Consider the following 143,675-nt stretch of genomic DNA (forward strand, 5'->3'; position numbering starts at 1 on the left):
GATTTGTTGGGATTAAATGTGTTCAAAATAACAGACCATCAAGCTGGGCTTCCATTTTAATCTGTGGTGGAGAATGTAGGAAGGTGCCTTCCACCGAGTTGCACCACAGGCACATGGTCACCTTCTCACCAAGCTGTTTGGCAATAGTCTTGTAGCCCAGTCCAGCCTGGTGCAGGTCTACAGTCTTGTCCCTGACATCCTTGGGCAGCTCTTTGGTCTTGGTCATGGTGGCTACAGTGGTGCCCCGCAAGACGAATGCCTTGCAAGATGGAAAACTCGCTAGACGAAAGAGTTTTCCGTTTTGGAGGTGCTTCGCAAAACGAATTTCCCTATGGGCTTGCTTCGCAAGACGAAAATGTCTTGCGAGTTCCTGTGGGTTTTTCCCCCTCTCCCCCCTTTTTCTAAGCCGATAAGCCGCTAAGCCGCTAATAGCGCTAATCCGCTAAGCCGTCAATGGGCTTGCTTCGCAAGACGAAAAAACCGCTAGACGAAGAGACTCACGGAACGGATTCTTTTCGTCTTGCGAGGCACCACTGTACTTTGGAATCTGCTGGATTGATTGCTTCTGTCGACAGGTGTCTTTTGTACAGGTACTGTTAACGAGCTGGGATTACAGGTAAGGCCTCTCCCTTACAGCAGGTGCTTCTAATCTCAGCTCGTTACATACAGTGAAGATACCAGGTAGCCTGACATCTGGCTGGTTGATAGGGGATCAAATACTTATTTCACTCATTATAATGCACATCAATGTCTGACTTTTGTCTTCTGGGTTTCTGGGTTTTTTTTCCCTGTTGTTATTCTGTCTCTTTTGTGTGCATGCACACTTCTTCAGAACAAACTTAGTTGGTCTCTAAGGCGCTACTGGACAATTTTCCTAATTATTTTTATTTATTCAAACTCTTGGACTACACTGAAACGGCAAAACTGACCAGAAAGCTCAGGAACCAAGAAGACAGAAACTTCAATAAAGAATGGGGGAAATTTATGATTTATCTTGGAGACCACTGTAAGCAGATGAAAACATTAGCAGAATTGCAGGAACACTTGTAATGTAGCAAGTACTATGGAGATAATGGAGTTATATAAAATATAGACTATTGAAAAAATATGTAGTAGAAAAGGTTAAAAGTAGGACCCATGGAGGGGAAGGTGAGGGGAAATCTTTAAATGTGGATGTACTGTATATGGTTGTATTGTTATAATTTTATACTTGTAAAATCAAATAAAAATAAATTTTAAAGAAAGGGAACACTGATTTGCACATGCTAATTTATACATAGGTGCATATATGGAAATGTTATATACGCAGAAACACAAGACATCTCACACTAGCCAGGAAGAAGGTGATCAGGTGTTCTGTGTGTCTGCTCAATCTGTTGTCTAGGTGTTCACTGTTGATGGGCAATTTCCAAGGTCCCTGCACTATACCCTTATTCTTTATATTTAAACTATTCTTTATCTTTGAACTGGACTTTGACCAGAGCGTCCTTTGAGCAGAGGATGCCTTCAAATCAAGGATTTCCATCTGTAAAGTAGGGCACATGGCCACCCAACTCAGCAAGAAAAGGATGGGTTACAAGGGCCCTAAGGAAGTCAGATTATCCTCCACCAGGGCCAGGGCCTTCTCAGTGATGGCTCCAACCTGGTGGAACGCTCTGTCCCATGAGACCAGAGCCCTTCAGGATTTAACCTCCTCCCGCAGGGCCTGTAAGACAGAGCTATTCCGTCTGGCCTTTAATTTGAATCCAGCCTGATTTTTTATTTCCCTTCTCTTCCCTCCCCTTTTATGAAGATCACCCGCCCTGAGACCCCACATCTAATTCTCCCCTGGCCTCCTCGCTGGCCCAAGTAGGACCAATTCAGCCAGCTAGCCCTTGCCAACAAAGGTCCGTATAGTTAAAGCCATAGTTTTCCCAGTAGTGATGTATGGAAGTGAAAGCTGGACCATAAAGAAGGCCGATCGCCGAAGAATTGATGCTTTTGAATTATGGTGCTGGAGGAGACTCTGGAGAGTCCCATGGACTGCAAGAAGATCAAACATATCCATTCTGAAGGAAATCAGCCCTGAGTGCTCACTGGAAGGGCAGATCCTGAAGTTGAGGCTCCAATACTTTGGCCACCTCATGAGAAGAGAAGATTCCCTGGAAAAGACCCTGATGTGGGGAAAGATGGAGGGCACAAGGAGAAGGGGACGACAGAGGATGAAACCAACAGGGACAGTGTTCTCGAAGCTACCAGCATGAGTTTGACCAAACTGCGGGAGGCAGTGGAAGACAGGAGTGCCTGGCGTGCTCTGGTCCATGGGGTCACGAAGAGTCGGACACGACTAAACGACTAAACAACAACAACAACAACAAAGCCCTGGGGATTATCTGATTTTTGCATTTTATTGTTATTCATGTTTTTATACTGTATTTTATGCTGCTTTTATAATTAAGTGTTTTAAAGTGTTTTAAATTTGTTGTTAGCCGCCCTGAGCCTGGTTTTTGAACCAGGAAGGGCGGGGTATAAATAAAAATTTATTATTACTATTACAACAATGGTTGCCTCAATCCAAAAGATCCCACCTCAGGTAACTCTGAGGCGACTGTTAGCAGGCAGAGATCACTATGAGGGAATTTGGTAGTGAGCAAGTGAAAAAGACAGTACTGTTTGATATAAAGAAAGTGTTTTCTGGTACCTTAAAGACTAACAAATGGACCGTGGTGTAAGCCTTTGAGGACTCAAGGCCATTTCATCCGATACAGAGGTGTAAGATTTCACTTCAAACCTTTGGCAAAGTAGGCCTGAGAACACGAAAAAGACTCAAAAAGGGGGGAAACGTCCAGAGGGGTAGAAGTGTTAATCTGTGCAGGAAAAGCAAAGTCCTGTAGCATATTTAACCAATTTATTATGATGTAAGCTTTGGGAAACAAGAGTCAGCTGCACGAAAGCCTACTCCAGGAGGATGCGTGGAGAAAACACACACGCACAAATACTGATAATTTACACATTTTAATGAACTACTGTGAAATAAAACGTTACACTGAGTTTGGCAGAGAACCCTGGAAGTGCGTTTTCAGGTTCTGACAAGTTTTAGAATGCTTTAAATAACAGCAAAGGTTGAAAGCTCAGGCCCTTGTAATGACTGTACATATAAATAAACATTATCATTGGGGTATCATCTTAAGCTGGGGGAGCAGAAGTGGCTGATAGTTTGTCTACTGCTCCAGAATTGGACCCTTGCTGGTTTGCTTGAACGTGTGCTTCCAGCTCCATCACAGTCCAACCTCAGGAGGAGGGAGGGAGGGAGGGAGGGAGGGAGGAAGTGCCACAATGCAAACAGGATCCGTGTCTCAGGCAGACTCCTACTTCTCTGTGGAAAAGGCCCTTTTCATCAGAGGCGGGGGCGTTTTCCCAACATCAAACATCATTTCCAGTGGAGGATTATTGAGGCAGCACCAGTCGGGGATGCGGCCTGTCTGGTTGTAGTATTCTTTCGACACAGAACGACTGCCTAGGATGTCTTGGAGGGCTCCAAAGATGGCTCCTGGAACACGGAACAGAAAGCAGGAATTAGAGATTCTTGGGACAAGAAGTGTTTGTTTCATTGGGCTTCATTCGCACTTGGGCAATGCAGCACCTCTGGATCGATCTTGGTATGGACTCAGGGCTGGAGTTGTTTTGTTGTTGTTGATTAATTGAATTTATATACCGCCCTAAACCCGGAGGCCTCAGTGGTCTCACATAACAACAACAACAACAATTTATTATTTATACCCCGCCACTCTGGGCAGCTTCCAACAGAACACTAAAATAAAATAACCTATTAAACATTAAAAGCTTCCCTAAACAGGGCTGCCTTCAGATGTCTTCTAAAAGTTTGGTAGTTATTTTTCTCTTTGACATCTGGTGGAAGGGCGTTCCACAGGGCGGGTGCCACTACCAAGAAGGCCTTCTGCCTGGTTCCCTGTAACCTCACATCTCGCAGGGAAGGAACCGCCAGAAGGCCCTCCGCGCTGGATCTCAGTGTCTGGGGAGAATGATGAGGGTGGAGACGCTCCTTCAGGTATACTGGACCGAGGCCATTTAGGGCTTTAATGGTCAGCACCAACACTTTGAATTGTGCTCGGAAACGTACACACAACGTAAAAGATCACAATGTATAAAATCAAAGTAAAAACAATAACCCAATTGTTGGGATGCAGCCAAGGAAACGGGGGCAATTTGCCAGCTCCCAGCTGGCCCCAGCTCACTGACCAGAAGGCGGGCGGATCTCCAGTCCTTGGATCAGCGTGAAACTGCGACCCACAGCTTCAGGAGCCTTCAGAAGCTGGAGCACGCAACACTCAGCAGAGTAAATAACACTGCGCAACAGAAGTGGCAGGAGAAGGCTGCGTGAGCTTATTTACAAGCTGTTTATTCAGCGTACATCAGGACGAAAGGAAAAACATGTCTTCTTCCCTTCATGTCCAAGCAATAGCTATACACCAAACGGAAGTTCCCAGCAAGCTGTGCTGGAGTGTAAACAGACATGTGACATACAACAATCCACACATCTGTTCTTAAGGTGGAACAGAATATCCTAACACCAATAACGCCCCCCCCCAAAAAAACAGAGCCACATTTTAAAAGGGTACAGGATGTTGATCAGGTCAACCAAAGGCCTGGTTAAAAAGGAACGTTTTTGCCTGGCGCCTAAAGGTGTATAATGAAGGCGCCAGGCAGACTTCCCTGGAGAGAGCATCCCACAGACGGGGAGCCACTGCAGAGGAGGCCCTGTTCTCGAGTTGTGAGCCCCTCAAAGAACCCCAAAGTTAACTCACAGATGTCTCAGACTTACCTCCTAACCAGGCCACGCAGTTGGGTTTGGCTGGGGGCGTGTGCACTCGGAAGGTCTTGGATGCCAGCGTCTCCTTATACTTGGGCTTCTCCACCAGGTGCCTGATCTCTGCCATTAATCTGTGCAGGAATCCTGGCAACATGGCGGTGCCGCCAATCACCAGCAAGTTCTCAGCCAGCTGCTTCCTGGTGTCTATCGGGCACTGGCAGAGAAAGGGAGGAGAGAAGATGATTCACTCGGGCCACGGGCTCAACAAGGGCTGGCGTGCAGCTTGCAGGTTTGCCACAATGTCCCTGTGTGTGTAGCGACATACTGATCTGGGGGGGGGGGGGAGGAAGGGGCAGCAGATGGCAGGGAGTGGAGCAGATCAACCAGAGGATTGGCAGACAACAAGACTGAAACTGCGTGGCTGCCAGGAGGTTCATTGTAGCTTTGGTAAGGAAGCTTATCTTCTGAACTTCCGGCGGAGCCGTGGCCATGAAAAGAAGCGCGAGATAACCCTCTGGGGGGTCTCCAGCGGTGTGGGGGTTATTTGAGAGGTTTCGCGAAGGCTATGTGGGCCTCAGAACTTCAGGAAGAGATCCTGAGGGACGTGGTACCCAGTGGTGCCCAGAAGTGCTCTCTTGCTCCCCGGGTCTTAATAATAGACTCGGGGACGGGATTGAGCTGCGGGCACGAAGGGGGAGCAGCTTCAAAGCCACACCGTGAAGTCTCAGGCTTCTTATGAAAGTGGCCAGCTTCCAAAATTAATAACGAATTCGGACTTAGAACTGGCGGAGCTAATCCGAGCATTGCTTTAAAACTCTGAAATCTTTAAAATTCGGCGAGTTACGGGGCGCAAAAAGGGAGTCCGTCCCAGCAACTGGGAGAAAATGGTGCACGACGGAAGGTTGGAGGAAGCTTATCTTCTGCTCCTGGACAGAAGGGCCAGCTAGTTTGCAGGGTGAGTGCGCTCTGTATGTGTTACGAAAAAGGAGCAATGCAGCAGCGAGCTGCAGCTGGCTGGAAAGCCAAACAGGATGATGATGTTTGGGACTGTACCGTGGGAACAAAGGGACAGTCTATTCACTGTACTGAGCACCGGATGTTAGCTCAGAGTGTCATCTGACCTGTACTGGAAGTACAGGGGTGGAGTTTCTCTCTCGCCTGTTGGTGTTTGGAGAGTGCAGACATGTTTCTCTGTACTGCTGCATAGACAGAAATAAAGGCATGTAAATACATTTCTGTCTGTCTCTTTCCCCTTCCTGGGGAAGGCAGGGAGGAGGGAAGAGTGGTGTGTTCTTCTCACGTTTGAGGAGGATCGCCGATAGAGACCTCGCCTGCATCCTGCCGGGAGCCGCAGACAGGGAGGTCAACAAGGAACTCAAGCCGGGTGCCTGGAGAGTGGCAAATTCCTCTGACAAGGCTTGAGATTCCAACAGTATGGTGGGGGTGGGAGATTCATCCCTGGCGGAGTGGGAGGAACCAAGAGAAGCAGAATGCCAACCACAGTACCTCAACCAGTGAATCCAGGATCAAAGTAGCCACCGATTTTTCTTCGTTGTCCTGCTCAAAGAGTATTTCAACAACAGAATCCCTGTTGGAAAGAAGCAAACGGAGGCTTTTGAGTAATGCAGACTTAGAACAAGGGATCAGAAGACGCCACCCAACTCCTCCCAGCTGAAAAACTGAAGGCACAAAATTGACATTAGGACACCCCCACGAGGCAAAGTTTGTTGCTCCTTCTGTTTGGCTATGTGGGTTTACCAGCTGAGCCGTCAGGGATGACCGTGTTTTGGATAGCGGCCGCCACGTTTGCACAGCAAGTCAAAAGAGAGCGGCGTTTTTCTATCTCTCTCTCGTACTACTAGAACACAGGATAAAACTACCGTATTTATAACTCCATAAGGCGCACCGGACCATAAGGTGCACCTAGTTTTTAGAGGGGGAAATCAAGAAAAAAAACAAAACTTTTTTTTAATCTAACCTAATTGCTCCATTCACATGCAAAATCTTCTCTCCGTCCAATGGATAGTCCACGTCTGGAGGTGGAGTGGGGCGCTGCAATACAAGAGAGGCTGTCAGAAGGCGAAAAGCGAAAGAGAAGGAAATCAAGTTCATTCTTATTGAATGGGGAAATCCAGCTCCTTCCTCACATACCTCAGTGCTGCCGTCGAGGTTGAATTTCGCCGCCTGGATTTTCAGCCCCCGCTGGAGGTCGCTCACGAAACAGGTACGAACTTTGGAGACGAGCAGAAATGGTTTCAGAACTGTTCTCAGCCTAACAGTCCATACCAGTAGTCCAACAACATCTGGGGACCCACAGGTTGAGAACCACTGGTCTATAAAAACCTTTTAATGGGCGTATGGATGGGAGCTTGCCTGCTCTTGACATGTCGCCTGAGGCCCAGGTGGCCTCGCTGTTGCAATGTGCCTTCCATCAGCTTCAACTGGTGGCCCAGCTGCGCTCCTATCTGGAGAGGGATAGCTTAACTGCTGTTGTCTATGCTCTGTATCCTCTAGGCTGGATTACTGCAATGCATTTATATGTGGGGCTGCCTCTGAAGACTGTTCAGAAACTTCAGCTAGCGCAGAATTCAGTGGTCAGGTCATTCACCAGAGCAGGCCAGTTTGAGCATATCACACCAATGATTTTTAAAAATATATCCAAAAAAATGGATTTTTTTGATTTAAATTGGATTTTTAAAATAAAATGCTTTTGGAGGAAAAATCTTTCTAAAGATAGTTTTCTGTTTAAGTTACATTATAGTCCAAAGGCAGGAAATCAGGAAATAAGGATTTGTTTTAAGTTTTTCACGTGTGCTAAAACTCAGTTGTTGCTGTTTTTTTAATTGTTTAACCACATAATGTTATTGTTTTAGTTAAATAAATTATTTAAATAGTTATTAAGGAAATGATTACTTTTCTCCTTCAAATAAAGTACAGCAGAAAAGTTGTCCAAATACAGTTAACTTATTAAACCTCACAATAATTTCATAATTATTTGTCTATGCATTTCTAATAGTATAACCAAATCAGTAATTTTTGATATAACTGTAAATACTACTCTGAAAAATTATTATTCCAAAAATGAAACCTTCATCTGGTTGTAAATATTAAGATTATACCAGCAAGAATGAGGCAATCAATTAAAATCAAGGCAATCCATTTTAGGAATGGTTTGCTTCCTTGCGAAGTTTACAAATGGCAATTTCTGGATGAAAGGAAAGCTAAGGTTTGTATGAAGGCAGTCATCTTACCTTTGATGTCTTCTACAATGTCTTCTGGAACAGAACCTAAAATACAGGATGATGATGATGATTATACCCCACCCTTTTTACTTACAGGGAATCAAGGCAGCTTACAGATAAAATAGGTTTTGCTCAAACAGCATCAACAGAACCGTAAGCGCCCAAAGACAGAATGCACTTAGAATTTAGTACAAATGAGCAGAAGAGTCCTTCAGAATAATCCAATTATTAAAAACACATACAGTGGTGCCCCGCAAGACGAATGCCTCGCAAGACGAAAAACCCGATAGACGAAAGGGTTTTCCGTTTTGGAGGTGCTTCGCAAGACGAATTTCTCTATGGGCTTGCTTTGCAAGACGAAAATGTCTTGCGAGTTTTTCCGACTTTTTTCCCCTTTCCCCCCCTTTTTCTAAGCCGCTAAGCCGCTTATCCGCTAATAGCTAAGGTGCTTGCTTCGCAAGACGAAAAAACCGCTAGACGAAGAGACTCGCAGAACGGATTAATTTCGTCTTGCGAGGCACCACTGTAATCTCTACAGTAACAGGACAACTGCAGTGTGTGGAACTTTGCGCCTCATCCTGCAGACACCTGATAACATCCCCCCCCCAATTATGCAGCAGAGCAGGGAATATTGTCGCTGAATATTGCCCAACTTGAGGCTTCCCCGAGGCAGCCATCGTGAGAAAAGGATTACCGTATTTTTCGCCCTATAGGGCGCACCAGCCCATGGGGCGCACTTTTTTTTGGGGGGGGGGGAATAAAGAATTTTTTTTTATCCCCCCCAGCCCCAAAGAGCAAAGAATCCATTACAGCGAGCGGGATGGATCATGGCCTTTGGCTTGGAGCCAATTTGATTCCCTCCCTCCCTCTCTTTCTTTTTTCTTTTCCTTCTCCTCCTGCGATGAGGCTACATTTTAATATTTTAATGTTCCATTATTTTAATGTTGTGTTTTATTTTTGTTTTTAAGTTGTAATCATTCATCTTGTTTTTATTATTCCTTGTAAGCCGCTCTGAGCCCGGCCTTGGCTGGGGAGGGCGGGGTATAAATAAAAAAATATTATTATTATTATTATTTTAGCCCCGGGGCTGGGTGTCCGGGAGCGAAGGCGAGGTTGCGCAACCTCGCCATCGCTCCTGGAGCTTGCGCGGCTGGGGCGGAACAGGCCGCTATCTGCAAGCCTTGGGAGCCCGGTGGGAAGTCGCGCCGGGCTCCCAAGGCTTGTGGAGAGCTGCCTGAAGCCCGGGGTGTGCCCTGCTGCGCTCCCCAGGTTTCGGGCTGCAGGCTGCTGTTCGCAAGCCTTGGGAGCCCGGCGGGAACTCCCGCCGGGCTCCCAAGGCTTGCGGATAGCTTCCTGAAGCCTGGAGAGCGAGAGGGGTCGGTGCACACCGACCCCTCTCGCTCTCCAGGCTTCAGCGAAAGCCTGCATTCGCCCCATAGGATGCACACACATTTCCCCTTCACTTTTGGAGGGGAAAAAGTGCGTCCTATAGGGCGAAAAATACGGTAGATGATCCTTTGGTCTGAAATAAGCAACAGAAAAAGTCCAGCAGAAGGGCTCTTTTTATGTTTTCAACCAACCTGCTCATGGCTGGAAACCAACAGATTCAGTAATGCATGTGGATCACTGCTTCTTAGTGGCCATAAGAATTCACGAACCATTTCTGACACTCCCTTTTCTAACTTCAAAGGGTTTGCTTTCTACTTTTCTTTTAGTAACAATAATCGGATGGGAAATGAGCGAGGTCCCAACTAAAGAAGAATGGCAACTTAAGCTGATGGAATATGCACAGATTGCAGACTTAACATATACAGGTGAAACTCGAAAAATTAGAATATTGTGAAAAGTTCATTTATTTCAGTAATTCAACTTAAAAGGTGAAACTAATATATGAGATAGACTCATGACATGCAAAGTGAGATATGCTTCTACTTCTCAGAGGTCCAATATTGCTCTATTTGCAATCCTTGTTTTGCTGATTTCATTTAATATTCTAATTTTCTGAGATAGTTAATTTGGGGTTTTCATCAGCTGTATGCCATGATCATCACAATTATAACAAATAAAGGTTTGACATATCTCACTTTGCATGTCACGAGTCTATCTCATATATTAGTCTCACCTTTTAAGCTGAATTACTGAAATAAATGAACTTTTCCACGATATTCTAATTTTTTTCATTTCATCTATAGAATAAGAGAACAAGAAGAACATACGTTTAAAGAAGATTGGAAAACGTTTACCGTATATATGGAAAATAATTGTGTGCAGATGAAAACGATGGCAGCATTAAGATTAATTCAACAGCGTAAATAATTTTTGATGGACATAATAATGGAAAACTGACTGGTATACTTTTTGTAAAATATGCAGGGATTTAAGATATACAATCTGAACCATGGAAAGAGAAGGGTAGTCACTGATATTTCAAGTATGTAAAATGTTTATCTGAAATTGTAAAACAGAAAATTTAATAAAAACTAGATTTTTTAAAAAATCGAATGGGAGGAGAGGGGATTTACCCCATTCTCATCTGAACAGTTCCAATCAGCAACACCTGCCTCTCATTAATTGTAATAATAGTTACCTATCACTGAGGGAAGGCTCTGTCCTTTGGTGGTTCCTGTATCCACAGTGCTTTGCTCCAGCAGCTGGTACTCCAGTTCTCTAAAGGATTGCAAAAAAGGTAATTTAGCAAAAAATAGCATTCAGGCAACACGATGCATACGCACAACAAGCCATTTCCAACTTTCTGCTCCTAGTATTTATGAGACGGATAGTGGCTCACCACCAGCCAGTGTTAACTATTCCACAAAGGCCTGCAAGGCAACTGGAGGATGCTCACACGTTTCAGATGTCATGCTTGGAAAACTGGTGGAAAATCTTTCACCTTATGAGCAGCAAAAAAAAGCTAATGCTATTCTAGGCTGCATCAACAGAAGTCTAGCATCCACATCAAGGGAAGGAATAGTACTGCTCTGTTCTGCTTTGGTCAGGCCACACCTGGAATACCGTGTCCAGTTCCAGGCGCCACAATTTAAGAAGGATGTTGACAAGCTGGAATGAGTGCAGAGGAGGGCAACCAAAATGTTAAAGGGTCTGGAAGCCAAGCCTTATGAGGAACGGAAGGAGTTGGGTAAGAGGAGACTGAGAGGAGATATGAGAGCCATCTACAAATATCTAAAGGGACGTCACGTGGAAGATGGAGAAAGCTTGTTTTCTCCTGTTCCAGTGGACTCAAATTTCAAGAAAGGAGATTCCAACTAAACATCAGGCAAAACTTTCTGACAGTAAGAGCTGCTTGGCAGTGGAATGGAAGATTGTGGACTTTCCTTCTTTGGAGGTTTTTAAGCAGAGGCTGGCTGACTTATCTGTCATGGATGCTTTAGTTCAGATTCCTGCACTGCAGGGGGTTGGACTAGATGACCCACAGGGTCCCATCCAACTTTGCGAAAATATTTGCTGTCAACTTACTTGTGAATGGCTTTTCCTCCCAACGGTAGCGCCCCCCAGCAGTTCAGAACTGGAATTCCTTCATAGATCTGCAAGCAGCTAAGGATGTTTTGTGAATAGTATTTATGCTATACCAGGTACAACAACCACACCAGCACCATCTTTCTAACAGCTGCTTCCTTCTCCATACAATCAACCGACAAGTCAAATGGGCCAAAGAGGAGAGAAGATAAACTTATATTGTTTGGCTCCAAATACTGCAGCCCTGAGCTCTCCAAAAGCTTGAGAAATGTCTTTTGGAGGGCTGGAAGCAGTCCAGTGACAAACTATCTTTTTGTTTTAGTTACAGGTAGGGAGCCGTGTTAGGGACGCAGGTGGCGCTGTGGGTTAAAGCCTCAGCGCCTAGGACTTGCCGATCGAAAGGTCGGCGGTTCGAATCCCTGCGGCGGGGTGCGCTCCCGCTGCTCGGTCCCAGCGCCTGCCAACCTAGCAGTTCGAAAGCACCTCCGGGTGCAAGTAGATAAATAGGGACTGCTTACCAGCGGGAAGGTAAACGGCGTTTCCGTGTGCGGCTCTGGCTCGCCAGAGCAGCGATGTCACGCTGGCCACGTGACCCGGAAGTGTCTCCGGACAGCGCTGGCCCCTGGCCTCTTAAGTGAGATGGGCGCACAACCCCAGAGTCTGTCAAGACTGGCCCGTACGGGCAGGGGTACCTTTACCTTTACCTTTAGGGAGCCATGTTGGTCTGCCGTAGTCGAAACAAAATTTAAAAAAAATATCCTTCCAGTAGCACCTTAGAGACCAACTAAGTTTGTTATTGGTATGAGCTTTCGTGGTCTCACAGGAAAGAGCAAGGGATGAGATGGCCGAGATGGCTTTATCATGTATAATGAGATAAGAATCCAATGTCTCTGTTCAGACCAGGTCTCTCCATGGTTTTAAGTTTGGTAATTAGTTGCAATTCAGCAACTTCTCTTTCCAGTCTATTTCTGAAATTCTTTTGTAATAAGACAGTTACTTTGATATCTTGCATAGAATGTTCCCCTATTTTTAGCCATCTCACCCATTGCTTTTTAATGTAAGCCCAACTGCAGTCGTTAACAGTCGTCAACAGGTTTGCCACACCTATCAGCCAATCACCCATTCCCACCACCCTTCTGAGTAATACCCCTCCCCACTTTCTCACTATATATAAGGGTTCCGTGACTTCTGTTTCAGTGTATTTGAAGAAGTGTGCATGCAAACCAAAGAACAAACCCAGAACAAACTTAGTTGGCCTCTAAGGTGTTACTGGAAGGAATTTTATTTTATTTTGTTTCGACTATCTTTTTGTATTCACGATATGGAAAGAGGGAGAATGTGAGACAGAAAGGAATGGAATTGTGATGAAAGCATGTTGCAGAAGCAAGTGTGACCTCGTAAGGCCAGCATGGGTAAGAATCAAGTGTCTTCCGAAAGTTTGGCAAAGACAGACATGAGACAAACAGGCCTCCCGTTGAGTAGGTTGACTGTGGGAGTTAAAAGCTGTCTTGATTAATGTTTTCCTCCTGAAGTAGTCACACCGGAGAGTAAAAAAAAAGATACAGGGAGCACCATGCTTTCTGTATAGCCACAATCCAAGACCATAGCAGAATTGATCCCAAGGGTCAGGAGAGACATCAGGTGGCCTGGGGCAAAGAGCACCGAAGGAACCTGGAAGGAACACAGAGGTGACAAGCTGAACACATTGCAAGAGAATTTAGAAGGCCTGGAAGCATCAAGCACCTGCCTTTCTGAGGCAACTGGTAGCTAAGGTTCAAAAGGATATGGGCCTATAAAACTCTAGAAATTTCTATACAGTGGATTCTCGGGTTGCGAACGTGATCCGTGCGGGAAGCACATTCGCAACCTACAGCGTTCGCAACCTGCAGCGCCGCGTGTGCGCACACACGGGTCACGATTTGTCGCTTCTGCGCATGCGCAAGCACCAAAACCCGAAGTAACCAGTTCCGGTACTTCCGGGTTCGGCGTAGTGCGCAACCCGAAATCGCGCGACCCAAAGCGTGTGTAACCTGAGGTATGACAATAGTACCATATTTTACCATCTTGAGCTCTCATATTCAAATAACCATCATGCAGTGAGACAGGCTACTGCTCTTCCCTTTAGATGTATTTGAAAGAGAGAGAGCTAAGTCCCATCTGCATGAAACATTTAAAGCAGCACCACTTTAGACAGCTATGGCTTCCCCCAAAGAATCCTGGGAGCTGTAGTTTTCTATGGGAGCTGGGAGTTGTTAGGAGACCCCCATTTCCCGCACAGAGCTACAATTCCCAGAATTCCCTGTGAAGAGTGATTGTTAAATCACTATGGGAATTGCACCCACATAAAACTACATCTCCCAGGATTCTTTGGGGGAAGCCGCCAACATGTTTAAAATGGGTAGGATACTGGGTTGGACATATAGTGCAGATGGGACCTTAAGAGTGTTTGCAGCCTGGGGTGCCCAGGACACCAGATTGGAGAAAGCTGCCCTTGTGATAAGCTGGGCTTTTGGACTGGTGGCGCCAGTGTTGTGGAATGCCCTCCCTGCTGAAATATGAGTGGCCCCCCATCGGTATTGGCATTCCGCCGGCTCTTGGAAGACACAGCTCTTGGAAGACAAGCATTCTCCTGCTCTCTAGATCTGAAGATCCTGTTTTAACCACCATGCTGTTTTAATGAGCTTGCTGCATATTTTAACTATGGATAATCATTTTAATGTTTTGATCGAATTGTGTCTTGATTATGTACAGTGGTCTCGCAAGACGAAAAGAATCCGTTCCGCGAGTCTCTTCGTCTAGTGGTTTTTTCGTCTTGCGAAGCAAGCCCATTGACGGCTTAGCGGATTAGCGCTATTAGCGGCTTTTAGCGGCTTATCAGCTTAGCGGATAAGCAGGTAAGTGGCTTAGCGGCTTAGAAAAAGGGGGGGGGGGTGTTTGAAAAAAAAACCTGCAGGAACTCGCAAGACATTTTCGTCTTGCGAAGCAAGCCCATAGGAAATTCGTTTTGCGAAGCACCTCCAAAACGGAAAACTCTTTCGTCTAGCGAGTTTTCCGTCTTGCGAGGCATTCGTCTTGCGGGGCACCACTGTAGATAGGCTTTTTCAACACTGGCCCCGGCCTGGTGGAACGCTCTGTCTCATGAGACCAGGGCCCTGCAGGATCTGATTTCTTTCCGCAGGGCCTGTAAGACAGAGTTGTTCCGCCTGGCCTTTGGCTTGGAGTCAAGCCTTTCTTTTTTCCTTTCTCCTCCTGTGATTGAGGCTGCATTTTAATGGTTCAATGTTTTAATGTCGTATTTTAATCTTGTTTTTAAGTTGTATTCATTCAACTTGCTTTTATTATTGCTTATTGCTTGTTAGCCGCCCTGAGCCCGGCCATGGCTGGGGAGGGCGGGATATAAATAAAATATATTATTATATTTATATTTATAAACAATCATAATAATTCAGCACTCTTCTGCAGGTGCAAGGGCTCTGATGTAGACACAAATCTCCCCCTTGCTCACTAGAGCTTCCTCTTTCCTTTGACTAGCTCTGTGAACACCTGTCTGCCCAGCTTATTCAGGCTGGTATGGAAAACTTTGCGAGTGAGGATGCTCCATAAGCACCATTGGGCAGGTATGGGGTTCTAGGCTGCACCACCCAGCAGGTTCATGTTGGAACTGCAAAGGCAGGTCTCCAGCACTTGGCCATCTTGCTAAGCTCCATTTTTAAGGGGTTTGCTTTGCAGGTGCTGCTGTGGAACTGAACCGAGATCCAGGCTTTGGCCATTATTCAACCGTTAATACAGCAGCTACTGAAAAGCCCAGGTGAGCTCAGCAGCTGCTTTCCCCCCAAGAAACCTAGACAAGTAGACAGGCAGCTGCAGCAGACGTCTGGAATGTATTACCTCAAAATATTTGAACAAAACCCTTGTAAGCGTCTCTCTGAAATGGGAAGGGCACAGTACAGACTCCACAATCACGACACGGCGGTCTCGGGGGTTTACCAGCAAGTGCCTGAAAAGTGAATGGATGAGACCAGAAAGCAGAATCAACAGCTGGTACCTCTTCTTGTAAAATAAATCACCCCCAGTCAAGACTTTGGTGATTACCACAGTCACTCAACATAAGCTGCAATCCATTGTATGGGATTCAATCCCAGCGAACACAGTGGGACTTACTTGTAGACAGGACTGCACAGCTAATAAAGAAAACAACAGGAGCCAGAAATAATGTTGTATGGATGGGACTGGAATGGGAGAATGGGCAGAGCCACATGTTGGAACACTGTCTCTTGGCACAGAAAAATATGAGGAAGGAGACCCTGCCTACAGGCAGGAAAACAGATTTTGTTGCTCTTTAAAGTTGCTATGACCTTTCTGAGACAGATCGCTTTCCTCATTGTATATGAAGAGTTTAATTCCAAAAGGGGCTTAAGTTAATTTTGACAAAAAACCCAATTTTGACCTGTAGATGTTGCCATGAGTCCTACCAATACAAAATAAAAAATCTTGTATAAATTTTGGGCCTAAGTCATTGTTAGCAAGCCTTGAAAATCGTGTTTGCATTCAAAAAAGGCCCTAGCCAGAAATAATTTTCTTCCAAACGGAATGTTGGTCAAAACTGACTCAAGCCCCTTTTGGAATTAAACTCTTCGTATGGCATGGGAGGAGAAACTTTGGCTTCTGGACTGAATAAGAACCAGCACTGGTCCCAATATGGCTTGCGAGGCAGTCGTCCCTACCCAAATCATGCCCACCTGCCCCACACCTGATATCACATGCAGTAATGCATGTGTTTTTGCCACAAAGGAACAATCAGGACTTCCAAAAGAGCTCCTGAATGCTAGTTTACTAGCAGGGCTTCTGACTGATCGACTCTGACAGTGAGCCCCATTTAGATTAGCTGCACTATGGAGTTTCCCACTAGAAACTCCCTAGTGCTGTCGAGATGGTTTGCTGCCTGCAGGAGTCTGTTATTTTGTCTTCAAGCACATTTTGGGTTCAAGTTGCATTGCAGATGGACATTTTTCTTCTAGAAACACTGTTGTTGTGATGTCAGGTGCATAGCTGTCAACTTACAGATTTGAAAATAAGGGACCAGCAACCTCGGAAATAAGGGATCAGCAGCCAAAATAAGGGATTTTCCAAGCACAGGTATGTTCGACTTCTGAGCCCCTCCGAGCCAAAGGCAGAAAGCCCAGCCAGCAGCCAAACAAAGCCTCAAGCGGTGGTTCCCACAGCGCAGCAACCCGCCAAAGGGGATGCAGCAAGGAAAACCACCATCACCTCTCCGCTCAGAAGGGCTGAGCACAGGTGAGTCCCCAGGCAACGCGGCTGATTTGATCGGCACAAGGCATGCAAGCTCCACCCCCCAGTCGTTCTTAGACTCCTTATTGGGTGAGCAATGCAGCCAAGCAACACAGTTGGAGCCTCCCTCCTTCCTGGCCGGCAGGGAGGGAGGGAGAGGAGCTGCTTCCTTTGAAACCCGGGAAATTTAAGGGACATCATCAATAAGGGACAGTAGCGGGACACGGCGCTGGGATAAGGGACTTTCCCACCAAATAAGGGACGGTTGATAGCTATGGTCAGGTGACTTGACAGGTGACTGGCTTGCAGGAGACGGGTGGGCCCAATATTATCCAGTTTCCAATTCCTGATACAAGGTTCCAGCCCACCCTGGCTTAGCCTAACGTACAAGCCAAAGCACAGAATTCCTGTGTCTTAGGCTACGTATGATTCAAAGAGTGCTGAAGGTCAGACTGGTCTTTGAGGCAACGAGGGTGCCCCTTACCTGTTTTACACAGACAATCTGAGCTCAACCTCCCAATTCTGGGAGCCTCTTCACAGATGCAACACCAAATTATGCACAATTCAAATGCGGATGTAGACTGTATAATGCCTGATACAACCATTATGGCACTGTATTGCAACAGGATACCTAAGCAATCCATTTCCTAGTCAATTGCTTATTAGAGGAAAAGTCATTACAGCGGCATCTCCTACCTGAAGTACAGCATGTGGATGAACTCCTTCAGGTACGAATATAACTCCTCTGTATTGATGTTGTATTGAACAACTTTGACAGGCTGTGAAAGAAGTCCATTTGAAACAGTTTTAACATCATCACCACACACACTGAACTGGCTTCAAAAATAACAACAGGTTTTAGAGACGGTGGAGGAAGACTGGCAGAAATTCAAAGACTATCTGCAGAGGCAATATAAAATTAATGGACATTAGTGTGATGTTAGATAAAAACTAAGTGGTTACCAGCTGTAATGTAGAGGTTGAGTAATAAGTTACAATAAGTTACAACAAGTTATAATAAGGATTTGCTGAATTAAGAACTTGAACTGGAATACAAAAGGGGGAGGTGAGAGGAGGTCTGTGAAATAAGTTAATGGAAATGAGTAATGGAAACTACATTTGTTTTAACTGTTCTTTTTTTGCTTTTGTATTTTTGTATTTTTATTATTCCTTTTTGTGTATGTTTATTTTTTGTATTAATTGGAAACTTTAATAAATATTATTAAAAAACAACAACAAAAATAACAACAGGTTTCTTTCTCGATAGTTGTAAACTAGTGGGAACCTAGTGAACTTTTCCCTGTGCCCAATACTGGTCTAGCTAACAAAGCTCCTCCTTCTCCTCAGTCCCTCTCTCATCTCCTAATCCAGTCCGCCTTGCTTAGGGTAAAATGCCATCCAATGTCACTACTGCCGCCCGACAACTGGTGTTTAGCTAGGAGGATTGTTCGCAAGACCCCAGAGAGCTTAAGCACATCCTTCAACCCCTTGTATTTATGGCTACACCAGTTTAAGGGCACATGACTTGTCATCCTATCCTATGAGGAGGTCTCAGCAACTTACACAGAAATACAGCATCACTTCTCCCAGTAATTATACAGATATTGATAGAGACGGTATTACTGTTGGGATACTGCCAGGGAGATAAAGCCCATCATGGCCCCCACGTCGCCTCCGGACGATCCATCGATCTCCCGTAGATACAGTATCAGCAATTAGCGACACGAGCTCCAGAAAATAGCTTGCCACATTCCAGAGCTGATGCACGCTCTATCAGCAGAATTCGCACAGCGAAAGATGCACGCAGGAGAGCATTATTTAGAAGTTTATTCAGCGTTGGTCAGAACAAAGGAAAAAACATGACTGCCTGCTTGCGTGTTCAGGCACAGAGAGAGAGAGACAACAGCTCTATCAAAACAGAAACATCCTGTGAACAGGAAATACGCAGGCTGTGACACAAACATCCTGCTCCCTTTTAAGGTGGAACGGAAAGAGCTTAAGCACATCCTTCAACCCCTTGTATTTATGGCTACACCAGTTTAAGGGCACATGACTTGTCATCCTATCCTATGAGGTCGTCTCAGCAACTTACACAGAAATGCAGCATCACTTCTCCCAGTAATTATACAGATATTGATAGAGACGGTATTACATCAGATAAATCTGTCGAACACAGGACTTATTTCAACAGAAGTTGAAAAATAAGGCCCAGCCATTTTTAATGTTTTATTTATTGTAGAAGGATGATATTGGGATGTTTTCGTTACTGAACTCAAGCAACCAAAACAACTAAATCTTCCTTCCCTGTCTTGCCTCCATTTGCTTCCCAGCGCTGAACTTCAGATTATAATCTTCTCAGGACACAATAACAATAATACTAAAGAAAAATTAACGTTAGCGTTATAGAAGTTACCACAGATAAAATACCTTAAATGGATTTGCATTCAACAAGCTTTTAATATACAGCAAAAGTTAGCCGTTTAAACAAAAAAAAGGCGCCTACCTTTGAAATTCCAGGTTTCTTTATTTCGCTAGGGATAACACATCTTGGCCCTGTTTCGCCTGCAAAGCCACACCTGGAATTTTAAGATTGAATAGTAAATGTGTGTATTTCTATAAATATGCCAACCTATTCCAAAGAACTTTGACTGGATTGGCAACAGAAGAAAATGCTTTTAGCCAGCAACCAACAGTGTCTTTGGTAAAGGCATTGGGATCTTTTTAATTTTGGAGAAAAGGCGAGTGAGAGGCAGCGTGATAGAAGTTCATAAAATCACATTATGGCGTTTTGGAGAGAGAGCGTGCAAACATACATACATGCATCAATTTATTTGTTGCTGTTGTTTTAATAATAATAATTGAATTTATAAACCACCCTATACCTGGAGGTTTCAGAGCAGTTCATAGAATAGAATCAAAATATAAAACCACAAAATACATATCATCCCAGGGTGATACTACAACTACTGCTGATAATAATAACAGAATTTATATACCACCTTATACCCGGAGGTCTCAGGGCGGTTCACAGAATAAAATCAAAATATAAAACCACAAAATACATAATCCAAATAAAGGCAAACAGCCCAATAAACCCCCTCCTTTATTTAGTGCCCTTTTTGATTCATTTGAATGAAAAGCGGCCTAGAAATAAACCAAAACCAAATTTCCAGGTCTGCAACATCCCTCCTGGGAGTAAATAGGAGCGAAAGGCAAAAATATGACGTCTTGCAAAAGGAGAGATGTCAATACATCAAGTAGTTTTGTGTTTATAACTTGCATTTTATATCTTGCATTTTTATGCTGTGATCCGCCCTGAGATCTATGGATCAAGGGTGGTATAAATTATTATTATTATTATTATTATTATTATTATTATTACAGTGGTACCTCGGGTTAAGAACTTAATTCGTTCCGGAGGTCCGTTCTTAACCTGAAACTGTTCTTAACCTGAAGCACCACTTTAGCTAATGGGGCCTCCCGCTGCCACCCCACGATTTCTGTTCTCATCCTGAAGCAAAGTTCTTAACCCGAGGTACTATTTCTGGGTTAGCGGAGTCTGTAACCTGAAGCGTCTGTAACCCGAGGTACCACTGTGTTATTATTATTAACGAGAGGGGGCGGGGAGGGCAACGACGACAACAACAACAAATAAGCGGGGGGGGGGCGGGGAGGGTCGGCGACGCCCAGAGGAAGCAGGAGGCGGTTGGGGGGGGGGATAAATCGAGGGACGCCTCTCACTTGGTGAAGGCCGCGCCCAGGTCGATCACCACCGCGGTCTTCTCGCCGCCGCTCCCGAGGCCCTCGTAAAGCGGCATCGCGGCGACTGCCCTCGGGACGACGACGACGAGGAAGAGGAGCGGGCAAAACCCCAAGAAGAGCCAGTGTGGGGGGGAAAAGGGGAGGGGGCTTTCTTGACCGGGTGGCGCGCTGAGCTGAATGGCTGGCGGGGCGGGGGCCTTCTGGCGCAGCAGGCGCGTTTCAGGCTGCCCAACATGCCGCCTGATCCCGGGGGTTATTTATGACGCCCTCGTTTCTTTCCGCACGTCTTCTCCATAACTCCACAGAGGAGTTGTTGTTGTTGTTTGTCTGAAGAGCCACAAGCGCCCCTCGTTTCTCCTCGCCACGCCAAGGTTCGGCAGGCAATGCGGAGGACACCCCACCGCCGTCGCTGGGCGAAGGGTTGAGGCTGGCGGCGGAAAGGGGAGAGTAAAGGGGGCGCAGTCTAACGAAGTGGAAGCCATATTTCCGGGTGTCGTTGGGATGCTCGATAGGAAATCTCCCACTTGGTTGGAATACAAAGAAGGGAGGTGTGAGGAAGTCAGGAAAACAAGCAAATGAACTGCAAGATATAGAAAAAGGGATTTGTTTTTAATTGTTTTATTGTTTTTCTAAATTGTTTTTGCTTTTTTTAGTGTTTGTATTTTAAGTGTTTTCTTTTTACCATCTGTGTAACTTCTTTTCTTTTTCTGTGGAAACCTTAATAAATATTATTTTTTTTAAAAAAAGATAGGAAATCTCCCACTTGGGTGTCAAGGCTGGTGGTGCATTCACACGAGCTCGGGGGGCTGCCGTTTTGAGATCCCTTCCACAAGGATGAAGAGTGGTCATGAAATATACTTTTGATGATAAAGGATTGAAACTGCAAAAGAATAACAAAGCCAACCATTCCCTGACGTGTTTTAGGGATGCTAATTTAAGGTTCTTTAATTCCTCCTCACTTTCTGCCATCAAGGTTGTGTCATCTGCATATCTGAGGTTGTTGATATTTCTTCCGGCAATCTTAATTCCAGTTTGGGATTCATCCAGCCCAGCCTTTCACATGATGAATTCTGCATATAAGTTAAATAAGCAGGGAGACAATATACAGCCTTGTCGTACTCCTTTCCCAATTTTGAACCAATCAGTTGTTCCATATCCAATTCTAACTAGCTTCTTGTCCCACATAGAGATTTCTCAGGAGACAGATGAGGTGATCAGGCACTCCCATTTCTTTAAGAACTTGCCATAGTTTGCTGTGGTCGACACAGTCAAAGGCTTTTGCATAGTCAATGAAGCAGAAGTAGATGTCTTTCTGGAACTATCTAGCAGTCATGAAATTAAAAGACGCCTGCTTCTTGGGAGAAACGCAATGACAAACCTAGATATCATCTTAAAAAGCAGAGACATCACCTTGCCAACAAAGGTCCGTATAGTTAAAGCTATGGTTTTCCCAGTAGTGATGTATGGAAGTGAGAGCTGGACCAGAAAGAAGGCTGATCGCCAAAGAATGGATGCTTTTGAATTCTGGTGCTGGACGAGACTCTTGAGAGTCCCATGGACTGCAAGAAGATCAAACCGATCCATTCTGAAGGAAATCAGCCCTGAGTGCTCACTGGAAGGACAGATCCTGAAGCTGAGGCTCCAAGACTTTGGCCACCTCATGAGAAGAGAAGACTCCCTGGAAAAGACCCTGATGTTGGGAAAGATGGAGGGCACAAGGAGAAGGGGACGACAGAGGACAAGATGGTTAGACAGTGTTCTCAAAGCTACGAATATGAGTTTGACCAAATTGCAGGAGGCAGTGGAAGACAGGAGTGCCTGGCGTGCTCTGGTCCAGGGGGCCACGAAGAGTTGGACACGACTAAATGACTAAACAAACTTCATAAATCCTTTGTCAAGTCCTGCATCTTTTGCGTTGAACCCCAGACTTCCCGGCCCTTCTTTACACACACACACACACACACACACACACACTTTTAAAAAGGAAAAAGTTGCTTACAGGACAACTAGGCATGATCTGCCTTAATTCAGCGTCATTGAATTATCCCTTAAGTTCTAGTATTGGAGAGAGGGAGAAAAAACGTCTCGTCCACTCGCTCCAGAAAAAGGCATTATTTTATATACTTCTGTTGAGGCATCTAATCATAAGCCTGCATTTTTATTAAAGCTTATATGTTTAATCGGGGCCTGTATCTTAAAAGACCAGTCTTAGAAGACCAGTTGCCTAAAAAACCTTGGCAAGATATTTTTACTCCTAGACAAGGGCCCCCCCTGATTTATAGCAGAAAACAATTCTCAAAGTCGTAAAAAGGGAATTACAGGCTGACAGCCAAGGTTACACTGACCCTACAAATTAAGGGTGGATAAATAGTAAAATGAGCCATATCTTCTTCCTAAGGTTAAGAAGGTCAAGAGCAGTGAAAAAGCATCTAGCTGGTAGAAACAGAACATTTTCTGGGAAGACTTTTCAAAAGCTGTTTGTTTCTTAAACTAAGATCCTTTTAAGATTTCTTTTCCTTTTAAAAGGTTATTTATGTATTAAATATATTAGTTTAAATATAATTATGCAAAGGATTTAAGAAATGCTAGATTCTTATTTCATATAGTTGGAAGAGATCACAGGGGCCATCAGGCACCAGCCCCCCCTTGCCAGACAGAAGACGCCAATCGAGCGCTCTTGATATATGGTTGTCAGGCCTTTTGTTTAGAAACCTTCAAATGAAGGAGATCTCTCAATGTTGATGTGAACTCAATCCTTGACATGCATAAGATAAAAATTCAAGATTAATTATCTGTTTTGGAAGGCAATAGGGCAAGGAGGGCAAGAGGTGAGCTGGTAATTAAGATTCCTTGTTGAGACACATGTAAGATATATTACTACTTATTTGTCATTTATAGATAGAAGAATATATAGCTTTTTGATTTCCATAAAAGGGCAAGAAGGAAATGGGTGTATCTTTTGTGATTGGTTCTAGCAAACAGCCAATAGGAATTTCAACCAGGCTGATTGGACAGAGGCAGCCACAGGAGGAGCAAGGGGGCTGGATTAAGGAAATATAAGTGCTGGCCAGAATGGCAAGAGGCCAGGCCAGAGCTTGGTAACCATATACCACTGTGCCTCATATTTATTTGTCTGACAAATAAATTACTATTTTAATTTCTCTATTGCTGCGTTGAATATTTCATTCCAGCTAAGCGTTAACCACAAGCAGGGTGCTACACTGTCATGTCTCTTCTTACTTGCCTTTTCTCTAAACCAGGGGTCAGCAATCTTTTCCAGCAGGGGGCCAGTCCCCTGCCCCTCAGACCTTGTGGGGCGCCAGACTATTTTTTTTTTTGGGGGGGGGGGGGATGAATGAATTCCTATGCCCACAAATAACCCAGGGATGCATTTTAGATAAAAGGACACATTCTACTCATGTAAAAACATTCTGATTCCCAGACCGTCTGCGGGCAGATTTAGAAGGCGATTGGGCCGGATCCAGCCACCAGGCCTTAGTTTGCCTATCCATGGTCTAAACAAAAAAGTCCCAAATGATGTAAGTTTTCCTCATAGGGCAGTTGTTGCATCCCTTTAGTCATCTTTTGTTATCTGAACCGTCCTGAGACCTCCGGGTATAGGGTGGTATATAAATTCAATTAATCATCATCATCATCATCATTGAAATATACTTGGAGTTGAGAGTGGATTTCATGCTCCTTATTCAGCTCATAGTGGTGAGGAGGAATGGAAGTTCCCCCAGAATGTCTGCTTTATATACATTATTTACACAATGGGCCCCACATGACTGGCTAATTCTGGGATTCTCCTGTAGGCCACTCAGATTGCGGATTCACTTCCACTTGGAGCTGGATTGGGTGGCTCATGTGGACCAATCAGACTGCTGCATTCTGGAGCCTATTGTTCTAAGACCAACCAGGCTGCTGCATTGTGAATCCTATTGTTCTAGGACCAATCAGACTGCTGCCTTTTGGATCCTATTCAACTCAGTACATAACAATCATCATCATCTTGGTAGCCCTTTTCTTACCATTTTCTAGCTCTAAACATATTTCCTTATTTGGGGTGACCAGAACTGTGTATGCTATTTCAAGTGTGGTCTTACCAATAGATTTGTACAATGGCATTACGATATTGGAAATTTTATTTTCAATCATTTTCCTAATGATCCCTAATGATTGAATTTGCCTTTTTCACACCTGCTAACTTCTGGGTCTGCATCGCCATTGGGCTGTCCACTACATTCCCAAGGTCTTGTTCCTGGTCAGTCACTGCCAGCTCAGACCTCAGGAGTGTATATGTGAAATTAGGATTATTATTTTTTGCCCTGATGTGCACCCCTTTGCACTTTCTTACATTGAATTGCCTTTGCTATTTTACTGTCTATTCACGCAGTTTGGAGATATCATTTTGGAACTCCATGCACACAATGGAAGAGTGTGCTCTTGCAGGTTGAGGTCAAACTGAATGGTTAGGAACCATGAGCAAAACTGAAAGGTTTGAGAAATTTGTGCTTGGCTGATCGAGTATTTGAAGAATAGTGTGGGATAAGGAAGAAGAGAGTTAAGAATACGGCTGGAGGTTATTGAAGAAACTCAGGATTATTAGAATCTCTTTCCAATGGAAGAATGGGCAGATACAAAATTTCATTTTTCATTTTTTCCCCATTTCACTTTTAATTTGTACACCGCCTTTCTATATTACTATACGCAAGGCGGTTTACAAGCTGAAGAAACAACAAAATAGACAGCAAAGATCACACACCTAATAACAATCTGATTCAACACAGAAAAATCAAACTAGAAACATAACTTTAAAAGAAACAACTTATATCAAATAAAGCAATATTCAGTCATCCATTAGAATATAATACTAAACAGTAAAATTAAATATCAGCAAATAATAATTAAACAGTTTATACTTAACAATTACAATAAATAATTACTAAACTATAATCAATAAAAATAAGGCAAAATTTGTACAATGGCACTTCCTGGGACTTAACCAACAAAACTGAATAGTGGAAGATTCAAGGTGGTCAAAAGGAAACACAGTAAACTTGAGACTTAACACGCATTTAACTTTGTGCATTCAGTTTTATGCGCTTGGGAAAAACATTTTTAAAAAATTAAAAGGGGGCAGAATATGGGTGGGCATCCAGGGAAAAATGACTTCGGCAACCACCTGCTACTGACCGCCGGTTGTTTTGACGTTATGGCTTTTGGCACAATCCCTTGAACGTAATCCCTGCATAAGTTACGGACTCCCTGTGCATTTTCACACAGCACATAGTTAAACTAGGCAATTTGCTCCCTCCAGGGGATTTGACAAATGCAGGGAAGAAAAGGCTATTGGTGGTTACTACTTGCCATTTTAAGGGACGTGGGTGGCTCTGTGGGTTAAACCACAGATCCTAGGACTTGCTGATCAGAAGGTCGGTGGTTCGAAGCCCCGCGACGGGGTGAGCTCCCGTTGCTCAGTCCCTGCTCCTGCCAACCTAGCAGTTCGAAAGCACGTCAAAGTGCAAGTAGATAAATAGGTACCACTCTGACGGGAAGGTAAATGGTGTTTCTGTGTGCTGCTCTGGTTCGCCAGAAGCAGCTTAGTCCTGCTGGCCACATGACCCGGAAGCTGTACGCCGGCTCCCTCGGCCAATAAAGCGAGATGAGCGCCGCAACCCCAGAGTTGGTCACGACTGGACCATTTACTTGCAATTTTGGCCATGTGCATCCTACATACAAGCTTCAGTATCAAATAGAGGAAATAAATGTAGTAGTTGCTGGAAAACAATGCATGAGAAATATTGCACTCGTGTTCCCCTTGTGAGCTTTCCGAGAGGGATCTGTCTGCCCCGCTGTGGGAAAGGAGATGCTGAAGAAGATGGACCACTTCTGATCTCATCCCACAGCAGGGCTCTCCTTAGGCACAGTCTGATATTGTTTCCATTAGCATTAATTAATAGGCTGGCCTCTTGAGATGCCCTTGAGAACATCTTCTTGGGTCGGCTTCCCTTCTCCCTCCTTTCCCCTTGCTTATTTCTTTCTTTGCTGTGCTTGTCTAATTTTGCAACTCGCTATGTAGGACAGGGAGAGGAAGGAAATAGCTCAGTACTGCAGGGAACCGACAGATGGTGGTTTAAATTTAAGTTGAGATGCTACCATGTGGTGTGACTATTTCAGTGGGTTCCCTCCACCCCCGAGATTTATTCTCTTTACTTCGGAGCACTTATTTGCTCCATTGATTTATGTACACTCTTAACAGACTCTAACAAACCCTGGTTAGCCCTGGAAAGCGTAAGGGTATTTCTCTTCCAGACTTCCTTCCCAGAATTGCAACTTCCTCGTGTGACCTTGGGTAGTTCAGCGAGAGTATCTGAGTATTTCTTTTAACTCAGCAGTTCTGCTTCCCAGGTTGTAACTGCTGACTTTATTCACACCAAGTAAAATATTTTCTACTTCCATCAGCACTGGAGGGATCAGGAGCAGAGCTGGACTCTGTTCTTTTGGAAACAAAAATGGAAATCTCAAGAATACCTACCTGCCGTGCTGGGCAGATCAGGTATAAACTGGCTTGCAGGTTCTGCTTTGCTGCTCGTGATGTTCTTGTGGAAATAATTAAGAAAGAAAATCCAGGTGAGCTAAAGGAACATTATATGCATATTGTTATGGATGGAAGGGGAAGGGAGTCACAAGGTGAGAAGTTGGGCGAGGGCTGTAGCTCACTGTAAGGTAAAGGTAAAGGGACCCCTGACCGTTAGGTCCAGTCGTGGCCGACTCTGGGGTTGCGCCGCTCATCTCGCTTTATTGGCCGAGGGAGCGGGCGTACAGCTTCCGGGTCATGTGGCCAGCATGACTAAGTCGCTTCTGGTGAACCAGAGCAGAGCACGGAAACGCCGTTTACCTTCCCGCCGGAGAGGTACCTATTGATCTACTTGCACTTTGACGTGCTTTCGAACTGCTAGGTTGGCAGGAGCAGGGACTGAGCAACGGGAGCTCACCCCGTCACGGGGATTCGAACCGCTGACTTGATCGGCAAGCCCTAGGCTCTGTGGTTTAACTCACAGCTCCACCCGTGTCCCTTGTAGCTCACTGTAAGAAGGCAGCAATTTCTGCTCTGACCTGTATTCATCACTATCAGCACCGTTTTCCTTTCTGCTGCAGTTTGGTTTCCACCAAATACTGTGTTATGTGTATTGCTATCCCCTACCTAAAGTTAAGTTATGCAGATTACATAACTATTTATGTAACCGATGTAACTTACATTCATTACAATGTAATGGAAACTTCTAAACAATGTAAAAGAAAGTAATTGCATATATTCTGCACACTTAAATGGCTCAGGGCTTTAATACCTCAAGGACCAACTTCCCATATAAACTGACCCAGACCTTGTGATCATCATCTGAGGCCATTATTCTACAGCTTTTTAAATGTGTGTGTGGGGGGAGTTATTGTTTCGTTTTACTTTTGTTTTAACTATTTATTTTGAGCTCCTGTCATGTATTTTTATTTTGTGAACCACTATCTTCAGATGCAGGTCGGTATATACATTTAATAAATAATAATAATAACAATTAGGTGAAAAAACGATCTGAGTGAAAACCAATCGCATTCACTTATTGAATTCTCTTCCTGACCATAGACGAACACGCAAACTGCAGCCGTTTCTGCTTCCTTTTCTCACAGAATTCTCCAGTGGTCCTGCTCACGGGTAGAGTACATCCTTTGCATCGAGAAACTATCAAGCTCGATCTCCTGGTAAGCGCACCTGGATAGAGGCTGCACACCTGTAATCCATCGTGGGATGCATCGAATCCAGGAGGAAGCCATTGGTTCTGTTATTATTGTGGTTGTTGATTTGTCCATCCGGCATCCTTCTAGGGCAGAGGTCAGCAAACCTTTTCAGCAGGGGGCCGGTCCACTGTCCCTCAGACCTTGTGGGGGGCCAGACTGTATTTTGGGGGAAGAATGAACAAATTCCTATGCCCCACAAATAACCCAGAGATGCATTTTAAATAAAAGGACACATTCTACTCATGTAAAAACACCAGGCAGGCCTCACAAATAACCCAGAGATGCATTTTAAATAAAAGGACACATTCTACTCATGTAAAAACACCAGGAGGCCCCACAAATAACCCAGATAAAGGTAAAGGTAAAGGTACCCCTGCCCGTACGGGCCAGTCTTGACAGACTCTGGGGTTGTGCGCCCATCTCACTTAAGAGGCCAGGGGCCAGCACTGTCCGGAGACACTTCCGGGTCACGTGGCCAGCGTGACATCGCTGCTCTGGCGAGCCAGAGCCGCACACGGAAACGCCGTTTACCTTCCCGCTGGTAAGCGGTCCCTATTTATCTGCTTTCGAACTGCTAGGTTGGCAGGCGCTGGGACCGAGCAGCGGGAGCGCACCCCGCCGCAGGGATTCGAACCGCCGACCTTTCGATCGGCAAGTCCTAGGCGCTGAGGCTTTAACCCACAGCGCCACCTGCGTCCCAACCCAGATATGCACTTTAAATAAAAGGACACATTCTACTCATGTAAAAACACCAGGCAGGCCCCACAAATAACCCAGAGATGCATTTTAAATAAAAGGACACATTCTACTCATGTAAAAACACGCTGATTCCCAGACCGTCCGTGGGCCGAATTGAGAAGGCGATGGGGCCAGATCTGGCCCCCGGGCCTTAGTCTGCCTACCCATGTTCTAGGGTCTCAGGTAGGAATCTTGTCCTTCACCTGCTCCTTTAGATGCTGAACTTGGGACCTTCTACATGCCAAGTAGGTGCGCTACCTCTGAGCTATAAGGACCCTCCCTTTTGCAACCCAAGCATTTTTTGCTTTTTTTTAAGACTTGAAAATGCTGTCCAAGCGCTTGCTATTTATGAGTCCACTGGAGGAACCTGCTGGTGTGAGGACCAGCCCCCCCTCCAACTCCTATAAGCACAGCCCAGGTCTGCGGCTGGTGGGCGGGGCGAAGGAGGGCCCCCATGGGTGGGAGTCGTGCTACTGCCGCCAGGCCCAATCCCTGAGCCAGTGAGGAGGAGTGGCTGATGAATATGAACAGCAGCCTCTTCCTTCCTCTCCCTCTTCTCCTTTCCTCCTCCCAGTCTCTTCTGGCCATGAAGGCAGCAGCAGAGCAGCTGAGAGGAGGATGCTGAGGACCAGCCCAGAGAGCATCTTCCTGAAGATGCTGCCTAGCTGAAAGGATGGAGGGCGCTCAGGTAAGGCAGGGATGATACAGAGGCTGCCCTGTTTCCTGGCAACGAGGGAGAGAAGTCTAGGTCCAAGGGAGGCCGAGAACTTGTCTGCAGAGAGACTTCTCCCAAGTCACTTGCCCAGTCGCAGCTAAAAGATCCCTAGACAAGGGATGCTCGCTGCCCTGGGCTTTTTGAGGGCTGGGGGTGGAAGGAGGCCTTGATGGTAGGATGCCCGGTCCTTCCCCCTTGCAAGCCTTGCATTCCACAAGAACAGCAGCAGAGCTTCTTTGTGTACTGTTTGAGCAAATGGAGGCTTGCTGCCTCTGCCTCTGTCTGCCTTTTGTTTGGGGATTTGCTTCCTCCATCCCTCCACCTCTCTTTCTCTCCACCTCTCTCTCTCTCTCCCCTTTCCTCCCAAGTTTCTTGGGCACAGATCGAATTTCCCCCTCCGATTCATGGCTTTGATTTCATTCATTTCTCTAGCTCTCCAGGCTTCGTGCGTCGTTGTGGAATTTCCAAGGTTTAGACGATTGCAAGAAAGGGATAAAAAAAAAAGAGATGAGAATTGCAAGCCTTTCTTTGAACTTTTTGTGCGTCGCAGAAATACCTCTGAAGGTTACCATCTGCTGCTGTCCTTACAGCTTCTTCCCTTAGAAAGGAAAATAATAATAATAATAATAATAATAATAATAAGTGTTTGGCATTTAATGTTCACAACAGCCACAGGGAATTGGTTTATTCGGAGATGGAAGCGAGCTGGTGGGGGAGGAGCGAAACTTCAGACCATTTGCCATTTGTCTGCTGTGCAGAGATGCTACACCCCACTTTAAAAATAACATAAGGCGGCACTCTGGTGCAATGATATATAACAAGAGACACATGCTGTGATATTTGCAGATGGGGGTGTTTTGGAGGAAGGGACGGTCATTTTCGTGTGTGTTTTAATTCATAAAAACCAACAGATCTGCGTCCCGGAAATCTAAGGTGCCATCTGTTTCCCCACAGAGAAATGGCTAAGTGGATTAGTGCTGTTCGCATGTATCCGTGTAGCAAATGGATCGCCAGATTTTGGAGAAGGTTGGAGGAACAGGGAGGCGAGGACTGCAAAGCTAGCCACAGATTCACGCTTAAAAAAAGCAAACAATTGGGGGGGGGGCGGGGGCACCTGTGCCCAACCCCAGATCTAATGCCATCAGTGCTGATGTTCTGCCTGGGGCTATGACAGGTTCGGTGAACATAAGCTGCTAGCCATGTGTTGTTCCCAGGCCCATGCAGAAAAGGAAGGTTTTTTTAGCCCCTGGTTTGTGTGCTGGGTTTGGCTTAGCTGTGCAGCCCTGAGATATAGGATTGAGGTTGAATCCTTAAAAGGCAGAAGTACTGTTTTGGGGGGACAGGGGGCGGGCTGGTGTGGAGGACTCCCTGGTCCTGAATGGGGCAACTGTGCCCCTGAAGGACCAGGTGCACAGCCTCGGAGTCATTTTGGACTCACAGCTGTCCATGGAGGCGCAGGTCAATTCTGTATCCAGGGCAGCTGTTTACCAGCTCCACCTGGTACGCAGGCTGAGACCCTACCTGCCCATGGACTGTCTCGCCAGAGTGGTGCATGCTCTAGTTATCTCCTGCTTGGACTACTGCAATGCGCTCTACGTGGGGCTACCTTTGAAAGTGACCCGGAAACTACAACTAATCCAGAATGCGGCAGCTAGACTGGTGACTGGGGGCGGCTGCCAAGACCACATAACACCGGTCTTGAAAGACCTACATTGGCTCCCAGTACGTTTCCGAGCACAGTTCAAAGTGTTGGTGTTGACCTTTAAAGCCCTAACGGCCTCGGCCCAGTATAACTGAAGGAGCATCTCCACCCCATCGTTCTGCCCGGACACTGAGGTCCAGCTCTGAGGGCCTTCTGGCTGTTCCCTCCCTGCGAGAAGTGAGGTTACAGGGAACTAGGCAGAGGGCCTTCTCGGTGGTGGCACCCTCCCTGTGGAACGCCCTCCTATCAGATGTCAAAGAGATAAACAGCTACCTGACATTCAGAAGACATCTTAAGGCAGCCCTGTTCAGGGACGTTTTTAATGTATGACATCTTAGTGTATTTTTGGTCTTTGTGGAAGCCGCCCAGAGTGGCTGGGGAAACCCAGCCAGATGGGCGGGGTACAAGGGGTACAAATAATAAATTATTATTATTATTATTATTATTATTATTATTATTATTATTATTATTATCATCTTCTCTCTCTCTCTCTCTCTCTCTCTCTCTCTCTCTCTCAAAAGCTGAAATTACAAACCCTCCAACATCTTGAGTCCCAAAAACGGTGTGCTTATCTTCCCACCTGAGTCACATGTGGCCCGCCCAAGATCATGGAACCCCAAAGATGCACTTTTTGGGGTTATGCTTTCAAGCGCTCCAAAACATAAGATTGCAGCCCCGAAAGAGAGCTCTTTTTCCGGGTGAGATCTAGGCACAAAATAACACAAAATCGCAGCACCCAAAATGGCCACCTTGTTTTCGTGCAAGAAAGCAGGACGCCCTGGTTTTTTCCACAGCACTTGTGGAGTATGAAATTAGTTTCATACTGCGTACTTCTTGGTCACGCTAATTTCCTGCTTTTTCTCTTAGGTGTCCAAATTGTGGAGGTTGATGGCATACAGTGGTGCCCCGCAAGACGAATGCCTCGCAAGACGAAAAACCCGCTAGACGAAAGGGTTTTCCGTTTTTCGAGGCGCTTCACAAGACGAATTTCCCTATGGGCTTGTGGGTTTTTTCCCTTCCCTCCCCTTTTTCTAAGCCGCTAAGCCGCTAATAGCCGCTAAGCCGCTAATAGTGCTAATCCGCTAAACCGCTAATAGGGATGCTTCACAAGACGAAAAAACTGCTAGACGAAGAGACTCGCGGAACGGATTATTTTCGTCTTGCGAGGCACCACTGTATTATCTTCTCAGCAACCCTGCAAAGCGGACTAGGCTGAACAGTAAGGCTACCTAGCAAAGTAGGCCCCATCTTCTCCATACATTTAGAGCAGTGTAACACAACTTTAAACAGCCATTGCTCCCCCCCCCCCAATAATCCTGGGAACTGTAGTTTGTTACGGGTGCTGAGAGTTGTTAGGAAATCCCTTTGTTTCCCTCACACAGCTATGATTCCCAGAGTGGCTTCCCAGGGAACTCGGGGAATTGGAGCTCTGAGAGGGCAATGAAGGGGTCTCCAAACAACCCCCAACACCTTTAATAAACTACAATTCCCAGGATTATTTGGGGTGACAGAAAGCCATGACTGTTTAAAGTTACTTTTAGATGCATAGTGCAGATGGGGCTTAATTCCCCCAAAGTCACTCAGGGTAGGTTTGTGCCTGAGTGGGGACCTGAGCTGGACTCTTCTTGTACAAACAGATCATTAAACTGAAGAAGTGAGGAACTTTTGTCAGTCTCAGGGTATCACAAGTTGGTAAATACAATACAGCGCCGTGCAAGAAAAAAAATAATAGTTTGGTAAGACTGCTGTCTAGAAGGATTAAAGAAAACTTGAAGTTTATATCAAACAAAGATATTTTTATGCGTAGTGAAATATACTCGGAGTCGAGAGTGGATTTCATGCTCTTTATTCAGCTCATAGTGGTGAGGAGGAATGAAAGTTCCCCAAAGTATCTGCTTTATATACATTATTTACACAATGGGCTGCACGTGATTGGCTAATTCCAGGATTCTCCTGTAGGCCAATCAGGTTGTGGATTCACTTCCACCTGGAGCTGGATTGGGTGGCTCCTGCGGACCAATCATACTGCTGCATTTTGGATCCTATTGTTCTAGGACCAGTCAGACTGCTGCATTTTGGATCCTATTCAACTCAGTACATAACACATAGGTTTTCACATGTGGTCAAGGCAGAGCAAAGAAGTTAACACAAACATGTGCTAGCTCAGTGGTGTCCAAACTTTTTTCAAAGAGGGCCAGATTTGATGAAGTGAAGGGCCGTGAGGGCCAACCAAAGTTGTTTAGGATTGAAGTTGTTGAGCTTTTTTTATGATTTTACCCCAAAGTTGTTGAGCCTTTTTTGGGGACTGAAGTTGTGGGTGAACATATCAGACAACACAGCGATTCTTCAAACAGCTCTTGTTTGTTCACAGGCCAGAACAGAACTGAACTGAAGGGTTCAGCCAGCCTGCTTATATAGAGCTCCACTAGAACGCAACAGTAACCATTTTCTGTAACTATCCAATCACTGAACGTCACTTTCAATCCCTTATTTGCATATGTGGACCTGAGTGAAAACTATCTACAGTATCCCCCTTCTGGCCCAGGGTGAGAACTTCAGTACATAACACCAGTTGTTGAGGGTTTTTTAAGGATTTTACCCCAGGAAATAAACTGACACAGGGGCCGGATTATACCGACTGGCGGGCCGGATTAGGCCCCCTAAACGAACTCTGTACATGCCTGTGCTAGCTCATTCTGAAACCGACTGAAGAAGCAGGAGGAAGCGAAGTAAAGGAAGTGATTTGCTTCACCAACAATTAGTTACGAAGACAGGAGGAATCAGTGAGGGGTAGCAGGCTTCCTTTCGATCCGTTGCCCCTCCACTGGTTCACGTAGCTTCTTACAAGTGTTGTTGATTTACTCTCAAAGGAGGCAAAGTCCCCAAACACTCAGTGTCTCCATGCCCTGAAAAAAACCATAGCATTGTTGTATTGCCTTGCTGTTGCGATGCATTGATTATCTGGGATTCAAAGAACCCCTCTTTTTGTGTGATAAACTTTTTGCTTCTTGTGAAGTCGGGAGCAAAACTTCAAATCGTGTAATGATTCCTTTAAAAAGAAATAAATAGAAAAGCAATCTGGGGAGGCTGCAGTTTTAAAGTGAGAAGCAGCGTGTGTGTTTGTTTGTTTGTGTGCATGCGGAGCTGCTTAAATTTTCTCCTCGCCATTCATTTCTAGTCAAATAACTCCCCTCCCAATATCATTCCCTGCTGCTGGGTTCTATAATGATGATGATGATGATGATGATAATAATAATAATAATAATAATAATAATAATAATAATAATATAATATTATTTATACCCCGCCCATCTGGCTGGGCTTCCTCAGCCACTCTGGGCAGCTTCCAACAAAATATTAAAATACCGTAATACATCAAAATACATTCTAGCTGCTTATTCAACCTGTAATTGTGCAGGGGAGTGGATATGTCCCGGCGAGGGAGCGGGAGATTTTGTGTATCAAAATAGCTTGTAATAAACATAAATCTGCCCTTATTCCCTTATGGGGGACACAAGAGCCCTTAAAGAGTCTTTTTCAGTTTCTCCATCGGTCGGAGAAAATGACAGAGGCCAACCAGAGAATATTGAGAAGCAAAGCAGCTAGTAAGCCTGATCTTTACTAACTGTTGCTCCCCCCACACGCAGGAGAAGGAGGAGAGACCCAGAACCAAGGTGTGTCTGCCCTTATATAGACATTTTAAATTGCCCGCGCTGGAGTCCAAGACCACCCTCCCGATACATCATACCTACATCACAGAAGGGGCGGTCTACAACAGAAATCTGAGTGCGTTGTTTGCCTCCTTTCTGGCAGGTTACCTGTTAATGCTTACTTGATTGGATCCCCTGGGGAGCCTGGCCAGTCTTTTGTAATGACAAATACTTAGTTCCTGAGCCAGGTCACAGGCTCACCATATTCATATACAGACATATCCGTAAGACAAGATTTGTGAGCAAAAAGACAATGGGGAGACTCCCCCATCTCCTCCCTCCTTGCAGAGAAAACATTTGATCAGTTTGGAAGTGAAAATGGTTTCAGTGCGGTCCTCCTGTGCTGCTCCAGACATGTGGTCCACACATCTACGTATGCACTTGGTTGGTACATTTATGAATATTTATTATATATATAAAAAAGACCTTTTCAACATGATTTATTGCATTAGCCATGTGGCCATAGCATAATATACATAGAAATAACAACATGGAATAGGGGTGGGGAGATAAAAGTGGATGTCGTCCTGGGCAAATACTTTGAAAAAATAGGGATAACAAAAGTAACGGGGGATTTAAAACATCGAGTGACTGAGAATACAAAAACAGGTTCGATTGTGCGGCGTATCAATTACATCTGTGGTATTAAAGAAGAGGTTGGTGCCGCTTTCCTCTTCATCACACTAAGCAGGAAATTAGCTGTCATCTCGGTAATCCAACAGTCAGAATCCTGCAGAAGAAGGGACACTATCCAAGGCTGGATTGGGAGATGAAGCTTGTTCACGAGAGGAGTTAGAAACCGAGATCTTTCTTCTGTCCAGTTGGGACAGAAGAGCATTACATGTTCCATAGTCTCCAGAGCCGTGTCATTGCAGGTGCATGTTCTATTTGCGATGGAAACTCTGGAGTAACGACCCGACAGAACTGCTGTAGGAAAACAGTTGAGACGGGCACAGGTAAAGGCCCTTCGCTTAGCCTCCGAAGGAATTGTGAAGCAGTATAGAGGGATCCCTTCAGGGGGTGGAATAGCTAGGGCTAAGCCTGAACACGGCCCTCTTGCATGGGAAGCTGTGTTAGAAAAGTCAAGTTGCTGTAGCTTCTTTTTGATTAGAGGTAGGGCCGCCGGGCTAATACACTCTAAGTTAAAAACAGTTTTGCGGTTCAAATTGAGAAGAGAGCGGAATTTGAGATTAATTGTAGTTTTCCAAGAAGAATTATGAATATCTCTTAAGATCAGATTGGAGAAACCTGTTATTCTAAAGCAGCAATGCAGCAGCAAGCAAAGGCTATAGCAGCCAAGTCTGCTGCTTGTGGCTGGAAAGCCAGACAGGATGTATGTGACTGTTGCCATGGAAACAAAGGGGCAGTCCATTCTGTACTGAGCACCGGATGTTAGCTCAGTGTGTGTCATATGACCTGTACAGGATGTACATAGGTGGAGTTTGAAGTTTCTCTCTGTTTGTTGAAGAGAGCGGACATGTTTTCTCTATATGACTGCTGAAGACAGGAATAAAACATGTAGATACATTTCTGTCTGTGTCTGATTCCCCTCCCTGGGGATATGCTGGAGAGCAGGGAGGAGGAGAAGCAGTTTGGTGTGTTTTTCTCACAGCCTGAGGAAAATCGCCGGAACGGACCTCGTGTGTTTTTCCTACCGGGAGTCGCCGGAGGGAGGTCGAAAGAATTCAGCCGGTGCCTGGAGAGATAGGCACATACCTCTGACCGGCCCTGAATTCAGACATTGGTAGCAGAGGACGGTTGTTACGATCCATGGAAGTCTGCAGAAATAGGAGCAGAGCTCATCCCTCTCCATGGAAGCCTGAGATGGAAGCTGATTCTCTGCAGCCAGAAGCTGACCAGAAGAAGCTGAAAGCCAAGCTACGGAGCCCAGGTATGAGATTTTCGGGCTTAAGAGTGTGAATGCAGATTGATTAATTCTCTGCTTCACGGGAGCAACGTTTGGGAAAAACAGCTCCGAGAGAGAAGGGTCTGCATTCCAAACATTCCTGTGGTTTTTCCTGTCCAAGGAAAGGAATGCGGTTGCTTAGCAACGCAAGATAAGGGCTGGATGTCAGGCTGTGCTCGGAGAAGCAAAAACAGTCGTGTTTTGACTAGGCCCTTACAAAGGAACTGTTGGAAAGGGACTTTCCAAACAGCCAGTGTTATAGCTGCCAGGTGCACAGAGTGTAAACAAGCCAGCTATTGGATTTTAGAGGCTTGTGTTTGAGAGTCAATGCAAGGACTCAAAATGGATGCCAAGAAGGGGGAAGGCCTGCCTTCTCCACCCCTCTTGACCAGTGACAATTATGCATCTTGGTCTATTAAGATGAAGGCCTTGCTGCAGAATCAGAGACTGTTTGGGGTGATTGAAAACCCCATCCCTGCAGCACCAACGCGTGCTTGGGAGTCTCAGGATGTGAAGGCCAGAACTGCTATAATTCTGTGCGTGTCAGACTCTCAGCTTGTTCATATACAAGATTTACAGCACGCGAAAGATGTTTGGGACACGCTGAGAAGGACACATCAGAGAGATGCAGGTTCTTCAGCGTTGCTGTATTTTGAAAAGCTGACTAACCTGAGGCTTGCGTCTGATGGAGATGTTCAGGCGCACCTGACGGAAATGAAATTTCTGCGTCAGCAGATGGTGGAACGCAATTTCCGTCTGCAGGAGGAAGTGTTTTGCTTCATGGTGATCAACAGTCTGAATCGGACTTACAAAACGGTTGCCAGTCAGCTGGGGTCTCTCCCAGCGCAAGATCTAACGTCGGACAGGGTCTTTGCCGTCGTCCTGAACGAACATGACAGACTTGCCGCCCTGGAAGTCAAGGACAGGGGGAGACAAGAACGGAGTTCTGACACCCCCACTGCTGTAGCTACTGGAGGAGACGCCGTAGCTTTGAACGTTGTCCGATGCCACAATTGTGAACAGACTGGGCATCTTCAGCGGAACTGCAGGAAGCCACGTCAGAACAAAGGAGCCAAGGGAAGCTCCACGAAGTCTGAGGCGTCAGGCAGAAGTCATGCCAAATCACAGGCGAAGCCTGCAAAGGCTTTGATGTCCCTAAAAGCCACACCACAAGTGGGGAATTCCTTCGTTTTAGACACGGGAGCGACGGTTCACATGACCCATCGCAGGGATTTGTTTTCGTCGTTTAAGAAGCAAAGCTTCGTTGTACAACAAGCCAACGGTCAAGAGCTGGAAGCCACCGGAATTGGGACTGTGTATCTTAAAAGTCTGAACTTGACCATAAACAATGTTTATTTGGTTCCAGAGTTGAAATACAATCTGCTCAGCGTTTCGCAGATTGCCAAGAAGGGACTAAAACTGTCCTATGATGATCAACACTGCGAGATCCACAAAGATGGAGAGCTGTATCTTTCTGCCAAAGAGAAAGATGGACTGTATTTGTTGACTTTTGATCAAAGTGATTACATGGAATGTAATTCTTGTGATTCTAACATGATTTCTTTTGCAGGTGTAGCTGAAAAGAACGCCAAGCAGGTCACCTCGAGGGTTGACAAGGCATTTCAGCGGGTGTATGCTGATGTGATTGGTCCTTTAGCACCATCTAGAGGCAATGCAAAGTATTACCTAATATGTGTTGATTCTTTCACAGGTTTTGTCTGGATTTATCTTTTGGAGAGACCGAAAGAAGCCTTAGAAAGGTTTAAAGAGTTTTGTGACAAAGTTAAAAATATGCATGATGCTGACATAGATTGTCTTTGCACAGATGAGAAGCCAATTTTTCTCTTACAGGATTTCCAGAGGTTCCTGAAGAAGAAAGGGATAAGACACAAAATTGCAGCTTCTGAAGAAGCTTGGAAGAGATGTGTCTGTGTTAGGGTGAACAAAGAATTGCAAGAGGGAATGGAAGCGCAATTGCTTAGTTCACATCTGCCACATGAGTACTGGGCTGAGTCACTAATGTCGTATTGTTACACATGGTTGAGAAAGGTTTCAAAAGACTTGGGTTGTTCTCCTTTTGAGAAACTGTTCCACAGAAAACCTTCTGTTGCCCATTTCAAGGTTTTTGGGTCTCATGTGAGGACAGAAGCTCCAGGTGGAGTAAAGAATGCCAGAGGCATTTTTGTGGGTTATGAAAAGGGTCTCTACAGAGTAATTTTGTCTGAATCTGGTAAGGCGATTCTCACAAAATTTCTAGAGAGTGCTCCTGAACAGGAGCAAGTGATTGTTCACACATTTCCCACAGGAGATGATGATGATTCTGATGATGATGATGATGAGTTTGATCTTATTGAGTTCAGTAGTACTGATGATGACAGCGATAGCTCAGACAGCTCAGTTGTCACAGTCATTGAGAGGAAATCTCACACAATGACTAGACCCTCAGAAGAGGAGGATGAACCACTGATTAAGCTTAGTACTGGTTCTTCAGAGAGTTCAGAGGCTGAACCAGAAAGCAAGGGAGAGCAGCACCTCTTACGTAGGTCTGAGAGAGCAACGAAGGGTGTACCACCCAAGAGGTATTCAAAAGAGTTTGCCAACCAAACTATTGCATGTGTTGCTGTTGTAAACGACCAAGGTCAAATTGAAGCTGTGTCTGAGTCAGAGACAAAGGCACAACAGAGAGTTGCTAACCAAGGTAATGCAGAAGCACTCATTCCTTGGAAGTCACACAACCAGAGAGGTACATTGGTAAAACCAATGGCGGGTAGTTCCAAGGGTGGAACTGAAACAACAGGGGAGTGTTATACATATAACAACTGTTTGTTTTCTTCTCTGGATGACGCTTTGCTCGCAGCACGCATTGATACTTTAGGGGGAGTATGTTATTCTAAAGCAGCAATGCAGCAGCAAGCAAAGGCTATAGCAGCCAAGTCTGCTGCTTGTGGCTGGAAAGCCAGACAGGATGTATGTGACTGTTGCCATGGAAACAAAGGGGCAGTCCATTCTGTACTGAGCACCGGATGTTAGCTCAGTGTGTGTCATATGACCTGTACAGGATGTACATAGGTGGAGTTTGAAGTTTCTCTCTGTTTGTTGAAGAGAGCGGACATGTTTTCTCTATATGACTGCTGAAGACAGGAATAAAACATGTAGATACATTTCTGTCTGTGTCTGATTCCCCTCCCTGGGGATATGCTGGAGAGCAGGGAGGAGGAGAAGCAGTTTGGTGTGTTTTTCTCACAGCCTGAGGAAAATCGCCGGAACGGACCTCGTGTGTTTTTCCTACCGGGAGTCGCCGGAGGGAGGTCGAAAGAATTCAGCCGGTGCCTGGAGAGATAGGCACATACCTCTGACCGGCCCTGAATTCAGACCTCTCATTCGAGCATCCGATGCTAGTAGGTTGGAGCTATAGGAAATGGCTCGACTCCATGCTCGTTTTACAATTGAGGGCTGGGCGAACTCAAGTCGTAGGGCTGCACCTGAGACACATCTCGGGACACCGGAAAGAGATTTCAGAAACATGTGAAGTGGGCGATCCAAGTTACCTGATATTGCTGTAGTCCATACCTCGCAGCCATATAATAATTTAGGGACAACTTTGGCATTAAATATTTGAATTGCTGCTGGAAGGTGTTTGCCGCCCTTCTGATGATAAAATCGGACAATGGCATTAGAGGTCGTGGTTGCAGCAAGAGAGGCAGATTGTAGATGGGTGGTCCAGGAGAGATTATAAGTAAATATTAAGCCTAGATATTTAAAGGCTTTTACCTTTTCTAAGTAGCCACCTGTGATCTTAAGCGGCTCCAGCTTGAGTTTGCGGGAATGAGTGAAGTGGAGGACTTTCGATTTTTTATAATTAATATTAAGAGCTTCCGCCTTACAATAGGCGATAAATGCATTAATTGCATTTGCTAGGTCCGCAGCTGTTCTGGATAAGATGACGGCATCATCTGCATAGAAAAGGGAAGCAACTGGGTGGCCTGCTAGGTGAGGAGGATACTTAGTTGCTAGCTTCAAAGGGGAAAGAGCATCATGAAGATAAAGATTAAACAGTAAAGGGGCCAAGAGACAACCTTGTCGGACGCCCCTGGCCGTTGGAAATGGAGTGGTAAGGGAGCCGTTGGGATCAATTCGAATGCGAGCTGTGGTGTTTGAATAAAGGGAAATAATTAGGGAGAGGAGGTGCGGATCAATTCCCAGATGGGCAAGTTTGGACCATAATCTTTGCCTAGGAATGGAATCAAAGGCGGCCTCCAAGTCCATGAAAGCGGCAAACAGGTGGCCATGCCTTGGTGCAGTGTATTTACTGGCAAGGTGATAAAGAGTTAGACAGTGGTCCATGGTTGATGCTGACTTCCGGAAGCCAATCTGTTCTGGCGGTAGAATGTTTCTCTCATGTACCCATGAAAGAAGTTCTTCCAGTAAAACAGCGGCAAATATTTTCCCCGGAATAGATAGTAAACTGATGGGGCGATAGAATCATAGAATCATAGAATCATAGAATCATAGAGTTGGAAGAGACCACAAGGGCCATCGAGTCCAACCCCCTGCCAAGCAGGAAACACCATCAGAGCACTCCTGACATATGGTTGTCAAGCCTCTGCTTAAAGACCTCCAAAGAAGGAGACTCCACCACACACCTTGGCAGCAAATTCCACTGTCGAACAGCTCTTACTGTCAGGAAGTTCTTCCTAATGTTTAGGTGGAATCTTTTTTCTTGTAGTTTGGAACCATTGCTCCGTGTCCGCTCCTCTGGAGCAGCAGAAAACAACCTTTCTCCCTCCTCTATGTGACATCCTTTTATATATTTGAACATGGCTATCATATCACCCCTTAACCTCCTCTTCTCCAGGCTAAACATGCCCAGCTCCCTTAGCCGTTCCTCATAAGGCATTGTTTCCAGGCCTTTGACCATTTTGGTTGCCCTCCTCTGGACACGTTCCAGTTTGTCAGTGTCCTTCTTGAACTGTGGTGCCCAGAACTGGACACAGTACTCCAGGTGAGGTCTGACCAGAGCAGAATATAGTGGCACTATTACTTCCCTTGATCTAGATGCAATACTCCTATTGATGCAGCCCAGAATTGCATTGGCTTTTTTAGCTGCCGCGTCACACTGTTGGCTCATGTCAAGTTTGTGGTCAACCAAGACTCCTAGATCCTTTTCACATGTACTGCTCTCAAGCCAGGTGTCACCCATCTTGTATTTGTGCCTCTCATTTTTTTTGCCCAAGTGCAATACTTTACATTTCTCCCTATTAAAATTCATCTTGTTTGTTTTGGCCCAGTTCTCTAATCTGTCAAGGTCATTTTGAAGTGTGATCCTGTCCTCTGGGGTGTTAGCCACCCCTCCCAGTTTGGTGTCATCTGCAAATTTGATCAGGATGCCCTTGAGTCCATCATCCAAGTCGTTGATAAAGATGTTGAATAAGACCGGGCCCAAGACAGAACCCTGTGGCACCCCACTAGTCACTCTTCTCCAGGATGAAGAGGAACCATTGATGAGCACCCTTTGGGTTCGGTCAGTCAGCCAGTTACAAATCCACTGAGTGGTAGCATAGTCAAGACCGCATTTTACCAGCTTCTTTACAAGAATATCATGGGGCACCTTGTCAAATGCCTTGCTGAAATCAAGGTAGGCTACATCCACTGCGTTCCCTTCATCTACCAGGCTTGTAATTCTGTCAAAAAACGAGATCAGGTTAGTCTGACACGACTTATTTTTCAGAAATCCATGCTGACTATTGGTGATCACAGTATTCCTTTCTAGGTGCTCACAAACTGTTTGCTTAATGATCTGCTCCAGAATCTTCCCTGGTATTGATGTCAGACTGACTGGGCGGTAATTATTTGGGTCCTCTCTTTTCCCCTTTTTGAAAATAGGGACAACATTTGCCCTCCTCCAGTCTGCCGGGACTTCGCCTGTTCTCCAGGAATTCTCAAAGATGACTGCCAGTGGTTCTGAGATCACATCTGCCAGTTCTTTTAATACTCTTGGATGCAGTTCATCTGGCCCTGGAGACTTGAATACATCTAAACTAGCCAAGTATTCTTGTACTATCTCCTTAGTTATTCTGGGCTGTGTTTCCTCTGCTGAATCATTTGCTCCAAATTCTTCAGGTCGGGCATTGTTTTCTTTATCGGAGAAGACTGAGGCAAAGAAGGCATTGAGGAGTGCAGCCCTTTCTGTGTCCCCTGTTTGCATTTCACCATCTTCTCCTCTGAGTGACCCCACGGTTTCTTTGTTCTTCCTTTTGCTACGAACATACCCATAAAAGCCTTTTTTGTTGCTTTTAACCTCTCTAGCAAGCCTGAGTTCATTCTGTGCTTTAGCTTTTCTGACTTTGTGTCTACACGTGCTGGCTATTTGTTTGAATTCCTCTTTGGTGGTTTCCCCCCTTTTCCATTTTTTGTACACATCCTTTTTTAATCTTAACTCAGTTAAAAGTTCTTTAGATAGCCACCCTGGCTTCTTTAGGTACCTTCCATGTTTCCGTCTCTTTGGTATTGCCTGAAGTTGTGCTTTTACTATCTCCCTCTTAACAAACTCCCAGCCATCATGAACTCCCTTTCCTTTTAGTATTACTGTCCATGGGATCTCACCCAGCACTTCCCTAGGGGTGTTTGGCTGACCGCCTTTGAAAATCGGAACTATTGTAGCTTCTCTCCAGGAGTCGGGGATGTCTAGGGCGGAAGAGATAGCAGTGAATACAGGAGTCAGCTGTTCACTCCACCAAAGAGGATCAGTCAGGAAAAGGTCCAATGGGACCATGTCTGGGCCGGGGGCCTTATTTCTTCGCATGGACATTATGATGTTGAAAATGCGGGTTGAAGTAAAATTTACTGAGGAGGTGGTACTGAGAGAAAAAAGACCTTAATTTTTTTTTTATTTCACCAGAAGGGGGTTACGCACACTCAGCTCCTGCTATCAGCTCAGAAGGGCAGCTTTCCAAGGCTGCTTTGCAAACTGTCTCGCCAGAGTGGTGCATGCTCTGGTTATCTCTCGCTTGGACTACTGCAATGCACTCTACATGGGGCAACCTTTGAAGGTGACCCAGAAACTACAACTAATCCAAAATGTGTTCAAAGTGTTGGTGTTGACCTTTAAAGCCCTAAACGGCCTCGGCCCAGTATACCTGAAGGAGCGTCTCCACCCCCAATGTTCTGCCCGGACGCTGAGGTCCAGCTCTGAGGGCCTTCTGGCGGTTCCCTCACTGCGAGAAGCCAAGTTACAGGGAACCAGGCAGAGGGCCTTCTCGGTAGTGGCACCCGCCCTGTGGAACGCCCTCCCACCAGATGTCAAAGAGAAAAATAACTACCAAAATTTTAGAAGACATTGAAAGGCAGCCCTGTTTAGGGAAGCTTTTAATGTTTAATAGATTATTGTATTTTAGTGTTTTGTTGGAAGCCGCCCAGATGGGTGGGGTATAAATATTATTATTATTATTATTATTATTATTATTAACTGAGCTTTTCGTTCCACTTATGAAGACCTTTTGCCTCATCTGTGGTCTCCAAACACCCTTAACTGGGGAGCCCTGAGCAGGAGTGTGGAAATGATCTGCTTTCCTTGAGGGAAGACGGACATGTGCCGCGGAGTACGGTATTATTGATCTGCTGGTTTATACAATATACTCGCCTCCATCCTTTTCTAATTAGAAATCACTAAGGAAGATGATTGCCAAACAAGCTGACCTTCTGCTTTTGGGTGCAGAGAGATGTCTTTGTTTTGTTTTAAATAGTTTCAGATCAATATGTTCTACCTCCATGGTTGGAGGCAGTGAAGGCAGAACAGATATAGTTTAAATTTCTATTAATGTTTGATTTGTTTTTTTAAAATTATTATTATTATTTCCATGTTTTTAGCTGTTCTGATTTTATCTGTCAGCTGCCTTGAGAAGCTGTCAGGGGAGAAGATGGGGTATAAATAAATATATGATCATAACATAACATAACATAACATAACATAACATAACATAACATTCAGTCAGTAATTTAAAGGGCTTGTTTGTATGGTTCAGTCTAGAACAGAATGGTACAGTCCTCTTCAGTCTGTAGAAATCTGATATGCAGGAGAAATTATCATTATTAACTTGCCTGTTTATAAGATTACTTACCTGCCATTCGCCGTAAGGTACCAGTAAGGGTTGCGAGTTTATAATAATACAACAGAAAACCTAATAAAAGGGTTGATGGATTATTAAAAAAAATAAAACAAAACAATTCCCAACAAAAGCAGTGCAGTATAGGTTCAATGAAACAGAAATTGCCGGTCTAAGGCCACAACTGAGTGCCTTGTGAAGTAGAAAAGTCCCTTGTAAAGGGACCCCTGACCATGAGGTCCAGTCGTGGCCGACTCTGGGGTTGCGGCGCTCATCTCGCTTTATTGGCCAAGGGAGCCGGCGTACAGCTTCCGGGTCATGTGGCCAGCATGACTAAGCCGCTTCTGGCGAACCAGAGCAGCGCACAGAAACACCGTTTACCTTCCCGCCGGAGCGGTACCTATTTATCTACTTGCACTTTGACGTGCTTTCGAACTGCTAGGTTGGCAGGAGCAGGGATCGAGCAGCAGGAGTTCACCCCGTGGCGGGGATTTGAACAGCCGACCTTCTGATTGGCAAGTTCAAGGCTCTGTGGTTTAACCCACAGCACCACCCGCATCCCTATATCTGAACTGTATTGGTCCTTAAATATTTGGCCATGCTCAGCAGGATTAATGGAAGTAGGAGTCTGAAGTGTGTGTCAATATACAGCATTCTTAGCAGTGGGATTAATTTTATTTCTAAACGGTAAAAATATCAGTAAAAGCAGTTAAAAACAAATATTTGAAACATTTATTTATTTTTATTAAAATCAAGCCAGAAGCTAAAAGCCAGATTAAAAACTCATGGCTGCATTCTTTGTCTGGGAAGGCAACCTAAACAAAAATGTTTTTTAGCAGGTGCCGAACCTAAAAAAGACTCTATAAGGGATCTTGTGTCCCCTTATGGGAATAAGGGCAGATTTTCGTTTATTACACTTGTGAATTGGCGGTTTCAAATTAAACTGAGAACTTAAGAACATAGTGCTGATCATGCCAAGGTTGCAGGTTCGATCCCTGTATGGGACAACTGCATATTCCTGCATTGCAAGGGGTTGGGCTAGATGATCCTCAGGGTCCCTTCCAACTCTGATTCAATGAGTCTGTGTGGGCAATCTATCCGGAAGATAAATTGTATTTCGAAGAGCTTGTGATCTAACATGTTTGCCCTTCCTGCCTCAGTTCCTTTCCCTTCTTATCTCTTGTTACCTTCTTTGATGGCATGAGAACAGCCTTTAATGTCCTAATTAGTCGGGAGGTTAATTGATAGTGCTGGGTACCTTCTTTGCTGTTGGACATTGTTTTGAGAAAGTGAGGGATTGGGAGGGGGTGGTTAGTTTGGGAGTCAAAATGGTTTCAGGCCTGTTTTCCTTTTTTTTTTAAATAAATAATATTTATTAAAATTTTAAAGGTTACAAAAAGAGAGAGTAAAAACACCATATCAAACAAGAACAAAACAACGCATCACAATAAGAAAGAAGAAGAAAACAAAGAAAACAACCCCCCCCAAAACAGCTAATCTTCCCATAACTTATCTTTCATTTGCTTGTTTCCTTGACCTCCTCACACCTCCCTTTTTTGTATTCTAGTTCAGTTAACTATTTCAGCAAATCCTTTCCATCTTTTCCACTTTTTGTTCTGTAATTTATCTTAATATAATGTAACTTTACTTTCCCTCCTTTCACCAATTAACAGTCTATTTTTTCCTAAACCCTTATAACATTTCTGCTAAAACCACATAACTTCATTCCAACATCCTTCTAACATTCATTAATTTTACAATGTTTCTGTAGATAGTCTTTAAATTTCTTCCAATCTTCCTCCACGGACTCTTCTCCCTGGTCTCAGGCCTGTTTTCCTGTGCTGCTTCAGACATGTGGTTTATATATTTATGTACGTGTTTGCTTGGTACATTTATGAACATTTATTATATGTATATAGGGACGCGGGTGGCGCTGTGGGTTAAACCACAGAGCCTAGGACTTGCCGATCAGAAGGTCGGTGGTTCGAATCCCTGCGATGGGGTGAGCTCCTGTTGCTCGGTCCCTGCTCCTGCCAACCTAGCAGTTCGAAAGCACATCAAAGTGCAAGTAGATAAATAGGTACCGCTCTGGCGGGAAGGTAAACAGCGTTTCCGTGCGCTGCTCTGGTTCGCCAGAAGCGGCTTAGTCATGCTGGCCACATGACCCGGAAGCTATACGCTGGCTCCCTCGGTCAATAAAGCGTGATGAGCGCAGCAACCCCAGAGTCGGCCACGACTGGACCTAATGGTCAGGGGTCCCTTTACCTTTACCTATTATATGTATAAGACCTTAAATTTTTTATTTCAAGAGCTTAACTGAACTGAGAGCTCTCTTTTGCTTCTTGCTTCCAGGTCTTGCTCCCCGGCACCGCTTGCTCTCCTCATTCCCCCGCACGGCGCTCCGCCGGAATGGGCCCCCATCCGATGGGTTTCCCCATCTGCCTCTCCCTCTGCCTCATCCTGCTCGGCTCCTGCAGCCCGCAATGCCTCGCTTTCTGGGAGGCGGAGGGGCGGCCCGCGAGACAACTACGCCAGGCCTTTCCGGAAGACCCTGGAAACGTGAGCGTCCCGGGTCCAGAAAACCCCTTCAGCTCACCTGCGCAAGCAGCCAGCAGTGCGGCTTCTGGAAACCTCTACGAAGGCATCACAGCCGAGCCGGCCGGAGAGCCGTTAAATACCGCCACCACCATCAAAGCCACGCTACCAACCAGCCTGGATCCTCAAGGTCCTTCAGGGCGCCAGGGTTTGGATGTTGACGCCACTGCCTCAACCCCAGAGGTGGGTGGCAGAGAGCAGCAGTTGGATCCCAGTGTGTCCAGTAAAGAACTGGGGAGCAATGGGCAAAGCGAAGTCCTGCTCGCCCCAGCTGTGATGGCTCCAGAACCGAATGCCAGGGGTGATGGGCTTAGCACGACCGCAGGAGAGCTGGTGGAGGGTGGCGGGGCAGGAGACGGGCTCGGTTCAACGGCGGACGTTTTCGTGCCAGGCGTCTTGGAAGGAGGCAGAAGCGCCACATGGCAACCGGCCACAGAAGAAGCGCCCATTTCCAAAACGATAACCTCCGTGACTCCTTCCCCTCCAGCGGGTCAATATGTTGATTCTGAGCAAGGGCCGGACAGAGACGACCCCTCGGTTTTGAGCAGCACAGAGGGTCCTGTCTTGGCTCTGACTGACGCCGCCTCTGGTTTGCAAAAGGGGATCTCCACGGATCGGGAGCTCTTGGAAGGCGTTCCTGGTGCCGTGGCGACTGTCACGCCACAAAGTGACGACTGGGATGATACAAAATTTGGGCCCGCCAGTCGGGTGGGTGCTCTGGGACCTGTGGCGGAGCTTTATCCTGCCGTGGGGGGAGAGGAAGAGGAAGACGATGTGAAGAAGGCTCTGCCGCCGAGGTTATTGGCAGCCACGGCGAAAGGAAGCGAGAATGTTCAGACCGGGTTGGGCCACACGTCCGCGGCAAGCAGGGAGCCCACCTCGCCCTCTGCTAGCCTGGATCCTGCCCGTGTCACTGACCCGTCAGCGAAAGCTGCAGCCCCCTCTGGGAGCGCAGTGGAAAATGGAGACCCCATTGCCACTTCCCGTTCCAGATCTGTCGCAGAGACCACCGCTACGACGGACGCAACCAAATCAGATGTCTTCCAAACCCCGAGAGATTCGTCAAGAGGTAGATAATTTCCTCCTTTTGCTTTCAGTTTATTTGGTATGCGTCCCTATGACCCGGAAGCTGTACGCCGGCTCCCTTGGCCAATAAAGTGAGATGAGCGCCGCAACCCCAGAGTCGGCCACGACTGGACCTAATGGTCAGGGGTCCCTTTATCTTTACCTTTACCCTATCCCACTTGCCTTCAAGCTGCTCAACAGGGCATACACAGTCCTGCCCCCTCCCCATTTTATCCTGAGAGCCAGTCCATTGGGATGGGTTATGCTGAGCGGTGGTTACTGGCCTGAAGTTGCCCAGTGACCTTCATGGCCAAGGGGGGGGGGGATTTGAACACTGGCCTTCCAGGTCCTCATCTAGCACTCTAACCATTACACCACACTCCTCCTCCTTTGCAGCTTTTCCCCCCAAGAAGGGCTTGGAATAAAGAGCCATTGGCGCAAGAGGACTTGTCTTAGACCACTGAACCTCTTGGGCTTGCTGATCGGAAGGTCGGCAGTTCGAATCCCTGTGACGGGGTGAGCTCCTGTTGCTCTGTCCCAGCTCCTGCCAACCTAGCAGTTTGAAAGCACGCCAGTGCAAGTAGATAAATAGGTATCGCTCCGGCGGGAAGGTAAACGGCATTTCCGTGTGCTCTGGTTTCCGTCACAGTGTCCCGTTGCACCAGAAGCCTTTTAGTCCTGTTGGCCACATGACTTGGAAAGCTGCCTGCGGATAAACGCCAGCTCCCTCAGCTTGAATAGCAAGATGAGCGCTGCAACCCCATAGTCGCCTTTGACTGGACTTAACCATCCAGGGGTCCTTTACCTTTTTTTTACCTGCACTTTGGAATTCCCTCCCTGTTGATATCAAGGAGGTGTCTTCAGTGTGCCCTTTCCGATGCCTGTTAACAATGTTCTTGTTTAAGAAGCCTGCCCAGATTTTGAGAAAGCTGGCACGTGTTTTAATCCGTTTTTAGTCTATTGTAGTTTTTAAAAAATATAAAATTCTGGTTGATTTTATTGTTCTATCTGTTTTGTAAGCCGCTTTGAGGGTTGTTTGATTTTTTTTTACAGTCAAATGGCATATAAATTTTATGAAATGAACAAATAAATAAACCTTCCTTCTTCTGTGTCCCTTATCTGCCCAAAATGATCAGAAGAGATTTTATCTTCTTTGAACCCCTTCCTTGATTTCATTCTGTTTTTGCTGGCTGAGGTCTGGCACCAGAGCCAAGACGTTTGCTTTGGTGTCCCAGACTTCCTTTGTAGCTGGAGTCCTTGGTATTTGACCTGTATTATAACACGGTTGCTGGCAGCATTCGCTCATTCATTGGCCCAGATTGCTCAATAGAGGGTGTGTTCGCATTACTGCCTTCAAGGAGTAAGTTGCTGGGCTCTTTTTTTGTGTGTGTGTGTGTGTTTTTCACATCTCCTTTCTGCTCACATCAGCACAGCTTCATTAGTGTCAGAGTCATTTCTTTCTTTCTTTTTTGTATGGAATCTCCTGGCCCTTCAGGAATTTTATTTACAACCCCCCCACCCCCCAATACACAAATCCACCCTTATTAAACGTGAACATAACATACAGTGAGCATAACATACAACAATATAAACAACCAAATAAAAGACTTCCTTTATCTGGCTTCCTTATTTACTTCTTATAATCTGTTTCCTTTATGAATAATTATTAAGATTTTTCTAATTATAACTTAAATATCCACAAAGTCTCCTGCAGACATTAATCAAAACAAGTCCAGGTATGTATTTTAGGGCACTGTTTTGTGAAGTAGTCTCTGCATTTCCCCCATGCTTTTTGAAACACTTGTCTAGTGTGATCTCTAATTGCCTCTGTTAATCTAGCCTAATCTATCCATATACTCTAACAGTTTGTCTTGCCATTCCTTTTTTCTTGGCACAGTTTCTTTTTTCCAGTTTTTAGCAATTAGGATCCTTGCCGCTCCTGTGGCATAGAGGAATATTTTCTGATCTTCTGTTATCCCTAGTAGATTCATTTCTGTGTGTTCCAGAGAGTGTTGACAGGGCAGGGGTGCTGTTTATCCTACTGAAAGGTGTTCACACCTTGGCTTGAGATGAATTAGGTTTAAGGACTCCAATTGGTGTGAAACTGGTTGGAGAAACAACACATCAACCAATGGAGATGTATGCATTTTGGTTAATGTCATGTTGACGCAGACTAATGTTAACGGAGAAATCTGAGGGCTCCCTTGGACAAAAAACAAGGACACCAGCCAGGAATAGCAGAGCAAAACAGCAGCCAGTAGGCTTGGTCTTTATTGAAGACTGTCGCCACAGGACTCCCACCTGCCACCAGGTGGAACAAAATGGAAGCCCCAAACAAAAGAGCCCCAAACTTTTATTAGCTGCTAATCCCCATATTAAAGGTAAAGGTAAAGGTACCCCTGCCCGTACGGGCCAGTCTTGACAGACTCTGGGGTTGTGCGCCCATCTCACTTAAGAGGCCAGGGGCCAGCGCTGTCCGGAGACACTTCCGGGTCACGTGGCCAGCGTGACATCGCTGCTCTGGCCAGAGCCAGAGCCGCACACGGAAACGCCGTTTACCTTCCCGCTGGTAAGCGGTCCCTATTTATCTACTTGCACCCGGAGGTGCTTTCGAACTGCTAGGTTGGCAGGCGCTGGGACCGAGCAGCGGGAGCGCACCCCGCTGCAGGGATTCGAACCGCCGACCTTTCGATCGGCAAGCCCTAGGCGCTGAGGCTTTAACCCACAGCGCCACCTGCATCCCCCTAATCCCCATATTACAGCCCCCCAAACTACATCACTCATACATCATGGTTACATCATGAAAGGGGAGGTCTGGTGGCAGTAATCTGAGCATCCTGGTTCCCCTTGCCCTCCACCAAACACCCATCAAGTGTAAACAAAAGAGATATTTACATTTCCCTGTTTCCCAGCCAAGTGAATCACACCCTTTTGTCTTCATCTGGGGTTTGTTATTTCTGGAATGGCTACCTGTCTGGCACTCAGGTATCAGGATGCCAGGAATTATCGCTCAGGCAGAGGGACTGCTGAGTAGCTGAGCTCACTTGTCTACAGTCATACCTCATGTTACGTTTGCTTCAGGTTGAGCATTTTCAGGTTACGTCGAGCCGAAAGTACCGGAAAGGGTTACTTTCAGGTTTCGTCACTCGCGCATGCGCAGACGCGCACAATGATGTCACGCGCATGTGCAGAAGCGGCGACCCGCGCACCCGCAGATGTGGGTTGCGTTCCTTTCAGGTTGCGAACGGGCCTCTGGAACGGATCCCGTTTGCAACCAGAGGTACCACTGTATATGAATTTCTGAAGTTTTCCCAGTGAGCCAGTACATAGATACATTTATCAGTGAATTTTTACATTTGGTATTGTGCATCAGAGGCCCTTTGAATAGATAGGAAGAAACTGCGATGCAGTGTTTTGTGGGGACAAATCACAAAAGTCACAAAAGTGATTGTGCTGATTTTGGTAGTGGGCTGCATGTGAATGATATCTGCTGGAGGAGCAACCCCCCCCCCCAACTTATATTTAAATTCCTGCAACACTAAAAACCCAGCCCTGGAATTGCAGTGAGTGCTCAGTGAATGGTTGTGGTTTGACTGTCAGACTAACACCTGGGAGACCAGGGTTCAAATTCTCCCCCCCTCGGCCATGAAGCTCACTGGGTGACCTAAGAGCCAGTCACTCACTCTCAGCCTAACCTACCTCACTGGGTTGTTGTGAAAATAAAAATGGGGAGGGGGGAGAAAATGATGCACGGCACCCTGAGTGTCAGGGAACTGCCATCGGAGCCAGAGGAGGAGGGAGGGCTCCGGAGGGATTCCGGAGAGCGTCCCGGGATGGGGAGAAGCAGCCCATCTTCTGGGGAAGGAAATCAGCGTAGCACCAGTGGAGAAGGGGGGCAGATGGGGGAATTGGCGAGGCGGTCCCATGACTCCTTGCCGGGGACCAGCGGGGAGAGCACGGGTCCTCCGCTGCCCACTCCCTCCCTGCGCAGAAGTCTTCCGCGCAGGGAGAGTAGGCGGAGACTAGGCGTCAAAGAACTTCTTTGCTGGAAGAAGTTCAAGATACGCCCACTGAAGGATTCTGCCAGCGATTGAGACAGCCACGGGTGAGTGGCTGTCCGGAGAGAAAGGGTTCACCTAGGTAACCCAGCCAAGGGTGGCGCCGATTTACGCACAAGCAACCCCTAGAACCATTACACTGAGCTACTTGGAGGGAAAGTGGAATATAAATGAAAAACTAAACAAACAAATAAATCTTAGCTTACTTATACTGCAAGCTGAACCATGCCTGCTCAGAAGCCACTCCCGCTGAATCTGATGTGAGCAGGATAAGTGATGTTTGATGTTTGAAGCTCAACATCAAAAAAAAACGAAGATCATGGCCACTGGTCCCATCACCTCCTGGCAAATAGAAGGAGAAGAAATGGAGGCAGTGAGAGATTTTACTTTCTTGGGCTCCATGATCACTGCAGATGGTGACAGCAGTCATGAAATTAAAAGACGCCTGCTCCTTGGGAGAAAAGCAGTGACAAACCTAGACAGGATCTTAAAAAGCAGAGACATCACCTTGCCAACAAAGGCCCGTATAGTTAAAGCTATGGTTTTCCCAGTAGTGATGTATGGAAGTGAGAGCTGGACCATAAAGAAGGCTGATCGCCAAAGAATGGATGCTTTTGAATTATGGTGCTGGAGGAGACTCTTGAGAGTCCCATGGACTGCAAGAAGATCAAACCTCTCCATTCTGAAGGAAATCAGCCTTGAGTGCTCACTGGAAGGACAGATCCTGAAGCTGAGGCTTCAAGATTTTGGCCACCTCATGAGAAGAGAAGACTCCTTGGAAAAGACCCTGATGTTGGGAAAGATGGAGGGCACAAGGAGAAGGGGACGACAGAGGACGAAATGGTTGGACAGTGTTCTCGAAGCTACCAGCATGAGTTTGACCAAACTGCGGGAGGCAGTGGAAGACAGGAGTGCCTGGCATGCTCTGGTCCAGGGGGTCACGAAGAGTCGGACACGACTAAACGACTAAACAACAAATGATAAGTGGTGTTAGGTTTGCATTCTACAGCTCCCAGGATTCCTGATGCCCTTGCAGGAAACAGAGACTGGTAAATAGGATTGCCAGGGCATATATTTTGCTTCACCTAAAGTTTCATTCTCCTGATTCCCAAAGAAGAGGCAGGGGAGCTTTCAAAATTCTGGCAAGTTTGCATTTTTAGCCGGCTGCCACAATCAGATGCTGCTCTGGCAGGAGGAGGAGGAGATTTTTTTGACCTTCAGGCTCTGCATTCCGGAGCAACTGCTGTCGCTGTGGAATTTTTCCTGCAGGCAGCACAGAACTTCTGCAGCCTCGATCCAGTGTTTTTTGGCTGTTTCGATGCCACTGCAGTGAGCTAGTTTGGGCAGGCCCAGGTTCTGGCAGCGGCCGGCTGCTTTGACGGAAATGTCCCCAAATGAAAAATGGAAATAAACACAGAGAAAGTGTCATTGCAAGAGGGGAGCCTTGATCACGCTAGGCTCTGACGCAGCTGGAGAGATGGCAATCGCTGCCATCTGTCTAGCTCTCGCTTTCCGGAGGGGAGGCCGGGTGATCAATGGAGACCATGTGGGTGTGAGGATATTGGAACATATCCGGCTCGGCTCCTGCAATGAACAGCTGTTTCTGCAGCAGGAGGAACAGGTCAGCAAACGCTTGCTGCAAGAAGAAAAAAGGGGGAAATTCCTGCCAACTTCTTGCACACGTTGTCTTCTGTACAATATGCATAGGGGATAAAATTGAACCTGGAAGAACCCCATGTGGCTCCAAGGCTCCATGTGGCTAAAGAGCACTCCCCAAGCTGCTGCTTCTTTGGCAATCACCCGTAGCCGAGGAAGACTGTCTTCCATAAACACAGTTTTAGCAACGAGTCCATAAGTGACTGTGGAGGCCAATTCTGGATCCACACGTCCTTCCACAGTGGGGACATTGGTTTCCGGGTGGGAGTTGATCACAGTGAGGATTTGCCAAGTGTGCCTTCCTCTTTATGATTTTTTTCTTCCTTGCGTCCTGAGTTCGAGTGTCTTCAAAGCCCATGGCACCTTTGGTCAAGGCTGTTCTCCAACTGTAGCGCTCGCAGGCCAGTGTTTCCCAGTTGTCGGTGTTTATACTACATTTTTAATGATTTGCCTTGAGAAAGTGTTTAAGCCAGTGTGAGAAAGCCAGTGTGGTGTAGTGGTTAAGAGCAGTAGACTCATAATCTGGGGAACCGGGTTCGCATCTCCACTCCTCCACATGCAGCTGCTGGGTGACCTTGGGCCAGTCACACTTCTCTGAAGTCTCTCAGCCCCACTCACCTCACAGAGTGTTTGTTGTGGGGGAGGAAGGGAAAGGAGAATGTTAGCCGCTTTGAGACTCCTTCGGGTAGTGATAAAGCGGGATATCAAATCCAAACTCTTCTTCTCCTTCTTCTTTTGTTGACCACCGGCACTACATATTCCATTTTTAAGTTTGGAATAGAGTAGTTGCGCCCCTAGTATCACCTTCTGGAAATGTCTATCCAAGTAGGACTGGAACTACTGCAAAATGGTGCCCCCCACCCCCAGTTCGGACGGCTGCTCCAGAAGGATTCAATGGTATCGAAAGCCACTGAGAGGTTGAGGAGAATTAACAGGGACACATCATACAGTTTCTGTGTCAAAACCGGGCCTAAACCCTGACTGCCATGGACCTAGGAAATCAGTTTCCTCCAAATACATTTTAAAAAGAATAAAAAATGAATGAATGAATGAATGAATGAATGAATGAATGAATGAATGAATAAGGGTGCTCTCAATGCATTCAGCTTTCCCTAAATGGGTCGGTCCAGTAACAGATATTTTATCTTCTTCTGTGCTTGCCACCCCACACCCTCCAGGCGTTACTCCTGGGGCAGCAACATCCTTCCACGAGGCGGGTGCCGTGCTTCTTCCAGCTGTGACACAAGGCGATATTAGCACCCAGCAAGCCGCAGGGCCTGAGAGGGTGATGGAGGGAGAAACACCAACAGCTTTCAGAATCTCCCAGCTGCCAGAAGACTCTGTGACTGCTGCTTCTCCCCTTGCCACCAGTTTCCCTGTTCTTAAAACACCGGATGCAAAAGGTTGGTAGATTCTTCTTTCTTTCTTCTTGGCTGTGACTCCATAATAATAATATTACTTTTATTATTTATACCCCACCCATCTGGCTGGGTTGCCCCAACTACTCTGGGCAGCTTCCAATACAGTCATACCTCGGGTTACAGCCACTTCAGGTTGCGTTTTTCGGGTTGTGGACCACCGAAACCCGGAAGTACCGGAACGGGTTACTTCCGGGTTTCGGCGGCTGCGCGTGCTTTGCGCATGCGCTGAATTGCAACCCATGCATGCACAGACGCGCCACTGCGGGTTGCGAACGTGCATCCCGCATGGATCACGTTCGCAACCCGAGTGTCCACTGTATATGCAAAAACATGATAAACCAGCAAACATAAAAAAACACTTCACGGGAGCAACGTTTGGGAAAAACAGCTCCGAGAGAGAAGAGTCTGCATTCCAAACATTCCTGTGGTTTTTCCTGTCCAAGGAAAGGAATGTGGTTGCTTAGCAACGCAGGCCAGTTTCAAGATAAGGGCTGGAACTCGTGTTTTGACTAGGCCTTACAAAGGAACTGTTGGAAAGGGACTTTCCAAGCGGCCAGTGTTATAGCTGCCAGGTGCACAGAGTGTAAACAAGCCAGCTATTGGATTTTAGAGGCTTGTGTTTGAGAGTCAATGCAAGGACTCAAAATGGATGCCAAGAAGGGGGGAAGCCTGCCTTCTCCACCCCTTTTGACCAGTGACAATTATGCATCTTGGTCTATTAAGATGAAGGCCTTGCTGCAGAATCAGAGACTGTTTGGGGTGATTGAGAACCCCATCCCTGCAGCACCAACGCGTGCTTGGGAGTCACAGAATGTGAAGGCCAGAACGGCAATAATTCTGTGCGTGTCGGATTCTCAGCTTATTCATATACAAGATTTACAGCACGCGAAAGATGTTTGGGACACGCTGAGAAGGACACATCACAGAGATGCAGGTTCTTCAGCGTTGCTGTATTTTGAAAAGCTGACTAACCTGAGGCTTGCGCCTGATGGAGATGTTCAAGCGCACCTGACGGAAATGAAATTTCTGCGTCAGCAGATGGTGGAACGCAATTTCCGTCTGCAGGAGGAAGTGTTTTGCTTCATGGTGATCAACAGCCTGAATCGGACTTACAAAACGGTTGCCAGTCAGCTGGGGTCTCTCCCAGCGCAAGATCTAACGTCGGACAGGGTCTTTGCCGTGGTCCTGAACGAACATGACAGACTTGCCGCCCTGGACGTCAAGGACAGGGGGAGGGAAGAACGGAGTTCAGACACCCCCACTGCTGTAGCTACTGGAGGAGACGCCGTAGCTTTGAACGTTGTCCAATGCCACAATTGTGGACAGACTGGGCATCCTCAGCGGAACTGCAGGAAGCCACGTCAGAACAAAGGAGCCAAGGGAAGCTCCACGAAGTCTGAGGCGTCAGGCAGAAGTCATGCCAAGTCACAGGCGAAGCCTGCAAAGGCTTTGATGTCCCTAAAAGCCACACCACAAGTGGGGAATTCCTTCATTTTAGACACGGGAGCGACGGTTCACATGACCCATCGCAGGGATTTGTTTTCGTCGTTTAAGAAGCAAAGCTTCGTTGTACAACAAGCCAACGGTCGAGAGCTGGAAGCCACCGGAATTGGGACTGTGTATCTTAAAAGTCTGAACTTGACTATAAACAATGTTTATTTGGTTCCAGAGTTGAAGTACAATCTGCTCAGCGTTTCGCAGATTGCCAAGAAAGGACTAAAACTGTCCTATGATGATCAACACTGCGAGATCTACAAAGATGGAGAGTTGTATCTTTCTGCCAAAGAGAAAGATGGACTGTATTTGTTGACTTTTGATCAAAGTGATTACATGGAATGTAATTCTTGTGATTCTAACATGATTTCTTTTGCAGGTGTAGCTGAAAAGAGCGCCAAGCAGGTCACCTCAAGGGTCGACAAGGCATTTCAGCGGGTGTATGCTGATGTGATTGGTCCTTTAGCACCATCTAGAGGCAATGCAAAGTATTACCTAATATGTGTTGATTCTTTTACAGGTTTTGTCTGGATTTATCTTTTGGAGAGACCGAAAGAAGCCTTAGAAAGGTTTAAAGAGTTTTGTGACAAGGTTAAAAATATGCATGATGCTGACATAGATTGTCTTTGCACAGATGAGAAGCCAATTTTTCTCTTACAGGATTTCCAGAGGTTCCTGAAGAAGAAAGGGATAAGACACAAAATTGCTAGTTCCGAAGAAGCTTGGAACAGATGTATCTGTGTTAGGTTGAACAAAGAATTGCAAAAGGGAATGCATGCGCAATTGCTTAGTTCACATCTGCCACATGAGTACTGGGCTGAGTCGCTAATGTCATTTTGTTACACGTGGTTGAGAAAGGTTTCAAAAGACTTGGGAAGTTCTCCTTTTGAGAAACTGTTCCACAGAAAACCTTCTGTTGCCCATTTCAAGGTTTTTGGGTCTCATGTGAGGACAGAAGCTCCGGGTGGAGTAAAGAATGCCAGAGGCATTTTTGTGGGTTACGAAAAGGGTCTCTACAGAGTAATTTTGTCTGAATCTGGTAAGGTGATTCTCACAAAATTTCTAGAGAGTGCTCCTGAACAGGAGAGAGTGATTGTTCACACATTTCCCACAGGTGATGATGATGATTCTGATGATGATGATGATGAGTTTGATCTTATTGAGTTCAGTAGTACTGATGATGACAGCGACAGCTCAGACAGCTCAGTTGTCACAGTCATTGAGAGGAAATCTCACGTAATGACTAGACCCTCAGAAGAGGAGGATGAACCACTGATTAAGCTTAGTACTGGTTCTTCAGAGAGTTCAGAGGCTGAACCAGAAAGCAAGGGAGAGCAGCACCTCTTACGTAGATCTGAGAGAGCAACGAAGGGTGTACCACCCAAGAGGTATTCAAAAGAGTTTGCCAACCAAGCTATTGCATGTGTTGCTGTTGTAAACGACCAAGGTCAAATTGAAGCTGTGTCTGAGTCAGAGACAAAGGCACAACAGAGAGTTGCTAACCAAGGTAATGCAGAAGCACTCATTCCTTGGAAGGCACACAACCAGAGAGGTAAATTGGTAAAACCAGTGGCGGGTAGTTCCAAGGGTGGAACTGAAACAACAGGGGAGTGTTATAAGTATAACAACTGTTTGTTTTCTTCTCTGGATGACGCTTTGCTCGCAGCACGCAATGATACTTTAGGGGGAGTATGTTATTCTAAAGCAGCAATGCTGCAGCAAGCAAAGGCTACAGCAGCTCAGACAGCTGCTTGTGGCTGCAAAGCCAGACAGGATGTATGTGACTGTTGCCATGGAAACAAAGGGGCAGTCCATTCTGTACTGAGCACCGGATGTTAGCTCAGTGTGTGTGTCATATGACCTGTGCAGGATGTACATGGGTGGAGTTTGGAGTTTCTCTCTGTTTGTTGAACAGAGCAGACATGTTTTCTCTATATGACTGCTGAAGACAGGAATAAAACATGTAGATACATTTCTGTCTGAGTCTGATTCCCCTCCCTGGGGATATGCTGGAGAGCAGGGAGGAGGAGAAGCAGTTTGGTGTGTTTTTCTCACAGCCTGAGGAAAATCGCCGGAACGGACCTCGTGTGTTTTTCCTACCGGGAGTCGCCGGAGTGAGGTCAAAAGAATTCAGCCGGTGCCTGGAGAGATAGGCACATACCTCTGACCGAGCCTGAATTCTGACAGATACATGGTCCCGCCCACAGCTTGTGTTATAAGAAAAATACTGTTCTCTTTCCCTTATGGGGTATCTAAGAGCCTGTATAGAGTCCTTATGTAGGTTTTCTATCGGTAGGAGAAAATAATTGTTAAGTTGTGGGTTGACATAGCAGACGACACAGCGATTTCTCCAAAGCAGCTCTTTATTTTGTAAGCTGGAATAGAACTGACAGCAAACAGCTCAGCCGGCCTGCTTTTATAGGCAGCCGGCTGTCAACATTGTAGCAACAACAACCCAGAGTTTCCCGCCTAAAATAACTGACGTGGACCTGAGTGAAAACTATCTACAGACCTGAGTGAAAACTATCTACAGTATCCCCCTGCTGGCCCAGGGTGAAACTTCACTACATAACAATAATAGAGGCCAACCAGAGAATATTGAGAAGCAAAGCAACTAGTAAGCCTGATCTTTATTAAACTGTTGCAACAGGGTGATCCCCTCACACACAGGAAAGGAGGAGGAACCCCGAAAAATGGCGTGCAAGCTTTTATATGGACTTTTGAAATTGCCTGCCCTGTAGCTCAAGACCACCCCCCAAAACATCATACATGCATCACAGAAGGAGGCTGGTCTACAGCAGAAATTTGAGTGTGTTGCTTCTCTCCTGTCTGCCAGGATACCTGATAATGCCTTACCTGATTACCTTTTCTGGGTAGCCTGGCTATTCCTTTGAGATGGTAAATACCGTAGATTCCGGTGTATTAGGCAACTGGGCATATTAGTCGACCCCCCAAATTGGCAGCTGCAATTTGGGGATTTGTCTTATAAGCCCAGTCGCCTAATACGTTGAGCAGCAACAGGGGGCGGGCTCAGCTCCGTGCCGGGAGAAAGCTGCCCGGTGCGGAGCTGAGCCTGCCGCTCTCTGCTGCTGCTTCAGGTGCCACTACCAAGAAGGCCTTCTGCCTGGTTTCCTGTAACCTCACTTCTTGCAGGGAGGGAACTACCACAAGGCACTCAGAGCTGGACCTCAATGTCTGGGATGAATGATGGGGGTGAAGACGCTCCTTCAGGTATACTGGACCGAGGCCGTTTAGGGCTTTAAAGGTCAGCACCAACACTTTGAATTGTGCTCGGAAACGTCCTGGGAGCCAATGTAGGCCTTTCAAGACCGGTGTTATATGGTCTCGGCGGCCGCTCCCAGTCACCAGTCTAGCTGCCACATTCTGGATTAGTTGTAGTTTCCGAGTCACCTTCAAAGGTAGCCCCACGTAGAGCGCATTGCAGTAGTCCAAGCGGTGTAGACAATATTGTATAGCCAGTAACCAGGCCTTGCATGCATGCTGAAAGACTTCAGTTCATTCGGCCTTCTTTCTTTTGTTCTGTATAGCAATTAGGATGCCTCCAACTCTGATTCTATGACTAAACCAACAATATTAGGAAGAACTTTCTGACAGTAAGAGTTTTTCGACAGTGGGACAGACTCCCTTGGGAGGAGGACCACGGAGGATCTTGTGGTCTTCAAACAAAAACATCTTGGAGGTCCTGGACCACAGGGAGGTTAGGCTGGCCTCAACCAGAGCCAGGGCTTTTTTGGCCGTGGCCCTGATCTGGTGGAACGCTCTGCCACAAGAGACTAGGGCCCTGCGGCACTTGACATCTTTCCGCAGGGCCTGCAAGACAGAGCTGTTCCACCGGGCCTTTGGCCAAGGCACAGCCTGACCCCCTCCTTTGGTGATCCTCACAGAACTCTAGCCCAATGGTTGCCATCAATTTGATTTTTAATTGATTTTAGAATGAATTGGTTTTAGAATGCATTTATATCAATTGATTGTGATTTTATTTAAAGTGTGTTACTTTTATTGTTGTTAGCTGCTCTGAGCTTCGGCTGGGGAGGGCGGGATACAAACAAACAAACAAACAAATACCGTATTTTTTGCTCTATAAGACTCTACAATTCTATGGTTCCGAATTTGTTGCATTTCTGCCTGCAGTTACCGTATTTTTTGCTCTATAAAATGCACTTTTTCCCTCCCAAAAAGTAAGGGGAAATGTGTGTGCGTCTTATGGAGCGAATGCAGGCTGTGCAGCTATCCCAGAAGCCAGAACAGCAAGAGGGATTGCTGCTTTCGCTGCGCAGCGATCCCTCTTGCTGTTCTGGCTTCTGAGATTCAGAATATATTTTTTTCTTGTTTTCCTCCTCCAAAAATTAGGTGCGTCTTGTGGTCTGGTGCGTCTTATAGAGCGAAAAATACGGTAAATAATAATCTGCCATGGATGCTCTAGTTGAGATTCCTGCATTGTACGGGGTTGGACTAGATGATTCTCGGGGTCCCTTCCAACTGTATGATCCTGTGCAAGAGGTTGTTTCCTACCTCTGCCAATAATCAATATTCCACCCCACTGAGCATGCTCAGTTCTTGTTGGGCTGTTTTGAGAGGGTTCCTCCCCTCACTCTTTTCGGGTGTTTCTCCTAAAGATTTTGTGGTACAGTGGTACCTCAGGTTACATACGCTTCAGGTTACAGACTCCGCTAACCCAGAAATAGTGCTTCAGGTTAAGAACTTCGCTTCAGGATGAGAACAGAAATCATGCAGCGGCAGCGGGAGGCCCCATTAGCTAAAGTGCTGCTTCAGGTTAAGAACAGTTTCAGGTTAAGAACGGACCTCCAGAACGAATTAAGTTCTTAACCCGAGGTACCACTGTACTTCTGCAAGTCTAGAGGTCCCTGCCACCTGCTGATAACTGCGAGCCCCTCGTGCACCACCCTTGACAGGTGCGCCTGGTCACGCAGCTGCCAATCATCTTAGCATCCCGATGATGTCATGTGAACCGTTTTCCTCCCCCCCACTTAATTTATTTATTATTAATGTCGCGATACATATATGAAATCTTTACACATTGATACATATACATTATTCAGTTTTTCGCAATCAAATAATTGATTGAAAAATTGGAAAAAGTGGTACTATACCGACAAAAATAGAGTGGCTTGCCAAATTATTGGAGTATTACAATATATCCAAAACAATGGGAGAAATTGGAAGGATCTCAAAAGAGAAGATAGACAGGGACTGGAAGGTATTTAAAGGATACTTGCAAAACCATATTGAAAAATCAGAACTCCTATTAGAATAAACAAGTTCTGTTCTAAATACTGAAATACTAAATAAGATTGATAACAATGTGTAATAGAAAAAGCATGAAATTAGGTTAAAAGTGTGTGAAGGAAAGTAACAGAAGTGGATAGAAATTGCAATTGAGTAGATTGGAAGTCTAACACAAAGGTGGGGTGAGGAGTGGTGGATGGTGATGGGAAAAGGAATTATCTGTGGGATTGAGTGTAGGTATGTTTGAACATTTTTAAGGACTGTATGAAATATATGTTTGTATGCATGTATATTCACAATATGTGTGTATTAATGTTGAATTATTTTAATCATAAAAACTAAATAAAAAAAAACTAAATAAAAAAGATACATATACATGTCGGGATATCAAGCCCTTTATCAGGAGGAACTGGCAACAATCCTAGGCACCCGGCTTGATTCCCTGTTGACCTCCCTGGCTGCATTCCCCAGCAGGCGCAGGCAAGGTCTCGATCGGCGATTCTTCTCAAACGTGAGAAGAACACACCCCTCTTTCCTGCCCCTCCGGGCAGGGGAAAGAGATAGACAGAAATGTATTTACATGCCTTTATTTCTGTCTTTGCAGCGTTACAAAAAACATGACTGCTCTCTTCAAGCTCCAGCAGTGAAGAGACAAACACTTCCTGGATAGGAAAAAACGGAAGAGCTCATATTACACTCTGAGCTAATTCTGGTGCTTCGCACTGTGAATAGACTGTCCCTCTGATTCCCACGGACAGTCCCAACATGTTTACTTTTCAAGTTAGCACTTTGCAGCTGCATTGCATCCATATCGTAACAATACATTATATACCTAAATTCACATTTTCACATTTCATTATGTACCAACATTTATCCATTTCTTATTTCTTGCCCTGTGTCTTCCCTCCACCCATGTGTGACTTCCTCATTATTATTTTGTAACTATTACATATTGAGATTGTAGTTTTGTATCTTAATAATTAAACATTCAATCTTAGTGAACCGTTTTCCTTTCCCTGCGCAGTTTAAGATCCAGTGGTGCGGGCAAAGGGACAGCCCGTTGCAACCGTCAACTGTCAGCTGATTTTATGCGCTGGCAGAAGTTCTGGCCTCTGCAGGAACTGCCCTGCACACCTGACATCATATAGGATGTCATGCAGAGGGCCAAATAGGGAGCCTGGTGCATCGGATTAGGCCCAAGGGCCAGAGTTTCTCCACCACTTACCGTATTTTTCGCTCTATAGGATGCACTTTTTCCCCCTCCAAAAATTAAAGGGAAATGTGTGTGCGTCCTATAGAGCGAATGTAGGCTGCGCGGCTAAGCCCAAAGCCAGAACAGGGAGACAGAGCGCTGTGCCTTCACCCCGCTGCCCTCCGGAGGCTACAAAGGCTGTCCCGGAAGCCTCAAGCCTTTGGAATGCAGTGGGAACTCGCGCTGCGCTCCAAAGGCTTTGGGTCAGCGAAAGGAACCCGAAGCCTTTGGAGCGCAGCGCGAAGTCCCGCTGTGCTCCAAAGGCTTCAGGGATCTTTGAGGCTGGGGGTGGGGGAAAGCAGCGCTTCCCCCCACCGCCAGCCCCACAAGCTCGGGGAGCAGCGGGAAGGCGGCGCGCCACCTTTGTGCTGCTCCTCGACCTCTTTGAGGCTTTTCCCTGAGGAGGGAGAAGGGACCGACTGGCTGCATCAGTCCCTTCTCCCTCCTGGTCGAAAAGCCCGCAGGAGCTGTGCGCTCCTTAAAGGGTGCGCGGCTCCTGTGGGCTTTTGTGGGAGATGGGGGAATTCCCCCACATCCCGCAAAAGCAGGGAGAAGGTCTGGGAGAAGCGCACAGGCTGCGTGCAGCCTGTCCGCTGCTCCCAGAGCTGGGGGGGGGGATCATATTTTTTCCCTTGATTTCCCCCTAGTTGCGCCCTATGGTTAGGTGCACCCTATATAGGATGTAGCCCTATTCTCAGCTCCTGCTTCCATCTACATGTTCCAAGCTGTAAAGGCAGAGGATCCAATTGAGATCTGAGCTCGCATTTCAGCCCAGAGCCTTCCCCGGAGGTTCAGTTCGCTTTGCCTCATGGTGCACAAAAACAGAACACTTTTTGTTTTTTTAAAAATTATTTTTATTAAGTTTCTTACAGATATAACACATATGACAACAAAAGAAAAACAGAGAAAAAACAAAAGAAAAAAGACAAGATAAACAAAAAAGAAAATAAAAACAAGGTACCTAAATACCTAAACAACCTAATCACCTAAACAACACAAATTAATTATTATTTAGATTTCTAACCTCATAAACATATTTTAGGCTTCCTCTGAGCCCTCCCACCTGAATTTCCTTGTAATTAAAATGTAGCAGTTTTCTGGTATCATTTTTTTTTTTAAGTATTCCAATTAAAATAAAATTTCTTCACTTTCCTTTAGGTTCTAAATCTTTTTATGAAAACGGAACACTTTGGAGAGGGAAAATAAAAAAACCAAGGGGACATCTTTCTTACCGTGCTGCTAAAATATTTAATAGGGATGCATTTATAATTAAGCTTGCTGGAAGCAAACTAATTGTGTGGGGACTCTGACGGTAATCTGTTAGCGATGGGCCCTTGGTGTGGCTCAGACCAGCTCCTTGGGATCACCACAAAGAAGACTTTGAATAATAATAATAAATAATAATAATATTTTTTTATTTATATCCTGCCCGTCCCCGTTTAAAAACCGGGCTCAGGGCGGCTAACAGCAAATATAAAGCATTGATTAAAATGCGACTTAAATACAGCGTAAAACAGCATAGAATCCAACATACATTGCAGCATCAATATCAATAAAATTCTAAAATTCAGGGGTCATTTTGGGGAGAAAAAACAACAACCCAGTCAGTAGACATCAAATGATCACCAAGGCTAGCTGGCTGAACTGATCCTACTTGGGCCAGCAAGGAGACCAGGGAAGAATTTAAATGTGGGGTCCCAGAAAGGGTTTCTTCATAGAAGAGGAAAGGGAAAAGGGAATAGAGGATCAGGCTAATTCAAATTGAAGGCCAGGTGGAATAGCTCTGTCTTACAGGCCCTGCGGAAGGAGATCAAGTCCTGCAGGGCCCTATTCTTGTGGGACAGAGCAGTCCACCAGGTCGGAGCCATCACTGAAAAGGCCCTGGCCCTGGTGGAGGATAGTCTGGCTTCCTTAGGGCCTGGGACCTTTAAGCTATTATTACAGTATTCATTTGAAGGCATTTACACACACAGACCCTGATGTTGGGAAAGATGGAGGGCACAAGGAGAAGGGGACGACAGAGGACGAGATGGCTGGACAGTGTTCTCAAAGCTTCCAGCATGAGTTTGACTAAACTGTGGGAGGCAGTGGAAGACAGGAGTGCCTGGCGTCCTCTGGTCCATGGGGTCACGAAGAGTCGGACACGACTAAATGACTAAACAGCAGCAACAACAACAACAACAATAACAACACACACACACACACACACACACACACACACACACACACGTGTTTACAAGTGAAAATCCCCACAGGGAGCTGGGTTAACAGCCTCTACCAGGACTCATAGCTAGAGCGTGTGATTCCTGGTGCTTTGACCCCACTTTAGAAATAAACTTTTTGGCTCATTCCATGTTCTTTTGGCAGTTAACATTGTGTTTCCTGCACATAAAAGCAGATCTGGTGTGTTTTAAAAATTGCGTCCTACCCTATCAGCATCTTATCTTTTTGCTTGTCATAGAACAGGCATCCCCAAACTCAGCCCTCCAGATGTTTTGGGACTACAATTCCCATCATCCCTGACCACTGCTCCTGTTAGCTAGGGATGATGGGAGTTGTAGTCCCAAAACATCTGGGGATGGCTGTCATAGAAGCATGGAATGATAGAGTTGGAAGGGATCCTGAGTGTCATCTTGTCCAACTCCCTGCAACGCAGGAATCTCAGCTAGATCATCTATGGCAGGTGGACACCCAACCTCTGCTTCAAAACCTTCACTCCACCTTCTCCTGAGGGAGACCGTTCCACTGTCGAACAGCTCATACTGTTAGAAATTTCTTAGAGAGATAGATAGATAATTTATTACAGTCAGAGACCAGCTTATAAAACACACTTGGGGGTACAATCCCAGAAAGAGAACAAACAGTTAAAACAATGTACAACAATAAATTTAAAATTTATAAATGCGATAAGCATGTTGCTGTTGTTGTTGTTTAGTCGTGTCTGACTCTTCGTGACCCCCTGGACCAGAGCACGCCAGGCACTCCTGTCTTCCACTGCCTCCCGCAGTTTGGTCAAACTCATGCTGGTAGCTTCGAGAACACTGTCCAACCATCTTGTCCTCTGTCTTCCCCTTCTCCTTGTGCCCTCCATCTTTCCCAACATCCGAGTCTTTTCCAGGGAGTCTTCTCTTCTCATGAGGTTGCCAAAGTATTGGAGCCTCAGCTTCAGGATCTGTCCTTCCAGTGAGCACTCAGGGCTGATTTCCTTAAGAATGGAGAGGTTGGATCTTCTTGCAGTCCATGGGACTCTCAAGAGTTTCCTCCAGCACCATAATTCAAAAGCATCAATTCTTCTTTATAGACACTTTAAACCTTAAGATAAGCTACCGCATGGTCATGGGACATGGGTGGCGCTGTGGGTTAAACCACAGAGCCTAGGACTTGCCGATCAGAAGGTCGGCAGTTCGAATCTCCACGATGGGGTGAGCTTCCGTTGTTCAGTGCCCAGCTCCTGCCAACCTAGCAGTTCGAAAGCATGTCAAAGTGCAAGTAGATAAATCTGACGGGAAGGTAAACGGCATTTCCGTGTGCTGCTCTGGTTCGCCAGAAGTGGCTTAGTCATGCTGGCCACATGACCTGGAAGCTGTACGCCGGCTCCCTTGGTTAATAAAGCGAGATGAGCGCCGCAACCCCAGTCGGCCACGACTGGACCTAATGGTCAGGGGTCCCTTTACCTTTACCTTTTTACCGCATGGTCACCCATGGAACTGAGTTTGGGGATTTTCTTCATGAACTAGTTTGGGTCGGGGAATGGTCTGCGCCTACAGATTGGTACACAGAATCTGGCGACCATCCGGGTCATCTTATGATCTTTGCCTAAAAGGACATGGTCAAATATTTGCTTTTCCAGGAGGTCGTCGAGCCTCACCAGCAGGGGATCAATGGTCTCACTATGTGCCTCTTCATAAAAGGGACATCTAAAGAACAAGTGCTCTGGACTTCCTATATCCCCCAATGAACAGGCGCAAAGTCTCTGAGTGTATGGGACTTTTTTAAAGGCTCCTTCCAAGACCGGCGAGGGCAGAGCTGAGTTTCTGGCGTAGAAATTTCTCCCTAATGTTTGGCTGGAATCTCCTTTCTTGTAACTTGAAGCCATGGGTTCGCGTCCTACCCTTTGGAGCCCAAGGGGAAGGGAAGGAGATGCCCCCGAAGGTTATAATGACACAGGATGAGGAGCAAACTGCAAAGTTCCATGTCATTTCCAAGCCCTCTTGTTTGGGGATCACTTCTTTTCCATCCATAGACATGCTGGGCATATATAAAAACCTCCAATTCCAGTTCCTCCAGTTCGTTCAACTGTCCAAACACCTCTTCCTGATGTTTAGTCAGAATCTTCTGTCTTGTAACTTGACTACATAGGTTCAGTACCCCCCAGAGCAGGAGAAGACAAAACTGCTCCCCTTCTGTGTGACAGCCCTTGAGATATTTCATAGAATCATAGAATCATAGAGTTGGAAGAGACCACAAGGGCCATCGAGTCCAACCCCTTGCCAAGCAGGAAACACCATCAGAGCACTCCTGACATATGGTTGTCAAGCCTCTGCTTAAAGACCTCCAAAGAAGGAGACTCCACCACACTCCTTGGCAGCAAATTCCACTGTCAAACAGCTCTTACTGTCAGGAAGTTCTTCTTAATGTTTAGGTGGAATCTTCTTTCTTGTAGTTTGGAGCCATTGCTCCGTGTCCGCTTCTCTGGAGCAGCAGAAAACAACCTTTCTCCCTCCTCTATGTGACATCCTTTTATATATTTGAACATGGCTATTATATCACCCCTTAACCTCCTGATATGAGATGGCTCTCATATATCTTCTCACTCCTCTTCTCCAGGTTAAACATACCCAGCTCCTTCAACCATTCCTCATCAGGCTTGGTTTCCAGACCCTTGGTTATCTTGGTCTCCCTCCTTGGCACACCTTCCAGCTTGTCAACCTCCTTCTTAAACTGTGGTGCCCAGAACTGGACACAGTATTCCAGGTGTGGTCTGACCAAGGCAGAATAGAGTAATACGCAGGTGGGGACGCAGGTGGCGCTGTGGGTTAAAGCCTCAGCGCCTAGGGCTTGCCGATCGAAAGGTCGGCGGTTCGAATCCCTGCGGCGGGGTGCGCTCCCGCTGCTCGGTCCCAGCGCCTGCCAACCTAGCAGTTCGAAAGCACCTCCGGGTGCAAGTAGATAAATAGGGACCGCTTACCAGCGGGAAGGTAAACGGCGTTTCCGTGTGTGGCTCTGGCTCGCCAGAGCAGCGATGTCACGCTGGCCACGTGACCCGGAAGTGTCTCCGGACAGCGCTGGCCCCTGGCCTCTTAAGTGAGATGTGCGCACAACCCCAGAGTCTGTCAAGACTGGCCCGTACGGGCAGGGGTACCTTTACCTTTACCTTTATGACTTCCCTTGACCTGGACACTTGACTTCTGTTGATGCAGCCTAGAATAGAATCAGCTTGTTTTGCTGCTGCATCACACTGCAGACTCATGTTAAGCTTGTGGTCCACCAAGTCCCCTAGATCCTTTTCACATGTACTGCTAGTAAGCCAGGTGCCCCACACCCTATATTTGTGCAGATGGTTCTTCCTGCCTGAGTGCAGAACCTGACATTTGTTCCTATTGAAATTCATTTTGTTAGTTCAGGCCCAGTTCTCCAATCTGTTAAGGTCATCTTGAATCCCGGTTCTCTCTTGCGTGGCAATTCCCTCCCCATCCCCAAGATGAAGTAAATAAAGACACCGGACACCAAAATTTTAGGTTAATGGGCGAAAATGGCCACAACTTTATTGATTACAGGTAAGAGCAGTATTGGCTTTAGGCATTGGCCCTGCCAGACTATCCAGTCTAACCGGGAAGGGTTAAGCACCAACCAGGGGAGCCCCCGAGATGCACATCCCTGGGCACTCCCCTGGGGGTTACCGCTCGGGGGGGGCGCTTTAGGCCCTAGCCTCCGTAGGTTTCGGATGAGGCGACGCCCCCCGGAGTCCTTTAATGAACTACCCTTCAAGAATTGGGGGAGGTGATGGCGTTCCTCCCCCCCATCCTCATTTCCATAACAATACCCCTGCCAATGCCTAACCGCCCAAACCAAGGAGTTGTGACATTTTGCTACGAGGTAGGCGAAAAAAACCAAGTGGCTTCCAATGCAGCCAATTAGCCAAATGGAAAAACTCCTACCAGGCCCCTTGCGGCAACCAGCCGAAGCCCATAGCAAAGTCCAAATGCAAACCTAGAGGGCGGGTGGGTGGGAAACCGCTGCTGCAGTGGGAACGAAAAGGGGCGAGCCAGGGCTGCCCCGACCTTAAGTGATCCCAGGAGGCCCGCCCCTCGCGGCTGCCGATTGGCTGCCGCTGTGGGCAGTGAATAATAATGAGCTGAGGAAATCCCTGCTTCTCACGGGGCTGACGCCAGCCCCGCGAGATTGTTGATGGGGGCGTGAGCCCACAACCCCACCCCCTCTTTAGGTCGTGTGGTGGGATAATGAGCTGCTTGTGCGTTGAAACTCGATCCCTCAGAGCTCACTCAGTGTAGTGAAACCCTGCCTTGAGAGGAGCCCTTGAGCATGGCTCCCTCAGTCGCTGGTAGAATCTGACAGTGGGCGTTTGCGGAAGCGTTTCCAACATAAAAGCTGTTTCACAGACATGCGCCTCCTGGATTCCCTGCGTGACAGTTTCCGGCGGGGGGTGGGAGTTCTCAAGGGCTGTTCTGATACCTCCTCGCTGTTCCCACTGGAAGTATCCCAGAGCCTCCCCTCCGACTCCCTTTCCTTTGGAGCTCTCGCACTCCCCCTACTGGTTCCCTCTTCTGCTGAAGAAGAGGCTCTCCTATTCTCCTGAAGCCTTCTCACCACCTGTCCTTCCGATGGCAGTTCCCAGACATCCACCTCCCCCCCAGGGCCCCCTTCACCCCCTCCCGCCTCTTTTCTTACTGGCGGCGAGGACGGAAATCCCTGGAAGGAACTCCCCTCATCCTCCGAGGATTCAAACACTTCTAACCACGGCCTACCGCCTCTTTCCCCCTCTTCCTCTTCTTCGTCGGAATCTGTTTCCACCTCCACTTCCGACTCTGGGAACCCTTCAAATTCCCCTTCCTCATCTGTAGTCCCGAAGTGTTCCCTCCTAAACCTTGCCACTGGTTGTGGTTTACTTGGGAAACGCCGATGAAACGTTTCTATTAAAATCTCGTCTTTGACTTCCTCTGCCGGTACCCATGCGTTTTCTGACTCTTCCTCCCCCTCCCATTCTACCAAGTATTCCACCTGATTCCCCTTCCACCTGGAATCAATGATCCCTGCCACATCCATGTTGCGTTCTCTCTCTTCTATGACGGGTGTCCGGGTGACCTCCCTCTCATGTTCCCCCCACTCACACCCCTCTCTGTATGGCGACAGTAATGACCTGTGAAATACTGGATGCAATTTCATGTGACTGGGCAATCGGAGTTTGAATGCTACTGGGTTCACCTGCTGTATGACCTCAAAGGGTCCCAACCGTTTGGGTCTCAATTTCTTACACCCTCCCTTGAACGGCAGTCCTTGGGTGGATAGCCACACCCGGTTACCCACCCTTATGGTTTCGCCTTCCCTCCTATTTCTGTCAGCTTGCTTCTTATATTCTTCTTTGGCTTTCTCTAAGTTGAGTTGGAGCTGACGGTGGATCGCTTCCATCTCTTCAACAAAATTTTCCGCTGCAGGTACACTCCACCTTCCCCCGCCCTCCCCTGGAAACGCCCGAGGATGACACCCATAATTGGCTAGAAAGGGACTCATCCCTGTGGACACGTTCTCCGCGTTGTTGTAGGCAAATTCTGCCAGAGGTAACCAGTCCACCCAATCCGTTTCTCTGTCCTTTACATAACACCTAAGATATTGTTGCAAAACCCCGTTTGCCCTTTCTGCTTGCCCATTTGTTTCTGGGTGTCTGGCGGTGGAAAAACTTACCTCCACATGCAACATGCTCATTAGTTTCCTCCAGAACCTAGAAGTAAATTGTTTTCCTCTGTCGCTCAAAACCCTCAAGGGGGCGCCATGCAACCTAAAAATGCGCTCCACAAACAACCTTGCGGTTTCTTCCGCTGTCACTGCATGTGAACAAGCTATAAAGTGGCACATCTTAGTTAGTAGATCTACCACCACCATGACCGCGGTTTTCCCTTTGGATCTCGGTAGATCGGTCATGAAGTCTATGGATACCATCTCCCATGGCCTTTCTGGGGTGGGTAAGGGTTCTAATAACCCCGCTGGCGCCAACCTCTCTCCCTTTGCTCTTTGGCACCTGTCGCATCCCCTGACATACTCCCGCACGTCCTCCCGCACCTTGGGCCACCAAAACTCCCTGGTAACCAACCACATGGTTTTGTGCTGCCCGAAGTGCCCCGCCGTGGGGCTGTCATGCAACTGCTTAAGCACCCGCCCTCTTAGTTCCCCACCTGGTATGTAGAGCGCCCCTTTGTAATATAGTTTTCCGTTCTTTTCCTCAAACCCCCCTGCGTTCTCACCTGTCTCCCTGAGTTCCCTAAGTTTCTCTTGGGCATATTCATCGTTTTCAATACCCTCTACCAGTTCTCTTTGCCCCACCAATGCCGCCCCACAAACCCAGTGGTCCTCTGAGATGATATGTCTTTCTTCCGCCCCTCCTTCCCCCTCCAAGTACTCAGGTTTTCTGGAGAGAGCGTCCGCCCTGACATTCTCAGCCCCTGGCACGTAGCGAATCTCAAAATTGAACTTGGAGAACTCTTGCGCCCATCTTACTTGTCTCTGGTTCAACACTCGGGCTGTCCTCCAGTATTCTAGATTTTTGTGGTCTGTCCGCACTTGAACCTTGTGTTGCGCTCCAATCAACAGGTGTCTCCATCTCTTGAACGCTTCGTGGACAGCGAGTAATTCTCTGTCGTACACTGTATAATTCCTCTCAGACTTGTTCAATTTCCTCGAGAAGAAGGCACACGGCCTCCATTCCGACGTATTCGCTCCTGGCTGCAGAAGCACGGCCCCCACCGCTCTGTCAGACGCGTCGGTTTCCACCCTCATCGGCTGCTGCAGATCCACGTGTAAGAGTTGTTCTTCCGAAGCAAACGCCCTCTTTAAACTTTCGAAAGCTCGCTGCGCTTCTTCCGTCCAGACAAATTTCTTCTTACTGCTGAGACAATCCGTGATGGGGGCTGTTAAATGGGCGAAGTTCTTGATGAACTTCCGATAGAAGTTTCCGAACCCCAAAAACCTCTGCACATCTTTCTTAGTTTTCGGTGGCCTCCATTCCAGCACCGCTTGCACCTTGCTAGGATCCATGGCCAGCCCCTTGTCCGACAACCGGTACCCAAGGAATTCCACCTCCCTGGTGTGGAACTGACACTTCTCCAGTTTCACCCACAGCTGGTTTTCTTGCAGTTTGCTCAGTACTTCTCGCACATCTCGCACATGCTGCTCTTCATCCTCCGAGTACACCAGTACATCGTCCAAGAACGCAGCGCAGTTCTTGTACAGCAATGGTCCTAGTACGTGATTCATGAATGATTGAAATACTGCGGAACCCGCCTGGAGGCCGAAGGGCATAACGCAGTACTCAAATGCCCCCAAGGGGGTGAACATAGTGGTTTTCCACTCATCTCCCTTTCTCATACGTATCAGGTTATACGCCCCCCTCAGGTCCAGCTTGGTAAAAATCTTCCCTTTTCTCACCCGGGTCAGAATGTCATCGATTCTGGGCATAGGGAAGCTCACGGGTTCGGACACTGCGTTTAGGGCCCTGAAATCCACAATTAATCTCGGTTTGTCCGAGTTTTTTTTGTCTACAAAGAACACTGGACTACCCCCCACCGCTCGTGACTCCCTGATGAACCCACGCTTGAGGTTTTTGTCAATAAACTCCCTTAGCTCCTGCATTTCTCTGTCAGACATTGCATACACCTTGCCCACTGGCAATTGCGCCCCTGGAAGTAAGTTGATTTGGCAGTCAAAGGGTCTGTGCGGGGGTAGTTTATCTGCTTCCCTTTCGCTGAAGACGTCGGCAAAATCTGCATATTGTCGTGGTACCCTACCTTGTTCCATTGCTTCTATCTTTGCTAATGTGGCCTGAGTCCCTACTTGGCCCCCTCTTTCTGTGCAGTGTCCCATACAATGTGCTGACCCAAAGGAAACCACTCTCTGGTGCCATCCCACAAGCGGATCATGCAGCGCTAGCCAGCTCATCCCCAAAATGATGGGCGCTCCTCCCAACGTGGCTATATTAAACGCTATCCGTTCTGTGTGTCTTGCCACCCTCATTGTCATGGGGACAGTTTGCTGGTCTACTTCTCCCCCCAACAGCGCCCTCCCATCAATCGTGGTCACCTGCAGGGGATTTTTTAAAGGAATGGTTTGTATCTGATGGGCGGCTGCAAACTCCTTACTCATAAAGTTGCAGGAGCTGCCTGAGTCTAGTAACGCCTTCACTTTTAGTGGGTGTCCGTTTGCCAGCTCCAGCAATACCTCTATTACAAGAGCTGGTCTTGGGGGTTCTGGCGTGGGCACATTTACTGTTCCTTGGCCTGGCTGCTGTGCCCCGTCGGTGGCAGCCAGGCGTTGGCTTTTACTTGCTCCTTAGCTCCTTCTCCCTCCTCCCCAACAGCTCCCGCCATTCCTTGCCATTCCTTTCTTTGCGGACAAACTCTGGCAAAATGACCTGGCTGTTGGCAGAGAAAACATTTCTTGGCGCCTTTTCCCTCCTTCTTCCGCCCTTCACTGGGGTTTGAAATTGCGCGCGCGCGCGCTGTTCCGATTTCCATCGGCTCTGCTGGCAGAGAAGGCTGCTCTGGCATCTCTGGAATGCGGAAATCCCTCCAACGCTCCCCTTTCCCTTCCCGCTTCTCCAAGGCTCTGGCCTCCTGGCGTGAGCCTATGGCCAGCGCTGATTTAGTCAGAAGGTCCATAGACTCCGCCCTGGGCCCCCGGGAAAGCTCGTCTTTCACTGCCGAAGATAGTCCTTCTTCGAACAGCATTTGTATCGGTTCCGCTGACAAATCCCATCCTAATTTATGGATCAACATGGTGAACTCAGTCCAGTACTCACGGACAGATCGGTTCCCTTGTTTACACGCCATTAACTGCCTGCGCGCCACTCCCTGCTCAATCTCGCTGGAAAACATCAGATCCATGGCGCGAAAAAACTTCCTTGTGTCCCTTAGGGCTTCATTATTGGCTGCCATTAGTGGTCTCACCCAATCTCTGGCCGGGCCTTCGAGATGCCCAATCACAAAAGCAACCCTCGAATCCTCATCAGGAAAATCATCAAACTGCAGATTGAGGGCATATTGCATCTCAGTCCTGAAGGCTTGATAATTCCTGGGATCACCCCCAAACTTCTGCACCAGTCCTGGCACTTTCCTCGAGAGCTGGGCGGCTTTCCCCTTTTCTGCATCATGAGCCCTCCTCTCCTCCAACCTCGCCGTTTGCAGAGCTAACTGTACCTCCAACATCCTGTACCTTTCTTCCAGGCTAGGACCGGCTGCAGCTGCTCCCCCATCTCCGGCTCCGGCTGGGTTGCTCATGATGCCTCTCTTTGCACAAGCTGCTTTCAGGGACTGTCAGATTGCTGTGGTGGGATAATGAGCTGCTTGTGCGTTGAAACTCGATCCCTCAGAGCTCACTCAGTGTAGTGAAACCCTGCCTTGAGAGGAGCCCTTGAGCATGGCTCCCTCAGTCGCTGGTAGAATCTGACAGTGGGCGTTTGCGGAAGCGTTTCCAACATAAAAGCTGTTTCACAGACATGCGCCTCCTGGATTCCCTGCGTGACAGTTTCCGGCGGGGGGTGGGAGTTCTCAAGGGCTGTTCTGATACCTCCTCGCTGTTCCCACTGGAAGTATCCCAGAGCCTCCCCTCCGACTCCCTTTCCTTTGGAGCTCTCGCACTCCCCCTACTGGTTCCCTCTTCTGCTGAAGAAGAGGCTCTCCTATTCTCCTGAAGCCTTCTCACCACCTGTCCTTCCGATGGCAGTTCCCTGACAGGTCGGTAGTGGCTTTCTGCAGCATCAGCTACCCCTCCCAGTTTGGTGTCTTCTGCCTACGTGATGAGCATCCCCTCAATTCCTTCATCCTAATCAGTGTTGACTCGTGTTCAGCTTGCGATCTGTAAAGAGCTCTCGATCCCTTTCACGTGTACTACTGGCAAGCCAGGTGTCCCCCATCTTATATTTGTGCATCTTGGTTTTCCTGACTAAGTGTCGAACCTTACTCCCCCCCCCCATTGAAATGCAATTTGTTAGTTAGGGCATGATACAATCAAAGGTGGAGGAGCTTTTCGTGTTTATCCCACCTGCTGGAAGACTTCCATTGTACTTGATACGATTCTGCTCTCCTTACCTATTAATATTTTTTTGTTGATAATACCAACACCTGGGACATGTTAACCCTGTTGTCATAACATCCTTTGGATCTTGCAGAAATGGGAAAACTGAAAAAGAGAATAAGCAATGCCTTTCAGTACGTCTGTTGTGCGCTGTGTTTACTCGACTGGTACCGTATTTTTCGCTCCATAAGACGCACCAGACCATAAGACGCACCTAGTTTTTGGAGGAGGAAAACAAGGGGGGGGGGGAATCTGAATCCCAGAAGCCAGAACAACAAGAGGGATCTGGCTTCTGGGATAGCCTCTTGCTGTTCTGGATTATGGGATAGCCGCGTGCAGCCTCTCCTGGGCAGCGGGAGGAAGGCTCCCCCAGGAGCCGTGCACCCTTTAAAGAGTGTGCGGAGCATGTGTGTGGCTCTTGGAGGCTTTTCCCCTAGGAGGCAGAACGGCAGCCCTTCTCCCTCCTCGGGGAAAAGCCCCCAAGAGCCACACACACGCTCCACGCGGCTCTTTAAAGGGAGCACTGAGCAGAGCCTCCCGCCTGCATTCGCTCCATAAGATGCACACACATTTCCCCTTACTTTTTAGGAGGGGAAAAGTGTGTCTTATAGAGCAAAAAATACGGTATATGTTTATGCCTTTATTTTTGGTGACTCACTGGTCCCAATTTTTTTTGCTCCCTGTTCCAGCCATTTTGGGATGGCAGCCACAGCACTTTTATCAAGATACGCATGCCGACAGCTCATTCTTTATCCCCCCCCCTCCCCGAACAAAGCACAACTCAGATCACTAAAGGAAATTAAAAGAAGATAAATGCAGCAAACAAATACTCTGTCTGGCTGCTCCTCAGAAAAGAATGCCAGACTATGCAGGACAGCTCAGCCTGAACCAGGACGACTGACTCATGATGATGACAAATCCTTTGGGAGAATACTTTGTTCCTAAACTCTAGTATGCAATAAAGTTGCCTTAGTTAATAGCATCTGTGGGATGTAATCCACTGAGAGCAGTCAAGTACAACATTCCTTGTAATGCTAGAGAAGACATGCCGGGTAATGTTTGGTCCAGCCAGTCGAAAACTTCCTGTTTCCTCCTGGCTGGAGCATCCTTCCTTTTGCATGTGATAGAAGGTGGGTGTGACCTTACCTGTCCAGGTAACAAAAGGACAAGTCACGCAGCACTCTCTCCCTCTTTTTCACTTCTTCGTTTGACCAGCTTCTTAGCTAGGAATACTCTGCTAGCTTCTCAGAAGCACTGGGATTATTCCTCCATATGGGGTAGATCCTCATGTACATATTTGTAACTTAAATCTGCCTTCAGGAATCCAACTGTGAACTGATGTGAGTAAACTTCTTTTATTGACTTTGAATAAGATTGTCGTGTCGTTATTCTTTTAAGAGCGATTAAAGGGAACTTACCAGGAACATACAATTCAATATTTGAATCGTATAATAGTGAGAGGCTTACACAAGCCTGCAACCAGCTATCTGTTGTGCATATAAAAGGGGGAATGTAAACTCTGCTACATAAAGAAACTTGCCAACGCAAGTTAGGAAGGATATTAATAAACAACATATCCTTTTCTGCCACCCTGGATGTTGCTTGTGAGTGATGCTCTTGGGCTGGTTTGTGCTCATTATCCTTTTTAAATTTATTTCCAAAACCGAAAAAAGAAAAATTACAAACATCAAATTCAACATCCATATTCCTTTTCTAACATAAACCTATTACATAATTAACTAAATTGAAATATACCTAATAACTCTAAACTTCTCTTTGCTGTATACAAACCACAACGCAGTTAGAAATTTTATGTTAAAGCTTTTATATTATAAATAATATTTCAAATTCCCCTATACCCCCTGTTCCCCTTGTGCAGGGGTAAGCAAGGAAAGAATAAAAGAATCAGCCGAACAATGAATAAACTATAACAACACAACAAGACGGAAGAAGTAAAAAATAAAAATGAGATCACACATGGGTTTGTGCTCATTATCCGTGTGGGTGTCGGGTACACACCAATCTCTTGTTTTCTCTTCCTCTTGCACAGGGTCCGTCACTGCCCTTAGCGGAGAGGAGGAGGAGGAAGATGTTTCTGTTGCCGGCTCTCCTGCAACTCTGGGGGACCGGAGAGTGCAGGACGAAGGGATTCTGGGAACGACTGAAGCCATGACAGTTCCGCCGACCTTGGCGTCCTTGACGAAGAGGACCACTGTCCCAGCCACGCACCGGATCACCACGGCTGCAACCTATGAGCTGGATAGGCTGGAATCAGAAGGTATCTATGTTAAGGCCTTGGATCTCAGTGCCAGACCACCTGCTCTACGTGCAGAAGGTCTTGGGTTCAGTCCCCATTAGCATCTGCAGGTAGGGCTGGAAGAAAGCCTCCTGCCTGGAGAGTCAGTGTTTTGCAAGCTTGGTTCCCCAGCTACGGTTGGACTACAACTCCCATGATCCCTGCTAGCTGGGGATGATGGGAGTTGTAGTCCAACCACAGCTGGGGACCTAAGTTTGAGAAACACTAAGTGGACAACACTCACGTCTGGTGGACCGCCGGTTGACTTCGGTATAAGGAAGCTTATCGTGTTCCCAGGTCCAGTACAATCTCAGTTAACTTGTGCGTTTTGACTTTCCACCGGTTGAAATTGTCCAGATTACATGCACACATTTAAGCTCTTTTGGCACTGAGTTTTCCCGGTGTGGGAAGAGCTTTTGAACTCTCCTCCTTGCTTACTGCGCAAGTCCCGCTCAGCGCGGGGGCACTGGGATGCTCTCGCGAGATCTCACAGGAGCTCGGACAGCCCCCGTGAGATCTCGCGAGAGGAGCATCTCAGAGCCCCTGTGCTTACAAGCTCTCTGCTTTGCTTTGGAGGTAAAGACCACTCAGAATGCTGGCTCTGGAAGGTAAGGATGCCTGACCAGTACAGGACACTAGGGCTTACGTTCTGCGCACAGAAGGTGCACACAGTCAGACCCTGGTACCTCCAGCCGAACGGATCAGGGAGTAGCTGATGGAAAACACCTCTGTTGGTTAACGTGTGGAGAAGTGATGGATAGTTGTCGAAGGACCCTGTGTGAGAGGCAGGGAAGAAGAGATCTCCCAGGATAGGAGGATGGGAGAAGAAAGCTGAGAGCCGGTGGGGTCCACCTTTGTATGGGACAAGTTAAGATTTAGCAAGAGGTGTGGGATACCCTGTATTTTTCGCTCTATAGGACCCACCCGACCATAGGACGCACCTTGTTTTAGAGGGGGAGAACAAGAACCCCCCCCCCTCTGCTCAGCGCCCCTTCAGTGAAGCCGCAGGAGAAACGGAGCCCCTTCCATGTCTCCTCCCGCTTGGCCGAAGGGGCACTGCGCAGCTCTCCCTCTCTGCTGAAGCCAGGAAAGTCTTGCTTCCCCAGCTTCAGCAAAAGGAACCTGAAGCCTCCGGAGCGCAGTGACCCCTCTCGCTCTCCAGGCTTCAGCGAAAGCAACGTGTAGCCTCCGGAGAGTGGAGGGAGCGCTCCCTCTGTGCTTCGGAGGCTTCGCGTTGCTATCGCTGAAGCCAAGGAGCCTGCATTCGCTCCATAGGACACACACACACATTTCCCCTTAATTTTTGGAGGGGAAAAAGTGCATCCTATAGAGCGAAAAATACGGTAGCTATTAATGATAAATCAACATGTGCCATTAAGGTAAGACAGGGAATACGCAGGAGAAATGATTTTCAGGAGATATGGAGGGTGTTTGTAGAATTTGTACTGTTAAAACGGAAAGGGGTCAAACCATCGCAAGAGGTGTTGAAATTGTGTTTTTTTTTTATAATATTATTTATTAATTTTATAAAACAAAAATCCACATAGATAACAACAAGGTCTTTCTCATTAACCACGTTTCATTCACATCTTTGGACTTCCTCACATCTCTTGTTCCTGCTTTCTAAACACATAGATTTTTCTAGCAAATTATTCACTTAATTCAATTTATATCATTTAATTATCCAATATTAAATCTCAAATCTTATAATTTAAAACACTCTAGTTCTAACATATTGTTCATCCAAAATTTATCTTTTCTTTCAATCACATTTAAATTTATATTCTTTATAACTAATTTGTTGGAACCATCTTATTGCGGATCTTACATCTTTCTTAACATTCATACAGTTTACAATATTTTTGTAGATAGTCCTTAAAATTCTTCCAATCCTCCTCCACCAATTCTTCTCCCTGGTCTCGGATTCTGCCAGTCATCTCTGCCAATTCCATATAGTCCATCAGTTGCATCTGCCATTCTTCCAATGTGGGCAAATCTTGAGTTTTCCAGCTTTTAGCGATGAGTATCCTTGCTGCTGTTGTGGCATACATAAAAAAGGTTCGGTCCTTCTTTTGCACACTCTGGTCCACAATGCCCAAAAGGAAGGCCTCTGGTTTCTTAAGAAAGGTATACTTAAATACCTTTTTCAGTTCATTATACATCATTTCCCAGAAAACCTTCACTCTGGGGCAAGTCCACCAGAGGTGAAAGAATGTTCCTTCAGCTTCTTTACACTTCCAACATTTATTATCATGCAAATGGTATATATTTGCAAGCTTGACTGGGGTCATGTACCACCTATATATCATTTTCAAAATATTTTCCTTCAAGGCGTTACATGCGGTAAATCTCAGACCTGTAGTCCATAACTTTTCCCAGTCAGCAAACATAATGTTGTGCCCTATATCCTGTGCCCATTTTATCATAGCTGATTTGACCGTTTCATCCTGTGTATTCCATTTTAACAGCAAGTTATACATTCTTGACAGTATCTTAGAGCTGGGTTCTAACAGTTCTGTTTCTAACTTTGATTTTTCCACCTGGAATCCTATCTTTTTATCCAACTTAAAAACTTCTTTAATCTGAGCATAATGTAGCCAATCTCGCACTTTATCTTTTATTTTCTCCATACTCTGCAACCTCCAATTATCTCCATCTTTTTCTATTATTTCTCAATATTTTGGCCATTTGGCCTCCATATTGAGTCTTTTCGGGGCCTTAGCCTCCATTGGTGATAGCCACCTTGGGGTTTTGTTTTCCAGTAAGTCTTTATATTTTATCCAGACATTAAATACTGCTTTTCTGACAACATGGTTCTTAAAAGCCTTATGTATTTTAACCTTGTCATACCACAAATATGCATGCCATCCAAAAGCATTGTTGAATCCTTCCAGATCTAAAACATCCGTGTTTTCAAGAAGTAGCCAGTCCTTCAACCAGCAGAAAGCTGCTGATTCATAGTACAACCTTAAGTCTGGCAGGGCAAAGCCCCCTCTTTCTTTAGCATCAGTTAATATCTTAAACTTAATTCTGGGCTTTTTGCCCTGCCAGACAAATTTAGAAATATCTTTCTGCCACTTCTCAAAACACCCCATTTTGTCCACAATCTGTAGAGTTTGAAACAAAAACAACATTCTTGGCAGTACATTCATCTTAATAGTAGCAATACGTCCTGACAAGGAAAGTTTCAATCTTGACCAGATTTCTAGATCCCTTTTAATTTCAGACCAACATTTTTCATAATTATCTTTGAATAAATTCCTGTTTTTGTCTGTTATGCTTACCCCTAGGTATTTAACTTTTTAAACCACATTTAATTCTGTCTCTTTCTGAAACCTTTCTGATTCTGAAGGGGTCATATTTTTTTCCAAAACCTTGGTTTTTTGCTTGTTAAGTTTAAATCCCGCCACCCGACCAAACTCATAAATCAATTGCAGTACCCTTTTGGTGCTAGGCTCTGGCTCCTGTAAAGTCAATACTAGGTCATCTGCAAATGCTTTAAGTTTATATTGTTTCGCTCCGACCTGAATACCCTCCACCAACCGGTCTCCTCTGATCATATTTAAGAGCACTTCCAGGACCGATATAAATAACAAAGGGGAGATAGGACAACCTTGTCGTGTTCCTTTTTCAATATTAAACTCTTCCGTCACCACATTGTTCACTATCAATTTTGCCTTCTGCTCCGAGTAGATTGCCTCTATCCCATTCTCAAACCCCCGCCCCACTCCCATTCCTTCCAAGTTTTTCTTCATAAACTTCCAAGAAATGTTATCAAAGGCTTTCTCCGCGTCTATAAATATCAAAACTGCTTTTGTGTTAATGTTTGTCTGCAAGAGTTCCAAGATATCAATAATATTTCTTGTGTTTGCAAACAAATGTCTACCTGGGAGAAAGCCTGTTTGGTCCTTGTGGATCACTTCATTTAGGACTTTTTAAAATCTGCTTGCTAAAATGTCTGCAAATATTTTGTAATCCACATTCAGGAGGGAGATGGGGCGGTAATTCTTAAGTTGTGTCTTTTCGGTTTCTAGTTTAGGTATCAATGTGATGAAGGCCTCTTTCCACGACTCTGGTGCCTTCTTCCCTTCCATGATTTCATTACAAACCTCCATTAGTGGGTGCATCAAATAATCTTTCAATGTCTTATAATACTTGGAGGAGAGACCATCTGGTCCTGGAGATTTGCCCAATTGCATGTTCTGAATGGCTTCTTCAATCTCTTGTAGTGTTATTTTATAATTCAGGATAGTTCTATTTCGCAGAGACAACCTTGGTAGACCATTCTTCTGTAAAAATTGTTCTATCTCCAATTCATCTTGCGGCCCTTGTGTATATAATTGCTTGAAATATCTCTGGAAGCACTTTCTGATTTCTACTGGGTTCTGAATATTTCTTCCTTCAATTTCTAAATTTGTTACCGTATTCAATTTTTGTCTCTTTTTCAGCTGCCATGCTAGCAGCTTTCCACATTTGTTTGCTGATTCAAAGGATCTCTGTTTCATTAGCTTAATTTTCCATTCCACTTCCTGATTTATCAGTTTGGCATATTAATATTAATATGCCAGAGGTGTTGAAATTTTGGGAGGTTGCATAGTTCCAATGGAATGGTCTCAGTGGTGGGGTGCACATTTTTATTCTTATTTATTCTTATTACTTTGTCAAAATAAAAGAGTAATAATAATAAACTAAATAAAATAAAAAAGTTAAGATTTATCTGCGAAAGACGATCCCCCCTTTTTATGTTTTTGTTTAGATTACTTGCTCTTTTACTGTAATATATTAGGAAAGGTCTTAATAAAAACTTATATTGATAAAGGGATTTAACAGGAAATAAAGTAGAAGAATCAGCTGAATCTTCTAGTGGCCCATCTAGTCCAGCACTCTGTTCTCACAGAGGCCAACTAGATGCCTGTGGGGAACCCAAACACAAAAGAACCTCTTTTGCTTTTCAACCATGGAGGCATAAGATCACCATCCTGGCTAGTAGCCATGGGCAGTTTGTCCTTCCTGATTTTGTCCAGCCCACTTTTAAAACTTTCCAGATTGGTGGTTATCCCTGTGGGAGAGAGTTCCATAGTTTAACTATGCACAGCATTCCTAGTTTTACTGAACCACCATTTGCCTCTACCCAGTTGAGTCGTCTTCTTCTTCTTTGGCAATCCCTCGTAGCTGAGTAAGATTGTCTTCCATAAACACAGTTTTAACAATGATGTCACGGTCCGGTTCACGGGCGATCAAAGTCCCTGCAGGGGACGTCAGGACCGGGGGCAAGATGGCGGGGTGGGAGCAGGAACAGGGGTCCAGAAGCCAGGAGTCAGGAAGCCGAGAGTCCGAGAGTCAGAGAGCCAGGAGTCAAGAAGCCAAGGGTCTGAGGGTCAAGAAGCAAGGAGTCACAAAGTCAAGGGTGTGAGGATCAAGAAGCAAGGAGTCAAGAAGCTGAGGTTCAAGGATCAGGAAGCGTGTTGCTGTGGCAAAGAGCCGAAGGGAAATGCTGACCTTATAGTCCTTCCCAGTTCTTGCCACCAGGTGCTGTGAGTTACCAATCAGCCTCACCTGTGTGGCCGTGCCTTGCCTCTTCAGAACAAACTTATGAAGGCCCCAGTCCTGAAGAGTCCTATTGGTCACAGGGCCTGACTCCTGCACGCACACCTGACAAATGAGTCCGTAAGTGACTGTGGAGGCCAGTTCTGGATCCACACGTCCTTCCACAGTAGGGACATAGGTTTCCAGGTGGGAATTGATCATGGTGAGGGTTTGCCAAGCGTGCCTTCCTCTTAGCACGTTTCTCCCTTTCGTCCTGAGTTTGAGTGTCTTCAAAGCCCATGACACCTTTGGTCAAGGCTGTTCTCTAACTGGAGCGCTTGCAGGCCAGTGTTTCCCAGTTGTCAGTATTCATACTACAGTGGTGCCTCGCAAGACGAAATTAATCCGTTTCGCGAGTCTCTTCGTCTAGCGGTTTTTTCGTCTTGCGAAGCAAGCCCATTGACGGCTTAGCGGATTAGCGCTTTTAGTGCTATTAGCGGCTTTTAGCGGCTTATCGGATAAGCAGATAAGCAGATAAGCGGCTTAGCGGCTTAGAAAAGGGGGGGGGGGAGAAAAAAACCGCAGGAACTCGCAAGACATTTTCATCTTGCGAAGCAAGCCCATAGGAAATTCGTTTTGCAAAGCACCTCCAAAACGGAAAACCCTTTCGTCTAGCGGGTTTTCCGTCTTGCGAGGCATTCGTCTTGCGGGGCACCACTGTACATTTTAAAAAAGATTTGCCTTGAGAGAGTCTTTAAACCTCTTTTATTGACCACCAGCATTACACTTTCCATTTTAAAGTTTGGAACAGAGTAGTTGCTTTGGAAAACGATAATCAGGCATCCACACAACATGACCAGTCCAACGGAGTTGATGTTGAAGAACCGTTGCTTTGACACTGGTGATCTTTGCTTCTTCCAGTACACTGGCATTAGTTCGCCTGTTTTCCCAAGTGATATGTACATTTTTTTGGAGACACCAGGAATCTTTTGAGGAGTTGGAGATGGCATTTATAAGTGGTCCATGTTTCGCAAGGATACAGTAAGGTTGGTGTTACAATAGCTTTGTAAACAAGCAGTTGAGTAGAACTGGGGTAGCCAGGGTGGAAACCTGTTGCGGAGCACGACTCTCAACCCCCCAAAAAATCCTGGCCATGGTGGCTGCAGCAGCAGCTTGAAACATCTGGAGAGCACTGAGTTGCGGAAGGCTGAGCCCAGTTCCTGCTCTTTGTGGCTGTTCTACATCAGCTCTTGTTTACAACATGTTCACCAGAAAGGTGTTATGAAAGCTGTTACCTGCCTGGGCCCTAGTGGGACAGATGGACTATGAATCATGGAGAGAGAGAAATAGGACATTCCAATTATGATTTTCTTTGCTTGAGGGTAAGACTGGACTTGTTTCCTGCTTGTTCTTCCAATTAGCAATCACTCTTTGGACTGGGCTTCAGGCTTGTTCCTCTGATATAATAACCAGCATCCCATTTGGGCTCTTATAATTAATGTGCTAATGGGCTTCTGAGCAGGATTCGTTCCAAGGACTGGTTTCTCCCAAGCAACTTATGAAGAACCGCTGCAGCCTAATGGGTGGTTTGTGGTTTGTGGCTGTGTGTGTGTGTGCTGGAAGCAGTAATGCTTCTGAAAACTGTTGCTGGAAACATTGGGAAGGGAGTGTGGCTGGGGAAACCCAGCCAGATGGGCAGGGTATAAATAAATTATTATTATTATTTCTATTATTGTTATTGTTATTGTTGTTATTATTATTATTATTATTATTATTAGTGTGCTATTATTCAAAAGGGACGTGGGTGGCGCTGTGGGTTAAACCACAGAGCCTAGGACTTGCCAATCAGAAGGTCGGCGGTTCGAATCCCCACGACAGGGTGTGCTCCCGTTGTTCAGTTCTGGCTCCTGCCAACCTAGCAGTTGAAAAGCACGTCAAAGTACAAGTAGATAAATAGGTACCACTCCAGCTGGAAGGTAAACAGCGTTTCCATGCGCTGCTCTGGTTCGCCAGAAGCGGCTTAGTCATGCTGGCCACATGACGCAGAAGCTGTGCGCCGGCTCCCTCGGCTTATAGAGCGAGATGAGCGCGCAACCCAGAGTCGGTCACGACTGGACCTAATGGTCAGGGGGTCCCTTTACCTTTACCTTTACCTATTATTCAAAAAGATAAGAACCCATATTAAACAAACAACAAATAAAAAGCATCTGGATAGGCTTGTCTAAACAAAAATGTTTTCAGTAGGCACCAAAAAAGAGCACAGTACAGGTAGGGATGTGGGTGGCACTGTGGTTTGAGCCTCTTGGGCTTGCCGATCAGAAGGTCGGCGGTTCGAATCCCCGCGACGGGGTGAGCTCCCGTTGCTCTGTCCCAGCTCCTGCCAACCTAGCAGTTCAAAAGCACGCCAGTGCAAGTAGATAAATAGGTACCGCTCCGGCGGGAAGGTAAACAGCATTTCCGTGCATTCTGGTTTCCGTCATGGTGTTTCGTTGCATCAGAAGCGTTTAGTCTATGGACAAACACTGGCTCCCTCAGCCTGAAAATGCTCCCATCATCGCCAGCCAATACAGCCGGTGATCATGGATGATGGGTGTTGTAGTCCAACAACATATTGTGAACCGCACTGAGATCTATGGATGAATGGTGATATACAATAAAACAAACAAACAAACAAACAAACGTGGGGGCACAGGTGTCTCCCCCTCCCAATTCTACATGAATCTACATATGTCTTTCAATAGAGGCTTTCCCGTGGGGCCTCTCAATCTTCCTTTTTTTAAAAAAAAAGAGTCAAAAAGTAAGAACGTTTTTGTTCTGAATGCAAATCATTGGGAGGGAGATGCATGTATACAAAGAGAAAAGAATTAGAAGGCCATCTGAGCCGTAATTACAAACTGTTTTCCAAAAAGCAAACCTTCTGCTGATTCTCTGCAGTGCTGTTGAAAATGAAAATGAGTTGGCAAAGAAGGTTGTTTGGCTCAGCAAACTTCTACCTTCTCTCTCTCTCCCTGCATTTTCAAACAGCACCCAAAGAAACCCAAACTTGCGTGAAAGGCAGGGTCTTGTGTGATGTATGAAAACTGCCTGATACTGAATCAGACCATTGTCTAGAATCATAGAATCCTAGAGTTGGAAGAGACCACAAGGACCATCGAGTCCAACCCCCTGCCAAGCAGGAAACACCATCAGAGCACTCCTGACATATGGTTGTCAAGCCTCTGCTTAAAGACCTCCAAAGAAGGAGACTCCACCACACACCTTGGCAGCAAATTCCACTGTCGAACAGCTCTTACTGTCAGGAAGTTCTTCCTAATGTTTAGGTGGAATCTTTTTTCTAGTAGTTTGGATCCATTGCTCCGTGTCCGCTTCTCTGGAGCAGCAGAAAGCAACCTTTCTCCCTCCTCTATGTGACATCCTTTTATATATTTGAACATGGCTATCATATCACCCCTTAACCTCCTCTTCTCCAGGCTAAACATGCCCAGCTCCCTTAGCCGTTCCTCATAAGGCATCGTTTCCAGGCCTTTGACCATTTTGGTTGCCCTCCTCTGGACACGTTCCAGTTTGTCAGTGTCCTTCTTGAACTGTTGTGCCCAGAACTGGACACAGTACTCCAGGTGAGGTCTGACCAGAGCAGAATACAGTGGCACTATTACTTCCCTTGATCTAGATGCTATACTCTTATTGATGCAGCCCAGTCTAATCTTGCTCAGGACTATCTGCACTGGTAGTGGCTCTCTAGGGTGTCAGGCAGGGGATATTTCCCAGCCCTACCTGGAGATGCCATTGAATATTGACCTTCCTCAGTGAGCTTCATGGCCAAGTAAGAATTTGAACCCTGGCCTCCCAGATTCTCCTCTGATGCTCTAACCGCAATACCACACAGCCCCTCATCTGGCGAATAATCCCTGCATGCAAATCCGAATGAACACAGAAGCTTTGTGTCGAGAAAACCAGGATGAATATTCAGTAAAGGAGGTTGTTTTAAGGAACCTTTGGCTCAGTCGGTAGAGCACGAGACTCTTAACCTCAGGGTTGCAGGTTCGAGACCTGCGTTGGACCAAAAGTTTCCTGTGTTGGACTAGGAAACCCTAGTCCAGCTCTACAATTCTATATGGTTCCGATTTTGTTGCATTTCTGCCTGCAGTTACCGTATTTTTTGCTCTATAAAATGCACTTTTCCCCTCCTAAAAAGTAAGGGGAAATGTGTGTGCGTCTTATGGAGCGAATGCAAGCTGCGCAGCTATCCCAGAAGCCAGATCAGCGAGAGGGATGCTGCGCAGCACTCCCTCTTGCTGTTCTAGCTTCTGGCTTAACCCCTCATTCCCTTCCCCCACCTCCCGGAAAAGCCCCCAAGAGCTGTGCTCCCTCCTCAGGGAAAAGCCTGCAAGTGCCGCACACAAACTTCATACGGTTCGTGAAAGGGAGTGCTGAGCAGAGCCTGGGATGCATACAGGCTCTGCTCAGAGCTCCCTTTAAAGAATATTTTTTTTCTTGCATTCCCCCTCTAAAAACTAGGTGCGTCTTATGTTCAGGTGTGTCTTATGGAGCGAAAAAAACAGTAGGTGACGACAACCTCTGCGCTGGCGAAACTTTATCTGGAAGACTGCACTGCTTCCCGGTGACCAAGAGATGGCAGTGTTTCCTATTCTTTCTGAGCAATTTAACCAGGAGCAGAGCGTTAGGGCAAAATGTTTTAGGAGAAAACAGAGCCATTCTGCATAGAATCGTAGAATTTTAGGTTTGGAAGGGACCCTGTAAAGGTAAAGGGTCCCCTGACCATTAGGTCCAGTCGTGACCGACTCTGGGGTTGCGGCGCTCATCTCGCTTTATTGGCCGAGGGAGCTGGCGTACAGCTTCCGGGTCATGTGGCCAGCATGACTAAGCCGCTTCTGGCGAACCAGAGCAGCGCACGGAAACGCCGTTTACCTTCCCGCCGGAGCGGTACCTATTTATCTACTTGCACTTTGACGTGCTTTTGAACTGCTAGGTTGGCAGGAGCAGGGACCGAGCAACGGGAGCTCACCCCGTCGCGGGGAGTCAAACCGCCGACCTTCTGATTGGCAAGTCTTAGGCTCTGTGGTTTAACCCACAGCACCTCCTGCGTCCCTAAGGGACCCTGAGGGTCATCTAAATCCAACCCCCTGCAGGAATATGCAGCTGCCCCATACGGAGAATCGAACCTGCAACCTTGGCGTTATCGGCACCAAGCTCTAACCAGCTGAGCTATCCGCTGGCCCCAAATGCCAGGCAGTATGGGGCTGCAGCAACCCACAACTTCCCGATGAGACTTCCTAATGACTGTGGTTCCTGTCTCTTTTTTGTTCCCTTGGGGGGGTTCCCCAGCTGAAGCCCCCCCCACTCGTCGGCAGCACCCAGCCAAGCCAGCCATGACAGGGGCTAGTTGCCCCTGGTAGCACCATGGTGTTAAATGTGTCATTGCATCAATATGCCTGGTGTTTTGTTCTTAAATGGGAGTAGCCGCGCAGCCCTTCTCGAGCAGAATCAGGACTGCAGTCCTTTAACCCTTTCCCTCCATGTGCCCTGATTAAAATTGTTGCAGGAATTTATGTATAGGTTGGGGGGGGGGGTTTGCCCCTCCAGCAGATATCATGCACATGCAGCCCACTACTAAAATAAGCACAATCACTTTTGTGACTTTTGTGATTTGTCCCCACAAAACACTTCATCACAGTTTCTTCCTATCTGTTCAAAGGGCTTTTGCTGCACGATACCAAATGTAAGAATTCACTGATAAATGTCTCTATGTACTGGCTCACTGGGAAAACTTCAGAAATTCATATAGACGTGTGAGCTCAGCTACTCAGCAGCCCCTCTGCCTGAGTGATAATCCCTGGCATCCTGATACCTGAGTGCCAGACAGGTAGCCATTCCAGAAATAACAAACCCAGATGAAGACAAAAGGGTGTGATTCACTTGGCTGGGAAACAGGGAAATGTAAAGATCTCTTTTGTTCCACTTGATGGGTGTTTGGTGGAGGGCAAGGGGAACCATGGGGCAGGGGCCAGGATGCTCAGATTACTGCCACCAGACCTCCCCTTTCATGATGTAACCGTGATGTATGAGTGATGTAGTTTTTTTTTTTGGGGGGGGTGTAACATGGGGATTAACAGCTAATAAAAGTTTTGGGGCTCTTTTGTTTGGGGCTTCCATCTTGTTCCACCTTGTGGCAGGTGGGAGTCCTGTCGCGACAGTCTTCAATAAAGACCAAGCCTACTGGCTGCTGTTTTGCTCTGGTATTCCTGGCTGGTGTCCTTGTTTTTTGTCCAAGGGAGCCCTCAGATTTCTCTGTTAACAATTTTTTTTAAAAAAATCTCCAGGCTGGGCTCCCCCATGGAGGAAATGAATACTAGCTACTTACGATGGCTTTGCTCGGCTTCCACAGTTGGAAGCCCCCAAGAGCAGTTGCTGGAAGGAATTGCAAGAGAGCTGTCTTTGCTCATGGGTCCCACTTCTGGGCTTCCCAGAGATATCTGACTGGCCACTGAGAGCAGGATAGTGGACCTGATGGGGCATTGGTATGGCCCAGAAAGACTTACGTTCTTCCTGGAGGGCTTTTCCTTGCAGATTTATCCTGCAACATGTCAGATTAAGGAGCTTCTGGGTGGGATCCCCTGGTCGGAAATACTGAAAGGGACGGGAGTTATTAAACCGCTTCTTAAAAAAAACATATTTGGACCCGGCCAATATGGCCAACTATCGCCCAGTCTCAAATCTTCCATTCTTGGGCCAAGTGATTGAGCGGGTGGTTGCTGAACAACTCCAAGTACGCCAGGAGGATGCGGACCATTTGGATCCCTTCCAGTCGGGATTCAGGCCTCATCATGGGACTGAAACCGCCTTGGTCGCGCTGGTCGATGATCTCTGGTGGGCTAGGGACAAAGGTGAGAGCTGTTTCCTAGTTCTGCTGGATCTCTCAGCGGCCTTTGATACCATTGACCATAACATCCTTCTGGACCGTCTAGAGGGGCTGGGAGCTGGGGGCACTGTTATACAGTGGTTCCGCTCCTTCCTTCTGGGCCGTGTTCAGAAAGTAGTGTTGGGGGATGAGTGTTCAGACCCCTGGGCTCCCACTTGTGGGGTGCCTCGAGGTTCTGTCCTCTCCCCCATGCTTTTCAACATCTACATGGAGCCGCTGGGAGAGATCATCAGGGGGTTTGGGCTGAGTGTCTACCAGTACACGGATGATACCCAGCTCTACCTCTCTTTCAAATCGGAACCAGTGAAGACGGGGTATAAATAATATATTATTATTATTATTATTATTATTATTATTATTATTATCTGCCCTGGATGCTGTAACTGAGATTCCTGCATGGCCTCTGGCACAACAAAATGGTCATCAACTGTCCAGCCTTTCTGCATAGATGCTGTCCTCTCGCGGACTCCAATTATATCAATGGACCGCTGTGTCTTTCTCAATATTGTGTTTGTTTTTCTCTCTCCTGCCTTTCTAGAGGAAGAGGAGGAGGAGGAGGAGGAAGAAGAGGAGGAGGAGGAAGAAGAAGAGGAGGAGCCGGAGGAGGAAGAAGATGAGGAAGACGATGGCAACGAAGAGGAGAGGGACCCAAATTCCATGGACGAAAGCTTGGACGACGACGCTAACCTGTCCAGCTTCACTCTTCCTGGGGAGGTGTCTCAGGAACCCCTGGAAGGGCTTGAGAACCCAGCCGGAGAGCTCTATGGGGTCTCCTACCAAGTGCCAAGCGCCATCGAATGGGAACAACAGAACCAAGGGCTAGGTAAGCAACATGCATTCTCTGCTGCGGCGGGCAAGTTTTGCGGCAGCGATCTGTCCCAGTCCTTTTCTGAGCACAATTCAAAGTGTTGGTGCTGACCTTTAAAGCCCTAAACGGCCTCGGTCCAGTAGACCTGAAGGAGCGTCTCCGCCTCCATCGTTCTGCCCGGACACTGAGGTCCAGCGCCGAGGGCCTTCTGGCGGTTCCCTCACTGCGAGAAGCGAAGTTACAGGGAACCAGACAGAGGACCTTCTCGGTGGTGGCGCCTGCCCTGTGGAACGCCCTCCCACCAGATGTCAAAGAGAAAAATAACTACCAAACTTTTAGAAGACATCTGAAGGCAGCCCTGTTTAGGGAAGCTTTTAATGTTTAATAGGTTATTGTATTTTAGTGTTTTGTTGGAAGCTGCCCAGAGTGGCTGGGGAAACCCAGCCAGATGGGCGGGGTATAAATAATATATTATTATTATTATTATTATTATTATTGAAAGTTTGCCGGGGTGGGATTCATTCTCACAAACTGAATACCCACACCCCCAAACCCTGTTGTAAATGTTTCAGGCAGCAGTTCAGAGTTAAGCCAGATGTTTGGCTGTGTAGGCGACCGACACCCTGTTTAGCACCCTGACTGAAACGCTGCTCCAGTTTGGGAATTTGACATACTGTGATGTTTGCCTTGCACTGGGGCCACGTTACAGGTGTTTGGAGCGTGTTTTGGGGGGATTCGGGGTTGGGGAAGGCATCTAAATATGGCTGGGCAAACCTGTCCGTTCCAGTCCATCATTTCCCCTCATTTTTTAAAATATTAAACCATGCTTCTAGCCCTCATGTTGGGTGTTTGTGCACAAGGCAGCAGCCGGGAAGGACTTCCAGTGTTTGGACCACTGTTCTGTTTTCTTTTTCTATTTCCTATTTCTCTTGTTTTCTCTTGGTATTTTTAACGTTCATAAAAAGCTGGGGGGAGGGGCGGGGGCGGTGTGGATAAAGAATTCCTTTTCATTGGACGGAGAGGGACACAAACAGGAAGGGGACAGTCAGAGGAGGGGAGTCACTGCAGGAAAAGCAGGGTAGAAAAGATCTCCCAGGTGGGAGATGAGAGGGTCTATATCTCTGTTTGTGGATAAATGACAGGATATATATGATATAAGGGATGCGGTGTGGCGCTGTGGGTTAAACCACAGAGGACTTGCCAATCGGAAGGTTGGTGCTTCGAATCCCCACGATGGGATGAACTCCCGTTGCTCGGTCCTTGCTCCTGCCAACCTAGCAGTTCAAAAGCACGTCAAAGTGCAAGTAGATAAATAGGTACCGCTCCAGTGGGAAGGTAAACGGTGTTTCCATGCGCTGCTCTGGTTTGCCAGAAACGGCTTAGTCATGCTGGCCACATGACCCGGAAGCTGTACGCCGGCTCCCTCGGCCAGTAAAGCGAGATGAGCGCCACAACCCCAGAGTCGGTCACAACTGGACCTAATGGTCAGGGGTCCCTTTACCTTTACCTATATATGATATAAAGAGAATGAAGGGCCTTATAGGTATTTCCCCCCATCTTTTTTCTCTTGCTTTTATATCTTTTGGTTCTTTTTAATATTCTTGTTCTCCAAACTAGTTTGATTCTTACTGTATTTTACATCAAAAATTGCCAATATATATATCTTTAATGGAAAGAGTGAGGTGGAATAATAATAATAATAATAATAATAATAATAATAATAATAAGAAGAAGAAGAAGAAGAAGAAGAAGAAGGGAGGGAGATGGTCCTTGAGTTATTGGGGTCCTGTATTGCACAAGGCACAAGGCAAAATGTGGGAAATAACAACAACAGCAGCAACAACAACAACAACAATAATAATAGGGGAGATGTGGTTCTTGAGTAATTGGAGTCCTGAACTTCACAAGGCTTTGCAGGTCGAAACCAACACTTTTAATTGGAAACTAACTGGTAGCCAGTGCAGTTCCGCCAGGAATGATATTTAAAAAACCAGAACAGAAATACGAGCATTATGTGTGATGTAGCTGTCTTGTGAAAAGTCTTTGTAGCAGCACAAACATCAACACACCACGTTCCTATCATCACGATACCTTCCTTCCGTTTATGATATTTTGCCCTTTTTGTGTGAAAAGCTTAGAAGGGTTGGGTGGGCCACCTCGAGAGGAAGGGATATGAAAACCTCCCACAGAAGCCTTTCTTTTTGGTAAACAAATCAATCACATTTTGTTTGCCCTGAGACCCCGAGAGAGGGTTGCGCTGGAATCCATTAGGAAAAAAAATAATGTACGAAACCATGTAGTTCTGGGTTTCCAATAACAGGATAATTGCCTCTGACCTCGAGCGGCTGTTGCCTTTCAAAACTTGGAGATCGGCATTAATCAGCAGGGGGAATCGATAGAGCGGGTCTTTCCAGAGAGGTTGTTGTGGCATTGGTACCTGATAAATAGAGATCAAAGCGCTTCCCAAGCTCCAAACTGTTTCCCATTAGTCTATTAGTAATTTGGAACCACCCGGCATTTTGCTGTCAGCAGCGGCTGGCCAAGAAGGTTTATTGATCCGTGGGGATCGTGGCACAGTCTCCTCCAACCTGGTGCCCCCCAGCTGCCAAGAAGGACATTGGAAAGCTGGAAGGTGTGCAGAGGAAGGCAACCAAGATGATCAAGGGTCTGAAAGCCAAGCCTGATGAGGAGAACGTATTAACCTATGGTCCGTGTGTGTGGTTTGGGAGCTGCACGGACAGGGAAAAAACAATGCTATCCAGGGTTGTAAAGACTGCAGAGAGAATAATTGGGTGCACTCTTCCCACCTTAGATCAAATCTATGCTGTCAGGTGCCATAAGGAAGCGGCAGAGATAGCACAGGATAGTAAGCACCCTGGAAATGATCTCTTTCAGCTTCTGCCTTCTGGAAGAAGGTATAGGGTTGTAAAGGCCAGGACTGGGGGCCACTAGGGGGCGCATTGGAAGATGGCCGATAATACGATCTCTCCGACCCACACGGGGTAATTAAGAGGCTGTTATGGGAGTAGGCAGCCTCCCTTGTTGCCCCAAGGAAATGGGGAACACTGCCCTTGCCTGCTGTGCCCATAAATCACCCCCTAATTCGAAAGAAGGGGGTGAGGGCCCTAGGCAGAATGCCCCCGTGTGGACCTCGGCTCTCCTGGACGCTGTCTCTGATCGCGCACTAGTTGCAGCAATTTGGAATAATTAATTACAAAAGAAGCAAATGCACATATTTCAAGTGAAGAAGGGGAGTGAAGTCTGCTAAATTAAGTCACCTCTGTGAAAGAAGACGACGGGCTGGAGAAATAGGAATATTTTACGATGAAGATACACCAAAGGCTGGGTATGTTGACTACGGGGCTGAATGGGGGGGGGGGAACCTTTTTTACTTTCCTTCTATGTGATTTACAAGAACCCCTCCTCATTAGAATCGTCGGTTGAACTGACCCAAGCAGGATGATTAAGGTCTGTGTGGAGATAAACTTTAACCAAAAGTATGCTTTATGGAGACCGAGAAGCAATAAGAGCTTTTGGGAATGGCGCAGCAATTAATTCGGAGTTGCCATCTTGCCAAAGGATTTATAGCCGGGAGGAAGAACTGACTTGTTTTCAGACTGCATTCCTGGTGAATCTCCTCAGAGGTTTTGAGAAAGGAGGCAGATTGGTGAAGATTAATGACGCTAAGACTGTTTTGATGTATGGAAGTGATGTTATATGGAAAACGTCTGGATATGGCTATGGGTCATGTGGCCAGCATGACTAAGCCGCTTCTGGCGAACCAGAGCAGCGCACGGAAACGGCGTTTACCTTCCCGCTGGAGCGGTACCTATTTATCTGCTTGCACTTTGACGTGCTTTCAAACTGCTAGGTTGGCAGGAGCAGGGACTGAGCAACGGGAGCTCACGCCGTCGCAGGGATTTGAACCGCCGACCTTCTGATCAGCAAGCCCTAGGCTCAGTGGTTTAACTCACAGCACCACCCGCGTCCTTGCAACTAGAGGTACCACTGTATTATTATTTACTCGTACAGTTCCCTATTACCCCCACTTGCTACTATAATACTATATATAAATATTATAATTATATTAAATATTTTATGTACTTATAAAGGGCCCCATTACCTTCAGTAGCTTAGGGCCCCATCAAACCTAAATCGAGCCCCGTGGAGTCCAGAGGCCTGTGTGTCTGTATTTGTCGTGAATAAGGTACAAAATGTAGTGAAATAGCTCTGAGTATGCAGGTCTGAGCTTGTAGAGGCATGCTCAGGCATGCCTATCTAGGTGAGTTAACATGGCAAAAGGGAACAGGAAAAGCAGGAAACATAACTTCCTGGCTATATACTATAGACTGTCCATTGTATATAGCCAGGCACTACGTTACAGCCGCATCTGTTCCAATTCTACAGACAGAGACTCTCACCTAAGAGATCTACAGCAAACCTTTTTAGAACTAAAATACCCAGCAGATGAAGTTAGACAACAGATCAACAGAGCCAGACTGATACCCAGAGAGAACTTGCTGCAAGACAGACCCAAAAAAGAAAATAACAGAACACCTCTAGTCATCACATACAGCTCCCAAGTTAAAACAGTACAACGCATCATCAGAGATCTACAACCTCTCCTGGACAATGACAGTTCTCTTTCTCAAGCTCTGGGAGGAAGACCTTTCATTGCCTACAGACAGCCACCCAATCTTAAACAACTCCTAACCCACAATAATGCTACAACCAGACTTAACACGGACACTGGCACCAGAGCCTGCAATAAACCCAGATGCCAACTTTGCTGCCACATACACCCGGACAACACCATTACTGGCCCCAACAACATCACACATACCATCTTGGGACTATTTAATTGCTCATCGTCTAACATTGTGTATGCCATCAAATGCCAACAGTGTCCTTCAGCTCTCTATATTGGACAAACAGGCCAAACCTTACGCCAAAGAATAAACGGACATAAATCTGACATCAGGAATCACAAGACAGAGAAACCAGTAGGAGAACACTTCAATCTCCCAGGACATTCTATACAAGATCTAAAAGTAGCTGTTCTATTACAAAGGAATTTCAGAAATAGACTGGAAAGAGAAGCTGCTGAATTGCAACTTATTACCAAACTTAAAACCATGGAGAGACCTGGTCTGAACAAAGACATTGGATTCTTATCTCATTATACATGACAAAGCCATTTTTCACCTTCTCACCCCTTGCTTTTTCCTGTAAGACCTATTGCAGTCGTTAAGAGTCGTCAACAGGCTCATCACAGCTATCTGCCAATCACCCAATCCCACCACCCTTCTGAGTAATACCCCTCCCCACCTTCTCACTATATAGAAGGGTCTGGTGACTTCTGTTTCAGTGTATCTGAAGAAGTGTGCATGCACACGAAAGCTCATACCAAGAACTAACTTAGTTGGTCTTTAAGGTGCTACTGGAAGGAATTTTTTTATTTTGTTTTGAGTCTAGGAATACACCTCTGTGGTCTTAACCCTTTCATGCATTAACTAGCTCCGTGCCCTCTGGTTATATTTGACTACAATTTCCCACACGAGCTTCAGAGCTTCTGAATGACTCATGAGATCTTAGCGACACTTTCACCTTTTTTTTTGAAAACCAAATTTTCATTTTCCTCCGCTCAGTTGCACAAACTCTGCTCTGGTTCATTATCCCCCATTATCCCTTTGAATCTTAATGAATAGCTGCGGTTGTAATTGCAGCCTTGGTGGGAAATGTCACATTAACACCACTCTGTGTTTACAAAGCCCCGGCGTTTCTCTAAACGGGGAAAGGTGGAATAATTATTGCTTTCACTCGGTCCTGTGACGGATATGTTAAAAGCCGGCGCTCATGAGAGAGGAGCTTCCCTGTGATTAAAGGAACAGGGAAGTGTCTGTCAAAAGTCTGACACAATGCGTTGATAAATTGTTTTGCATGGTGTGCAGCCAGCATCCGATTAGGACCTGGGAGACAAGGGTTCGGCTCCCGCACTCAGCTGGGAAATTCATACGATGACCTTGAGCTAGAAACCATCTCTCGGTTGCGACAGTAAGAACGAGGAGGGAGGGAACCGGGCACACCGCCTTGAGCTATTAGCAGGAAGAGTGGGATGTTAATGTAGCAAGCAAATAAAAATAATAATATCATAGAATTGTAGAATGCAGGAATGTGCAGCTGTCTCATGCAGGGATCGAACCTGCAACCTTGGTGTTATCAGGACTATGCTCAGTCTAACCCACTGAGCTATCCAGGCTTCATGTAAAATGTGGGAAGGTTTTCTACCACAGTTTTACTCGGTTGTCTTTGCTATTTAAAATGTGTGGTGTGGTGTAAGTGGGCATTATTGTCTTGGAAGATGTTTAGTAAGGCCAATTCTGGGGTGCTTTCTAATACTTGCTTGGTTATTTTAATTATTCCTCGTATGGTTGTTGTCTAGAATAGTTGGATTCTGGCTTACACGTCTTTCCCTCCCTCTACCTCTTTCCCCCTTTTCTTCCTAATGTCTCAACAAATGAAACTGATTTGTAAAAATGTTACATGGGGGGGGGGGGGAATACGAGAGAGGGACATTGCACACACTTTTGTAAATCAACAAGATCTTTAATAATAATAAAAATTAAGTATACAGAATGATTTTTTTTTTAATTTTTAAAAGTACAATGAACCAATACAGTTACAGTTCTGGAATGCAAGTGAAAGCAATTGTAATTAAAAGTTAATTTGTTTTAAAAAAATGTGTGGTGTGTCGCCCCCCCCCTTTCTCTCTTATCAGAAAAAGATTGCAAACCTAGATGGAGATTTCGTTTTGCTATTAACCCAAAGCTGGGAGGTTAATATTCCCCCTAAACCCTGTTAATCTTTTTAAAAAGTCGTCATTGCAAGTTGCCACAGTTGATGCCGTAAGTTATGGGCTTACGCCGCAGGCATGTCCAAAGTCCGTTTTGGGGACCTAATCCGGCCCTCTGGTCGATTTAATTTGGCCCCTGTGGCAGTATATGTCCCAGGGGTAAAATCCCCCCCCCCAAAAAAAGCTCAGGAACGTCAATCCTAAAAAAAGTTCAACAGCTTTGGGGTAAAATTGTAAAAAAAGCTCAAGAACTTCAATCCAAAAGAAAGCTCAACAACTCTGATCAGCCGTCACGCATGTTCACTTCATCAAATCTGGCCCTCTTTGAAAAAAGTTTGGGCGTTTTATCTGAGAGAAATAATTGTCTCCCTACAGCCTTATCCCTGTTCCAGGTACCACATAATACCAGTTCTGCATTTGTAAGAAATCGACCCCCCCCCTTCTTCTTCTTTTCCTCCAGAGATTTCCCTGCAAAAGCCTGCTCTTTAAAGCTCAATTGGAGCAAACAGCAATCCACAGAAAACCTGGGCGCTAAATGAATGAATGCTAAAGAGCAGGTTTTTATGGGGAAAACGTGGGGCGCTGAATAACTGTGAATACTGGTCTACCTTAAAAAAAAAAATTAAGAAAGTTTGCTAACAGTAAACATCGAGGTAGCTTGTCATGTAGCTTTGTTTGTTCTGCCTCTAGCAAAATTCAGTTTTGTTCACGATCGTGTTGTAAATTAGGACTTTAGCATTCGGGTGTTTTTTAAATCAGCAACTGGCTGGTGCCTAGCCAAGATTTCACACTGCGCCACATGTTGTTATGGCTAATGGCTCAAACAGTAACACTGCACCGAACTGATCAAGGGGAAAGAATAAAAAAGCAGAGAGAAGAGAAAGTAATATTAATAAGGGATCTTTCTGTCTAACAGGGAATGATGGCTTTTGTTGATTAAATATAAAGTTTTTTCACAATTCCTCTCTCAGAAAGGGCACTCGCTTGGGGTATTGCATAATAAGGAAACTGATTTCAATTAAATTGATTAATTGGAGAAAGGCGGTGACTAATACACTAAAAATGATTTTGTCAGTTGACTGCCCTATTGGAAAATGGATGTTCGAGAGCTGAGTCACACCTAATGAAAGCTGCCAGGGATCATAGGTGTTTATAAGAATTGCAAATATTTTGTAGCCTGCCTTCTGTTCTTTCATTTGATTTTTTTTTCCAAAAAAAGAGAAAGCATTATTGGCAATTAATTAAGTTACACAAGAAAAATTATGTGCCGAAGAAGGACTTCCAGTTGAAAAAGACAAAACTTGTTCCTATAGCTACACATATAATTATAGACACCTGTCTTCACTGAAAAAAAACCCTATTAATATTCTGTGTACACAATTCAACAAATTATTAGATTTCTCTGGAGTTGGGAGGATAGCTTCATATTTCGTTTTCCTTACTTTCCCATGCTTAGAAATATAGAAAATCTATTCCCTGCCCAAAGTATCCAGATCTTTTATTTCGACTTGGCAAGGCAGGTCCCTGCCAATTTTTGTTTCAGCAGACAAGGAGACCGAAAGCAAGAAAATGAGTCTGAGTTAGAGGAGGGTGTTTAACCTCCGTTGTCAGAATGAGACTGTGTTGTGTTAGTCCTGTGTCCAGGGCAGCTGTTTACCAGCTCCGTCTGGTACGCAGGCTGAGACCCTATCTGCCCGTGGACAGTCTCGCCAGAGTGGTGCATGCTCTGGTTATCTCCCGCTTGGACTACTGCAATGTGCTCTACGTGGGGCTACCTTTGAAGGTGACCCGGAAACTACAACTAAATGAGAATGCGGCAGCTAGACTGGTGACTGGGAGCGGCCGCCAAAACCATATAACACCGGTCTTGAAAGATCTACATTGGCTCCCAGTATGTCAACAAAGGTCCGTATAGTTAAAGCTATGGTTTTCCCAGTAGTGATGTATGGAAGTGAGAGCTGGACCATAAAGAAGGCTGATCTCCGAAGAATTGATGCTTTTGAATTATGGTGCTGGAGGAGACTCTTGAGAGTCCCATGGACTGCAAGAAGATCAAACCTCTCCATTCTGAAGGAAATCAGCCCTGAGTGCTCACTGGAAGGACAGATTGTGAAGCTGAGGCTCCAGTACTTTGGCCACCTCATGAGAAGAGAAGACTCCCTGGAGAAGACCCTGATGTTGGGAAAGATGGAGGGCACAAGGAGAAGGGGGCGACAGAGGATGAGATGGTTGGATAGTGTTTTCGAGGTTACCAGCATGAGTCTGACCAAGCTGCGGGGGGCAGTGGAGGACAGGAGTGCCTGGCGTTCTCTGGTCCATGGGGTCACGAAGAGTCGGACACGACTAAACGACTAAACAACAACATGTTTCCGAGCACAATTCAAAGTGTTGGTGCTGACCTTAAAAGCCCTAAAGAGCCTCAAAGGCCCAGTATACCTGAAGGAGCGTCTCCACTCCCATCGTTCTGCCCGGACACTGAGGTCCAGCTCTGAGGGCCTTCTGGCTGTTCCCTCACTGCGATAAGCCAAGTTACAGGGAACCAGGCAGAGGGCCTTCTTGGTGGTGGCACCTGTGCTGTGGAATGCCCTCCCACCAGATGTCAAAGAGAACAACAACTACCAGACTTTTAGAAGACATCTGAAGGCAGCCCTGTTTAGGGAAGCTTTTAACGCTCCTTCAGGGATACTGGGCTGAGGCCGTTTAGGGCATTAAAGATGATCCTCAGGGTCCCTTCCAACTAGTTGAGTTGATGCCGCCCATCTGACTGCGTTGCCCCCAGCCACTCTGGGCAGCTTCCAGCAACGTCAAACATCACTGTGTCAGCAGTGGGGTTTGTGTGTAAAGTTTCAGTAGCCAAGGTATATATAATGCCAAGGCCGACTGAGCGTCTTGGGCTTGCTGATCAGAAGGTCGGTGGTTCGAATCCCCGTGATGGGGTGAGCTCCCGTTGCTCTGCACCAGCCCCTGCCAACCTAGCAGTTCGAAAGCACACCAGTGCAAGTAGATAAATAGGTACTATTGTGGCGGGAAGGTGAATGGTGTTTCCGTACACTCTGGTTTCTGTCACGGTGTCCTGTTGCGTCAGAAGCGGTTTAGTCCTGCTGGCAACATGACCCGGAAAGTGAGATGAGTGCAGCAACCCCATAGTTGCTTTTGACTGGACTTAACATGGGACGCGGGTGGCGCTGTGGGTTAAACCACAGAGCCTAGGACTTGCCGATCAGAAGGTCAGCAGTTCAAATCCCCACGACGGGGTGAGCTCCCATTCCTCGGTCCCTGCTCCTGCCCACCTAGCAGTTCGAAAGCACGTCAATGTGCAAGCAGATAAATAGGTACCACTCTGGCGGGAAGGTAAACGGCGTTTCCGTGCGCTGCTCTGGTTTGCCAGAAGCGGCTTAGTCATGCTGGCCACATGACCCGGAAGCTGTATGCTGGCTCCCTTGGCCAATAAAGCGAGATGAGCGCCGCAACCCCAGAGTCGGCCACGACTGGACCTAATGGTCAGGGGTCCCTTTACCTTTAACTGTCCAGGGGTCCTTTACCTTCACCTTTACCTGTAATGTCACCTGACATCAGGGGAGATGCTTTTCATGCCCACATCAGTCAAATAAACTTCATAGTAGCACCCTTTGTATATGTGTTTGGGTGTGTATGTGTGTGTGTCTGTGTGTGTATGTGTGTGTGTGTGTGTGTGTGTGAATCATCTCTGATATCAACATCTGCCCCTTGATCAAAGCCTCTTGCCAGATAGAAAGCCATTGATTCTTCCCCGGAAAGGACAGCGCTTCATTTATGCGATCACAGCGTGAGTTCCTAAGGGGAGCCTCGCTTTATCTTCCATGTAGGCTTAGCGAAAGGAACTCCCTCCGTTCCGTCGCTTTGATCGCTCGGAAAGTAGCACAGATGGTTTGTAAGTGCCACCAGGAAAGACGTTGCTAAGCTGGCAGGTGAGACAAATTGTGGTTCAAAGCCCCCCACATCTGTTGCTGTTTGGGAGAGAAAATGGTTTTCTCCCTTTTGCACCGGCCTTCGCCAACCCTTAGAGCTACATTAAGTACGACTCCCGAAATTGGGAGTCCCCTCTAAACCTGGGCCAAACCTTTGCAGTCATTTTGCAGCAAAAAAACCCCAAAACCCCTGTGTGTTTTGCAGCACCCGGCACAGATTTGGACATAGGTACCACTAGAAAAGGGACACGGGTGGCGCTGTGGGTTAAACCACAGAGCCTAGGGCTTGCCGATCAGAAGGTCGGCAGTTCGAATCCCCGCGACGGGACAAGCTCCCGTTGCTCGGTCCCTGCTCCTGCCAACCTAGCAGTTTGAAAGCTCGTCAAAGTGCAAGTAGATAAATAGGAATCGCTCCAGCGGGAAGGTAAACAGCATTTCCATGCGCTGCTCTGGTTCGCCAGAAGCGGCTTAGTCATGCTGGCCACATGACCCGGAAGCTGTACACCGGCTCCCTTGGCCAATAAAGCGAGATGAGTCAGTCACGACTGGACCTAATGGTCAGGGACCCCTTTACCTTTACCTATTACTTGAAAACCCTTGGAGCATTTGTGACTATATGTGCTGGCTGAGGGCTGATGGGAGCTGTAGTCTGAAAACAGCTGGATGGGGGATGGGGTGGGGAGGAGGACTACTTGTCCCCCCTTGCCTCTTCTTCCAGCTCCCCCCCCGTACTGTTTCTCTGGTCCGCCACACAGTCTGAGGGACAGTGGACTGGCCCGCGGCTGATTTTTTTTTTGCCGACCCCTGGTGCTGATAATGCAAAAATTGCAGGTTCGATCTGTTGGCTATTTGCAGTATAGTAGCGCTGCAGAGGGTGCTGGAGGAGACTCTTGAGAGTCCCATGGACTGCAAGAAGATCAAACCTCTCCATTCTGAAGGAAATCAGCCCTGAGTGCTCACTGGAAGGACAGATTGTGAAGCTGAGGCTCCAGTACTTTGGCCACCTCATGAGAAGAGAAGACTCCCTGGAGAAGACCCTGATGTTGGGAAAGATGGAGGGCACAAGGAGAAGGGGGCGACAGAGGACGAGATGGTTGGATAGTGTTTTCGAGGTTACCAGCATGAGTCTGACCAAGCTGCGGGGGGCAGTGGAGGACAGGAGTGCCTGGCGTTCTCTGGTCCATGGGGTCACGAAGAGTCGGACACGACTAAACGACTAAACAACAACAAGCGCTGCAGAGAGCTTGCTGGGGAGACCATGCATTAAAAAGGGACTCAAAAATAACGTAAACAAGGCTTTAATAAGAAAAACAAAAACTCCATTTACACTAAATACATCAACAACAAACCAGACCCAGCCACCAACCCATCCCCCAGGGTAATGGGAGAGCTAGGGGCTGCTCCTTATATACTACACCCAATTGCTGACACAGCTTAATCAATACAACTCAGCAGCACCTGCTATGTTTCGCAGCTGTAAAAGCTGGGTCTCGTTATTTTGCTCTGGCCCTTGCTCTGGCCCCTTAAAGACATACACATCGGGTGGAACAATGATGAACCTTTACATTTAAAGAAACCATTCAACATGATCCCTGTACAGGGCAGCTGAGGGGTCCCTTCCAATGATTCTATAGTTCTATGATTCCATGCAGCTGCCCCACAAGGGTAACGATCCCCTCCCACAGACACATTACAGTGGTACCTCTGGTTGCGAACAGGATCCGTTCCAGAGGCCCGTTTGCAACATGAAAATAGCACAACTCGCAGCGGCTCGTCTGCGCATATGTGGGTTGCGATTCGGCGCTTCTGCGCATGATGTCATTTTGTGCTTTTGCGCTTCTGCGCATGCGTGAGCGGCGAAACCTGGAAGTAACCCTTTCCGGTACTTCTGGGTCGCCGCAGTACGCAACCTAAAAGAATGTAACCTGAAGCAAATGTAACATGAGGTATGACTGTAGAGAAGAAACTTTCATGGAATAAATTAATGCAAGAAGGAACTCTGCGTGCATGCCTATGATGTGCAGGGAGCATGGCTGCAGGGGGGCTTGGCAGTGAGAGCAGGTGACCCCTTGACCTCCTCTCCGTGCATTCCTTGAATCTAGATATATGTTATCCCCGCCAGGCAAACTGCAGTAACTTTTAACAAAGTTGTTTTTCGATCTCACGCCCTGCTGCTGCTACAGTGCTGTTCTAAGGTTTATGACTGCCATTAACGTTTATGTCGTTGGTTTTCTAGTGAGAAGCTGGATGGAAAAGCTGAAAGATAAGGTAAGGAGATCTACCTTTGTCTCGCTTTGCGTTTGAAGGCAGGTGCTGTCTTTTGCTTTCAGAAACCAGAGCTCCGAAAGGGTGAAATTTGTGGTTTCTGGTTCAGGGGGTCCTCCTGGGTGGGCAACTGGAGAGCAGATCATGAAAAAAGCACACCAAGAACTCAGGCCAATGTAAGTTTCAATAGTGGGAGTAGTTAGTCCCTACTTGCAAATCAATAGTCAATTGTCAAAAACGAATCCATTCAAAAGTATGTATTCTGACAAGGATTACAAACTCTAACAGAGATTACAAACTCCTGGCAAATAGAAGGGGAAGAAATAGAGGCAGTGACAGATTTTACTTTCTTGGGCTTCATGATCACTGCAGATGGTGACAGCAGTCATGAAATTAAAAGACGCCTGCTTCTTGAGAGAAAAGCAGTGACAAACCTAGACAGAAGAAGAGAAGAAGAAGAGTTTGGATTTGATATCCCGCCTTTCACTCCCTTTAAGGAGTCTCAAAGCGGCTAACATTCTCCTTTCCCTTCCTCCCCCACAACAAACACTCTGTGAGGTGAGTGGGACTGAGAGACTTCAAAGAAGTGTGACTGGCCCAAGGTCACCCAGCAGCTGCAGGTGGAGGAGCGGAGACTCGAACCCGGTTCTCCAGATTACGAGACTACTACTCTTAACCACTACACCACACTGGCTCTCTAAGACAGCATCTTAAAAGGCAGAGACATCACCTTGCCGACAAAGGTGCGTATAGTTAAAGCCATAGTAGTGATGTATGGAAGTGAGAGCTGGACTATAAAGAAGGCTGATCGCTGAAGAATTGATGCTTTTGAATTATGGTGCTGGAGGAGACTCTGGAGAGTCCCATGGACTGCAAGAAGATCCAACCTCTCCATTCTTAAGGAAATCAGCCCTGAGTGCTCACTGGAAGGACAGATCCTGAAGCTGAGGCTCCAAGACTTTGGCCACCTCATGAGAAGAGAAGACTCCCTGGAAAAGACCCTGATGTTGGGAAAGATGAAGGGCGCAAGGAGAAGGGGACGGCAGAGGACAAGATGGTTGGACAGTGTTCTCGAAGCTACCAGCATGAGTTTGACCAAACTGCGGGAGGCGGTGGAAGACAGGAGTGCCTGGTGTGCTCTGGTCCATGGGGTCACGAAGAGTCAGACACAACTAAACGAGAAAACAACAACAACATCATAATTCATTACAGAATTAGAGATAAGAGTTTATGAGTAGAGATAAGTTCATGTTAGTCCAAAGTAAGATTTGACGTGGAGGTCTTAGTTTCAATCATTGAGCAGAAGTCAGAAGTCAGTTATGGATCAGAAACCAGGACACGGCCCTGTTTCAATGTATTCACCTTCATCAGCTATTGAAACTTACATTGGCCTGAGTTCTTGGTGTGCTTTTTTCTTGGAGAGCAGATCATGGTGTAGGTGTGAAGGATGGCAGTGATGACCTTCTGCTGTTTGCAGAAAGTTGGAAGCGCTGAACGCTCAGCTGGTCACTGGACCTCCTAAGCTTGTTGACCTCCATCCTGTTGCATCTGAATTGGACCATTTTCGGTCTCCTTCCTGGTTCTCAACACATGCAGCTCAGAACCATGCTTCCATAGCAGCTCTTGCTGAGAGTCTCTGGATTTGATCCTCCTCTCTGAGAACCAGAGAATTTTGACCGTGCTGGTCCTCAAGTTAGCTCCTCCCCATGCTGATCACAACTGATCGGAGTAATCTGAAAGACACCCATGCTGATCACCACTAGCCAAAATGGAGAACGTTTGTGGTCCTTCTACTGCTGCTAAGGCCCCAAGTCCCATCAGCCACTGCCAACAGCCGGGAATTCTGGGATTTGGAGTCCATCAACACCTGGAGGACCACAGTTTCCCCATCCCCAGGCCAAGGGCTGGTTTGCACTTCATTTTGGCAACACGCCATCTGTTGTGTTCAAACCGGGATTGATTGTGGGGTATTTATGAGAGGGTTTCAACATTGTGCTAAGATCTCCTCTCTTGGTTGTTCCTCATTTCCCATCCTCTTGGCGTGTTCCTCATCTCCTGACTACTCCTGTAGTGGACTACACCACCACCAAAACAACTACCTAGTCTGAGTAGTGTTCCCATGTGCTGACATCCCTTCCTGGACTTGCCATTTTTGTTATCCATTCTTGCTTGAACATCCACGATCCCATTCATCACTTTCAGAGGCAGCAGTACCTCTGAATAGTGATTGCTGGAAATAGCAGCAGGGGGTGTGTGCTATTGAGCTCACGTTCTGTTTTAGGCCTTCCCATGAGCATCTGTCTTGTTGGCCACTCTGAGAACAGGGTTTTGGACTAGATCAGTAAGCCTGATTTTTATTAAACTGTTGCAACAGGGTCCCCCATTCCCCCCACGCAGGGAGGGAGGAGAGGAACCTAGAACAATGGTGTCCAAGCTCAAGACCACCCCCCAAAACATCATACATACATCACATAAAGAAGTGGTCCTCAGCAGAAATTTGAGTGTGTTGCTTCTCTCCTGTCTGCCAGGATACCTGATAATGCCTTATTATCTGATTGCCTTTTCTGGGTAGCCTGGCCATTCATTTGAGATGGTAAATACTTAGTTCCTGAATCTCTTACGCATATTGATAGTGTACTCAGCTTAACACAGGGGTCGGCAAACTAAGGTCTGCGGGCCGGATCAGGCCCAATTGCCCTCTGGATCCGGCCCACGGACAGTCCTGGAATCACCGCTTGGGTCGTTGTGATCGTTCAGGCTGCGCCATTTTTTTGGGGGGGGCAATTTTTTGGGGGGCGCCATTTCCTCCCCCCCACACCACGGTGACATCCCCTCCCTCCTCCTGGCTTCTCCCCGCCCTACAGAGGAAGGCAACTGGGCTTGGATTGGGGCTGGCAGCCAGCCAATCCGAAGCCTCGCTGCCCGCTTGCCCAGACCCGCCCCCCGCCTCCCAGCCTCTCCGTTCATGGCTGGTCCTGCGCCCGGCACCCAGGAAAGCTGGCCTGGAAAGGAGAGGCGTTGCCACCAGCTCTGGCTCCCAGCTGCAGGCAGAGCGGTGGAGGAGGTAGGAAAGGGGGGTGAGGTGAGGGGCTGGGGGAGAGAGGGGGGAGAGAGAAGCCCCCTCCGGCGCATGTTTGCTCCTGCGCATGCAGTCCAGTCCGCGACAACGTCTGACGTGCGGTGAACTGGCCCCTCCTAAAAAAAATTGCTGACCCCTGGCTTAACAGATACTTGCCAGACTGTATTTACAGGGAGTTGTAAGCCCCTACTGTCCAAAGACAACTGGAAAGCTTTTCCCATTTCCTTGCTTCTTGCAGAGAAATATTTGAGGTCAATTTGGGAGAGTCAAAAGGGCTTCAGAATTGCTCTCCTGTACTATTTCAGACACGTGATTTATATACTTATGTCTGTGTTTGCCTTGTACATTTGTGAACATTTATTTTATATATATATATATATATATATAAGACCTTAGAATTCCTATAACACTGAAGTGGCAGCCTCTTTTCCCTACCCTCTTCTGCAGGCTGGGTACATGTCTGGGATGTTGGTGCCCGTCGGGGTTGGCATTGCGGGGGCCCTTTTCATCTTGGGCGCTCTCTACAGCATAAAGATCATGAACCGCCGGCGAAGGAACGGCTTCAAGAGGCATAAGCGAAAGGTAGGCTCCCAACGCCCCACCCCCCGGCTGCTCAGCCTTTGTAATTTCTGTGCCAGGGCCATGCTGGGACTTCTACTTCAGGTTTCATCACAGATCTCCCCGAAGGACCAAAGTCCATCTTCTTTGGCTCCCTAGCAGTCCTGTCCGATCCTAATGACAATAACAATAACAATTTATTATTTATACCCCGCCCATCTGGCTGAGTTTCCCCAGCCACTCTGGGCAGCTCCCAATCAAGTGTTAAAACAATACAGCATTAAATACTAAAAACTTCCCTAAACAGGGTTGCCTTCAGATGTCTTTTAAAGATAAGATAGCTGCTTATTTCCTTGACATCTGGTGGGAGGGCGTTCCACAGGGCGGGCGCCACTACCAAGAAGGCCCCCTGTCTGGTTCCCTGTAACCTCACTTCTCGCAATGAGGGAACCACCAGAAGGCCCTCAGAGCTGGACCTCAGTGTCTGGGCTGAACGATGGAGTTGGAGACGCTCCTTCAGGTATACAGGACCAAGCTGTTTAGGGCTTTAAAGTCAGCACCAACACTTTGAATTGTGCTCGGAAACTGTTTCTGACCTAAAAAAGGTAAAGGGACCCCTGACCATTAGGTCAAGTCGTGACCGACTTTGGGGTTGCAGCACTCATCTCGCTTTATTGGCCGAGGGAGCCGGCGTACAGCCTCTGGGTCATGTGGCCAGCATGACTAAGCTGCTTCTGGTGAACCAGAGCAGTGCATGGAAACGCTGTTTACCTTCCCACCAGAGCAGTACCTATTTATCTCCTTGCACTTTGACGTGCTTTCGAACTGCTAGGTTGGCAGGAGCTGGGATCAAACAATGGGAGCTCACCCCATCACAGGGATTCGAACCACCGACCTTCTGATCGGCAAGTCCTAGGCTCTGTGGTTTAACCCACGGCGCCACCTGCGTCCCTGTTTCTTACCTACCCACCCCTTTTAAAGGTGCCAACGTGCCAGGCAGGGACTTTGGAGGAGGGGAGGGGAACAAGCAAACGAAAGAAGGTTTCATTCCTTGGCGTTGATGTCTTCCCCTGCCTCTCTCTCTCCCACCACAGCAGAGAGAATTCAACAGCATGCAAGACCGAGTGATGCTTCTAGCGGACAGCTCTGAAGATGAATTCTGAATTCTGCGGCGCCTCGTTTCCTGCCCTCCCGGGACTTTTATTTCCTCCCCCCCCCATTTCCCTTCTTTTTTGTCGCCAAGGGAGGTGCGCAAGCGTTTCTGCTGCGCCGCCACAGAGGCTGGCCACCTTCCTATCGCTCACGGGGCAGCGGTGCTTTTACACAACCTGCCCCTATAAGAGGAAAACACACACACACACCGATAACAGCATGCTGCAGCCCCAGTGTAACACACAAATATTGTTATTTTTAAAATATATGTATCTCTGTACGGTCACGCACATTCATTTTCCACGCACAGCACGCCGTTCTTAATGCGCAGCAGGCAAAGGCGTGGACCCAAAAGACAAAGGACGTTTGTTGGGTGTTTGATTTTTATTCCATCTGCTGGCAGTTGTGCTGCCGTCCTTCTGGTGTGAGTCCCTGGAGAGGGCAAGCTTCAACCCAGATAACTCCTCTTCCTTTCTCTCTCTCTCTCGCTGTGGAGCGACTTCTGAATACGTTGCATTATCTGAGCTGGAGTTCGCAGTTTCCCAAATTAGCTGCTCTGTTTAATTGATGAAGTGCCGCCCCAAAGCAGATCCCCACCCCATTGTCCAGGTAGGAACTAGGTAGAGTACGACACAGTGATATGTAGATTAAGATACACTGAAGGCCCATACTAGACGTTTATGTGGGAGACACACGGAGGGCCCCCCACTTTTGTAAACTGCAAAGCAGTTTCGGAGGCTGCAGTTAGGAGAAAGGGAAACAGCTCTCCAGGGTTTCATATGGGCCGGCTTTCCCCATCCCAGAACTTGTGTTCCGAGATCTATTACAGGCAAAGCAGATTCTCACCCACAGATCCCTTAAAAAATAACAATAAGGTCCTAGTCCTCGTGGATCTGAACAAAGGACTGATCAATGCTGCCTCCACTGGCTGGCAGCAGGTCTTGAACCTGGGACTGCATACAAAGCAGATTTTCTGCTGCCGAGCTATGCTCCTTCCCCAAATCTGGCAAGCTGGGAGCAGAGAATGGCAGGGGAAAATGCTTAACCCGTTTCCTTTCCGTCAGGTTTTTCCCCCTTCCCTCCCTCCAGCTGCTTTTTCACACCCGTGGATGAAAAGATACAGGACCCCTGCATCTTTTTCCTTGACAAGGGAAAAACAGCAGGGGTGTGTGTAATGATGATTTTGAGTTGACAAAAAGGAGGAAGGGGAAGGGTCAAGCATCCCCTCCGCTTTTTGAGCTCCTACTGACCTCTTGTGCTTCCAACTTATGGTGAGGTTTAGCCTTCTAAGCATGCCAGCCTACATTTGCAGAGCGGCTTAAGACACAGACAACCCATTGCTATGTGGGGTTTTTCCAGGGCTTTTTTCCCAGCTGGAACTTGCCGGAGCTCAGTTCTGGCACCTTTCCCGTGTCGCCATTGCCATTATAAGAGAACAAGAGACATTCACGGTGAGTTCCGGTGCCTCTTTTCTTAGAGAGATAGCGCTGGGATTTTCCTCCTGTTGTGAATGGCAAGCGCATGGGGTTCTGATTCTTTTTGGAACCATGGTGTGTGGGGTCCCTTTGCGGGCCCCCCACATGCTCCCAGTGCATCAAGGCCCTCCCCTTGCCAGCTGCTGAGTTTTCTTTAGCCATGACAGCACCGTGGTGTCAAAGTGCACGACAAACACCACGTCTCGCTTGGCCCTGAGGTCACAACCCTGATGATGACGGTGCTGGGATCAATGCTGTCATGGGACACCCCCCCCCTTCCCCTGCGGCGGATGCTTCTGGCAAGGCAGCCCAACTCGTTACCAGTATGCCGCCCGTTGGCTTGGGAACTGCTGCCCAAAGGCTTCTGCGGCCCGTTACCTGCAGTCGTGTAGCGTCAAATTCGGAAGCGCAGAGTTCCCTTTGTGATAGTCGCAGCCACTCACCTCTTCTGAGATTATGCAACCTTCTAAGAATATACAATAATATTATAATGATACAAGAATAAGAATAAATAGAGATGCATTGCAGCGATCAATGCAGATCTCCGTTGTGTTGCCTTTCAGCCAGATCTGCTATTTTCTGTGCACGTAAATATTTTGGACAGCTCCAATAATATCTTCCATTGGAGAGACTGACGTTGCATTTTCCGTGAAGTTCCGTTCCACGTAGCAGAACTTCCAAGCACACGGTGTTGTTGTTTTTCTTAAGCTGGAGCACCTTACGTTTTCAGTGCTCCTAAATGCTTAGTTTTGCAGCATGCAGAATCATTCTTTCTTGGTCCTTCTCCAGATTGACCCCCAGGAGCCCATCCTCAGTGGCCAACTCACATCCTTTCCCTTTGCTTGTCTCCGGTCAGCACAGAGGGTGAGAAGATGTCTTCTCAGTGGATAAAAAGCTCTCCTTTTATGCTGACCGCGCAGCTCTAAGATGCTGGAGACAGGTACCCTTCTGCAGAAATAGTATCAGGTCTTTTCCTACACCTGGAACTTAAATCCACAGCACTTTGCCTGGTGTAAATACACCCCACATGTGTTCGCGATCACTTGGAACATTACCAAGACTATGCTCATCTCTGTCCTGTTATTTCATGGGTCCTCCTTTACGGCTCCATCGAAGTGGACTGGAGGAGGACACCTGCAAACGGCTGGTGCCTTCAGCCTTGTGAAAGGTCACCCAGGGCCCCCGACCACCTGAAAAGCAGCAGTCAGCAAGCGGCTTTTGGGGTGGTAGGGAAAGGGGAATGTGTGTTCTGGGTTGCTTTCTGGAGAGAAGCAGTGTCAGCTGAGTGAGCATGAGCCCAAACAAGGCCCCAGGAAACCGTAACGTAGCGGAGGGGAAGCGGTTTCAAAAGCAAGACTGAAGTGGATCGGAGCTGGCTTTCAAGCTTCTAGTCCATTGTGAGTAATTCGTAGAGCTGCGCTAAAAAAAGGTGCAAGGGAGGTGGACTACATATGCCGAGAGCAGCTTCCCAGCCAAGACGGCAGATGGCGAGGCCAGGGTGAAGCCAAGTGGCTGCTTTGCAGGGGTGTGGCAGCCGTGCATCAGGCTGGGTTGGTGGGTGCTGTTGGACTACAACTCCCATCGCTCCCAGACGGCTTAGCTGAGGAATTGTAGTCCCCCAACATCTTCACAGGCCAAGGTAAGCGGGGCATTGCCCAGTTTGCCCTAATGGACCAACCTCTGCTGATAGAAAGCTTAGGACCAGGTTGTTTACCCCACACAGCTCAGCATTGTCCATCCCAGCCTGGTGCTCCCTTCCGACTGTTTGGGACTACAACTCCCATTAGTCCCAGTCAGCACAGCTGGAGGAAAGGCTACTAGGTTGGGGAGCTCTTGTCTTCCTCAACTGGCAGCTGCTCTTCAGGGTCTCAGGTAGAAGGAGAGAGGTCTTTCCCATCACCTGTTAACCGAGGTCATTTAGCTGAAGGTGGTTAGAGCAGAATCGGCAGGGTGGCACAGGAAGGGCTTAGAAAGCTACCGTGTTTTTCGCTGTATAAGACACACTTTTCCCCCTCCAAAAATGAAGGGGAAATGTGTGTGCGTCCTATGGAGCGAATGCAGGCTTTCGCTGAAGCCTGGAGAGCGAGAAGCGTCGATGCGCACCGACCTCTCTCGCTCTCCAGGCTTCAGGCAGCTATCCGCCTGGCTCCAAAGGCTTGCGGATAGCAGCCTGTTCTGGGGGCTGGGGTCGTGGGAAGCTCGGGCTTCCCCCATCCCCATCCCCATCCCCGCAAGCTCCGGGAGCGGCGGCGAGGTTGTGCGCAATCTGGCTGCCGCTCCTGGACCTGTTCTGGGGGCTGGGGGGGGTATAATTTTTTTTCTTTATTCCCCCCCTAAAAACTAGGTGCACCTTATGGTCCGGTGCGCCCTATGGTGCGAAATGACCAGGATGGCCCATCTAGCTCTATAATGCCCACACAGACTGGCAGAGGCTCTTTGGGGTTTCCCTAGCCCTACCTGGGACCTTGTGCACACAAATCAGAAGCGCTACTGCTGAGCTACGGCACTTCCTTTAAAATCAATAGTAAGAGTCTAGCCCTCAAGGTTCTGAGGGAAGGGCTGGTTTAAATTGGAATGGAAGCTGCCTTATCCTGAACCAGATCATTGGCTTAGTGTTGTCCACACTGACCTGCCAAAGGAGTTGCTCTGTCATTGAGCGACAGTTTCTCCTGCGGCTCGGACCACCTTTGGGTTTCCCAAACGTGGGTCTCCAGCTGGTTTTGGACTACAGTCCCCATTGTAGCCTTTTTAATCCATGGGTAGAAATAATTGTTGCACCCGAGCAGAGACAAAAGGAGCCAAACAACACCAAGGGGTTAATCCAGAGAAAGAGCGTTTTATTCTGCCATCCGGGGGGGGGGGGGCAGAGGCACCTGTGTGATTCAGTTCACAAAAGACAGGCCGCACCGAAAACATTTTACAAGCAGGTTTTTATCCTTTTTTTCAAACCCCTTTTTTCCTCTTCCCCCTTCACAGATTCTTACATAGAAATGTTGCTTTTCGTTCTCTGGCTCTGTTCCCGGAAGTATGTTGCAAATCAATGTACCAGGACAAGGTTATCTGGGATCTGGGAAGCGAAAAGCTTTACTGTTCTCAGCTCTGGGTTTGTTACAGCGTTTTTGTTACAGAGAGGACTGCTTAGCTCGTGCTTTTTGTCTTAGAGGAAAATGCAGTTTTTAAAATGCGTACGCCGAGGCCTGGCTGGGGGGGGGGGGGAATTCACAAACAGGGTTTTTTTTAGGGCTTTCTGGGGTAACCCTAACTGTACCCCTTCACCATCATCCCTGACCACTGGTCCTGCTAGCTAGGGGTGATGGGATTTGTAGTCCAAAAACAGCTGGAGTTTCCCAAGTTTGAGAAACCCTGATCTAGGAAATCACTAATGCCCACTGATATCTGAACCGTCCCCTGGTTCTGGAATGGGGTCCTCTGAATATTTTTAATGTGGAAAGGCAAAAGAAAAGAAAAAAGAAAGTTCATGGCAAATGTACTGTATTTTTCGCCCTATAGGGCGCACTTTTTCCCCTCCAAAAATGAAGGGGAAATGTGTGTGCGTCCTATGGGGCGAATGCAGGCTTTCCCGGGCTTCCTGCAGCTCTGCGCCACCCTCCGGATCCTGGCGCGAAGCAGTGGAGGAAGGATTGGACCAGCATGGGGGGGGGGCAGGTTCAAGGTCCGAGACCCATCATCGTCATGGAACCGCCTCAGGGCCTCGGGACGTGTCACTTCTGCCCGTTTCCCCACCTCTGCGGCGGGGAGTTTAGTGACCTACCTCACAGGGTTGTTGTGAGGGCAAACAATAAAGCTTGAGAAGCACTTGGCAAATGGAAAGGGCTTTCTGAGAGACGCGAAGCAGCGGCGCCACAATAAATGGATTTAGGTGTTGTTAACAGAAAAATCTGAGGGCTCCCTTGGACAAAAACAAAAGACCAACCAGGATTACTTGGAGCAAAACAGCAGCCTGTAGGCTTGGCCTTTATTGATCTGTTGCAACAGGGTGCTCGCCTCAGCCGCAGGAGAGAGGAGGGACCCAGAAAAATGGCATGCAAGGCCTTATAAAGACTTTTGAAATTCCCATCCTGTAGATCAAGACCACCCCCAGAAACATCATACCTACATCACAGAAGGGGTGTAACCTAAGACCACCCCTCAGATGCATCATATCTGCATCACATTTGCTCAGTTTAGGAATCAAAATGGCTTCAGGTCGGTCTTCCTGTGCTGATCTATGTACGTGCGGTTATGAACATTACTGTATATCTAAGACCATAAAATTCCTATCACAATATCACGTGTGGAAATGGACACAGAGGGGAACACTACTTGGAAGGCGCAGTTTAAGGGGGCTACGTGAGCTGGTCTGGCTACAGCCAGTTATGTGAACACAAAACAACAAGCAACAATCCACTCCGGTGATCAGGAAGAGGGTGTGAAAGATTAAATAGGTGATTTCTGTTCCTGGGGATACTTCCATTCCTCTGACCAGGCCCTGGAAGCTTTCAAATGCAGGGCTAGGGAACCTGAGGCCCATTACACCAGTGTTTCCCATACTTGGGTCTCCAACTTTTTTTTTGGACTACAACTCCCATCATCCCTAGCTAGCAAGACCAGTGGTCAAGGATGATGGGGATTGTAGCCCAAAAGCAGCTGGAGACTCACGTTTGGGAAACACTGCTCTAGAGATGTTGTTTGGACTCCAGATCCCATCAGACTCAATAGGCAGCCAGGGATGATGGGAGTTGCAGTTCAACTAACACCTGAAGGGCAAAAATGAGATTTCCTCATTTCTGTTGTGAAGAAAACCACCTGCTCCTCCTGAGCGATATGGAAACGGTGACTCTACAGATGTTGTTGGACTCCTAAGAAGACACCAAGAGCCGGCTGGATCCGTCTAATTCAGGATCCTGTTCTCACAGTGACCAACCAGATTCCTGTGAGAGATCTGCAAGTAGGAGTCGAGCAGAAGAGCAATTCTCCCCTCCTGTGGTTTCCATATTGAGTTTTCCATATTTAATTACATCTCATTACACAAATCTATAATATGAAGCATTGCTCAGACAGAGCCAGTGTGGTGTAGTGGTTCAGAGCGTTAGACTCGTAATCTGGTGAACCGGGTTCGCTTCCCTGCTCCTCCACCTGCAGCTGCTGGGTGACCTTGGGCCAGTCACACTTCTCTGAAGTCTCTCAGCCCCACTCACCTCACAGAGTGTTTGTGGTGGGAGAGGAAGGGAAAGGAGAATGTTAGCCGCTATGAGACTCCTTTGGGTAGTGATGAAATGGGATATCAAATCCAAACTCCTCCAACTCCTCCTCCTCCTCCTCCTCCTCCTCCTCCTCCTCCTCCTCTTCTTCTTCTTCTTCCTTCCCTCCATCTTTCTGATTTCCAAACATCTTTTACTAAATTCTCGCATTTCTATAACCACTTTTTTTACCTCAAATAATCTTTTTTTTAATAAAAATTACCTCTTTATATGTAAATCAGTTCCTTATTTTCACGTTACAAAGCATTTCAATTCAAACCTACAAACGTTTTCAAATGTTACAATTTTCTTTAATATAGAATATAAATTTGCTCCAGTCTTTTTGAAACAGTTCATCTCGCCGATTCCAGGTCTTCCCGTCAGCTTTGCCATCTCCACATATTCTACCATCTTTATCTGCCAGTCTTCTAATGCAGGAAGTGCCTGTGAATTTGTCTAATCCTTTTTAAAAGCCATCCAAGTTGGTGGCGGTCACTGCAAGTTTCATAGTGTGAAGGACTTGCTTTTATCCATTCCTGAATCTTCCCAGGCTCTGCTTCGCAGGGTGTCCAGGAGTTCTGGTGTTATGGAAGAGGGAATACCCCCCCCCGTACAGTTGTTGTTGTTGTTTAGTCGTTTAGTCGTGTCCGACGCTTCATGACCCCCTGGACCAGAGCAGGCCAGGCACTCCTGTCTTCCACTGCCTCCCGCAGTTTGGTCAAACTCATGCTGGTAGCTTCGAGAACACTGTCCCACCATCTCATCCTCTGTTGTCCCCTTCTACTTGCGCCCTTCATCTTTCCCAACATCAGGGTTTTTTCCAGGGAGTCTTCTCTTCTCATGAGGTGGCCAAAGTCTTGGAGCCTCAGCTTCAGGATCTGTCCTTCCAGTGAGCACTCAGGGCTGATTTCCTTAAGAATGGAGAGGTTGGATCTTCTTGCAGTCCATGGGACTATCAAGAGTCTCCTCCAGCACCAGAATTCAAAAGCATCCATTCTTCGGCGATCAGCCTTCTTTATGGTCCAGCTCTCACTTCCATACATCACTACTGGGAAAACCATAGCTTGAACTATACGGACCTTTGTTGGCAAGGTGATGTCTCTGCTTTTTAAGATGCTGTCTAGGTTTGTCAGCATCTGATTTGGTATGGGGCACCCCAAAAGCCAGCGAGGCACAACCGCCAGGTTAGCAAAGGACTGGGAGCCCCTGGGAGCCTTTGCAATGGTGCGGAAGGTGGTTAAGGCAGGTTCCTAGGTTCTTGTTTGAATGGATCTTCGTTTTTTTGATGTTGAGCTTCGGACCATATTTTGCGCTCTTCTCTTTCACCTTCATTAAAAGGTTCTTTAATTCCTCCTCACTTTCTGCCATCAAGGTTGTGTCATCTGCATATCTGAGGTTGTTGATATTTCTTCCGGAAATCTTAATTCCGGTTTGGGATTCATCCAGTCCAGCCTTTCGCATGATGAATTTTGCCCTGAATGCGACTGTTTTTTCTTCCCTGTGTTTGTAGACCTCACCCAGGTTGGTTGGTTGACCTTTGAAGAAACAGCAACCTTAAAATATAATACCTAGAGACAAAGTCCATGGCCACTGACTCCTCCTGCCCCTCCTCGCAGCTGCCTTTTGTTTTTTGTTCCCCTTGAGAATCTGGCAGAAAGCAAGTTGGGCTCTAGTGAGGTTTCCTCCCCAGAGATCTTGCTCTTTCCATTTTGCAAGCCTTTGCTTCTGCCTGAGCAGCAGCTTCCAACCTGTCTGTCATCCTGTGGGACAGAGACAAGGCAGGCATGAAAACCTAGTGAGGTGGCGTGGGGAGAAAACAGCCAGGCGGAGGGGAACATCTTTCCCTCCAAGCACATTTAAAAATATATATATATTTTAAAGGGGCCCTTTCAGATGTCCCTCCCCTCAGTGAGGGAACTACACTGGAACCCACAAACCAAAGTGGAATACGTTTTCTAACAAGGATGAGAAAACTGTGCCCCTCAGAAGGCTGTTCAATTCCAGCTCCCATCATCCCACTGAGTATGGGCACTGGGCAGCGATGATGGGAGCTGGACCAGAATGATCTAACAGGATGGAACAGCTATCCATCCTTGATCTGGAATTGAAGCCTGATGAGGAGTGCTTGAAGGAGCTGGGTATGTTTAGCCTGGAAAAGAGGAGACTGCGAGGAGACAGGAGAGGCACCTTCAAATATTTCAAGGGCTGTCACACAGAAGATGGAGCAAGCTTGTTTTCTCCTGCTCCGGAGGGGAGAACTCGAACCCATGGCTTCAAGTTGCAAGAAAGGAGGTTCCGGTTGAACTTTCAGGAAAAACTTTTGGGCATCAAGAGCTGTTTGGCAGTGGAACAGACTCCCACGAGAGGTTGTGGACTCTCTTTCTTTGAAGGTTTTTAAGCAGAGGTTGGATGGCTATCTGTCAGGGATGCTTTAGCTGAGATTTCTGCATTGCAGGGGTTGGACTAGACCATGGGTAGGCAACCTGAAATATACTCAACGTCGCAAAGTGATTTCATGCTCTTTATTCAGCTCATAGTGGTGAGGAGGAATGAATGAAAGTCCCCTCAAAGTATCTGCTTTATATACATTATTTACACAATGGGCTGCACATGATTGGCTAATTCTGGAATTCCACTGTAAGCCAATCAGGTTGTGGATTCACTTCTATCTGGAGCATGATTGGGTGGTTCCTGCCAACCAATCATACTGCTGCATTGGATCCTATTCAACTCAGTACATAACACAACCTAAGGCCCGGGGGCCAGATGCAGCCCAATCGCCTTCTCAACCCGGCCCGTGGACGGTCCAGGAATCACCATGTTTTTACATGAGTAGAATGTGCGCTTTTATTTAAAATGCATCCCTGGGGCATAGGAATTCGTTCATTTTTTTTTTTTCAAAATATAGTCCGGCCCCCCACAAGGTCTGAGGGACAGTGGACCGGCCCCCTGCTGAAAAAGGTTGCTGATCTCTGAACTAGAGGATTCGTGGGGTGCCTTCCAACTCTACAATTCTATATGATTCCAGCGAGGAAATGTTGCAGCGTTTCGGGCTTTTTAGTTTAGAGAAAAGGCGAGTGAGAGGCATCGTTATAGAAGTTTATAAAATTATACATGGCACGAAGAAAGCAGATACGCTAGTGGCCAGAACTGTGGAAACCTTGTGGGAAAAGTGTATTTGTGAGGTTTGACGGCTCATAACACCTGATTGGCTCTCTAAACACTCCTGCTCATTGGCTACATTCAAATGAAGGAAAACTACTGCATATCAACCTAAGCAAGTCCCCGCCACAAGAGGCAGTGACAGCCACCAACTTGGATGGCAATTGTGATAGGAATTTTATGGTCTTAGATATATGGTAATGTTCATAAGTGTACCAACCAAGCATAGATCAGCAGAGGAAGGCCAACCTGGAACCATTTTGATTCCTAAACTAAGCAAATGTTTTCTCTGCAAGGTCAAACTGGAATAAGCCTCCCCATTGTCTTTTCCATCACAAATCCTGTCTTAAGGGTATATCTGCATTTTAATAGGGTGTGAGCCTGTGACCTGGTCCAGGAACTAAGTATTTATCATTACAAAGGACTGGCCAGGCTACCCAGGAAATCCAATCAAGTAACCTGCCAGACAGGAAATAAACAACAACAGGAGAAAAACAATATTAAAATTTCTGTTTTAGACCGCCTTTTCTGTGATGTAGATATGAGGTATCTGGGGGGTGGTCTTAGGTTATGTTGTGACGTGGGGTTTGTGATTTCAGCTCTCTTGACATAATATGCTGGAGACAGTTCTCTAGTAACACTTCTTTATTAAAGCAACAAGACTGGGGCCTGAGGAGGGGAGAGCTACATTTATAGGGACAGGGAACTAGCTAGAAAGGATACATTTTGGAGGGAACAATATCAGGCAATCACAGTCCTGCCTTTTGGAGGAAACCAATAAGACAGAGGATCCAAATACAGCAGCTTAAATGAACCAATAGTAGCTGTACCCTCTGGAACCAAAAGGCAGTTACTTTACCCTAATGCAATTACAGACAATAATAATACAGATATAAAATCCTTTGACTCAATACACAACACCCCTCCCCCCTTAGTGAGCACAGCAGACGTAATCTCTCAGGTACTGTGGGGTCCTACAACTTCTACTTGATCTCCTGACAACAGGTGTTGCCGGTTCTGGATTGGGTGTCACCTGTGGTAGGGGGGCTGCTATAGGGGTTTCGTCAGGAACAGATGGAGTCCCAGACATCTCAGGGTCCCCTACCTGTACCTCGTCATCCTGAGGACTAGCAGACCCTGGTTCATTTGCTGAAGCCCCTTGTGATTGCACCTCTGGGCCATTTTCACTCTGGTCTTGCAGCTCTGCGTCGTTAGCCAGGGATGAATCATCAGACTCCTCCATGCTGAGCGCCCGGCGCCTCAGCTGATCTATATGTCTCTTCCAAACTTGCCCATTTTCCAAGGTCACATAATAGGACACAGGTCCACTAGTCCGGGTGACCACACCAGCCACCCACTGCGAACCTCATGAATAGTTCCTCACCCAGTCCAGATCTTCAGGGGCGAAATACCTTGTTGTATCAGTCTCGGCCTGGGGGATTGCTCTTGAATTACGGTTTGGCATTTTATCCGGGTGGACATAATCCAGCACTGTTACCAATCTTCTACCCAAGAGCAGCTCAGCTGGCGACTTGCCCGTCGCAGTACACGGCGTCGCATGCTGCCAAAATAACATTCGCACGATGCGAGCTGACCAGTTACCCTCCATTAAGCGTGCAATGGATTCTTTGGCTGTCCATTGGAGGATGGGTGAAAGGGCGCGGATGTGACCCCTCTTATGAAGTTATCGGCCAAGAATGCCCTGAATTCTTGGGATACAAAAGCTGCCCCATTATCTGATACAATGGTCTCAGGTAACCCGTGGGTTGCAAACAGCTGCCTCAACACCTTGATTACGGCAGCTGATGCCATGCTAGGGACCATCGCCACTTCTAACCATTTGGAATATGCATCAACGATAACCAAAAAAACCTTCCCCTGGAATGGCCCAGCAAAATCTAAGTGCAGCCGGCTCCAGGGAGATCTGGACTGCTCCCACCAGTGAACTGGTGCTCTGGCCACTTCTGGCCGCACCTCTTGGCATGCCTTGCATGTTCGTACCCATTGTTCTATGTTCTGGTCCATTCCAGGCCACCACACATAACATCGGGCTAGCGACTTCATCCTGACCATTCCCGGGTGTCCCATGTGAAGTGTCTCAAGAACCTTGTTTCTCAGTGGTGCTGGGATGATCACCCTATCTCCCCACAGGAGACAACCCTTATGCATGGATAACTCGTGCTGCCTTGTCGCATAAGGCCTGAATTTGTCTTCATGCGGACCACCTGGCCACCCCCTCCTCACCCAAGTGAGCACATGGGAGAGAACAGCATCTTTCCTCGTTTTCTCAGCAATATCAGTAGCCATCACAGGAGCCCCCGGAAGTGTTTCCAGCATCATTATGTGCTCCGCTGGAGCAGGATCCTCATTGCTCCCGCCAGGCAGGGGCAATCGACTCAGCGCATCAGCATGGCACAACCGTTTCCCCGGCACATGGGTGAAGGTGTACTGGAACCCGTTCAGGAATATAGACCATTGCAACATTCTGGGGGAGAGAATTTGTGGAGTTTGTTTGTTCGGGTTGAACAACCCCAACAGTGGTTTGTGGTCCGTTTCAATGGAGAAATGACGACCGTACACATAATCATGGAACTTTTTGATTCCTGCCACAATTGCAAGCGCCTCTTTGTCAATTTGAGCATAGTTGCGCTCCGTGGGCGACAACGTACGGGAATAGAAAGAGATGGGCTTTTCCGACCCATCCGGTTCCCTATGACTCAGCACCGCCCCCAGGCCGTATTGAGAGGCATCACATGCCAGGACCAGTGGCTTCAATTCATCATAATGAGCAAGGACGCTCTTGCTACTCAGCATTCCTCGCAAGGAGTCAAAAGCCTTCTGCTGCTCCTGCCCCCATCGCCACACATTCTTTTTCTGCAACAGTCTATGTAATGGTTCAGCTACCGAAGCTTTCTGGGGTAAGAACGAATGATAAAAGTTAATAAGTCCCAGGAATGACTGCAACTCCGTCTTGTTCTGTGGTCATGGTGCCTCGATGATGGCCTTAACCTTAGCATCTGTGGGGTGGATGCCTGATGCATCAATTTTAAACCCCAAGAATTCCACAGTTGGCACCCCAAAACTGCATTTCTCTTTTTTTAGTTGCAACCCCACCTCCTTGAACTTGAGCAACACTGCACGGACACGCGCAACCAGTTCCTGTGGGTCTTTTCCAGCAGTCAAAACGTCATCAAAAAATGGCAAGACCCCCGGCAGACCTCTTAACAGGCGTTCCATGAGCCCTTGAAAAATCCCTGGGGCCACACAAACTCCAAATTGTAATCTGTTAACTCTGAACGCCCCTTTATGTGTGACAATAGTCTGTGCTTCCGCTGATTGTGGGGTTACTGGCAGCTGTTGGTAAGCTTGTGCCAGGTCAAGTTTGGCGAACACCTTGCCCCCAGCCAGTTTAGCCAACAGATGTGATACGACTGGAATGGGGTATGAGTTTCCCCTGAGTGCCTTATTGATAGTACATTTGTAATCAGCACAGATCCTGACTTCCCCATTTGCTTTAAGGGGCGTGACGATTGGAGTCTCCCACTTAGCGGAGTCCATGGGTGAGAGAACTCCCTGCTTGACCAATTTATCCAGCTCTGCTTCGATCTTGGGTTGCAGTGCAAATGGCACTCGCCTTGGTTTGAGTCGGATTGGGGCCACCCCAGGGTCCAATTCGAAGTCAACTGGGGGCCCTTTATAACAACCCAGTTTTCCATTAAAGAGACCAGCAAATTCTTTGCATAATGCCTCGCTCATCTCAGGGCAGGTTTGGATTGAATTAAGCCCTGATATACTCAGTCCCAGGGCGGGGAACCAGTCAGTGCCCAGGAGACTGGGGCGACTGCCCTTCGCAATCACCAGTTTGAGTACCGCCTGTTTGTCCCGGAACTGTACTCTCACGGCACACATTCCCATGACATGGATGCAGCCCGCTGAGTATGACTGCAAAGTTGCCGGGAAGGGTTCCAGAGGGGGCAACTTACCCCTGGGGAAGAATGTCCTCGCGGTCTGGTCCGACACGATAGTGAATCCAGATCCGGAGTCCACCTCCATGTCGCACAGCTGACCCTCAATCTTCACCTTGACGTGTGCCTTGCCTTGCGCTGGAAACTGCACGACCCTCCCGTGGATCTCCGTTACGTAGTGGCAGTCCTTTAGAACATGGTTTGCTGTGGCCGATCTGCGATGCTCCAGTCTAGGTGCTCCTGTCGCTCCCAACGCCGCCGATCTACAGACCCTGGCGATGTGACCTGTCTTTCCGCACGTCCGGCACATAGCATCCCGGAAACGACAACTCTTCCGCTCATGGTTTCCGCCACAACCAGGGCACCTGCCTCGGTGATCTTTGTGCACTGTGCAGGCCTGACGCACTGACTCGACCCCATGGACTGGGCTCTGGCTCGGAGTAGCCTCTAGCTCGTCCATGGCATGCGCAACTTCTATCTGTGGCTTAGGGACCCTGCGACTGGCATCAAGCTCCTCTCTTTCATAATTCTCTGTGGCGGTGGCCTCCTTCAAGGCTGAAGCAAGGGTAACCTCTTCTTTAGCCACGATGCGTCTTCTGGCTTTCTTGGTGCTCAGACCACCGATAAACCGATCCAGGAGAGTCTCTTCCAGATCTTGGAAGTCGCAGTGCTGAGCGAGCTTCCGCAGTTCAGCTAGAAATGCAGATACAGACTCCCCAGCACGCTGCTGCCTCTTATGAAACTCCATCCGCCGGGCCATCTTGGTCTCAGTAGGCGCTAAATGGCTTGTTAGGCAGGCAAGAATATATTTGAGAGATGTCTCACTTAGCTTCGCTGGGGCAAGCAATGCCTTGGCCAGCTTGAAGATCTCAGGCCCACAGTAGCTCAGGAATGTGGCCCTTCTTTTGCTGGCATCAGTGATCCCTTGAGCCACTGCGAAGAACTTGAAGCGTTTGACGTAGTCTTCCCACGTGTGGGGCTCTGATGGCTGGAAGGGCTCCAATACCCTTGGACTCTCCATTGTCCTGTGGGCAGGGTCGTCTTCTCAGCTGGCCAGTGAGTCTTGTTCTTAGCTACAATCCGGACTCTGAGGCAGGGCTGCGCTTAACCGCTCCTCAGCATTCCGGATCCCACCTTCGTCGCCAGTTGTTGTGACGTGGGGTTTGTGATTTCAGCTCTCTTGACATAATATGCTGGAGACAGTTCTCTAGTAACACTTCTTTATTAAAGCAACAAGACTGGGGCCTGAGGAGGGGAGAGCTACATTTATAGGGACAGGGAACTAGCTAGAAAGGATACATTTTGGAGGGAACAATATCAGGCAATCACAGTCCTGCCTTTTGGAGGCAACCAATAAGACAGAGGATCCAAATACAGCAGCTTAAATGAACCAATAGTAGCTGTACCCTCTGGAACCAAAAGGCAGTTACTTTACCCTAATGCAAATACAGACAATAATAATACAGATATAAAATCCTTTGACTCAATACACAACAGGTTACACCCCTTCTGTGATGTATGTATGATGTTTCTGGGGGTGGTCTTGATCTACAGGGTGGCAATTTCAAAAGTCTTTATTAGGCCTTGCACACCATTTTTCTAGGTCCTTCCTCTCTCCTGCAGGTGAGGGGAGCACGCTGTTGCAACAGATCAATAAAGGCCAAACCTACAGGCTGCTGTTTTTCTCCAAGTAATCCTGGTTGGTGTCTTTGTTTTTTGTCCAAGGGAGCCCTCGGATTTTTCCGTTAACACTTTGAAAAAGGATTTGACACATTCATGTAGGAGTCCTTCAGTGCTGTTTGCTAGTTTGCCAGAGGCATCTGAATGGCCTCTATGAGAACAGAATGTTGGAACGGATGGCTTGATCCAGCAGACTCTAACTTACGATGTTACGTTCTCATCAGTTTGTGGATTTATTTATTTTTAAGTCCACATGAAAAAGTCCTCCTAATGTACATATCTCACTATGTACTGTACATTCGCATGGAAACCAAAATGTTTGTTTACAAAGCTATTGTACTACCAACCTTACCATATGTTTGTGAAATGTGGACCACTTCTAAACGCCATCTCCAACTCCTCGAAAGATTCCATCAACGGTGTCTCTGAAAATTTTTATACATCACTTGGGAAGACAGGTGAACTAATGCCAGTGTACTGGAAGAAGCAAAGGTCACCAGTGTCGAAGCAATGGTTCTTCAACATCAACTTCATTGGACTGGTCATGTTGTGCGGATGCCTGATTATTGTCTTCCAAAGCAACTACAGTGGTGCCTCGCAAGACGAAAAGAATCCGTGAGTTTCTTCGTCTAGCGGTTTTTTCGTCTTGCGAAGCAAGCCCATTGACGGCTTAGCGGATTAGCGCGATTAGCGGTTTAGCGGCTTTTAGCGGCTTAGCGGCTTAGCGGATAAGCGGCTTAGCGGCTTAGAAAAAGGGGGGGGGAAGGGAAAAAACCCCGCAGGAACTCGCAAGACATTTTCATCTTGCGAAGCAAGCCCATAGGAAATTTGTTTTGCGAAGCACCTGCAAAACGGAAAACCCTTTCGTCTAGCGAGTTTTCCGTCTTTCGAGGCATTCGTCTTGCGGGGCACCACTGTACTCTATTCTGAACTTAAAAATGGAAAGCGTAATGCTGGTGGTCAACAAAAGAGGTTTAAAGACTCTCTCAAGACAAATCTTTTAAAGAATGTAGTATAAATACTGACAACTGGGAAACACTGGCCTGCAAGTGCTCCAACTGGAGAACAGCCTTTGCCAAAGGTGTCATGGGCTTTGAAGACACTTGAACTCAGGACGCAAGGGAGAAATGAGCTAAAAGGAAGGCATGTTTAGCAAACCACCATGATCAGCTCCCGCCCAGAAACCCATGTCCCCACTGTGGAAGGACGCATGGATTCAGAACTGGCCTCCACAGTCACTTATGGACTTACTTTTAAGACCGTGTTTATGGAAGACAATCTTACTGGGCTAGGAGGGATCGCCAAAGAAGAAGACATATCTCAACACTTTCTTTTAAAATACACAATTTTCCTTGGAAATCTCCACTGCGAAGCCTGGAGAAGTGTGAATTTTTGAGGGACGGCTGCATTTTGATGCACAAACTGGTTTGGGAACTGGGAATGAACATTAAAGTAAAGGTACCCCTGCCCGTATGGGCCAGTCTTGACAGACTCTGGGGTTGTGCGCCCATCTCACTCAAGAGGCCAGGGGCCAGCGCTGTCCGGAGACACTTCCGGGTCACGTGGCCAGCATGACAAAGCTGCATCTGGCGAGCCAGCGCAGCACACGGAAACGCTGTTTACCTTCCCGCCAGTAAGCGGTCCCTATTTATCTACTTGCACCTGGGGGTGCTTTCGAACTGCTAGGTTGGCAGGCGCTGAGAGTGAGCAACAGGAGCGCACCCCGCCACAGGGATTCGAACCGCCGACCTTTCGATCGGCAAGCCCTAGGTGCTGAGGCTTTTACCCACAGCGCCACCTGCGTCCCAGGTGAATGAACATTAGGTGCAGATAAAACAGTCCCCTTTGCTTAAAATAAAATACTTTTCTATTGTGCAGTTAAAAAAAATGAAAGCAAACTCTCCCATCCCTAGGTGAGGGTGAATAGAGCTCCCTTCCCAAATAATCTCTTGGGAGGGTGGTCTCCTTGCTACTCAGTTGCCGTTGCAGTTGATGATAGAGTCTTAAACCTCAGGAACATTTTCCCTGTGAACCTGCAGATTGGGCTCTTATGCTGCAACCTTTCTGAAACTGATGAAAGTGTTGCTATTGCTGCAGCAGCAATAATCTACTGACTCAGAAAAGGGCCGTCTGTTATTTGTTGTCATCTCCACCTGGCATTAAGGATATCTTGTAGAGCCTCGGTTTTGTCTCAGGATGGAAAAAGGAAGCTGGCAAGGTGACGCTTCACCTCCAAAGGGAGAAACGTGCAGACTTTGTGTGTCAGGCATTTTGACAACGGAGGCCCTTTGCTTCCGACCAGCTCCTGGCTTTCAGAGATGTCCCAAATGCCCGATGCTCACCTGCTTGTAGATATTTCCTTGGACTGCGATGCTTCCTGCAAACGGCTGCCAGGATGCTTACAATAACAACACCAGGGTTGCACTCCAGAATGGCAAATCGCAGACTATCTGTGCTTTCAGATGCATCGCCAGACTTTAGGTTTTTGCAATTAAAGTGGTGCAACCGATCCAATGCAGAAAGACATAACAGACTTTTTGAAAATAGGGAAGAGAAGGGGAAATGAACTGAAAAGTGTGGGATGAATGAATGATCAGCAGGAAGACATGTAAACACCATGCAAGCAAATCTCGACGGATGCTCTTTGCCGTATCAACTCCCCACAAACAAATTAGTAGGAATAATCCGTGTATAATCCATTCTCCATGTAAACTTTGCACAGGCATTCCTCTGGGGAACTACACACAGAGACAATCTAATCTATAACAGGTTATACCCCATAATTTATTGACTGTATTTATTTTAGGGATTTATGCTCTGCCTTTCAACAAGTTCCCAAGGTTGATTTGTTTGCGGGGAGGTTGTAAAACGTTGTGAAAAACAAGTGTCACCCCACACATTTCCAGGACACTTTTCTTATTGCAAAAAGTCTGATTTTTGTTTTGGAGGGTGACATATTTGTTATGCAAAATCAATTTAACATAAGAACATTAGGAGAGTTCTGCTGGATCAGGCTAAACTTGTGAGGAGAATCAGAACTTACAGGGTTAAAGAGTTCTGTGTGACGTCTCACATTCTGAGGCGTGGTTATGTTCACATACGGGATTTTTTCTTTGTGTGTGATCTCTCTTTCGGTTTTGACTGAGAGGCGAAAGATGCCAGCTCTGCCGCCGGGCTGATTTACGATGTTTTTCTACGCATTAAAAGACTGTTGGAGATAAGAGAAAAGCCTGCATTCGGTCTGATTTATTATCCACACACGGCAACAGCTTTTCCCCGCTGCAAAACTCTGCTGAACTCTGCTAGGACTATGCTATGAGAGCCAAGGGAGCTGAAGTTGTTTTTGATCAGCACGGACGGCCAGTGGCGCAGCAGGAGTGTACTGGGTGCCATCTTTACCCACAAAACTAGCATGAACCTTCTGGCAGAACTAGAGATCTTGCTTCTTTTAAAGCGGTGGGGGGGGGAGTTTTTCTACCTGGGGGCCTTCTTCCCAGTGGGCAGCTTTCTTAGGGCTACATGCCAATGGTGGGTGGGGCAGCTAATAATTTTAATAATAATAAATAATAATAATAATAATAATAATAATAATAATAATAATAATAATACAGTGGTACCTCAGGTTAGATACACTTCAGGTTACAGATGCTTCAGGTTACAGACTCTGCTAACCTAGAAATATTACCTTGGGTTAAGAACTTTTCTTCAGGATGAGAACAGAAATCGCGCGCTGGCAGCGAGAGGCCCCATTAGCTAAAGTGGTGCTTCAGGTGTAGCACCCTGCTTGTGGTTAACGCTTAGCTGGAATGAAATATTCAACGCAGCAATAGAGAAATTAAAATAATAATTTATTTGTCAGACAAATAAATATGAGGCACAGTGGTATATGGTTACCAAGCTCTGGCCTGGCCTCTTGCCATTCTGGCCAGCACTTATATTTCCTTAATCCAGCCCCCTTGCTCCTCCTGTGGCTGCCTCTGTCCAATCAGCCTGGTTGAAATTCCTATTGGTTCTTTGCTAGAACCAATCACAAAAGATACACCCATTTCCTTCTGTCCTTTTATGGGAATCAAAAAGCTATATATTCTTCTATCTATAAATGACAAATAAGTAGTAATATATCTTACATGTGTCTCAACAAGGAATCTTAATTACCAGCTCACCTCTTGCCCTCCTTGCCCTATTGCCTTCCAAAACAGATGGTTAATCTTGAATTTTTATCTTAAACATTTGTCAAGGATTTTGAGTTCACATCAACATTGAGAGATCTCCTTCATTTGAAGGTTTCTAAACAAAAGGCCTGACAACCATATATCAGGAGTGCTTGATGGCGTCTCCTGTCTGGCAGGAGGCTGGGCTGGTGGCTGACTTAATTTCAGGATAGTTACAACTCTTACAACTATATGAAATAAGAATCTAGCATTTCTTAAATCCTTTGCATAATTATATTTAAACTAATATATTTAATACATAAATAACCTTTTAAAAGGAAAAGAAATCTTAAAAGGATCTTAGTTTAAGAAAGAAACAGCTTTAGAAAAGACTTCCCAAAAATGCTCTCTTTCTGCCAGCCAGACCAGTTGCTTTTCAATTTGCTCTTGGCCTTTTTAACCTTAGGAAGAAGATATGGCTCATTTTACTATTTATCAACCCTTAATTTGTAGGGTCAGTGTAACCTTGGCTCTCAGCCTGTAATTCCCTTTTTTACGACTTTGAGAATTGTTTTCTGCTATAAATCAGGGGGCCCCCTTGTCTAGGAGAAAAAACATTGCCAAGGTTCTTAGGCAGCTGCTCTTCTGCCTGGCATAAAACATTTGAAAATCTTTAAGCTCATTTTAAAATACAAGCCCTGATTAAACATATAAGCTTTAATAAAAATGCAGGCTTATGATTAGATGCCTCACAGGTTAAGAACAGTTTCAGGTTAAGAACGGACCTCCAGAATGAATTAAGTACTTAACCCAAGGTACCACTGTAACAACAACAACAACAACAAAAACAACAACAACAATAACAATAACATACCACTTAAAATAATCTCTAAGCAGTGTAAAGGTAAAGGGACCCCTGACCATTAGGTCCAGTCGTGGCCGACTCTGGGGTTGTGGCGCTCATCTCGCTTTATTGACTGAGGGAGCCGGCGTACAGCTTCCGGGTCATGTGGCCAGTAGGACTAAGCCACTTCTGGCAAACCAGAGCAGCGCACGGAAATGCTGTTTACCTTCCCACCGGAGCGGTACCTATTTATCTACTTGCACTTTGACGTGCTTTTGAACTGCTAGGTTGGCAGGAGCAGGGACCGAGCAACGGGAGCTCACCCCGTCATGGGGATTCGAACCGCTGACCTTCTGATCGGCAAGCTCTAGGCTCTGTGGTTTAACCCACAGCACCACCCGCGTACACTAAGCAGTGTATAAGTGGCTTAATACAACAAAAATTCAAACCAGCAGTTAAAACTGTAAAAAATTCGGTTAAAATGCCTGCATGAATTTTTGTTTCAAGTTTTCGGCAGCTGCCAGAAGTTCAACAGGTAGCGACTCTTACCTTTGCATAGTAGGCTACAGCCTGGCCATGCAAAAGTCAGGGGTTTCTATTCTACACCTCTCTCCCTCCAAGCATTCAAGAGGCATCGTTCATAGAATCATGGAACCGTCAAGCTGGAAGGTACAACGCAGGAATCTCATCTAAAACTAAAGCATCCATGACAGATGCCCATCCAACTTCTGCTTAAAAACCTCCAAGGAAATGAGAAACTCCAAAAAGAATGGTTCAGATTTATGGTATACTTGGAGAAAACCGTACATCAATAAAGACACTCACAGGACTGAAATAAAACTCATAACGTTTATTGTAAACATTTAGTTAGACCACAAGATGCAATGCCATAATATAATAAGGAATGTATGTCTAAAGTATAATACAAAAATTTATTAAGGAATTATGGACATTTATAGAATGTATATATAGTAATCATAGAATCATAGAATCATAGAGTTGGAAGAGACCACAAGGGCCATCGAGTCCAACCCCCTGCCAAGCAGGAAACACCATCAGAGCACTCCTGACATATGGTTGTCAAGCCTCTGCTTAAAGACCTCCAAAGAAGGAGACTCCACCACACTCCTTGGCAGCAAATTCCACTGTCAAACAGCTCTTACTGTCAGGAAGTTCTTCCTAATGTTTAGGTGGAATCTTTTTTCTTGTAGTTTGGAACCATTGCTCCGTGTCCGCTTCTCTGGAGCAGCAGAAAACAACCTTTCTCCCTCCTCTATGTGACATCCTTTTATATATTTGAACATGGCTATCATATCACCCCCCTTCATGGATCACTGCCTTGCCGTGGCGAAGGGGCTTGAAGAACTCAGAGAAGCTATGAACTATGCCGAGCAGGGCACCCAAGATGAACAGGTCATAGTGGAGAGTTATGACCAAACGTGATCCACCTGGAGGAGGAACCGGCAAGCCACTCCAGTATCCCTGCCAAGAAAACTCCATGGACAAAGACAACAGGCATATAAAAGTTATGACGCTGGAAGATGAGCCCCTCAGGTCGGAAGGCGTCCAACATGCTACTGGGGAAGAGCGGAGGGCAAGTACAAGTAGTTCCAGAGCTGATGAAGCGGCTGGGCCAAAGCCGAAAGGACGCTCAGTTGCGGATATGCCTGGAAGCGAAAGGAAAGTCCAATGCTGTAAAGAAAAATATTGCATAGGAACCTGGAATGTAAGAACCATGAACATGGGTAAGTTGGAGGTGGTCAAAAATGAGATGGCAAGAATAAATATTGACATCCTGGGCATCAGTGAACTAAAATGGACGGGAATGGGTGAATTCAGTTCGGATGACCATCATATCTACTACTGTGGGCAAGAAACCCGTAAAAGAAATGGAGTGGCCCTCATAGTCAACAAAAGAGTGGCAAAAGCTAGAGGGGGGTTTGCCCTGCCGGACTTAAGACTTTATTATGAATCAGCAGCTTTCTGCTGGTTGAAACACTGGCTACTTCTTGAGAATACTGACATTTTGGATCTGGAAGGGTATGACAATAGTTTTGGTTGGCATGCATATTTATGGTATGACAAGGTAAAGGTGTATAAAAGTTTTAAAAACCATATTGTAAGGAAAGCATTGTATAACGTTTGGATTAGATACAAAGACTTGTTGGAAAGTAAAACCCCTAGGTGGGTGTCACCAATGGAAGCTAGGGAAGTAAAAAAGCTTAATATGGATTCTAAATGGCCAAAATATCATGAGATCATAGATTATGATGGGGAAAGGGTGAAACTTCAGAGTTATGAGAAACTAAAACCTAAGGTTCGAGATTGGTTGCATTACTATCAGATAAATGAGACGTTTAAACAGGACAGGAAAATAGGATTTCAGAAAGAGAAGTCAAAATTAGAAACAGAATTGTTGGAACCCAATACTAAGAATTTATCAAGAATGTATAACTTGCTGTTAAAATGGAATACACAGGATGAAACGGTGAAATCTGCTATGATTAAATGGGCACAAGATATAGGTCATGATATTATGTTTGCTGACTGGGAACAGTTATGGACCACCGGTATTAAATTTACTGCATGTAATGCTTTAAAAGAAAATATTATGAAAATGATCTACCGGTGGTACATGACCCCAGTCAAGCTAGCAAAAATTTATCATTTGCCTAATAATAAGTGTTGGAAATGTAATGAGACTGAAGGCACTTTCTACCACCTTTGGTGGACCTGCCCAAAGGTTAAAGCTTTCTGGGAAATGATCTATAATGAAATTAAGAAGGTCCTTAAGTGGACTTTTCCTAAGAAACCAGAGGCTTTCCTCTTGGGTATGGTGGGCCAAGTGGTGTTAAGGAAGGATAGGACTTTCTTTATGTATGCCACTACAGCAGCAAGAATTCTACTGGCAAAGTATTGGAAGACGCAAGAACTACCTACTCTGGAAGAATGGCAAACAAAGGTGATTGACTTTATGGGACTGGCTGAGATGACGGGCAGAATCCGGGACCAGGGGAAAGAGACAGTGGAAGAGGACTGGAAGAATTTCAAAATATATCTTAAAAATAACTGTAAAATTGAGGAATGTTAAGATGTCAGGGGGTAAGAAGTAAAGAATTGCAGCAGTAAACAAAAAAAAAACTTAAGAAATATTTACGAAAAGGAACTAAGACAATGGACTTAAGGGTTGCTAAAGAATTTTTAAACAAGGATGCAGGGATGGGGAGGTATGGGGAAGTCAAAGAAAAAAGGCTATGAACCGATGAGTATGAAGTTATATTGTGTTACACTGTTCTTTATTTTATGTGTGGAAAATTAATAAAAATTATTATAAAAAAAAAAAAAAGAGTGGCAAAAGCTGTACTGGGATGCAATCCCAAAAATGATAGAATGATCTCGATACGAATCCAAGGCAGACCTTTTAACATCACAGTAATCCAAGTTTATGCACCAACTACTGGTGCTGAAGAAACTGAAATTGACCAATTCTATGAAGACTTACAACACCTTATAGAAGTGACACCAAAGAAGGATGTTCTTCTCATTATAGGGGATTGGAATGCTAAAGTAGGGAGTCAAGAGATAAAAGGAACAACTGGCAAGTTTGGCCTTGGAGATCAAAACGAAGCAGGGCAAAGGCTAATAGAGTTCTGTCAAGAGAACAAGCTGGTCATCACAAACACGCTTTTCCAACAACACAAGAGACGACTCTACACATGGACATCACCAGATGGGCAGCATCGAAATCAGATTGATTATATTCTCTGCAGCCAAAGATGGAGAAGCTCTATACAGTCAGCAAAAACAAGACCTGGAGCTGACTGTGGCTCAGATCATCAGCTTCTTATAGCAAAATTCAAGCTTAAACTGAAGAAAGTAGGAAAAACCACTGGGCCGGTAAGATACAATCTAAATCAAATCCCTTATGAATACACAGTGGAAGTGAGGAACAGGTTTAAGGATTTAGATTTGGTGGACAGAGTGCCTGAAGAACTATGGATGGAGGCTCGTAACATTATACAGGAGGCAGCAACGAAAACCATCCCAATGAAAAGGAAATGCAAGAAAGCAAAGTGGCTGTCCAATGAGGCCTTACAAATAGCGGGGGAGAGAAGGCAAGCAAAATGCAAGGGAGATCGTGAAACATACAGGAAATTGAATGCAGATTTCCAAAGAATAGCAAGGAGAGACAAGAAGACCTTCTTAAACAAGCAATGCAAAGAAATAGAGGAAAGCAATAGAATGGGAAGAACCAGAGATCTGTTCAAGAAAATTGGAGATATGAAAGGAACATTTCGTACAAAGATTTCCATAATAAAGGACAAAAGTGGAAAGGACCTAACAGAAGCAGAAGACATCAAGAAGAGGTGGCAAGAATACACAGAGGAATTATACCAGAAAGAAACGGATGTCTCATATACCCCAGGTAGTGTGGTTGCTGACCTTGAGCCAGACATCCTGGAGAGTGAAGTCAAATGGGCCTTAGAAAGCACTGCAAATAACAAGGCCAGTGGAAGTGATGGTATTCCAGCTGAACTATTTAAAATTTTAAAAGATGATGCTGTTAAGGTGCTACACTCAATATGCCAGCAAGTTTGGAAAACTCAGCAGTGGCCAGAAGATTGGAGAAGATCAGTCTACATCCCAATCCCAAAGAAGGGCAGTGCCAAAGAATGCTCCAACTATCGCACAATTGCACTAATTTCTCACGCTAGCAAGGTTATGCTTAAAATTCTACAAGGAAGGCTCAAGCAGTATGTGGACCGAGAACTCCCAGAAGTGCAAGCTGGATTTAGAAGAGGCAGAGGAACCAGAGACCAAATTGCAAACATGCGCTGGATTATGGAGAAAGCTAGAGAGTTCCAGAAAGACATTTACTTCTGCTTCATTGACTATGCAAAAGCCTTTGACTGTGTCGACCATGGCAAACTATGGCAAGTTCTTAAAGAAATGGGAGTGCCTGATCACCTCATCTGTCTCCTGAGAAATCTCTATGTGGGACAAGAAGCTACAGTTAGAACTGGATATGGAACAACTGACTGGTTCAAAATTGGGAAAGGAGTACGACAAGGCTGCATTTTGTCTCCCTGCTTATTTAACTTATATGCAGAATTCATCATGCGAAAGGCTGGGCTGGATGAATCCCTAGCCGGAATTAAGATTGCCGGAAGAAATATCAACAACCTCAGATATGCAGATGACACAACCTTGATGGCAGAAAGTGAGGAGGAATTAAAGAACCTTTTATTGAGGGTGAAAGAGGAGAGTGCAAAATATGGTCTGAAGCTCAACATCAAAAAAACGAAGATCATGGCTACTGGTCCCATCACCTCCTGGCAAATAGAAGGGGAAGAAATGGAGGCAGTGAGAGATTTTACTTTCTTGGGCTCCATGATCACTGCAGATGGTGACAGCAGCCACGAAATTAAAAGACGCCTGCTTCTTGGGAGAAGGGCAATGACAGGCCTAGACAGCATCTTGAGAAGTAGAGACATCACCTTGCCAACAAAGGTCTGTATAGTTAAAGCTATGGTTTTCCCAGTAGTGATGTATGGAAGTGAGAGCTGGACCATAAAGAAGGCTGATCGCCGAAGAATTGATGCTTTCGAATTATGGTGCTGGAGGAGACTCTTGAGAGTCCCATGGACTGCAAGAAGATCAAACCTCTCCATTCTGAAGGAAATCAGCCCTGAGTGCTCACTGGAAGGACAGATTGTGAAGCTGAGGCTCCAGTACTTTGGCCACCTCATGAGAAGAGAAGACTCCCTGCAGAAGACCCTGATGTTGGGAAAGATGGAGGGCACAAGGAGAAGGGGGCGACAGAGGACGAGATGGTTGGATAGTGTTTTCGAGGTTACCAGCATGAGTCTGACCAAGCTGCGGGGGGCAGTGGAGGACAGGAGTGCCTGGCGTTCTCTGGTCCATGGGGTCACGAAGAGTCGGACACGACTAAACGACTAAACGACTAAACAACAACAAACAACACAATCATATCACCCCTTAACCTCCTCTTCTCCAGGCTAAACATGCCCAGCTCCCTTAGCCGTTCTTCATAAGGCATCGTTTCCAGGCCTTTGACCATTTTGGTTGCCCTCCTCTGGACACGTTCCAGTTTGTCAGTGTCCTTCTTGAACTGTGGTGCCCAGAACTGGACACAGTACTCCAGGTGAGGTCTGACCAGAGCAGAATATAGTGGCACTATTACTTCCCTTGATCTAGATGCAATACTCCTATTGATGCAGCCCAGAATTGCATTGGCTTTTTTAGCTGCCTCGTCACACTGTTGGCTCATGTCAAGTTTGTGGTCAACCAAGACTCCTAGATCCTTTTCACATGTACTGCTCTCAAGCCAGGTGTCACCCATCTTGTATTTGTGCCTGTCATTTTTTTGCCCAAGTGCAATACTTTACATTTCTCCCTATTAAAATTCATCTTGTTTGTTTTGGCCCAGTTCTCTAATCTGTCAAGGTCGTTTTGAAGTGTGATCCTGTCCTCTGGGGTGTTAGCCACCCCTCCCAGTTTGGTGTCATCTGCAAATTTGATCAGGATGCCCTTGAGTCCATCATCCAAGTCGTTGATAAAGATGTTGAATAAGACTGGGCCCAAGACAGAATCCTGTGGCACCCCACTAGTCACTCTTCTCCAGGATGAAGAGGAACCATTGATGAGCACCCTTTGGGTTCGGTCAGTCAGCCAGTTACAAATCCACTGAGTGGTAGCATAGTCAAGACCGCATTTTACCAGCTTCTTTACAAGAATATCATGGGGCACCTTGTCAAATGCCTTGCTGAAATCAAGGTAGGCTACATCCACTGCGTTCCCTTCATCTACCAGGCTTGTAATTCTGTCAAAAAACGAGATCAGGTTAGTCTGACACGACTTATTTTTCAGAAATCCATGCTGACTATTGGTGATCACAGTATTCCTTTCTAGGTGCTCACAAACTGTTTGCTTAATGATCTGCTCCAGAATCTTCCCTGGTATTGATGTCAGACTGACTGGGCGGTAATTATTTGGGTCCTCTCTTTTCCCCTTTTTGAAAATAGGGACAACATTTGCCCTCCTCCGGTCTGTCGGGACTTCGCCTGTTCTCCAGGAATTCTCAAAGATGACTGCCAGTGGTTCTGAGATCACATCTGCCAGTTCTTTTAATACTCTTGGATGCAGTTCATCTGGCCCTGGAGACTTGAATACATCTAAACTAGCCAAGTATTCTTGTACTATCTCCTTAGTTATTCTGGTCTGTGTTTCCTCTGCTGAATCATTTGCTCCAAATTCTTCAGGTCGGGCATTGTTTTCTTTATTGGAGAAGACTGAGGCAAAGAAGGCATTGAGGAGTTCAGCCCTTTCTGTGTCCCCTGTTTGCATTTCACCATCTTCTCCTCTGAGTGACCCCACTGTTTCTTTGTTCTTCCTTTTGCTACGAACATACCCATAAAAGCCTTTTTTGTTGCTTTTAACCTCTCTAGCAAGCCTGAGTTCATTCTGTGCTTTAGCTTTTCTGACTTTGTGTCTACACGTGCTGGCTATTTGTTTGAATTCCTCTTTGGTGGTTTCCCCCCTTTTCCATTTTTTGTACACATCCTTTTTTAATCTTAACTCAGTTAAAAGTTCTTTAGATAGCCACCCTGGCTTCTTTAGGCACCTTCCATGTTTCCGTCTCATTGGTATTGCCTGAAGTTGTGCTTTTACTATCTCCCTCTTAACCAACTCCCAGCCATCATGAACTCCCTTTCCTTTTAGTATTACTGTCCATGGGATCTCACCCAGCACTTCCCTAAGTTTTATGAAGTCGGCTTTCTTAAAGTCAAGAAATTGAGTCCTAGTATGCTTGGCTGCTCCTTTCCACTGTATAGTAAACTTCAGAAGAGCATGATCACTCGCGCCTAATGATCCTTCCATTTCTACCCCACTAACCAGGTCATCAACATTGGTTAGGACCAGATCTAAAATGGCTGTTCCTCTTGTTGCTTCTCCCACTTTCTGGACAACAAAGTTGTCTGCAAGGCCAGTGAGGAATCTGTTTGACCTTATGCTCTTGGCTGAGTTTGACATCCAACAAATATCCGGGTAATTGAAGTCCCCCATTACTACTATCTCCCTTCCTTTTGCATGCTTGGCCATCTGTTCCAGGAAGGCATCATCTATGTCCTCTGTTTGGCTTGGGGATCTATAGTAAACTCCCACAATGAGGTCCCTGTTATTCATCTCTCCCTTAATTTTGACCCAAATGCTCTCACTTTGGCTTTGAGGTTCTAAATCTTGGATCTCTTCACAGGTATACACATCCCTGACATATAACGCCACTCCTCCTCCTTTCTTGTCTGGTCTGTTTCTCTGAAATAGATTGTAACCCTCCATTATTACATTCCAGTCGTGGGACTTATCCCACCAGGTTTCAGTGATGCCTATTATGTCATATTTAGTTTGCTGTACCAAGAGCTCAAGCTCATCTTGTTTATTACCCATGCTTTGTGCATTAGTGTACAGACATTGAAGTCCATTAATCATTCCCCCGTGTCTCTTATTTAAGGATTTTTTCCTCCCACCACTAGGTCTGCGTGCTGTTTGCTCCATTTGGTCTATGACATTTGGATGATCATGTTCATCAATTGATAGACTCCTACCTTCAGGAGCACTGTCTTCCTCCCCCACATTAGTCAGTTTAAAGCCCTCCTGATGAGGTTTCTGAGATTTTTGGCAAAAACATTCCTCCCAACCATTGTGAGGTGCAGCCTCACAATCACGCTTAAGCAAGAGCAATGTAGACAAGCCAGTTAATTCGAATAAGATACTGTATAGATTTAAAGGACAATAATATTGTTAAGCTATATTGTGTTTAAGGTATTTGGAAAAAATTAATACAAATTATTGGGGGGGGGGGAACCCTCCAAGGAAGGCAAGCAAAAAACCAGAGGGGTGTGGCTTGGGTTTTTCCCCCATCTCCAGGCAGCCAGGTAAAAAGAGATCTGGTGGGTTATATTTGTCCTGTGAGACTGAGGCTCCCTGGACATTAAATGATGCCTGATTGACGGATGACTCTGCCAAAGCAAATAAATAACAAGGCATTTCTTTGGGGCAAAAATTACAAACTGCAGCCGCAAAACCAGCCAGAGCAACGATGGGCTGTTCATCAACTCCCCCATTTTCCAAGGCAACCTGTCGCACATTCGGATAGATAGACGGAAGACGACTGATGCTATCGGCCCATTTGCTGAAGCAGAGACACTGAGTTAGCTTCCTGTCAGTTTTACTGTCTCATTGTCCTGAGTTAGGAGGACATTGTCTCTAGTCAGCAGGTTTCTTCAGCGGGTACCAAGCTTGGAGACCTGACAATTAGGGGATGCGCTTGGCTCTGTCAAACATGGGCGGATGCCTTAGGTTGAGTCAGACCAAATCTAGCACAGCATCATCTGCAGATAGGGCTGGCGGTAGCCTCTGCCTGAAACTCTGGACAGCTGCTGCCAGTCAGTGCAGGGGATATTGAACCAGCTGGATTATCATTTGTAGTAGCAATAATCATGCTTCAATTTATTATCCGCCATCAGGTCCCAGGGTGGGCTACAGCTGCTTAAATTTCAATATTGGAAACAGTTATAGCGAATGGCAGTTGCGGGAACAGTGTCCTAGGAATTATAGGTACTGAAAATACGCACAAGAAGGCCTGAGCGAGGGAAGTTTGGAACGCAAAGGTTGAGTTTGCAAGAGGAAGGAGGGAAAGATAAGAAAGTTGCTATTCCTTGTGATTAAACCAGTAGAAACTAGGAGAAGAAAGTGCTGCCATTTTGGTACATAACTTCCCTTTTTAATAATAATAATAATAATAATAATAATATTTTTTAATGTATTTCCCACCCATCTGCTGTGTTTCCCCAGCCACTCTCGGTGGCTTACGATGCAACAAAGCATCAAACATTACAAAACGATAACAAGCACAACAACAACAACAACAATATTAGCAATAATAAACAGTTTACACTTTTACCCAAATTAAAATAATTGCCAACCCCAACTAAACATTTAAGCAACATCAACCTTACAAAAACAAAACAGGAACCAAACAAAACAGGAACTTCCTTTTGCTTGTAAGTATATATATACCGTATATATGTATATGTATATGTGTGTGTGTAAATATATATATACACACACACACACACACACACACACACACACACACACACGCTTGCTTGCCCCCCATATTTGCATACCCTCCAACATTTCTCTGATGAAAATGGGGATGATAATAATAATAATAATAATAATAATAATAATAATATACCCCATCCATCTGATTGAGTTGCCCCAGCCACTCTGGGTGGCTTCCAACATATATAAAAAACATAATAAAACATTCAACTTTTAAAAACTTCCCTATCCGGGGCTGCCTTCAGATGTCTTCTAAAGGTGATAGGGGGGTCGCATAACTCCATACCCTCCAACGTTTCTCCGATGAAAATAGGGACATCCTAAGGATAAATGGGACATTCCAGGATCAAATCAGAACCTGGGACGGCTTGGGGGTATATGTGTCTGTATTTGGTGTGCCCCCTCTCAGCTCCTTGCTTAAGATGGTGTTGCTCTGGCAACATCCTACTTGACCAGGGCCGGCCCAAGACATTTTGGCGCCTGAGGCGAACCACAAAATGGCATCCCTTCCCTTCCAGCCAGGGAAGAAGGGGCGAGTAAAGATCTACATTGGGAACAAGGCAGGGAATAACAATCTACATTGGGATCTGCTGTCCTTGTGGATCCTTCCGCCTGAGGTGGTCTTCTCACCTTGCCTCATGGGTGGGCCGGCCCTGCGTTTGACTGACAATTGCTGTCTGGGTTATTTTGGCATCTGAACTGAATCCAGAGGGTATTGGGCATTGAACCCCAATATTTCCCCGACAGTAGGGTCTGCCTTGATACGTGGCAACTGCTTATATTCCTATGACCAGCACTGTGCCAATTATTCTTGTTCAAATTGCTGTTATTCTTTTAGTTATGCTGTACTGCCACATTTTTATCACGTCGTCCTGGCTTTAATGGATTTCCTTTTATGTCCTTATGCAGCCAACTTAAGTTCATCTATTTTGTCTGTTTCCCTTTGTGCCTCAATGAACTGTTTATTCGGTCCAAGGTATAGCCGCAAGTCCGTCTGTGGTCCTTGCCCCCAGATTCAAGCTTTATCCGCTGGCATGCACCCGTGAGTCTAGATTTGCAAAAGAGAGAACACCCCACTTGCTTTTCCCTTTGTGGCAGCACATTCAAAGCGATTGCTTCTTGGCCGGATTAACAATTACCTCCACCTTTTCACAATCGTGCGCAGAGGCCCAGAGAGCTTTTGGCAAAAAGACATCTGAAGCCTTATCCCTCCCTTCTCAACCAAAGCGCTGCTCGAAAGGGAAACGGCGACCACACATTCCTATTAAAGGGGGGAATTAGATACGTTTAAAGAAGATTGGAAAATGTTTATTGAATATATGGGGGGGGGGAATTGTGTACACTTGAAAACGGTGGCAGCATGAATTCAACAGTGTAATAAGTTTTGATGGATGTAATAATGGAATACTGAATGGTTTAGTTTATGTAAAATATGCAGGGATTTATGTTATCCAAAATGAACCATGGAGAGAGAAAAAAGGGAAGTCATTTATATATAATAATAATAATAATAATAATAATAATAATAATAACAACAACAACAATAGATTTATACCCTGCCCACTGGCTGGGTTTCCCCAGCCGCTCTGGGCGGCTTCCAACAAAATATTAAAAATACAACTGTCAGGGAACTGACATCAGAGCGAGAAGCGGAGGCAGGGCTCCAGAGCGATGCCGGAGAGGGAACCAGCAAGGGGGAAGGAATTCAGCGTGACACCAATAGGGAGGAGATGGAGGAATCGGTGTCAGGGCTCCAAGACCCTTCAACCGAAACTAGCGGAGAGAGTGCTGGCACGCCCCTGCCTTCCCCTTACTTGCGCAGACGCGTTCCGCGCAGGGAACATAGGAGGAGACTTGGGTTCAAACAGCTTTTATGCTGGAAGAGATTCAAGAAACGCCCACTGACGGATTCTGCAAGTGACTAACAGGTCACGGAGGGCGAGCTCTAACCCTAAACATGATTGAGCAAGCAATCTAACTAATATGAAGGCAATTTACGCACAAGTAACCCCCTCACAACCATTACAACAACAAAACATCAGACATAAAAAACTTCCCTAAACAGGACTGCCTTCAGATGTCTTGGAAAAGTCAGGTAGTTCTTTATTTCCTTGACATCTGACATTTTAAGGTCGTTTAAATGAATACTCTAAATTGTAAAACAGAAAAATTAAGAAAAATTACTTTTTTAAAGAGTCATAATGGCTCTGTGGAGCACTGGGATAAGGGCAAACGGACTATAGCTCAGTCCATCTCTCTCCTGGCCTAACCTACCTTGCAGGGATGGTGTGAGGTTGAAAGGATGCGGTCATGTACTTCACTATGTTTGATAGATGGCCAAAGCCCAGCTGCAGCTCAGAAATGAGAGCTTTTAATATTGGGCATTGTTGCTGTCTTTCCATTAGACTATAGACAACCTATTACTGGGTTACTCTTGTCATATTATTTACTACCTAAATGAAATATTTCTATTGATTGCTCTCCGTGTGGTGGAGTACAGGCACTTTTCCACGCAGATCCAATGCGCTGGAAGAATTCCCGGAACGGTTGCTGTTTTAAGTCTGTTGTAGCAAGAAGCAAAACGCAGAGACTCTTGTGGCACCTTAAAGACGAACAAATTTAGGGTGTTCTAAGCCAGGCTTACAGGGATGCGGGTGGCGCTCTGGGTTAAACCACAGAGCCTAGGACTTGCCGATCAGAAGGTTGGCAGTTTGAATCTCCACGACGGGGTGAGCTCCCTGCTCGGTCCCTGCTCCTGCCAACCTAGCAGTTCAAAAGCACATCAAAGTGCAAGTAGATAAATAGGTACCACTCCAGTGGGAAGGTAAACGGCATTTCCGTGTGCTGCTCTGGTTCGCCAGAAGCAGCTTAGTCATGCTGGCCACATGACCCAGAAGCTGTCTGCGGACAAACGCCGGCTCCCTCGGCCAATTAAAGTGAGATGAGCGTCACAACCCCAGAGTCGGTCACGACTAGACCTAATGGTCAGGGGTCCCTTTACCTTAACTTAATCCCTCTTGCTGTTCTGGCTTCAGCGATAGCTGCACAGCCTGCATTCACTCCATAACACACACACACACATTTCCCCTTACTTTTTAGGAGGGGAAAAAGTGCATCTTATAGAGCAAAAAATACGGTATTCCCAGTGCTCCTCCGACCCGGAAGTGGGCAGCTGTGCAGTGTAGCGCCAGTAAGAGTGGGCGGCGGCAGCAGGCAGCAGGGGTCGCCATGG

At 46.5% G+C, this 143,675-nt stretch overlaps 2 protein-coding genes across 6 annotated transcripts; one reads left to right on the forward strand and one right to left on the reverse strand.

The window, feature by feature from the left end:
• Window positions 1-2,975: 2,975 nt before the first annotated feature.
• Window positions 2,976-20,746, reverse strand: ACTR10 (actin related protein 10). 2 transcript variants are annotated; one of them, XM_079952724.1, is made up of 13 exons: window positions 20,557-20,743; window positions 19,319-19,391; window positions 17,512-17,594; window positions 15,415-15,523; window positions 13,090-13,197; window positions 11,527-11,594; window positions 10,640-10,719; window positions 8,062-8,097; window positions 6,962-7,041; window positions 6,789-6,862; window positions 6,317-6,398; window positions 4,823-5,024; window positions 2,976-3,529 (listed from the first exon to the last, which is right to left on the reverse strand). In XM_079952724.1, exons 1-13 carry the CDS (start codon window positions 20,631-20,633, stop codon window positions 3,348-3,350), a joined length of 1,254 nt encoding a protein of 417 aa, XP_079808850.1. In that variant the 5' UTR covers window positions 20,634-20,743; the 3' UTR covers window positions 2,976-3,347. The 2 variants fall into 2 exon arrangements, with proteins under 2 accessions (XP_079808850.1, XP_079808849.1); XM_079952723.1 differs by having other exon boundaries at window positions 6,789-7,041; window positions 20,557-20,746.
• An 8,864-nt stretch (window positions 20,747-29,610) lies between these two features.
• ARMH4 (armadillo like helical domain containing 4) lies at window positions 29,611-111,787 on the forward strand. 4 transcript variants are annotated; one of them, XM_079991275.1, is made up of 8 exons: window positions 29,618-29,797; window positions 47,597-48,908; window positions 55,797-56,021; window positions 78,404-78,631; window positions 91,654-91,938; window positions 104,960-104,991; window positions 108,515-108,649; window positions 109,720-111,787. In XM_079991275.1, the coding sequence occupies exons 1-8, from the start codon at window positions 29,783-29,785 to the stop codon at window positions 109,786-109,788; spliced, it is 2,301 nt and encodes a 766-aa protein (XP_079847401.1). In that variant the 5' UTR covers window positions 29,618-29,782; the 3' UTR covers window positions 109,789-111,787. The 4 variants fall into 4 exon arrangements, with proteins under 4 accessions (XP_079847403.1, XP_079847404.1, XP_079847402.1 ...); XM_079991276.1 differs by lacking the exon at window positions 55,797-56,021 and having other exon boundaries at window positions 29,617-29,797; XM_079991277.1 differs by lacking the exons at window positions 91,654-91,938; window positions 104,960-104,991; window positions 108,515-108,649; window positions 109,720-111,787 and adding an exon at window positions 79,177-79,429 and having other exon boundaries at window positions 29,611-29,797; window positions 78,404-78,639.
• Window positions 111,788-143,675: the final 31,888 nt, after the last annotated feature.

Source organism: Podarcis cretensis (genome assembly GCF_951804945.1).
Source record: "Podarcis cretensis genome assembly, chromosome: 1".
Lineage (NCBI taxonomy): Eukaryota > Metazoa > Chordata > Lepidosauria > Squamata > Lacertidae > Podarcis > Podarcis cretensis.

Bases quoted from the DNA above. Each gene is read 5' to 3' on its own strand.
- ACTR10 (XM_079952723.1), bottom strand. From the start codon at position 20,633: ATGCCGCTTTACGAGGGCCTCGGGAGCGGCGGCGAGAAGACCGCGGTG. The intron at 19,392-20,556 runs GTGAGAGGCGTC...TTAAAATTCCAG, and splicing joins CTGGGCGCGGCCTTCACCAA to GTGTGGCTTTGCAGGCGAAA. The intron at 7,042-8,061 runs GTAAGATGACTG...TCGTCTCCAAAG, and splicing joins CATTGTAGAAGACATCAAAG to TTCGTACCTGTTTCGTGAGC.
- ARMH4 (XM_079991275.1), top strand. The intron at 104,992-108,514 runs GTAAGGAGATCT...CCTCTTCTGCAG, and splicing joins TGGAAAAGCTGAAAGATAAG to GCTGGGTACATGTCTGGGAT. The intron at 108,650-109,719 runs GTAGGCTCCCAA...CTCCCACCACAG, and splicing joins TCAAGAGGCATAAGCGAAAG to CAGAGAGAATTCAACAGCAT.